This window comes from Salvia splendens, chromosome 8 (genome assembly GCF_004379255.2).
Source record: "Salvia splendens isolate huo1 chromosome 8, SspV2, whole genome shotgun sequence".
NCBI lineage: Eukaryota > Viridiplantae > Streptophyta > Magnoliopsida > Lamiales > Lamiaceae > Salvia > Salvia splendens.
In genome coordinates this window covers 7428868-7571846 of record NC_056039.1, presented here as the reverse complement: position 1 = coordinate 7571846, position 142979 = coordinate 7428868, and the positions used below count along the sequence as shown (strand labels likewise).

Below are 142979 nucleotides of genomic sequence, written 5' to 3'. Positions count from 1 at the left end.
TGCATCCGAAGTATAGGGGAGGCGTATCATCCTCCTCCAGCTCCTCCAGCAAACAGTCGAGGTCGGTATTCCTATCCGACGCCGGCGAGGATGAGGTGGCTAGCCAGCTCGCTGAAGCTAACTTGGATAGCCCCGACGCCGGCCCGAGCAGTTCCCAACACCGGCCGCAAGGAAGGAAGAAGGCGACGGCCAACCGCCGTCGCACAGCGACTCCATCCGCCCTCGCTCCCTTTGTGCCACCTCAACCCCCCACCAACTCGTTGTGGACCCTTTTGGCCCAACTCAATTTGGTCGATAGGTCAAATATGACCCCCGAGCAACTCGATTCACAATTGGCAATGATCGAGGTCTCCGAAGAACATTGGGGATAGGGCCGGAGAAATAGTCTTCCACGGGAGTATTTTTTAGCCTTTAATTATGTATTTTGCATTTTTTAGGATTTTAATTATGTATTTTTATTTTTTAGGATTTTAATTATGTAATTTTTAGTATTTAAGTTTGTAATTTTTATTTTTTAGGATTTAATTATGTAATTTTTATATTTTAATGTATTTTTAGTAATTGAAGTATTTAAATTAAATAATGGAATGGTGGGACCCTTGTCCTTGTGGAAGAGTATGGATGTGGGTGTTGTGCTCTTGAGGAAGAGCAGAGAGTAAAAAAGTAATAAAGTGGGCAATAACACGGATATGGATGCTTTAAGTTGTATTTTGCCAGAATAATTGTGTAGGAATTTTCTACCAAATCCTTTGATGTAGCAATTATATGGTTAGTGTCTCCCACAAGTTAATCTATGCAGAATTTGTCATTATATGTTGAAAAATGTTGTACTCCGACGTTCACCTAGTTATATCGGATTTTGGCTGTATTCTTTCCTGAAATTACTTTTTGTTGATATATACTGCCTCTCTAGGACCAAGATTTCTACACCAGATGTGATTTCGTAACTCAAATTGATGCAACTTGGAAATTCTTTGAGATATGCTGTTTGTTTTATGGTGATCTATCCTTCTACTTTTGCATAAGCCTGCTTTTTTTCTTTCAAAACCTATGATTAATATTGTGTTCGACTTTGTCTCTCCAAACCCTTTTCTTTTTTTTTTTTGCATTTGCCTGTGGTTGGAATGATACAGTACTCATTAAACATAGATGGGTCATGTGAGTGAGATAATTGGAAAGATCAAAGATGTGACATTGATGCAAATGATTGTTGGGAGAAGGGGATTTTATGCTTGCTTGTTTGGGCAAAACAATACAAAAGATTTCAATTTTTTTATTACTCACAACAGAAGCCAAATGGAACACACACACCTCTTCTTCTTCTGATTGTTGTGTGAATAAAAAATTTGAATGTGTCAGAACTGATATTCAATGCTCCACTAATCTTGACTTTCTTTTTTGACCTTTGTACCTTCACTAGATGAGACATTCTTGGATAAACACAACCCAGTCACTCAATCTCCTTGAATTTCAGCAATTTTTTGCATGGTTGTCGTCAACACCAAAATTTTCAATTAATTGTTAAATGTTTTGTTTCCTAACGAGTTTTCAGCCATGCGTACTCTGAAAAAAACACCATCTTGTAAGTCCAATTATTCAATCATTGTCAATTTATTTTCTTTTATCAAGATGAAACTCATAAACTCTTTTACTTCACCCCCAAAAGAACTTAGAAGATTGGAATTATTACACAAATTAAAGAACTCTAATAATTGGTTGATTTGTTGCGACTTGACTATGTGAGAAGCTATAAATGTGATTTTTGGAGACTTTGGAGAAAGAGGAGATGGCGCATGTGGTGACGTCATACCAGTCACATTGATTATCTAGTTTTGGAGCTTATGTCACTTGCAATTTCCAATGATGATTTATTTCAATAAAATTTTCCGTGAAGATGAAATCATCATATCTTGGTCTATCATTCACACAGACAGAGTTAAATCAAAAATTCATGCAACGTTACAACGGTTTCAATAATTAGATCTAAAATTTTTCGCTAGTTTTATGAATCAATATCTAGGTGATCAAATTTTATACAACCATAAAGTAGTTTTTTTGAGAAACAAACTAGTTTATTTATGCATTTATTTAAAATATATGGACACAAATATAGTATATGGAACGTGCATAATATAATAGTTATATATTAATGATTTGTGTATAATTCTTTTTTATTTTTTGGAATAATAAAATATAATTAATGCATACTTTAGTTCAAATTTGAAAAACAATAAACAGATAATTCAAATATAAAAATAAAAAATTGAAAATGAGGCCGAAGATTAATAAAGTCTTTTTTAACTTGTCTACTAACTATATTTATTATTTTAATATATAATTAATATATTAAAATTACTAATATAATCTTATTTTGGTTGTACAAAATTTGATTGCTTATCATCAATATCTGAATTATGACACGTAGAAAGAGAGAGGGAGAGGATTGGTCAATGTTAAGCAATCAATAATTGGAACAAAGCAATGAGAGGGAGGCGTGATAGGCGTCGTGAAAACGACGTCGTTGGATGCTTTGGTGTATTCATCTCGCTAAACAGGCACCTACAGTGATTCTGCCTGCTGTTCCCCATTTTTATATACTTCCTTGCATTGCAGCCCTCTTTATTATATATTGCTTCTTTATTTAACACTGAGATTTCCATTTTTCTGTCATTTTCTCTGCCTTGCAACCATGCAAATTTTAAATCCATCCCACCAATAATTCAAGGCAACGACTATTTTATTTAATTTTTTATTTTATCAATGATCATTACTTCGATCGATGTCTAAAAGAAGATACACTGACCTTTTCTTATGCAAATATTTTAGGGTAATTTCATAATACTAATAAAAGATTAGTATCATCATAATATAAACGATAAATTAAGTCATTGCAGGAACAAGTTTAACAATAAATGCAGCTTCCATGTAAGAAAGGTGGAAGCTGTTTGTCTTTTTCTGCACCCTCTTTAACTGATTAATTATAACCTTTTGTTATTCATTTATTTGAGTCAGGAAAGGGAACATTGTCGGATTAAACTCGAGATGTCCATAATTTGGACGTTCCCTTATTGCAAAGTGTCTTTTCTTTATGGTTGAAAAAATATTTGGATTGAATCAATCATACTATGAATTTAGTCCAATTCATAAATAGTATACTAGTACTATTGTGATATGTGCAGAACACATTTTTAATGACATGCTATGAATTTAGTCCACTTCATGGAAGTCATGTTTGATTGTTTTTGGTTCATTTTAGACACTAACACATTTTTAATGACATGCTATGAATTTAGTCCACTTCGTGCCCGTTCGGTTGCCACGACACGCCAAGACTTCATCACTCTTCTTGGATAATCCACCGTTCGGTTGCCATGACAACCAACTCAGTGGCCCGTCGGCCCGTTCCTATTTTGTCACAGCCCATTCGGTTTCCCCTCAATCTCGCGACAATCCATCTCACCCATACCCCTGCGACTAAATTTGTCTTATCCAATTTTTCGTTGTATGGCACAAGGGGCTGAAAAATCAAGAAATAAAAAAAGTGCAGAAGGGATGATATGTAACAATGGCTAACGAGATGGATAGAAGAAGAAGATGACATATAAAAAGTTAATATTATTATAATGTAAATTTCCTTGACAAATGTGTCCAAATGATGGCTTCTTTGAAAAATGTCAGTTAATTTATTGGCTACTGCACTATTTGTTTGAAATTGAAGTATGATTTGCTATGGTCAAACTTTTAGTTTTATTGAATTAAATTTTCTCATTTTTTCTTTTCAATTTATTTATGCAAAAAAAAATCTGTATTTTTATTAGTATACATTTTTGTCACAAAAAATCTCTGTCCGTTTACGAAAATTTGTCTAATTTTTTCCAATTTGCATTTAACTTGATCATTTCACAAATAAGATTATTTTCAATTGTTTTGTAAATTTTATAATAAATAAATTAATTAATTGTAACATTTGTATTAATTTCATCAACCAAACTTTTAATTTATATTATGTCTTAGACATAGTATTTTCAACCAAACATCAATATAAAATTTAGTAGTACTAATTTAGTCCAAGACATAGTCTATTTAACCAAACATCAATATAAAATTTAGTAATACTAATTTAGTCCAAGACAAGACCCATCTTATCTTATCCTATATTGAATCTCATTATTATTTTATCTTTCCAACCGAACGCCTCCTTCATGGAAGTCATGTTTGATTGTTTTTGGTTCATTTTAGACACTTTATACTTTGATACGATGACCCCATGTTTTTCTAATTTGAATCTTCTAAATGAACTAAAATGATCCAAACAATGAATTCATCTCAAAATGCAAAATAAATTATTAGAAATGAGCCACTCACCCCTTAAAAGGCCTCATAAGGGGGAGGGTTATCCACACTTATATAGAAGAGATAGGATCATCACCAAGCCGATGTGGAACAGAATTTAGAGAATTTAACATAAATTACAAACACATACACGAATGTGTTATATACTGAATTAATTAGTTCATATATACATGTATATGAATACCTCCAATTTGATGCTAAAAAACTTAAATGAACTATGAGTTGTCAGTACAAGTCAAGTAAATGAGTAGAGATTAAAATATGCACACAAGATTTAGCCCGATTCAAAAGTGCACCAAATTAAAAATGGAGTAGAACGAACAAATTAGCCAGCGGTATAGAGGCGATCGATTCGTAGCAGAGATACAGCACAAAACTAAGCATCAAAATCTGCCAAAAACAAATTAAGGCTAATAAAAGAAGAGAAATGCAGTAGTGTAGTACTTTTAGTAACGAATTAAAGAAAAAAAAATCCCATAATATTTCCATTAGTAACTAATAATTTGGTTTTCCTTTTTCTTGTCCATTAATAGTAAAACCTAATATGAAAAGTTGTACATCCCCATCTTGGTGTCGTCGCCGAAAAACAAGTCACCGCCACCGCCACCGCTGGTAATGAGCTGCTTGACTTCCTCCAGATCATACTGCAACTGAGTATTCTCCAAAACCCCATTCCTCTGCTTCTGCTTGTGATGATCAACAATCGACCCCAACTGATCTTCAAGCGCGAACGAGTTTCGTTCCTGAAAATTTCCAATTTCTTCACTTTTGACGAGGCTGCAGCTCCCATCCGAGGAGGAGCAACTCCCACTCACAAGCATGCTGTCTTTCATGGGATTATAGTTGCCATGGAATTCCTCATTTTGTATAAATTGGTTACTGCTGGAGTAGAGAGGAGTACTGCTATTATTATTATTATTATGTGGAGCTAAGAAATTGATGCAGTCGGCGGCGGGGAGAGGTTTCCTAGCTTGATCGAGAAAGGAGGTGTACAAATGCGACAGAGAGTGAGCAGATTGTGGGGTTGATGTCTGAAGAAGCGGAAACGAAAAGGGTGGTTGGAATCTTGCTTGATTTATTCCAAAGATTTTCTTCTTGAGCTTTGTGTTCCAGTAGTTCTTTATGTCATTGTCTGTTCTTCCCGGAAGCTGAGATGCTATGATTGACCACCTACATTTTCACTACCAAATTAATGACATGCACGCACAGAAGCAAATGGTAGAAAGGGAGAGGTTAATTACCTGCTTCCGATGGTTCCATAAAGCGTGCAGATGATTCTGTCTTCGTCATCGGAAAATAGACCGTGCTTGATGTTAGGCCGAAGATAATTCAGCCATCTTAACCGGCAGCTCTTTCCGCATCTCTTCAGACCTGATCATTGATCAAATATAAGCATATGTCAACTTGTTTTAGAGAGAATATATATAAGGTAATTTGATTGATTGAATGATTACCGGCTTTTTGAGGGAGAGCGATCCAGTTTCCGGCGGGGCCGTAGTTGTTGATGAAGTCCTTGAGTTTTTCATCTTCTTCAGGAGACCATGGACCTTTCTTGACGTTGGCCTTATCGCAGCAAGGAGCCCTCCCCATCTCTATTCTACCTTCTCTCACCCCTTCTCTGCTCCCCTTTTTATTGACTCATTTTCCCAGCCCTACTCTACTCATTATTACACTCTTTTTCTATTTTACCACTAACAAATTACTAGTAATAAAAACCTCACCCAGTTTTATATTTTGAAGACGTAAATTAATTTACTGTATAGCTATGATCTCACCTACTATAACGGAGTATACTATACCCCTAATACATAGGACAAATGGTACTCATCACTTATATACGAAGTATTTTGTATATATGCATAGGGCATAAAGTGATTGAAAAAGTGAATTGAAAAATATCATTTAAGGCACTCAAATTATAAAAAATATAATATCCAATACTAGAGAGAGAGAAAATATCATATCTAATACCTAGATATGAAAGTACAAAAATGTCTCTATGTCTTGTGGGCATTTTTGGCGCAAAATTGTGACGAATAGTGAAAAGTATCATGAATATGATTACACCTTAATCCAAGTATTATCCATGATAATTTTAAAGTTTAAGGACCGTTTGCATGCGAAACGCACAATTCAAAGACAATTTGCGTAGTTCACTCATATTTTTATAGAAAGAGATAAATTTTATTTTTGTAACAAATACTAGACCATTAATTTAGAAACACTGACATAGTGACATGACTGTCAAATTACATTTTTAGATCTTTCAGTGTTTTTGTAAATCAATGTCTTCATACCAAAAAAAACGTTGTTATATCTCGAACTTTAATGTAACTAACCATGTCTTATTTTGTAGCTAAACACGCACGGACATTATAATAGTAGTAGTATAATATTATTACGCAAAATCTATTTTTTTTTTATCTAAGTAGCTACACTAATTAAGATCCACAGTAGCTGGAGATATAAAGCTGCAGAAAATGGAGAGAAAATAGTAAAAACAGTAGAGGAATAAGTGATGAAGGATCCTAGTTCTCTACTGTTTATAGGATTTAAATTAACAACTGAGAAATAATGATTCTAATTATTATGACCCATCTTGTACAACTCAGGTGGCTCCAAATTCAGTTTTGAATTGGCTTTTCAATTCTTTTTCTTCTTTTGAATTGTCACACACACACCCCTCTTTTAAGACGCCCACCAAAAGTCATTTGCTCTTTACACAATGAATAACTCTATAATTCACCGGCTACTTCTTTGGTTTCTTTTCTAGCTTCCATGTATCCCTTGTAGTTTAGTCATTTTTTTATTTTGGGAAGTTCCCTCATAGTTAACTCATTTTTTTATATAGTAATTTTTTTTCTCTTTTATTACTTTACTCTCTCTTACTTTATTTTCTCTACTTTATTCTTTCTACTTTTTCCTCTCTTACTTTTTATCTATTTATTTAACACACTCAATATCCATTTCTTAAACTCCGTGCCAAAAAGTTTCGCCTCAACTATGAGAGAAAGGAGGGAGTACTTTTGTACTACTCCACTAACCATCGTTTTTATTAATTAAGTTTCATATTAATTCAGTACTTATATAGAGATCTACCTACATCTTAGTAAACCAAGCTATGCCATTACATTCCAAGCTGTACATGTACTATATATTTGATCAAATTAGTTCCCGGTCTTCAATTAGGGTTGAATGAGAATTGGACTAGATTTTTGAACGTTTTGTTTTGTTACATATTTCCACATACACACAAATTATATACTGTATGAAATCAAGGATATAGTAAGGGTCCTTATGTCCATTGACTTTGGTACGTTCGTAATAATAAGTTGATCAATGGTTGGCTAACTAAAGTTGAAATAATTTAACCACAAAAATATTGATTATATTAGTATTAACTTACTAACCAATTTTTAGAAAAAAGTCATATATTTTGACAGCAAGACAGCACATCATATGCAGTCAGTCTTACATATGATATACATTCCATTTTTTTCCCATGGTTTATATCCGGCGATAATTTGATATTTAAATTGTTTTATAAAATGAAATTAGGAACGTTTTCAAACTAAATTATGAACTCTTATTATTAAAATACTCAAATGTGGTTAGTTATACTAGATCGGCTTATATATAGGCAAAATTAAAGAATTTTCATTATTTTCTTGGGTTTCTTTACCAAAAACTGTATACGTGGACAATACAGGGATGTATTCATTTCATTTTCCTATATTTCCTCATTTTTCCTTCTTAATATCAGCCATTAGATTAGAAAAATGGACGGTCAAGATCAACATTGGGTAATTAATCCCGTGTTGCATTATTTGTCCTATTTTTTGCATTATGAGGGTACAATAGTAATCTAATAATGGCTGGAAACCGCTACGAATAATGCACCACATGGTCACGAGTAATGCATATAATTGACTATATAATGCACAATATGTGAACTGCAATGCATACAAATAAGATGTACCATGTTATGATGTTTGGACACACGTTTCTTGTTTCCCCTAAGGGTTTAATAAGCTTAGGGGCTAGGGTATAGTACGTAGACACGTATGTAATCTTCACATGGTAACGAGTAATGGATATAATTGACTATATAATGCACAATTTGTGAACTGCAATGCATACGAACAAGATGTGTTGTGTTATGATGTTTGACACACGTTTCTTGTTTCCCCTAAGGGTTTAATAAGCTTAGGGGCTAGGGTATAGTACGTACGCATTAATAACAAATTATAAAACGATACGAATAATTCACCAAATTGTCACTAGTAATGGATGTTATTAACTATATTATGCACAATATGTGAACTGCAATGCATACGAATAAGATGTACCATGTTATGATGTTTGACACACGTTTCTTGTTTCCCCAAGGGTTTAATAAGCTTAGGGGCTAGGGTATAGTACGTAGACATTACTAACAAATTGTATGTAATCTTCAATCCGTTGATTAACCCATATACACAATACCTCTAATAATGCATAATATACTGAGATAATGACAATTAACAGCTACATAATGCACTACCTAAACCAAATAATGCACATACGTACATTCCAATAACAACAATTTGTTAGTAATGTCTACGTACTATACCCTAGCCCCTAAGCTTATTAAACCCTTAGGGGAAACAAGAAACGTGTGTCAAACATCATAACATGGTACATCTTATTCGTATGCATTGCAGTTCACATATTGTGCATTATATAGTTAATAACATCCATTACTTGTGACAATTTGGAGAATTATTCGTATCGTTTTATAATTTGTTATTAATGCGTACGTACTATACCCTAGCCCCTAAGCTTATTAAACCCTTAGGGGAAACAAGAAACGTGTGTCAAACATCATAACACATCACATCTTGTTCGTATGCATTGCAGTTCACAAATTGTGCATTATATAGTCAATTATATTCATTACTCGTTACCATGTGAAGATTACATACGTGTCTACGTATTATACCTTAGCCCATAAGCTTATTAAACCCTTAGGGGAAACAAGAAACGTGTGTCCAAACATCATAACATGGTACATCTTATTCGTATGCATTGCAGTTCACATATTGTGCATTATATAGTCAATTATATGCATTACTCGTGACCATGTGGTGCATTATTCGCAGATACCAAAATGTGGCAGTTACTTTTCCGTCAAATGTCAATAATAACCCTGTAATGCATACAACCACCTTCTATAATGCAACACGGAACCAGTTTTATAGAATCAATCTGATCCGTTGATGCCTTAGATCTAACGCGTAATATTAAGAAGGAAAAATGATCTAAGATGTGAAAAGGAGAATAACGCTCCCCGGACAATACATACATAAATAAATAAATAAATAGTAGTACAACAAAATTAGCAGAAAAGTGGTGTCAGCACTGACACTAATTAATCACTTATTGAGTTTTGCGATTTCAATAGCGATTTAAAGAGCGGTGGTCCAACCAATAGACCGAAGGTTATTATTTAAAATTAGGTTTTTGAATAGAAACGTTAAAAAACAATAAATAATATTATCAAATCAAATCAACATCAGCATCAACATCAGTCCATTTTTATTTTCATGATGGGTTATTCAGATCAGGTTGGTGGATTTCTGGTTTGCTTTTGAATTTCACGTGGAGTTGGTATCCATTTTGACTTTGTAATGGGTCGGGTTTTCGGTTTCGGAGGCCCGCTCTATTTTGGGCTTTTACCTCTAAATGCCCCGATCCGGTAAAACCTGTTTTAGCCCACAAAGAAATTGAAGATTGATCACATTATCTAATTAATAAAACATGCTATATTTATGTTCCATCTCACACTTGTTAAATTTAATAAAATTGGCATGCACTTGTTCGATTTCTGTAATCTATATTTGTTTTACTAAGTTCTGAATCAATATATATGCAGTAAGAAGCTCACTCTGTTCATCGCTTTCATTCAAAACTGCGACTGCAAAATCGCAAAATCGCAGTAAACAGAATACATTGCTCACAGCATCTGATACAGCTTTGTCTGGTAAATAACATGCAAATCATTGTGCTACATTTGTAATCTTTCATGGCTAGAGGCACTGTTACCTGTCACGCCGCTGTCTATGTTATCTTTACATCTCGAAGAAGTTTAGCAGCCATTGCTCCACACCTTCTCGTTTCCCAGTCACTGATATCTTTATTCAACAGCGTGCTTCCTTCAAAATCCTCCTTCGTGGCATGATTGTTGCTGTCGTTGTCATCTTCATTTTCATTGTCGTCTGAGGTTTGCTTTGTTTCCTCTGATTTAAACTCTTCGCCACTGCAATCAATCTCATCAACTGTGCAGCCTGAAGGCTTCGGAGTCATCATGAAAAGCTGTATGCTGGGGTGTTGGTACAGACTGTGCATCTGCAAGGATCAAGAAATTCTTTACTACTACATTCATTCAAGATTGCCTTTATCATCTGAAGACTTATGTATGTTTGTATGCACACACCTTTGATTTAGGAATACTTTTCACTTGGAAATTTCTCTTCCACAACTCGAGCATCTGATCGTGGACATTCGTGGAGCGAAGTTCATATCCCAACTACAAAACCATGTTTATAAAATCAGCACAACAATCTCTAGTTTGCAAGAGAATGATAAAAATGAACAAATTTTAGGAGTAATACCAAGATGGTAGTCCTTGGACCGCATAATGAAAGAATCGTCTGCAGCAGAGGCTCTAAAAGGTGCTCTGCATAGACCTAGATAAGCAAGTAAGGTTCTTGCAGTAATCATCTTCGACAAAGCAGAGAAAAAACTAGGAGTAACAAAAAAATATAGAAACTTACAACATCGGTGCCAATAATATAGTCGAAAGGTGGTTCAACAGCCCTTATATGATCTGCATTTCCCCAGTTGAGCTCTACAACTTGAACGGATCCAAAAGATTCTACAAGGAACGAAACCTTCTTATATATCACACAAAAACAATTATAATAACGATAAAAATTTCAACTGCAGATTGTTGAGAAGGAGCAAGAAAGGGATTATCGGTGATGAAAATGATGGTGAGTACCAGGGTCAGAAAGCGTCTGCAGTATTCTAGAGGTGTTGCGTTCTGCATTTCTGATAAGCAAAGGCAAGACCTCAGTTTGATCAGTTGAAACAACGTCGCACCCCAGCAATGCCATGCCTGAAGAATAAGGCAGGCTTCATCATATGGTCGTCAAATGGAAACATTTTAAAATTTGGAATGTTTCAGCAAGAAACTTACCGAATCCAGCCACACCACAGCCTGCTCCAAGTTCAATCACATGCTTCCCTTTCAATTTAGATGGTGAAAATCTCCCCTTCCTACAATTCTTTTCCTACACAGTGAGGTACAGTTTAGCTAATTAAAAAAAGAATGACTCAGTTTGTGTCTAAAGCCCTCTGCTGTCAATCAGGATTGTTAGGCTCTAAAACTTCAAGTTACCAGAAGATGCAATTATTATTACGGTAATCTGCAGCTCCTTCATCATTAGTTTAAAGCATCACAAAGTTTTTAATGAAGAGTCAAATAGAAGAGAGCAGTGGACGATTTCTACCAGAAATTTGGCAAACACCATTGATGCATCCCAAACAGTAGTTCCTAAATGCTTTGAATTTGGATCCTGTCAAAACACAATGTAAGTGACTGAAAATGAGCAGAAATAAGAGAAAAAGGTTCACAATTTAAGATAAAATTTGGAAAAAAAAAGGTGAATGAAATTAGCTTCAGGACAAAAGATAACTCTCATTAACCTGCATGACTTCAAAGAAAAGAAATTACTAGTTATTTAATTCCCTTTGCCCATCCTCATTAGCAAATGAAGTTCTACTTTTAGTGAAAGCAATTGTACATTTATATTTATCAAGTAGGCGATGTCGGGTGTTAATGTCATGTAAGAATAAATACCTGCGCAAAATGCAGCTGATGGCCAAGAACTTCAAATGTCACTGCCGATGTGTCAGGTGAGTTTAGCCTGAGATAGAATTATAATTTTCACTAAATTTATCACTCAACCAAAAATAAGAAGACAGGGGATAATGTGGATGAGTTCTCAGCAGTCATTCTACTTGATGAATTTAGTCATTCAGAGAAGTAGAACTTACTAACATAAGCACATAGAACTCATTCAAATTTATATGATAAGAATAAATGATCTTACTAAATGGACTGGACTTGCATACGGTAAAACTAGAACACAATAATTCAATTTAACACAAAACACAATCATTTCCGAAGATATACCATTCACCACTAACCTGTCTGCCTCCATTTGAAAATGTGGAAGGTACAAATAAACCGTTGAATTCCAAAATCTTCACTGCCGTAAAGAACAGAATATGGTTATTATAAAGAAATTCATCTTCAAATTCAATATTATACACAAATATGAAAAATACAGCAAGAATCCCCTTTTTTGCTTTCCAGATAGTTACACTTACTGTTTCGAATAATCAAAACCAAACAAGAATTTGCAATTTGCAGCAGCAATTCAAGAAAGAAAGAAACATACCTTGTTGGATATGCTTGATGAATACTCAGATTAAGTAGAATAATTCAAGTAGATTTATTGGCAACACAAGTGTTTAGGCTAACAATTACAGAGAGGAGGGAATTCCTAACATTCAAAGAAGGATACGAAAACGAAACATCGACGACGTCGTTTCCATTCGTATAAGAGAATTCGTAGAATACCATAAAGTGAAAGCAAACCTGGGATTCAAGGTGCCATCGATGTGATTAACACAGCAAATCCCTAGTCTGCTAACTAAGTGAAAACCGACTCATTGCGCACGAAAAGACTCTTTAATCCCTAATGAATTTGGTAAATTCTTTTTTTTTTGTTAAAAAAAAAATCTTTCTACTCTTAATCCATTGTCGCCTGAACTTAACATCACCAAAGATTTGATTTTGGGTTCTAGTATCAATCAAGCAAGAAGTAGAACTTGGAAATAAATTACAGGCAAGTGTGCTGATTTACATAAGTTTGTTCTATGATTACATTAGTGGAGTATCTTTTTTTGGTTTTGTTCAAGGATCAACAACATAACATAAACTAGTTCTTGTTGGCTTCTTTACGTGCAGCCATGAATCATCATCTCATCAAACATCAATTTTTCATTCCTAAATAGTACGTGACCCAACTAAAATGAAAATAGATACTCTATTAAACTTTAATGGTACTACTATATGCTAATAAAATTAATATTCATTTTTTTTCTCTGACTCATAAAACTTTCATTTTGATGTACAGTACTTAAATCTTTTTTATACCATGCATAACTTTTGTCAGAATTTCAGATTCCAGTAGTACTAAACAAATGTTTCATTTAAATTCGTTTGACTTTATTAGATATAAGAGAAATAAATAAACAAATGCCATCTTGTATATCAATAATGCTGATCGTGAAAAAAAGCCATAAACAGATCCTTTCGAACATTAAAATCACCTTCATTACAACAAATCATAGAAGGCCTTGTATCACTTCCAATACATTGTCAGAAATCATTTTTTTGTAGAAAAACCATATGTTTCAATGTTTTGGGGCTGCATTTGATCTGTATTGATAAACAGTCTCTATATTTCTTCTGTATATTTGTATATATGAACAGCTCCTGCTCCAGGAAGTGTATTTACATTGGAGCAAGATGATCATCTGCCTGTGTTAGCTTCCCCTGCATCCACCTCCTCAGCATTTCCACCGATGCCTTTGGTTGATCCATCGGAACCATGTGGCCCGCGTCATGCACCTTGAGGAATGTGAGAGGCCCGTACCCCTTCTGCTGCCCGGCCTCAGCCCCATCTACTGAGAAAGGTTTTGTGGCAGCTGCTGCAAACTTCTTCTGTCCAGACCATTCCATGGCATGCACCCATCTCGAGTTCCCTATCCATATTCAAATCAAACGTGTCAGTTTTTTATGCGTTTACGAATACATGGTTTCTTAGGAAAAATGTAAGAAACCTCACCTAGCCAATTGCAGATAAGATCATACTCTCCTGCATACACCAGTAGCTTGATCCCATCCTCCAACATTGCAGGGATTCCGACTTCAAGATTCCTCATCCAGTCTGTCACCATAGCCTCGTACACGGATGAGCTACAAGACACAAAGTCTATGTCTCCCACACCTAGAGCATCTCTCACTGATCTGAGGTTCAGGAAATCCTCCATGTTGGAGAAGTCATAACACAGGTCACCTTCACACTTCTTTCTTATGTCGTAGTACTGCATATGAAAGGTGAAGAATATGATGCTTTTGGTATTGGCCCATTAGGCCTACTGGAGATTCTGAAAACAGTAATGCATCATACATTTTTACCACCGGAGAGGTCCACTATGTGGTTGAAGATGCGGTTGCAGACCATATAAGCCGCCAAGCAAGACGATCCACCATCAGCACCTAAAGAAGCAAAGTAGAGTCATATTTTGCCTCCAGCAACAAAGCAGAGTCATAGTTTGCATCAAGCAAACTAACTCACCACAAAGCTTGATTGCCTGTTCACAATCCGAGACTGTCTTCGTCATACTGTTGTAATCCGACTGTTGGATCAGCTTCATGTCCAATGCATAGTCAGTATACGCTTTGTACTGTATCTCCGGGTTAGTAAGCCCGTTGCCAATGGCAAAGCCCTGCCAAACGATAAATAAAGGGTACATCAGTAAATATGGAAACAGATATGATAAAAAGGCAGCAACTCATAAACATAATACTACTACTAAACCTTAAGATTAATGTGAAGTCCTTGCTTGTCTTTGTTCCCTTGATGAACACGAGCAGCGAAAGCAGGAATATAGTGCCCAGCATACGACTCTCCAGTAATGTAGAAGTCATTCTTCAGAAACTGCGGATGTTCCTTGAAGAATGCCTATAGAGAAGAGCTTTCATCAGTGAAAACCAATGCACAAATGTGGTCAGTTTCTGTGCCTACATAAATAGGTGACGAACCTGCAAGAAGTCGTACAGATCATTGCTTACACCCTCCTCGTCGTGCCTCATATCATCATCATCAGAGCTGTAGCTGAAACCAGTTCCAGTTGGCTGGTCGACGTATATAAGATTTGATACCTGAAAATGGAAGTATATTCAAATCTGTAATGCTTACAAAGACAAGACCGAGCAGATCACGAGCAATCGAATCTAGGAAAGTAACCCCAAGAAAAATACCTTATCCCAACCAAAATCATTCCATCCTAATGACATGTTGCTTGTTATATGGAAGGGGCCATTTTCATAGAACAAAGCCAACTCACTACTGCATCCTGGCCCTCCTGTTAGCCATATAACTACAGGATCCGCCTTGCTGCTCCTCGACTCAAAGAAAAAATAGAACATCCTGCAAGAATCATCTCAATAAGCTAAGCATCTCAACTTGTCATATTTGGCAACATAAATGGGCATTCATTCAAGATATCACAATTCTGCCATAACTAAGCATAGGAATCTAAACAATATTTACAGCAACTCTGCATATAAGGAAAAATCATCAAGCTAGAAATCTTAAAGCAATTTCTTCTTAGTCATTTGGATGGCTGTAGTCTGTAGACTTCATTCACTCATATCTACTAGCAATCAAACAATTGGATATGTTTCACTTATAGTCAGCAGTCAGCACTCTCTCTCTTTCACACACACACACACATTTACACACATCAATCAGTTGCAAAAACAGAGTAGACCTACACACACAATTCACAAATTGTACACATGCTCAATACATTTCACCGGATGCCGCTTCTCTCTCACACACACACACATACACACAAAATCACGCACACAGTCGCGAGCGAATTCATATACCTTGCATCCTTAGTGTGTGGGAGTTTATAATAGCCAGCATGATGGCCTAAATCCTTGACGGAAGGCTCCGAATCCGCCATGAAAGGGAACCTCACCGGCTTCTCGACGATCGCCGAAGCGCCGAGAACTTCCTCGCCGCCGGCGTGAAGGTTGGCGCCGCTCTTGGGGAACAAGTTAAGTGATCTGATCAGTTTCTCCGCCTGAATCGTCGGGAACTGGAAATTAGAAGAAAAAGCAGACTCGTGGAGGCTGTTGTCGGCCGATGAAACAGCCATGGAAACCAGAAAAACGAATAGAAAATGCGTAATGCGAGGACGGAGAAATATGGTTGAAGCCATTTTTGTAGATGGAATGCAGAAAAACAGTTTTGCTGTGAGTTGTATATATAGAGATTAGAGAGGTTGAGTGAGAAATCAGAAATGTTCATTGCCATTGTATGCTTACGCATTTCTCTTCTTTTACTTCTTTTTTTCTTTCTTTAGGCAGGATACTTCTTTCTCTTCAATATTTAGATAATTCATTTTTTCATAACTGCAATGAAATTTTTGACAAAAAATATGATATAAATTTAAAATAGGATAAAATTGTTTGAAAATCATGACATTTGATTAAATTCTTGTATGTTTAACATATTTTTTCAATTTTCGCATGACAAAAATATTTCGATTTTTTTTTTGTAATGTGTTAGTTGATTTGACATGCACATTGTTTATGACAGATTTTAAATCTTAGTGACGAGCTGTAATTTAACCAACATTCATGAATTTGTGATTATTTGCTCTTTAATCCAATACTGCAAAATATGTGACACATTTCAGAAAATTCAAAATAAATGTTACAGTATGACATATAGCCCGATAAAAAGATAGTGAAGCAAAATTTATTTGGTAAGATGGTAAAGTACAGTTTAATTGCTGAATTTCATTGATCATGATCATGTTGTATTTTACAAAAACTGAAAAAGGGATAATGCTTGATGAAGAGATTTCTTAAAAGGGGAGGCAAAGTGCGAAGTTTTTACGTTTAAATTATTGCAAAAAATGTGACTTTTGTGCCATACATTAATTTGTGTTTATTGCTTCTCCAAGAAATGAAGAGTTAAAGAAAAAATATTGATCGCATTCAACATTATGATGAAAGTCATTGATCATAATTGAAAGACAAAATGTGTTGGGATTCGTTGCTTGTATCAATGGGACGATGATTAATATTACGTCTATGCATTGTATTAAAAGTAATATCAATAATACTATGCAATGCATTTATAAATAAAGAACTTATGAAGTATAATTCTTTGTCAACGATTTTAAAAATTACGAAATAATAAGGAATTGAGATTGAATTCGAGATACTTATTTTAAACAAATTATTGGGTAATTAGGATTAGTTATTGATTTGTATACAACCATTGTTAATTTGTAACTTTCCAACTCCTGTAGACGATAATGTACATAATTCAGAAACAATTTAACACAACTATTTTCAACCTATATGGAAAACCAAGAAAGAGTAAATAAAACTGTTGGCGGAACAAAAAAATTAAACTGAATAAATTTATAGAGATTTATTCATTCTTTTTATGATGAGATTTGATCACTATAGTTTTACATTATGTATTTTATTTTGAGAGGGAGGTTATTACTTGCTTGCCTAAGATTAACCTTAAACGAAGGGCATGATTCCGCAAATTTCGGAACTGATGTTGCTTTCATGATTATTTTTGAGAAAATAAGTTCACAAGAGGCTGTTATTCTTTTTGTATTTTTAGACCACTTTTTTTATTTGTTAAAATTGAAAATAAAAATGTAATCCTAGTTAGTATTTTGGGTTAAAAGCAATTGTTATTCTATTTTATTAGTTGGCATTTAGCACTTTTCGTAATCTTTATATATAAGGCTTTTTGTTGTAAGTAATAGTAATTTATAGTCAACTTTTGTCACAATGTCAATAAAGATTCATTTCTCTCAACTCTTCCATCCCCAATTTATATTTTATCCTATAAATTTGGCAGCTCTGTTATACCTTAGTTATTTCATGTCCAATTACTTTTTTGTTTATAATTGACAAAAATCACATGAGATCAAGTGTTCCACTTGTGACTTGTCTTATTAGGAATAACCATTATATGTTCGATTTTCTTCACGAAAAATGTAGGTGGATAAAGACAATATACTAATTTATCAAACCGGAAATATACTAATATTTTACTACTCTAGAGAAACATACTAATACATTTAGTTGTTGCTTCAAAGGCATCGATAATTAAAGTTGTAACCGTAAAGCAATGAGCTCATCTTTTTAGTACACTAGTCTAGTCCGTTCACAACTCTTTTAATATACTCCAAATATATAGATATTATATTCCTCGTTTTATTTTAAAATTATTTATATAATAGCTAATCAGCTTAGGCCACAAAGGAACAACCCATAAGGTCATCCACAATAGGAATAGCCCAGCCATAGCCTAGCCACTGCCACATCATCAGCACTAAAAATCCTCCTGCCACATCATAAATAGCCCAGCCATAGCCTAGCCACATCATAAATAGCCCAGCCACATCAATAGCCACATCACTAATAACAATTATATAAAATGACATAATTAACAATCACACAATATACGGAATTTAATTTACGAGACATATACGGGAAACATTAATAATACGATTAAAAATTTAAAAAGTACAATAATTTAAAAATATTACAATAATTAAAAAAAAGTACAATAATTAAAAAAAAGTACAATAATTCACTCCTCGTCGCCGTCGTCGTCTCCTCCGTCGCTGTCGCCACCATCGCCTCCGCCTCCGTCGCTGTCGCCTCTACTCCCGGCAGCTTCCCTCCGTGCCGCCTCCAAATCCTCCTGCATGCTCAGGAGCAATGTTTGAAGCAAACTCTTCTCCACGGGGTCCACCGCCGCCCGCCATTCGGCCATCGTCTTGACCATCTGAGCGCGCGTTTGTTGACACGCGAAGAATTTGAGATCCGCTGTGGATTGGCCAAGGGGGGATGCCGACTGGACCTCCTGTGAACCCCGGCGACCCCCATCGCCTCCCGTTGAGCCCGCCTGTGCCCAACCGGGCGAGTACGGCGAGCAAACGAACGAGGGGTCGGGACCTCCTGGGCAGTCTCAGGGAGGTCGTGGGAACCACCGCTACTGCCGCTGAAATCACCAGAATAGTTCAGCCGTTGCTTCTTCGGCCAGCCAGAGTCGACACCTACTCGGAACTTCTCGGAGTCGTTCAGCACAAGATAGCAGTTCCAGTAAGTGAAGTCCTTGTACACCCTCTTCAGGGGGAAGGCTTTCTTCGCTATCCTCCTGCAGTCGTCCTCAGTTTGCCCACTGCTCATCATGCGGAGGGCGTTGGTGTACAAGCCCGAAAATCGGGAGACCGCAACCCTGATTCGGTCCCACGCCTTCCGGCAATCCTCCCCATTGCGTGGCCTCCCCTCCGGGCAAAACCTCTGGTAGGCTGCTGCTATCTTGCCCCACAAGTTGACGATCCTCTGGTTGTTCGAAACGAGAGGATCGTCGCAAACACTCACCCACGCCTTGGACAGCGCGACCTTCTCCGCGTTCGTCCACCTCCTCCGTACCGTGTTGTCGTCCTCACCCGGCTGCGAGGACTCGCCGACCCTTTTCCCCTTGCCTTTCTTCTTTGGGGCGCCCCGACCCCGCCCTGCGCCCCCCGTTTGAACGGGAGCATCCGGAATACCGGAAAGATCTATCCCCAAGTCATCGAAGGAGAGAGTGTCAAATTGGGCCTCAGGCGCAGCCTCCGTTGGCGTCGATGTGTGCGACGAACCAGTCAAAAAATCAACACTGGGGCGATAGACGTCCCCCGGCGTCCCCTGTGTCGCCGGTACCCCCCCGGGCATCATCTGCATTCCGGGTGCCCACCCCGGCATCTGGACACTGGGTGCCCACCCCGACATCGCCGGAAACGCCCCCGGCGGACTCCCCCCCGCTGGTATCCCGGGCATCATCTGCTGCCACGGGTACATGTTGTAGTATGGGTGCATCTGACTCCATCCACCTCCCACAGGGATCGGGGGAGTTTGAGATCCGCTACTCCCTGAAGTAGGCTCGTTGTTGAGATCCATTTACCGTTGTTGATCTTGTACAGAAATTTAGATAGAGAGAGTACTCGTTAATACAAGTGGTGCGAATGAAAATGACATGCAAGTCGCGTATATATAGTGTTTCGGAATAAAAAAAAATTAAAAATTCGCGCTAGGCGGTGCGCTAGGCGATCCGGACGCTGCAATAGCGCCTAGCGCCGCGGAACAGCCTAGCGCTAGGCGGTTTTTTTCCGCGAAATCGGCTAGGCGGCTGCAATAGTTCGCCTAGCGCACTGCCTAGCGCCGGCGCTCGGCTAGGCGGTGCGCTAGGCGCTATTGTGGATGCTCTAAGTGTTGGAGTTTTAGTAGTAATCGATTTGACTAATTGAGATGCAACAAAATTTGAAGGGCCTAAAATTATTGATTGAAATTAGTAATATTTTTTTTTTGTGATTGATCACTTTTCCTCAAAATGAAATAAAATAGCACCTCGAGAGTTTCTTGGTTTGTGTACGTTATCATGAATTCTGGATATTGTTTTATCATAACATCGAGTTCAAATTTATTATGCATAATAGTTTTTTGGCCTGGGGATTTTTTTTAAGAATCAAATAATCAGATATTATTCCTAACTCAAAAAAATTCTAGATACCATTCCATTATTTAGTTTCTTCACCGCATATTGTATTATATAAGTAGTTATAATTTTGTTTCTCTTAATTTTGATATTCATAGTTTATTTTCCCAGCAAAAATATTACTGAAATCTTACAAAAAGAGAAGGCCCAAAAGTATAAAACAATTTGGGTCAAGCCCAAGCACAAGCCCAAGCCCAAAAGGTTCAAGTCATACTAAATAAATGATTTAAATGAAATAATTGACATGCACGAAATTTTAGTTTAATTTCTAGCATAAGCGCAAACACTAAAACCCGAAAACCCGTTACGAAAATGTGATTAATTTTACAAGTGTAGAGCTTGGGCTTAAAACGAGAGAAAGTTCCAATATTGGCTAGAATTGTCAGAACTAGCCCACTGAAAAATTGTGAGAGCAAGCCCACTTAAATTTTAGCACAAACATAACATTCTCGATTCTTTTTGGTAAGTATGAATTAAATATTTTATATAATTGTATATTCTAGTTCGCATTTCTGGTAGTAACTTCTCTTCGGCATTATAGATATTCTATGTGACCTTTAAATTTCTGTCTATTTGTCTATAAAAATAATATTCTGAGATTATACGTACTAATTAACTAGAACTGTATTTAAATGTTTCTAAGCTGAACGGTAAGATGGAGATCTTGTTGAATGAGTGACATATCATTATAATATGAAAGCGACAAACAAAATTTTCAAATAATAAAGTCAACTGATATACTATAATTAATTGGAATATTGTACATTTGAAAAAGTTCTACAACTTGTAATGTTTTTAGCTTCGTCTTCGATCATGCGTACATGCAATTATAGTTTTTTATACAAATATCAATCAAATGGTGTCTTCAGGGGTGCCTGAAGGGAGCAGCACCTTTCATGACTACTTAATTAAATATATAATGACAACATGTTATTCTTAATTTGGTGTATCAATAATATTGATTTTATGGTCTACATCAAGTAATTAACTAATGCAATTGATTTAAACATGAATATTAGTTCAAAATCCAGATTCAACTTACTAATTTAGTCAAAATGCGATTGATCTTAAATCAATTTTGGACGGAAATATTAATTAATTATTGTGTCAAAACACACTTAATTTGTATGAATAAAATGTTTCTTTAGGTAAACGTGGAGGACCAAAAACTTTCTAACCCAACATTTCGATCTACTTTAATTTAGTTATTGAAAATGTCAAACTTAATCACGGGATTAATGTTTTTTGACTGAACTGCATACAAGATTTTATTTAACTTTTAGATTGCAATTAATTTTCTTTTCCTTGGTACCAGCTACCAGAAAATCATTTTATTGGAAATGGGGGAGGTTTTTGGAGTCAATTGAGTGGATATTATTCCAGGTAATTATGAGGTGTTGAATTTAGTTTGAGATGCTTGATTCCAGTGTACGCTATTGAGTTATCAAAACAAAAAACGAAATTCGATTTTCTCTTAATTTTTAATTTAATATGTTTAAATCCTTTTAAGGGCAATACTCTATGTTTTGACCTTTTTCATAGTGGTTGATTAGGAAATAGGGTGGATTACACTCGATTAGGATTTGTATTTATTTATTAGTAATTATTACTTTATTTCCAGGTTAACAAATTGATTATGGTTATTTATTTCGAGATTAAATTAAAAAGGATGACAGAATAAATATATTTGGATTGTAATCACGCATCAAAATTTGAATGTGAAATTTTGATGCGTACGTGTCTAAAATATATATTAATTATGCTGGTCATCCTTTTTTAATTTAATTTTACTAGCAATATTAATTAACACAGTAAATAATTCAATTAAAAAATTGAGATTTGAAAGAAGAAAGTAGCGAATAGTGATTTGCTTGCACGTGAAATTCAAGAGAAGTAGTTATGTAAAATTAGTTCCGTGAACGATGCCAACAAAAATCATGAGATTTTTCAGCTCGGAAGACATCGTCTGGATTTTATCGAATTAATTATTTCAAAGAATATTCGGTTTTGATTATATAAGACGAAAAATAATTTGATTTGCAATTTGTCCTTTATCATCCCAATTAAATACTAGTACTATTTTGAAATGATGTTAGCTTGCGGTGCTTTGCACGTATAAGAATCTATATTTGAATAATAATAATAATACTAATCATTAGGGTGAATGAGCTGGTTAGGTATATACTAGTGAATCAAGTGGGCCACGTTTTTTTTACATGGGCGGTAAGAATTTCATTTATTGTAGTGATTCTTTGTGTTCACCAAATATAATCAATATATACATTAATATTTTCTCGCGAAATAGACTCAAATTCATCGTAATTTATCTCCTCACTATTTTATATGATCGAGATGTGAAAGCTCTGGGTGAGAGAATCACCTTTTTTTGTTTAAAACAAAGAAATAATTCCATCCGTCTCACATAAATGAGGAGTTTCTCTTGGTCATATTTACATTACATATAAAGTTATGTATCAAAATTTGATTGATACCCGAAACATCACAACACGTGATAGGATATATATATATATATATATATATATATATATATATATATATATATATATATATATATATATATATATATATATGGAGATGATCAAAATAAGTATGTGTTTAAATCCAGAAATGCAGCCCAAATCTCAGCCATAGGATTAGATGATCTAATGGTCAATAATTAACACAAAACACGGAAGGTCATAATTAAGCAGTTTTATGTCATATTATAAGATTTGAGTTTAATGTCATGTTAAGATCATTTTAGGTCTTACTTCGTTAGTATGACCTAAAAATAAACTAACTATGACCTAAAAATGTGCTTGGCATGACACTGTTTTGCGTTTCTGTATTTAAATTTGGTTTTGCATAGATCAAAACCCTATATATATATATATATATATATATATATATATATATATATATAGAGTCTTAATCCATCCAAAAACACCTCTTAGTACAAAAACCTAGGACAATTTCCTGCCATTGGATGTAGTAACTAACAGATATGATTGATTCTTATTTTAAACAACTTTGTGGCATAATTAAAAAGATTTCGGTCATTATAAGGGTATTTTGGGTACTAACAATAAACGGGTCATTTGACCAACTTGATTTCATTCATTATGATCAATTAGCGGGATTTAATTAGACAAACTTTCCAAAAACTCTCTGTATTCCCGCTCTAAAGACAGAAGCTTTTGACGGACGATTCATCTCCTTCTCCGTGACACAAAACCCTACTTCGCCAACGCTACTCTCCAACGATTCGCCAACGCTACTCTCCGACGATTTGAATCTGGACATCGTCAGCAACAATGATTGAAACTCGGGGGTCTGCACCATCAAACAAAGAGGGGGAAGGTGAGTAATGGTGTTGTTTGGGTGTTTGCTTTTTCCAGAATCGGTACAATGCTGAAAACTGATTTCTGGTTGCCACGATTTTTACTAGTTTACGAAAGATCTACAGCAAAAAGGAAGACCGAAGCAAAAACGGAGCCCGCAAAAGGTTTTATTTGCTTCATATTGTTGAACCCTTGTGTCTACAAATTGCATGCTTTAAGCCAATGCGGATACAAACCAGTCATGATGCTATTGAATTGTTGGAAGTGTGAAATTGTTTGAAATTGTGGGTCATCGAGTGTTGTTAAAATAGAACATTACAAATTACATACAAATGAGAAGAAATACTTTCTGCGTAAATCATGTTGAATTATACTGTGGAGTGATGATAAGACAGAGCATCCCCTAATTTTTTTTAATTCTTATTATTGTTCAAAGAGGAACTAGACACTCCAGAAATTCTCGTTGCCGTGGAGAATATGATGAAGGTTACCAATATACTGAAGAAGCTGGCCGAGGTTGGGCCAACATTTGACATTGGGTTCTCCTTTGGAGGAAGTAATGTAAGTTGCTATTATAATTTTACTTATAAGTTGCTATTATATGTCGTTGTTGATGTGTTTCTATTTTTGGTTAGGGTAATAGACTTAGTTTTGGAAAACATGGCCTAAACGATGCTGTTGTATGACCTTTAATGTCTGTTAGTAGTAGGTCTGGTAATATTATGATCTAAACGATGCTATTGTATGACCTTTAATGTCTGTAAGTAGTATTTCTGGTAATATTATAACCTAAACGATGCTGTTGTATGACCTTTAATGTCTGTTAGTATTATGGCTAGTAATATTATGACCTAAACGATGTTGTTGTATGACCTTTTAATGTCTGTTAGCATTATGTCTGGTAATATTATGTCCTAAACGATGCTCTTGTATGACCTTTAATGTATGTTAGTATTATGTCTGGTAATATTATGACCTAAACGATGTTGTTGTATGACCTTTTATACTTGTTAATATTATGTTTTGGAAAACACTATCGTCAAGACATATTTGATGTTCTAATATGATGTAAGATACGTGTCAGATTTTTTTACTAGCAAAATATGATGTCATCGCAGGAGCAGACTGGAAATAATATTGGAATGTACCAAGCACACGATACTGATAAAGAAGCTAATATCATCGATCATGACGCTATTGGAATGAATAAAAACCCGGATGATACAAAGTCATTTTTAAGTATTGGCTGTTCAGCAAGTCCTGGGGTTGGAATGAAGGTACATTTTGTGTACTGTAAAATCTTCTAGCAAAAGTGTTGTTTTTTGTTATTTTTCTGGGGATGTGATTTTGGGCTGAATTTAACATGAAATGAGTACTAGGAGGATGCTATCAATGTCGACGAAATTGTAAAATCAGCTATAGAAGCTTACATGGAATGTGGTGATGATGATGATGATGATGATGTAGTATGTTTGGCTTCTATGGTGAACAACTCAGGGACTAGGTCTGGGAACCAGATAGTGAGCACAATAATTGATGAGGTAAGTACTGAAATGATATTACAACTTATCCTCTTGATTTTTTATGTTAAGTGTGTGAAATGATCAGATTATAAATTTTGCTTAGGGTAAAGCAATACTAGTTGAACCTGAGGTGAAAAATCCAGTTGATGCACCCATGGATTTTGAGGACAACGAAGCCAATTTTGTGACGCCTTTTTCAAAGAAAGCGAAACCTAAAATGGGCAACGAATTAGGCATCTATGATACAGACAGTGTAAGTGACATATAATGAGTTGTTGTGCTGCTAGTCATGACGCATTTATGGCTATATATGTTCTCTGAGATGACTGACCAAACCTACATTGTCTTATACTTACATGGGTAGCCGAAAGATGATGTGGAGAATTGGAAGCTGAAAGTGAGAGGAAGAGCTGAGATGAAGTTAAGTAATGCAATGCGTTCCCCATACTATGAACGAGCAGTGAAGGTGTCAAACAAGCTTAATCAAGATGAAAGAATGATTTATTATTGGCTTATGACAACGTACAATACTAATGAGTAAGTTGCTCTAAAATCTGTTGAGGAACTCATTAATAGTTTCCAATAAAGTTGAGTCACTTGTTGCACAATTGTCTGTTAGGGACAAGCTTGTGTATGATGATGATGTTGTGGAAGTTCGGATTATAGAGTTCATGTCATTGTTCCCACATACTGAGATCTCAAGTGGTATAGTTAGTGCATGGTGCTCCGTGCTGAACAACAAGGAGGAGATGAAAGCTCATTCGTCACCGAAAAGACTGTTTTTCACAACTTACCCTGCAGTGAGTAAACAAAACATCTCTCTAATGCTACTGATTTATTATTGGTAAGACGTAATTTTGGTTACAAATTGAATCGCGTGCAACTACTGTCTTTTTGGTGTCACGATGCAGCTTTACACGGTTGTGAAGGTGTCTGCAGAGGTTGATGAAGAAAAAAGATTTAATACTTTTGCGATGAACCTTGATGAGGAGGTTAGAGAAATACCAAACTTCAAATGGGTAGACATAGATCTGGTATGGTCCTAAAATATCTAACACAACGTTTTTTCTTTTCTTGTATAACAATGTGACATATTGATAAGTTCACTGGTGTATTTTGGGAGACAGGTCTTCTTCCCTTTCTGCGTATTTAAAAGAGACTACACTGTGTGTTTTTGTTTCGCAAGAAAAGCAGTTGTTATCATTGATGGTTCGAAAGAAGGAGATGATCGTGACTTGAGATTGAATTATGGCGACATACCTGAAACACTGGTAGGTATCACAAACACTTACGTGCGTACGATTTGCTGTTTAATTTTTTGAATCGTGATTTTCAAATTGTGATTGGCAGAGAGCGTTCTTTTGTAAATATTTAACAAAAATTGGGTGCCACATTCAATGCAAGACTGTTTTGAACGTGCCTATACATAGGATGAAAATGAGTTGGAGAACAACCTATAATGTGGAGGACCGTGGTGTGTATTTGATGAGGCACCTGGAAGTCTACATGGGCGAGAGAGAAGGCCATTGGAATTGTGGTCTATCAAACAGAAATAGGGGTGCAATCCAGTATTTAAGAGCTAAATACTGTTGTGCGTTGATGTTGGCCGATAATAATCACAGTTCATTTTTTAATAAAACAACGGCATCCATACATTACGCAAATGACAGCAACACAATGAAGATAGATGTTGAGAAGATGATTGCGGACTACAAAGCTTCAGTTTTGGATTTGTCTTAGAATTTTAGATTCATAGACGGCTATATCGACATTATTTATTTGTTTTGAAATTTCAGATTCTAGAATTTCCACGTATCACATAGGTTTGATGTTGGGATACGTCATTGGATTCTATGTCTCACATCTTGGTCTATGTAATTTACAAGAACTTGGTTTGATTCCGAATTGATTTTGAAGTCCTATCTTTACAATGCAGATGTGTTACGATAATGTAGTATGGGTTATTCGACGTGGTAAATGTTGGACATAATGTTTGACACTTTGACATAATAAGATTTAAGAATAACACTGAATACATGTAATTCTGAAACATAAACGGGTCATTATAAGAAGTCAGGGCATTGTGATGATAAATAAGAGTCGGTATAAGAAAAAGGCTGAATACATGTCATACTGATAACATATACGAGTCATTATAAGAAATAGTATGAATACATGTCAGTCTAATAACATATACGAGTCATCATAAGGCTCTTAAAAAGCTTAGACAAAATACTTGATAGTTTCTACTAATTTTGACAGGTTTGAACTCATTCCAAGGATTTTTCAAATGGAGTGTCTTCTGAACTCACACCTGCCTAATGTATATTATACATTAACATCAAAGTAATTACTAAAATCATATTACATGAACAAAAAAACAAGAAGTGTTACTGGAAAGGTTTCTTCAAGAATGGGGTCATTCTTTTATTTTTTGTCAAAATGTTTGTATTCGATTCATCTCTTCAATCGAGAAATTTAAATCTCAAGTTCAATTGAGATAGAAGAAACCAAATTAACAAAAAGCATATAAAACTAAACAAAGCTGCTCCTGCAATGTGAAAAGCCCAAAAGCTTCAAGATCGAATTGAACCATAATCCTTCCAAAGCTTAGCAATTCTATAATCCAATTCAGAATTAGATCTGAAATAACAAAAGATGCTAAAGAATTCACGCATATACAAGGCCGCAACGAGTCTCAAAACAGTTATTAGCCCCCGAAACGAATATGGCTCACAAAACAATCAATCTAAAAATGATAATTAGTACGTAATTAAGTCATAGTAGCTGATGTCCGGTTCAAATTACAAAAAAAGTCTGAAACGGTTAAAAACAAACATCAAATTGTTCCATAAAGAGTGATAACAGATAGTTTGATAAGAAAAAAAAAACTATAAAAATATGCAAAAGCATAAAATCAAATTTCAGACTCCCTTCTTGATCTCTGAAGTTCTTTCTCTTTAATTTTGTCGCAATTCCTTGAATCGTGGTGACCCCACTCATGGCATTTCTTGCATTGGCGTACAGGTTTGTTCTTTAGCCGCATAGCTTTTTCTAACCTTGGTTGGAGCCTACTTGCATGCCCCTTCGTCTTTACAACTTCAGGAGGATGAACATCAACAACAAGGGGTTTCTCCCCACCATAAAAAGACTCAATACGCTGCTTCTTTTGTGCAGCTGACAATACCACACCATCGGCAAAAATTTGCTGCCTTACATCACGAAGTATAGAAGTCAATTCATGGGTTTGATCAATATCGATAGAAACAGCTTGGTACAAAGACAACATTTCACCCAACAAGATAGACGAAGCCTTCTTCTTCTCATCCACATAGATATGAGTACTCACATCTTCACAGTCAACACCATGAGCTGACTTTACTAGTGGGGACTTTAACCATCGACCTCCAATCAAATTGTCAGGAATCAACTTAAAGTTTTTGTGTTTCAACACAAGGAAGATGTGACAGCATACAAGACCAGTTCTCAGAAACATTTTGCAACCACAATGAAAGGCAAAATCCAATTCTGAGTATGTAACATTCCATGTGTTTGAGAAATGATCTAATACCTTGTAGATGTCATGAGTGGATTCATTTGATATCGCCAAAATACTGCAATGATTGTATGCCTCCAATATTTGTTCTTGAATTTCCTTGAATGCACTGTCAGTAAATATTGTAGAAGCATACTTTTCAATAGGCCACTGTGTCTTCAATGTCGATGTGGTATTAGCATCCATATAATCAAGCTTTGCCGTTTGGTACCTTTGAGCCTCCAAAGCATTGTTGAAGTTCATTAAGAACACAACAAGGTTAGCTTTGGACTTGCTATACCTCTTAAAAAAACTATTCTGCGACTCAGAAACAGAGGTTGTCTTTATCAAAGAACTAGCAGGAAAGTCTCTAAAGTATGCTGGAACCCAATACTGTCTTGATCGAAACATTGTAGAAAACCAATCCGTGTCTTCAAGTCCATATTCCTCCATAATCTTATGCCAAGTGTCTTCAAACTCGGTGGATTCAATCAACTCGGACCAGACACATGAGTTTAACTCCTTCTTAAAATCTGTATTACCAAGCAATGATTTTGGGACCTTCTCAGCAACTTTTGCCATGATGTGCCACATACACCATCTATGACGTGTGTTCACAAGGACCTCCTCGACAGCAACCTTCATTCCCAGGTCTTGGTCAGTAATGATCAATTTCGGAGCTACACCCATGCATTTCACAAACTGCCGGAATAGCCAGGAGAAAGAGTCTGCACTCTCACTACAAAGTAGACCTGCACCAAATGTCACAGCTCTTCCATGATTGTCCTTACCAGTGAACGGAGCAAATATCATAGAGTACCTGCAAAAAAATAGTCTTTCTAAAATCAGACATGGGAGCTGGAGTTTGACAAGCTAGAATATCAAACAATGGGTCAATACAAAAACAATGAATGTCATACCACGAAATGTAAAACTAAATGTGAAAACAAATAAGCTTAAAACATGTACCTGTTGGTTGAGTAAGTAGTGTCAAATGAAACAATGTCACCGAATAGCAAAAAATTCTTCTTTGATAGCGGATCACACCAAAATAAATGTGACATTCTATCACTAGAATCGACCTTATATTCATACGTGAAGGCATCACAACTTTTCTTCTTCTTCCTTAGCTCATCTAATATCATCTGAGCATCATGCCCTTCAGCATATCTCCTAATGTCTCGGGTGTAATTGCGAACGTCCAATACAGTACACCCGACTGACTCATATCCACCCATCAATTCAGTCAACAATTTAAATGTTAGTGATGGACCAATATTGACACCAGCACAATCGGTAATAAATTTTTGGTGGACATCGTCAAGAACGCGATTGAGTCTCATGAATTTCTGGTGGTTTGGAAGCACCATAGGATGATTATGTTCTTCATTCAAATTCTTGATTACGTAGCCTCTGTCGGAGTCAAACTTGAAGGCAACCCTAGCTTTACAGCCGCATTTCTTGGATTTACGTCTGCGTCTAGCTTGCTTGTCTTGCACTCTTTTTTCACCTTCTCTACTACACGCCATATAAAACCATATGGTGAGTTGACCAATTTTTTTAGACCCGCACTTGAGGGTATCAAAACCAACATGTCGACCATAATTTTCATAAAACTGAATTGCTTTCTCCAATGTGGGAAAGTTACGACCAACAAAGGGTTTCACTTTGTTAGGGCAATCAGGGGTATGTAAATCTGAAATAAACAAAAATAGAGCATAAGAACACATCATAATAACAAAAGTGAGATGTGAAATCCGTTATGTGAAAAAATGCAGCGAATGTATGCATAAAAACACATGCAACCAGTTAAACATGAAGACATATTGCGTGCAATGAAGAGCATAACTACGGTATATTAAAGTCATAACATAAAAATAAAATATAAAACTTATGGCATAATCAAGGTTTAATAATGAAATTAAAACAAATCAATATATTTAACCTCCACAATTTGTATTATCAACACTTTCATCAGATGAAGAATGATTGTCACAGTTCGGCGGTGGGGGTGATCCAATTTCCATTAATGTGAGGCTCGATATAAACAAATCTGCAAACAATTTATGCATTCACAATCATATATCAAATGATAAAAAAAATTAACAAAAGAGAGAAGCTATGAAACGGGATATATAAGAATATTTCAATCTCTGGATGATAATTCCTAAAATTAAGATTTTAGGTGAATACAAATCTTACATTGGAGTGATGAATGAGGAGATGTAAAATGGCAATCTGGTAGAAAAATTAAAAAAGATTACGAAACAATCGCTGAAGATGATGAACACACATTCTGAAATCGAGAGTTAACAAATATTCATATTTTATGGAAGAAGGTGAAAAAATCTGCATTTACTTAATTTGTTGTTGATTTTGCATTTGGTTGTGCCATAGCATCTACTCGTGAGATTGTAAGAGGCTGTCCCAAAAATCGCTGGAGAAGAGGATGAATAACTTGACAGAATGATTCGAGAAATATGGAATCAACTGAAGAAATAAAGTGAAGGAGTGAATCGTGGTTGGAAAATTTCACGCAGATATGAAGTGAGAGAAAGAGGTGATCATGGAGTAATCATACTGCATGATTAATGGAAATTCCATAACAACACAAATGTATAAGTTCCATACTAGCCTTATACGATTATTTTTATTTAAAAATGAGAAAGAAATGAAAATAGGACAGCCTTCAGATCTTGTCCTAAGATTAAAATAACGGCAAATCTCATGGACAATAATTAGCTTATGTTTGGTATTAGGATTGATTTTTGTATTGATCAAAAATCTATATATATATATATATATATATATATATATATATATATATATATATATGTCCGCTCACAATTTTCCCATCGTGTTGTTTGCCTATTTGACAGATAATGCAAGATGGGATTCATCTTTTTAATTAATTGGATTGCCAAATATAGTTTTGGTTCTTCAAAAGATGGAAAGTAAAAATGTAGGTTATAAATATATTTGTTTAGTAAAAAGTCAATTCGGACCTTCCATGCCTCGATGTCACCAACTTTTTTTGACATGCCAAAATTGTCACTATTTAGATATATACTAGTACTAATATAATTATTGTGTGATGAAGTAAGATGTCACACTTATAATTTTCAAATCTCGTGCACTTTATATATATAGTACTACTGCTAATTAATAAGAATATATATAGAGACCAATTCCAACTAAAATAATGAATTAGTATTTTATAATGATGATGATGTTACTTATAGCCATCGAATTAAATTCTAGGAACATACTTGAGAAAGTCTCTACCAACATGTGATTGTCAGTTTTCTTGACTAAAAATTGTACACGTATATCAATATTGGGCAAGTACACTTTTGTTCAAGGGTCCAAGTCCAACCAACTAAATAGAGTTTTATGAATATATTAAAAATAAAGAATAAATACCAATTTTCATGGTACAATATTATCGTTTTCTAATTTACATTATAAAATTTAAAATATAAAAAGTTACTTTTATTCCTTTTAGATTGGACAATATGAACATGAAACATCGACAATAAAAATTTTCCACATAAAATATACTTCATCTATCTAAATTATACTCCCTCCGTCCACGAAAAATAATGCATTTTCATTTTCTGCACTCGTTTTGAAAAAATGATAATAAATAGTTAAAGTGGAGAGAAAGTAAAGTATGAGAGATAATAATGTAGAGAAGTCTCTTGTCTATATTATTCTCTCTCTTACTTTTCTTTCTCTCCACTTTAACTATTTATTATCATTTTTTCAAAACGAGTGCAGAAAATGAAAGTGACCTATTTTTCATGGACGGAGGGAGTACTATTAAAGAAATTCGGAGTAAGCTATAGTTACAATTTTTCTAATTCATGAAACACCATCAGGAGAAAGACGTAGTATTAGATAATTTTACAAAACAAATAATACAATGTACGCTAATATCACAACAATTATCAGTTTGGTCTAGATATATACATATACATATTCAAATTGTCATTAAATCTTAATACGTATATAGTAGATAGCTAAATTATTTGAAAACCCAGGAGCCAGCGCCCCCTTCTGGGTCCGCCAATGGGTGGGAAAAATGTGAATCATCTTCTTAATTCGCCACTTTCTTCATTTGAAAAGTAGGTCAAATCTTCATGTGTTGTCATTAATTGAACCAACCAACAAAATATATACTCTATTTTAAGACATAATATCGCCTTCAATTACCAATAGTCTTTGTATTAAATAACTCATATTTTAATGCAAAATTAATGCAAATTACTTACTAGATTGGAAGATCACAAAAAAATTGGATTATTAATAACAGAGAATAAGGCTAGTCTCAGTGAGAGATAAACTTGTCATAAACGAAAGTGAACTAATTTTCCTGACAAACTAAAAAAATAAGACTATTGGTTGTGGTTCAGAATATAATATTATTAATATTTACAATTCTATTATATGAATACAAAATGAAAGATAACTTTCCTTTGTTTCAATACCAATTTCAGCTGATCTGATAATCGATTATTGAATTTGAGACCGTCGCCAAACCCTCTTGAGCTGGAAATACTTAAATCATTTTTTTCAATTTACTTACTATATGTATTTGATGTTTCGAGACTCCACAACGCCAATTAAATGCCTAATTAAATAGTAACTATTCGTCTGAGATTTTTATCGTTTAATTCAAGAGGACTATATGATAATGGTCTGAGTTTGCAACACTATTTATTGACACGGTCAAAATTCACACCGCTGGAGAATCATGGCATTTTTATTGATAGGATCATAGGAAATTTATTAACATCAATGATGAGGATGTGAATATGTAACTATGTATTTTTATTTTCGTACAATTAAATAAAATCAATCATCCAAATATGAAATAATACAAGCACATTTCCCTAATAGAAATATCAAGCGCGCGGTACTTGAAAGTTAGGCTCGAGCACATTGATAGGATTTTACATAAAGATTTATATTTCTTCCACCATCAATGGCCTTTATTAGTAAGTGTTAATATTGTCAGAAGCAAAATAAAATAACAATGATAGTGGTTTTGAAAGGAAAAAGAAAAACATCAAACACCAATAATAGTAAGAAAATATCATATTTTCAGGTAGGCAGCATAGTCGTTGAAACCACGTGTATCCCTCAATATATCATGCTTTTATTACCCTTTATAATGAAGAAAACTAACTATCAAATAAAATTGGATGGTCCATATTTCTTGCTAAAATGATTCTCCAATATCCACCGTTGATTTGCGGCCTAAAAGAGAACATGTAAAGTTAGTAAAAGACACTACATAGATAAAGAAGAATCACTATCGGAATAGTGAACCAACAACGACAATCAATTAATTTTATGTATGAAAATTAGTATCTAAAACATGTCTGTAATTAGTTTGTACTTAAATTTGGGATAAAAACAACCGCGATTGATTTATTTGGGATAAATACAAATGTGAATACAATCTTTATTATATATGTCGACTTCGAGATTGCATCACATCAAGAAAACATAGAATCTTTATAAACAATTATGAAAGAAAAGGCTTAAATCATACAAGTGAAAATAAGAGTACAAATATTAAAAGTCCATAATATAAAGTACTAACGAACAACTGAGTTTTAAAAAGCATCGGACATCACCCGCTTTCTCTCATTTTTTTTTCATTCTCTTACTTTATCTATTTTTATTATATTTACATACTCACTTAAGATACTAGTATTAAATTAAATATCGATTTTTTAAATTTCATGCTAAAAGAAGTGCTTCAATTATGAATGAACGGAAAGAACGGAAGAATGGCATACTATATAAATAAGACGCTTAAAATAGAAATTATATAGATACATTGATTTTTTTATGTAAGTATATTTTTATTTAAATTTGCAAAGGCATGTGTTTAAATATTTGTGATTGATTGACGCAACTAATTTCTAACTACTATAGCATAAGAAAAGAAAAAATATACTATCACCTTTTTGTTTGGGGAACACCCTCTAGGTTTGGGAACTCTACGATTATCTCACATTTCTTTTACTTTTTCTTAATTGGGTTAATTGATTTATATATTTCGTTACAATATAGAGTACTATTCAAATATTTCAAATATATAAAATGACATTGCAATAGTTTGTATATACTCCTACCTAATTGTGATATATGCAAAACTCTACCTTAATAAAAAAATGGAGAACCTAAAATGATATAAAAATGACCTTAAATTCAAAATTTATAAAATAACCTAAAATTGATTAATAATACCCTTTCATGTTTTTGGTTAATTATTAATTATCAAATTGATAAATATCATCAGCATTTTGTCTGAATTTTGAATTGAGATCAATTTTTTTATTGACTAATTTCCTACTCTTATATGGAGTATCTATGCGTATGAGGCAATGGCACAGAGTATGGATTTAAGAGCATAACAATCTCAGTGAAAAATGTTACTACTAAAAAATAAGTGTAACTGATCTTAGTGACACCTTCGATTTTAAAAGAAAACAAAAATTAATCTTTCTAATTAGTAGCTAATTTGGTCTCTTTTATTTTATTCCTATAGAATGAAACCTAATTACACAGCTTGAAAAAACGAGCTCGACATGGCATTCGGCTGCGCCAAGCCGTTTTTATCATTTCAGCTTAATTCTCTATGGGCCTCAAGTTAGGAATCCAAAGTTTTGATTAGGAATATAGAATCTAATTGTTGATAAATAAATATCTTTTTATTGGAACATTTCAAACGTTTATATTCTTTTTGAAGTAATTATTTTCAAGTTAAAAGAAACACAGCTCCAAAAGTAAGAATAAAGTCTATCATTGGCTTTATTTTGCATACCAATGTCATTTTATAATAAAATCAAGCAGTGCACCGCATCCTTTACATATATTGTTCATCAAACAAAGGTTATTTTCTACCTAATATTTTTAAAAAAACATTATAGTACTATATGTATTATATGAAAAATAAAATAAAGATTAATTACTTGGTAGTTCTAGTTAATGTTGCTGATACAATTTTTATCTGCTAGCATCTTAAACGTAAAGTAGTGAATTTAATATACAAGGAGTAAGATTTAACACTAGAGTTGTCATATATGACAAAAATTGATTTAAACATTAAAAACCCAAAATTAGCGAAGCCTGATTCCTAATTCGTTGATATTAATCCAATTAGCTGGGGTACAGTAGTTTGGCATAAATTCTCCAAATAAAGTTACTTTAATAACATCTTACTTTTAAATAAATTATTATGCATAGAAAGGGATATAAGTAACTCAATTTTAACAAAAGAAAACTACTTTACTTTCATGGAAAGTATTTGGAACAAGACAGCGAGCCTCTTTTAGTAGCAAATGATAAATTAATAATCTAATTGCTGGCATTAAAATTTTAAATACTTCTTCTATAAACCAAAAAAAGAAAGAAAATAATAGGATATAGTAGTATAAAATGTGTATGAATATTGATTGATGCATTATTCACATACCTTAATATATATGCACTCAACATACACATGGAGTTGTTCGTTCTAGTGAACTTTAAAACTATAATCATATCAGTTTTTTTGATAATTTAATATCTGTTGACATAAAAAGTTATAATCAATTAATATTGAGTAAGAAATTAATACCCATGAATCAGCAAATAAAACTATTTAAGTTAAAAACTGATATATTTTGTGATATCAACTGATATTAATATAGTATTAGCTAACTGATATAGTTTTGTGTTTTAAATTTTAAAGTTTTTATCATAATCCACCTCTAAAACACACATAGTAAATAGTTTATTCTCTATGCATTGGATATCTATCAATATATTCATAGTAACTTAAGTATTTGTTAATTTTTTTCATACTTGACCATAAACTATCAATCCACATAAATTAAGGAAAATGGAGATATTACCCATGTCTCAATGGTAGTAGAATATAGGGTCTCAAAGCCTTTTATTTTCTTAAGTCTTTTGGCTTTTCAACTTAAGGTAACCTCCATGTAGTTTATGGGGATCCTTAATGCCAAGACTTTTGAAGTGGTCTCTCCTTACCTATAAATAGGTGGGTTTGAGAGATGAGAAATACGAACACACTACAACAAGCATTCTCTCTTCTCTAGCTCTCTACATCCTAGTTCACATTCTAGGAGCATTGCATAGCTCGATTCTCGGAACTCCATCAAGTTCGCCGGTGCCTAGCGTGTTTGGGGTGCTTCTACACGCTAGGAGGAAGTCGTTTTATCTTTGGGGGTAATACGCCATTCCGTGAGCACTAGCCGGGGCGTAATTTGTCTTGCGGAAAGAGGGTTTTCCTCGACTCGACTTATAAATTTGGTTTGCTTTATTTCGATTGTAATAATTAGAGTACCGCCTGTACACGGCTCGAGAATTTCTTTCCATTTTTCTAACAGAATATAGATGCAGCTGGGTGGGTGACAAGTAGGAGGTGTAGTGGCGAGCTATGGAATCTAGCTCATGTGGTCACGATTGCACATGTGCACTTGGCTCCACTTCTTTCAAATGTTCATATGTAGGGCCCTCATCCCTTTCCTTTTCAATGGCCGGGATCAAATAATCTAGTACTACGTGTTTAATATGAAAAATAAATAAATAAAACATAATAAAAATACGCATTTTATGCTATTTTTTTAATCATGTGATTTCAATATTGCAATATAAATAGAGTAACATCTTCCTCATTTTATCCCTCTTTATACTTGTAGCAACCTGGTTGATGGTTCCGCGAAAATTTGATGTTAGTGAATGCAGGAAAAACGCAGATCACGACACAGAGAATTTACGTGGTTCGATTTACTGAGGTAAATCTACGTCCACGGGAAGAAAAGAAGGCAGAGTTGTATTGCTTGATCTGTTTTCTACAGCTTACAATACAGACTTGCTATTTTGTATTTTATCTCTAGAGATCGAGAGAATGTTTAGAAGCTAACCCTATCTATCTAATCTAGGTTCTATTTATACAAAGGACCAAGATCGTGGCATGCAGCTATTTACTAGGTAGTGGATGTCGTGGAGATCGTGGCGATCTTGCATGGGTCCACTATCCTGCATGAGTTAATAACTGCTTGACACCACTAAATAGATCGTGGGTGTAGTGGAGGTGGAAATCCTGCATGAGTCCACTATCTCCTAGTTCGGTCGAATACTGAGACCGAACTGCTGAATTATTGCCGAGCAGCTTTTGCCGATCTGAGAGTAGAGCTTGATGCCGACCTGAGAGCAGAGTTTGATTGGTTGGCTTTTACCGAGCTGTAGGCTGGGGCCGAACTCTTTGGTTGTGCCGAACTGAACTCTTTAGTCATGCCGGACTTAGTACTCTTTGGTTGTGCCGAACTGAACTCTTTCTTGGGCCTTAGGCTGATGGGCTTTACTGCTGTTGGGCTTGTTTAGTACGTACTCCATCACTACCCCCCCCCGAAAAGCGAAGTGAATCACTTCGGCATTCTGGATAATGGTACGGGGTAAGTTGATGTTTGTCCTTGGTCTGATGAAGTGAACTCTTCTTTGACCGGACTCGTCTTTGGTCTGATGAAATAAACATCTTTGACCGGACTGGTCTTTGGTCTGATGAAATAAACATCTTTGACCGGACTAAGCTTGTGTCCTAATTTGGCGAGTTTTATCGCTCGGATCGGACTTTCCGTTGTCCTAATTTGGGGATCGGACTTTCCCTTGTCCTAATTCGGCGAGTTTTATCGCGTGGATCGGACTTTCCCTTGTCCTAATTCAGGCAAGTTTTATCGCGAGAATCGGACTTTCGTTGCAGTTCGTTTCAGACGAAGTGCTTGATTTTTAAGCCGAATTGTGGTCTTGTATCCTCTTTAGAAGCTTGGACTTCACAATCGTTGGCTTATTGCAGCTCGTTTCAGACGAACTGCTTGTTTAAGCTGAATTGTGGTCTTGTATCTTCTGTAGAAGCTTTGACTCACAATCGTTGGCTTGTTGCAGCTCGTTTCAGACGAACTGCTTGTTTAAGCTGAATTGTGGTCTTGTATCTTCTGTAGAAGCTTTGACTCACAATCGTTGGCTTGTATATGTTCTAAGAAGGGGATCAGCCTTCGAAGAACAAGATACCTCAGTAACATTTGTAAGAGACGACACGCACAGAGACAGACAAAACGCATATAGACAAAACGCACAGAGACAAAAAAAGACCAAGTAAACCAAATAAAGCACATTGACTGAACAAGACTCAAGACTGACTGACCGGACTGTCTCTTACAAATGGAACTTTTTGAGGTTGGAAATGTGCCATGTTCGGGGTACCTGTTCTCCTGACATGTGAGCCAATTTGTAAGACCCTTTGCCGAGGACTTCTGACACCCGATACGGACCTTCCCATGTGGGTTCGAGCTTGCCCAGCTTTTCTGCTCGGCTTACTTCGTTGTTTCTCAAGACGAGATCTCCCACTTGAAATAGCAGCTTCTTCACCCTTTGGTTGTAATACCGGGCTACTTGCTCCTTGTACTTGGCTGCTTTTATGCATGCCAATTCTCTTCTTTCTTCGGCAAGATCTAGCTCGGCTCTCAGTCCGTCGTCATTCATTTCTGAGGAGAAATTTAGAGTTCGGGGACTGGGTACGCCGATCTCCACCGGAATTACGGCTTCAGTGCCGTACACCAGACTGTACGGAGTTTCACCGTTGGAGGTTGTGGGTGTAGTTCGGTAGGACCATAGGACTTGAGGGAGATTTTCTACCCATTGTCCTTTGGCTTGTTCTAACCGAGCTTTTAACCCTTTCACCAGGATACGATTTGTTACCTCCGTTTGTCCGTTTGCTTGTGGATGAGAGACTGAAGTGAACCGCTGTTGAATATTCAGCTCTTGGCACCAATTCTTGAACGTCTTGTCGGTGAACTGAGTCCCGTTATCCGAGATGAGGATGTGGGGTATGCCAAATCGGCACACTATGTTCTTCCAGACGAAGTCCAATGCCTTTGAGCTCGTTATCGCAGCTAATGGTTCAGCTTCCACCCACTTCGTGAAGTAGTCCACGGCAACGATTAGGAATTTCATTTGCCGAGGAGCTTGAGGAAGTGGTCCCACTATGTCTATGCCCCATTGCATGAAAGGCCAAGGGCTTTGCATAGTGGATAGATCGGTCTGCGGCATCCTTGGGATATTTGCATGGATTTGGCACTTCGGGCATGTCTTGACGAGCTGCACTGCTTCTTGTACCAAGGTTGGCCAGTAATATCCCCATCTTAGAACTTTTTTAGCTAAAGCTCTAGCTCCGATGTGGCTGCCGCACGATCCTTCATGAACTTCTCTGAGGATGTAGTCCGTCTCTTCTGGTCCTACGCACCGCAATAACGGCTGGAGGTAAGACTTTCTAAAGAGGACTCCTTCATGAAGTTCGTACCGAAGTGCTCGGCACGTGATCTTCCGAGCTTCTCTCTTATCCTCGGGCAATTGTCCTTGATCCAGATACTGCAAGATCGGCGTCATCCAGTTCGGCGAGCTGGATACTGAATGTACCTCGGCTTCATCAATGCTTCGATGCATTAATTCTTCCGCCTTTGAGCTCGGATCTGAGGCCAACTTACTTAAGGTATCTGCTCGGCTATTTTCCGCCCTGGGGACGCGGATTATCCGAAAATAGGAGAAACTTCGGCTGATGCTTTGCGCTTTGTCCAAATACTTCTTCATTCTCTCGTCACGAGCTTCACTTGTACCCAACATGTGATTTACTATGACTTGTGAATCACAATGGACTTTGAGAGATTTGACGAGCAGACTTTGCGCTAACTGGAGTCCGGCAAGGAGGGCTTCGTACTCGGCTTCATTATTAGTAGTGGGGAATAGGAACCGAAGTGAGTAGGTTACCTCGTGTCCGTCGGGAGCGACGAGTAAAATACCAGCTCCACTTCCCATCTTGTTTGAAGCTCCATCTACGAATCCGCTCCAGCAGTCTGGCGGCTCTACTTTGGATTCCGAGGGCTGTGCTAGTTCGGCATTGGCAGAATTTTTCTGTTCGGCAATGACAGGGATTGCTTGATCGAACTTGGCCTCTGCAAGAAAATCTGCCAAGGCTTGTCCCTTGATGGCTTTTCGAGGTAGGTACTCGATTGAGTGTTCTCCCAGCTCTATGGCCCATTTGGCGATTCTGCCTGATGCTTCTGGCTTGGTCAAAACTTGCCGAAGAGGCAGATCGGTTAAGACGCATATCTTGTGAGCATAGAAGTATGGCCGCAGTCTCCTTGCTGCATTTACTAGCGCCAGAGCAATTTTTTCCAGAGGTTGATACCTTGTTTCTGGACCTCTTAATGCTCGGCTTGTAAAGTAGATGGGAAACTGCTTTAGGCCTTCTTCTCGTACAAGCACCGCGCTGATGGTTTGATCTGAAGCCGCTAAGTATAAGAATATTACTTCGGCTTCGGTTGGAGCAGAGAGAATAGGAAGCTCGGCTAGATAACTTTTGAGCTCGTCAAAGGCCTTTTTCTGCTTGGCTCCCCACTCGAACTTTGGTGCCTTTTTCAACACCTTGAAGAACGGCAGTTGCTTTTCGGCTGCTTGGGAAAGGAATCGATTCAGTGCGGCTAGACATCCGGTTAGCCTTTGCACGTCATGTATGGACTTCGGCATTGCCATGTTCTGAACGACTTGAACTTTTGAGGGGTTTGCCTTGAGTCCGTCCTTTGAAACCCAACAACCCAGAAACTTTCCCGAATCTACCAAAAAGGTACACTTTTGGGGATTAAGTTTGAGGTTGGCTTTCTTGAGCACGTTGAGAGTGGACTTGAGGTTGTGCTCGTACTCCGAAGTGCTTTTGCTTTTGACGACGATATCGTCAACATACACTTCGACCTCCTTTCCGATCAGGTGCCGAAAAAGCTTGTCTACCATCCTTTGATAAGTGGCTCCGGCATTCTTTAAACCGAATGGCATCTTTTTATAAGCGAAAATGCCGAAATCGGTAATGAAAGCTGTTTTCGGAGCGTCACTCTCATCCATCAATACTTGGTGATATCCTTTGTACAAATCAAGAAAACAGAAAATTTCGAAGCCGATCAAAGCTTCTACTTTTTTATCTATATTCGGAAGGGGATAGCAATCTTTAGGACAGTGCTTGTTTAGATCGGTAAAATCTATGCACATCCGCCATCCTCCTTCTTTTTTCTTGATCATCACAGGATTGGCCACCCAGGAAGGATATTTCACCTCGAATAGTACATCCGCTTTTAGTAATTGGCGGACTTCGTCATGGATGACTTGGCTTCTTTCTGCCGCAAAGAGTCTTTGCTTCTGTTTTATCGGCCGGACCGAAGGATCAATATTTAACCGATGAGTGATTACCTCGGGGGGCACTCCGGTCATGTCCAACGGAGACCATGCAAAGACGTCTTTATACTCCTTGAGGAGCTGGATGGTTTTTTCCCGGAGTAGAGGCGTTCCTGCGAAGCCGATCTTGACCGCTCTGGATGGATCATCTTCGTATAACTGAACGGTCATTGAGTTCGGCTCTGAAGTGACTTCGGTCATCTTGCTTGCCTCTGACTCCGGTTGCTGTGATTGCTATGCTTGATGGTGCCGAACTGATTGCTCGGCACTTTTAAGCGCAACCTGCAGACATTCTTTTGCTCTCTTTTGATCACCTCGGATGACCGCTATCCCACCTTTAGTGGGGATCTTGATGGTGAGGTGATAAGTAGAGCAAACGGCCCGAACTGTGTTGAGCCAGTCTCTCCCCAGGATGATGTTGTACGGGGACCGAGCTTTCACCACAAAGAACTCGATCATCGTATTGGAGCTTGTAGGCGCTTTTCCCACCGTGATCGGAAGGCTGATAATGCCTTCAGGGCGGGTGTCCTCCTGGGCGAAACTTTTCAGAGGAAGTGGAGCCGGACTAAGCCGAGCTGGATCCACTTCCATTTTATCGAAACATTCTTTAAAAAGAATGCTGACTGATGCTCCTGTATCCACAAATACTCTGTGGATCAGTTTGTTTGCCACTCCGGCTTGAATGACAATAGCGTCTTGGTGAGGAGAGATGGCTGGGACGGGATCGGCATCTGAAAATGTAATCACTTCGTCTTTCTTCAGCCTTTTATGTGTTGGCTCCTCTTGATTGGAACCTCTGCGTTCTGCTTTTAGGGACGACTTAGTCTTCCCGGCAGGGAGAGCATCAATAGTCTGGATTACTCCATCATATTGCGGCTCGTCGTCGTCTTCGGGATCCTCATGCCTTTTCGGATCCTGAGGATTGCAGTTCGCACCTCTCTGCCTTTTGTTCTTTTTCGGCTGCTTGCTTTGGTATTTTTTTAACGTTCCTGTTTTCACAAGAACATCAATACCTGCAGCCAAATCTCGGCACTCCTCGGTATCGTGTCCGTGGGCTTGATGGAAGGAGCAATATTGATCCTGAGGTCGCCGCACGGCTGATTTCGTCATCCGCTTTGGTCTTTCGAACATATCGGAATGTAGTTCGAAAATTTCCGCTCTTGACTTGTTCAGCGGTACGAACTGAGCAGGCGGCTTCTCGGGGTTGAGACGGGGTCCCAATCTGTCTCGCACCGGAGCCCTTTGAATTCTTTCAAATGGAGTCCGGCGAGGATGCCCCTGATCGCTATGATCGGGCTTCCTTCTGTCTCCTCGGGACGATGAGCTGTCTAACGACCGTTTGCGACGGTCTGCCTCATCGGCCCGGGAGTACTGGTCCACAATGTCCCACATTTCCTGAGCTGTCTGCGGACCGCACTCAACGAGCTTCCTGTAGAGAGCTCCAGGCAGGATTCCATTTTGGAATGCCGAGATGACAAGCAGATCGTTGAGATCGTCTACTTGCAGGCATTCCTTGTGGAATCTTGTCATAAAGTCGCTGATTTTTTCGTCGCGACCTTGACGAATAGAAAGCAGCTGAGCCGAAGTGATCCGGGCTTCCGCTTTCTGAAAGAACCTCCTGTGGAAAGCATCCATTAGATCTCGGTAGGATCTAATGCTGCCTTGAGGAAGGCTGTCGAACCACCTTCTGGCGTTCCCGATGAGCAGTTCGGGGAACAGCTTGCACATGTGGACCTCGTTGAGACCCTGGTTCGCCATGTTATATTGATAGCGTCCCAAGAAATCATGAGGATCCACGAGTCCGTCATAGGTTATCGACGGAGTTCGGTAGTTCCGCGGCAAAGGAGTTCGGGTGATATCGTCCGAGAACGGAGTCTTTAATGCTCCGTACATGGCGAACCCGACATCTCTTCGGTACGGAGGAGATGGAGTTCTCCTGTGGTTCCGGTACCGAGGAGGAACAGGAACATGTCGGGGTTGAGGATTCTTTCTCCTGGAAGACACGTCACTACTGCGGTAGTGACTTTCATGCCTAGATGAGGAGGGAGAATCCGTCGTTGTCTTCTCCGGCTGTTGGCTCTTCTGCAGGAAGGTTAAGAACTCCTCCTGCTTCTCGGCCAAGAACAGCTTGACAGCTTCATTTAAATCGGGCTGCTGGGAAGACTCGGTGCGATGACTCCTGGAGTGGCTTGTTCCTTCTTCGTGAGAACCGGAGGTAGATGTCTCCCGAGGCCGTTTTTCAGACCTGCGAGCTGGACTAGCTTCCTCACGGTTATCACGAACGGTATTATGGGTGTTATGTGATCTGGTATGCATTTTTTTGGGGTGGAAAAAGGGTCAAAAATTCGCTTTATCACAAATTTGGTTCTCTGTTTCCCACAGACGGCGCCAGTGATGGTTCCGCGAAAATTTGATGTTAGTGAATGCAGGAAAAACGCAGATCACGACACAGAGAATTTACGTGGTTCGATTTACTGAGGTAAATCTACGTCCACGGGAAGAAAAGAAGGCAGAGTTGTATTGCTTGATCTGTTTTCTACAGCTTACAATACAGACTTGCTATTTTGTATTTTATCTCTAGAGATCGAGAGAATGTTTAGAAGCTAACCCTATCTATCTAATCTAGGTTCTATTTATACAAAGGACCAAGATCGTGGCATGCAGCTATTTACTAGGTAGTGGATGTCGTGGAGATCGTGGCGATCTTGCATGGGTCCACTATCCTGCATGAGTTAATAACTGCTTGACACCACTAAATAGATCGTGGGTGTAGTGGAGGTGGAAATCCTGCATGAGTCCACTATCTCCTAGTTCGGTCGAATACTGAGACCGAACTGCTGAATTATTGCCGAGCAGCTTTTGCCGATCTGAGAGTAGAGCTTGATGCCGACCTGAGAGCAGAGTTTGATTGGTTGGCTTTTACCGAGCTGTAGGCTGGGGCCGAACTCTTTGGTTGTGCCGAACTGAACTCTTTAGTCATGCCGGACTTAGTACTCTTTGGTTGTGCCGAACTGAACTCTTTCTTGGGCCTTAGGCTGATGGGCTTTACTGCTGTTGGGCTTGTTTAGTACGTACTCCATCACTGGTAGTTACACTTACATATCAGTATCATGTCAATTAAAACGATCAATAAGAGGGTAAAATTCCCCATGCTCTTATGATTAGTAACACTATTAAAAAATAATGGAGGTATGCATATGTTTTTTAAAGGAGTGGTGAAACTTTACTGTTCTGATAATGAAAAATATTTTAGTTACGTAATTACTTCCACAGTTTTTTAAAAATATCAACTATTTCTATTTTGGACCGTTCAACTATTTCTATTTTGGACCGTTCCTTAAAAACAGAAACTTTAGAATTTTTCTATTTTAGGACATGAACCCTAAATCCACTAATTCTACTTTCACTACTATTTCTCTTCTTTTCTCTTATTTTACTTATTTTTCTTTTCCTCTCTCTTACTTTACCAATTTTTCTCAATTACTTTACCAATTGTGCATTAAAACTCGTGTCGTTTCAAATGTTTCTATTTTTTTTAATACTAGGGAGTATATATTTTTTCAATTATGCAACGATGATTTCTTGTTGAATTACTACTGGCTCTTTGTATAACCACATGTACAAGTATAATTTGGACAAATTCAAATGCATTATTGAAAATGAGATTGCGTTAAATCACCACATTGTATGTCGCCTTTCAAGATCTGGAGTAGTACTTTTTTCAAGAAACATTAGGCCATCCACAACGTTGTTCCTATACCGTTCATTAAACCACTATTTGAGGGCCCCATTGTACTTTTTTACTCCATTCCTTAACTAAGGAACGGAACCTGCAACCCTTCGTTCCTTAACCGTTCCTTAAATTACTATTCATTCAATTTCATTTTTTTTATTTCCAACCCAATTCAATTTAAATAAACACACTTTATTAAAAAACAAACACACTTTATTAAAAAACACACAACATTAAAAAAATTACAACTTAAACTTAAAAAAATAAAAAGCACACAATTAAAATCCTAAAAAAATAAAAAGCACACAATTAAAATCCTAAAAAATAAAAGTACACAATTTTAATAATTTCATCCGCCAAAATTTGCCCAAATGTGCTCAATTAGATCCTATTGGAGTTGGGTGTGGGCACTAGAGTCGCGTGTCCTTGCACGAATAGATAACCGTTCTTGTATAGACGGATGCGCTCCACTTCGAGGCGGACTACTTGCGGTTGAGCTTCCAGGGGATTCGTCGTCGAACCAATTTCCCGCCTCGGGTCCTTCGTCTTGGACAATCATGTTGTGCAAGATTATGCACGTATACATGATGTCGACCATGTTTTCCATGAACCACGTACGAGCCAGGGCTTTGATGATGTTGAAGCGCGCTTGGAGAACCCCGAACGCCCTCTCCACATCCTTGCGAGCAGCCTCCTGCTTCTGCGCAAAAAGAGCCTGCTTTGGGTTCGCAGACACACTGCACGTTTTCACGAAGGTAGGCCACTTCGGGTAGATGCCATCGGCGAGATAGTACCCCATTTTATAAAGCCGGTTGTTGGCGACGAAGTTGATGGCCGGCGCTTTACCATCCAAAACTTCGGTCAAGAGGTCGGACTGGTGGAGCACGTTTACGTCGTTGTTCGACCCGGGGACCCCGAAGTACGCGTGCCAGATCCAAAGGCGGTAGTCGGCAACGGCCTCAAGTATAACGGTTGGGTGGGTGCCTTTGTGGCCGCTCGTGTAGGACCCCTTCCACGCCACCAGGCAATTCTTCCATTGCCAGTGCATGCAATCGACGCTGCCGAGCATCCCGGGGAATCCGTGCACTGTTTCGTGAAGGTCGAGCAGGAACTGACAATCGGTCGTGCTTGGCCTCCGGAGAAATTCGTCGGTGAAGGCTGTCCGGACGCCTTTGCAGAATTTGAGCAAGCACATTCGCCCAGTGCTTTCTCCGATGTGGAGGTATTCGTCGAACATGTCGGCCGTTTGTCCAGTGGCAAGCTGGCGGATTGCTGCACTACATTTCTGCAGCGTCGTGTGGCTGGGACGGCCGACCGCGTCGTACCCTTCCTGGAAGAACTCTTCCCGGGCTGCCAAAGTATTCGCGATGTGGAGAAATAAAGGTTTCCCCATGTGGAAACGGCGACGGAAGTACGTATCTCCCCAAACCGGGTTATCGCAGAAGTAGTCGCGTACTAACCTTGCAGCGGCTTCCTCCCGGTTACGATGGATGTACGTACGGGAGCGTCGTTGGGGCGGCGCGGCTTCTTCGGCCTCCCGTCGTCGATCTTCTTCAAGTGATTGTTGCAATATTTGACGCATTTGTTCAAAAGGATCCATTAGTTTGATTAAATTTGGGAGAAGGAAACGAGAGTTGATTTGAGATGAAAATTGGGGTGGATATAGAGAGGAATAGATGTGTGTTTGTGATTGAAATGAGTATGAAATAGGAGTATTTATAGAGTAAATAAATAAATAAAAAATAAAAAAATATATAAAACGGATATAAAAAAACGGTCACATTACCGTTGCAAAAAAAAAAAATTTATTAAATTCATATTTTTTTTAAAAAAAGTTGAATTATTGCGTCACCGGGACGAAGCCCACTCGCGGGGCAGCGAGTGGGCTTCACGCGTCGAATGGGAGGCCGCCACGTCGCCTAGGCGCGTGGCGGAACGTTTCGTTCCGCTTTCCTCCGGAACGGAACGCGGCACGGCATAGGAACGGGGGCGGCACGGAATGGCGACGGAACGTAGGCTGCAACGCGTGCCGCCGCGGAACCGTTCCGCCGGAACGGCATAGGAACCGCAACGGCACAGCGTTGCGGGTGCCCTTATGCTAGTCCATGGTAGTGATAAAATAGAAATTTTAAATATTGTATAAATTCCAAATTATGATTTGGATCATTTAAAATGCCTAACAAATGACAAAATAACATTAACAAAAAATGTGTTTTAGTTGGAGTTTGTAAAATATTTAAAGTTTGCATTTGAACATATCCTTGCTCGCCAATATATTACTCTACCGATTTTGAATATGTAATATATACACACATATGGATCGTCATGATATATTGATTTTGAATATGTAATGTATACACATTTTTGGACCGTCGTGATATATTGGCATACACGATATATGGGGAGGGAACATGATATAAATATTTTAAAGTAAGAACATAGAACTATATTAGTAGACACGATACATGGAGATATAGTACATTTATATCAATTGACATCACAAAACATATCAGTTTTTAACCTAATCTCAGTTCAATGATTCATGAAATCAATTTTCGACTTTAACTCAGTTTCAACTAATATTAATGTGTATGAGAACTGAAGTGATTTTTCAATTTTAAAGTTCTCATTTAAAAAAAATTCTCATTGAAACCACTCTCAGTGATATACTCCTTCCATCCCACAAGAATATGCACTTTTAGTTGTGCAAGGATTTTAATACACAATTAATAAATTAAGAAAGAGATAGAAAAAAAAATTAAAGTATTATTAGTGAAGAATGAGTCACACCTTAATAAAGAGAAAAAAAATTCTAAAATTAAAAAAATCTCTTGTGGGATTGGGGGAGTAATATAATACTACTATATAAGAGGGATTTTGAGTCTTTGACAAATAATAACGACGAAGAATACTTTTTACTTAATCTAATAATAATAAAAAAATCCTAATTTATAATTTAATAGTACTAACTGTGAATTCTGAGAATCTAAAATCTAAAAGTTTAAAAATCTAATTTCGATTCTAACTTTTTTTGTTCTAAATCTATGACAGTTTCACAAGTTTCCTTAGGGCACCCGCAACGCTGTGCCGTTGCGGTTCCTATGCCGTTCCGGCGGAACGGTTCCGCGGCGGCACGCGTTGCGGGATGCGTTCCGTCGCCGTTCCGTGCCGTCGCCATTCCTATGCCGTGCCGCGTTCCGTTCCGGAGGAACGCGGAACGGAACGTTCCGCCACGCGCCGAGGCGACGTGGCGGCCTCCCATTCGACGCGTGAAGCCCACTCGCTGCCCCGCGAGTGGGCTTCGTCCGGTGACGCAATAATTCATTTTTTTTAAATTCGAATTTAATTAAAAAAAAAAATAATTTTGCAACGGTAATGAGACCGTTTTTTTTATATCCGTTTTTTTTTAAATTTTTATTTTATTTATTTACTCTATAAATACTCCTATTTCATACTCATTTCAATCACAAACACACATCTATTCCTCTCTATTTCCACCCCAATTTTCATCTCAAATCCACTCTATTTTCCTTCTCCCAAATTTAATCAAACTAATGGATCCTTATGAACAAATGCGTCAAATATTGGATCCTTATGAACAAATGCGCCAACAACCGGCTTTATAAAATGGGGTACTATCTCGCCGATGGCATCTACCCGAAGTGGCCTACCTTCGTGAAAATGTGCAGTGGGTCTGCGAACCCAAAGCAGGCTCTTTTTGCGCAGAAGCAGGAGGCTGCTCGCAAGGATGTGGAGAGGGCGTTCGGGGTTCTCCAAGCGCGCTTCAACATCATCAAAGCCCCGGCTCGTACGTGGTTCATGGAAAACATGGTCGACATCATGTATACGTGCATAATCTTGCACAACATGATTGTCCAAGACGAAGGACCCGAGGCGGGAAATTGGTTCGACGACGAATCCCCCGGAAGCTCAACCGCAAGTAGTCCGCCTCGAAGTGGAGCGCATCCGTCTATACAAGAACGATTATCTATTCGTGCAAGGACACGCGACTCTAGTGCCCACACCCAACTCCAACAGGATCTAATTGAGCACATTTGGGCAAATTTTGGCGGATGAAATTATTAAAATTGTGTACTTTTATTTTTTTAGGATTTTTATTGTGTGCTTTTTATTTTTTTAGGATTTTAATTGTGTGCTTTTTATTTTTTTAAGTTTAAGTTGTAATTTTTTTTAATGTTGTGTGTTTTTTAATAAAGTGTGTTTGTTTTTTAATAAAGTGTGTTTATTTAAATTGAATTGGGTTGGAAATAAAAAAAAATGAAATTGAATGAATAGTAATTTAAGGAACGGTTAAGGAACGGAGGGTTGCAGGTTCCGTTCCTTAGTTAAGGAATGGAGTAAAAAAGTACAGTGGGGCCCTCAAATAGTGGTTTAAGGAACGGTATAGGAACGGTATAGGAACAGCGTTGTGGATGGCCTTATGATCCCTAACATTGTGAATCGATTCATTTAAGCCCAAACAGTGATAATCGTTAAATTTTATTACTACTACTAGTCAAGCCTGTTCTGACTCAAGTGTAGTCAATTAAATTAGTCATCAACATTATATTTTTTGTTAAATATCCCCAACATAACAATTTTAATTTATTTCATTTTTTAACTTTTAAAACTTATTTTATTTATTTAAAAAATTAATTAAATAAATATTATTTTTCTAAACTAAATTAATTAATTTTTGAATAAATTATTTGATATATTTAACTCTGAAAATTAAAAAGAATCAAACGAATTCAAATTTAGTTACATCGATTAGAACTGCATGTTCTTATTTTCGTCAATGGTTACATGTTCCTAAATTCTACTATATCATTTATAATAAACTTTATTAACAAAATTTTAAAAGTATAACATAGGAGTATTTCATATTTTCAATATCTCTCTCTCTATGTATATAGTACACATATTTTATTTAACAGCATATAATTCTTGATTTTATGTAAGTAACAGCAAACGGAAATAAAAATCAAATTTATAAATAAAGGTTATTCACAGGTATGATACTTTTGATTTACTATATCTACCTTGTTTATTAGAGTGCAATTGTTAATTACTACTGCCACCTAATATTGTTAATTACAGTTGTGACACATCAGCCGATGGTCCCACGGGTACGGGCATTTCCACCGCGCATGTATATATAATTATATATACACCTAAACCTCCCTCTCCCCAAACCCTCGCTTTCATCACCACCTTTTCTTCTCAATTTTTTTCCGCTTTCTACAAATTCTAGACGAATACCTTTCGCAGTTAAATTTCCATAAACAAATTTGCATACAAAAACCCAGCGAAAAGTCGCAACGATTAAATTCGATACTGACGATCCAGATTTCGGCTCTATTGCTGCTTTTTTCAACTGAGAATATCTGGTTATACGGTGCCCAGGTAGTTTGGAATGCCGGCGGCAGCAGGCGTAGCAGCAGCAACGCAGCGCGATCGGGCGGCCATGAAACCCATGGTGGTTCCCGCAGTGGTTCAGCAGCCTCAGTTGCCGATGATGACGGCGGCATCCGAGGCGTTCGCCAAGGACGCCATTATCGCCTGGTTCCGCTGTGAATTTGCTGCGGCGAACGCGGTTATTGATGCGCTCTGCAGCCACCTGACGCAGCTGGAGGACGGTTCAGCCTCTGCTGCGTCATACGAATCGGCTTTCGCCGCGATTCACCGCCGGAGGTTGAATTGGATTCCAATTCTTCAGATGCAGAAGTACTTTTCCATCGCCGACGTGACGGCGGAGCTGAAGAAGGTGGTGGAGAAGAAGAGATCGGAGAATGACGTGGAGGTGAAGAAGCCTCAGGAAGTGGTGAAAGGTGACTGTGCAGAGACGATCGACGAGAAAGAGAAACAGATTGACAGTAATCAGGAAAATTCATTGGTGAGTAATAAAAATGGCGGAGGTGAAGTAGTTGATGAAGATTTCTCTTCAGAAATTACAGATACAGGTAACTTGTCCGATTCTTCGATCCTGTATTTCTAAAATTCTAATCCATTCTTCTCATCTCTGTTTTTTGCAAATTCAAGATTGATTTTGGTTTCACTTAATCTAACATCGATTACTACATCAAAACTATAGCCGATTACTTATTTCACTGGAGTAGAGTTAACAAGTCGATGATTAAACAGATCATGAATTTTTTCCCCTGCTCTTAATTGTGATTTAGACCGTTATCAAATAGAAAGAATCTAGAATTTCCAGGTTGATGTGGCTATCTCTGTTCCACATTTTGGCTTGATTTCGCTGTCAATTATTCAGAATAGGATACCAAATTTGTCATTCACAACTTACGCCGTAGTTGTCAAAATGTAATGATAAAGTGATTCATTAGGATAGTAATTACAATTGGTCAGCATTTAGCCATTTACTAGTTTACAGCGAAATCTGTACGCCTCAAAAAATTAAAACCAGATCCAGGCATAAATTAAGTATATCGCTCGTTTTCAACGGGGTTAAATCGGTTGTTATTTTCTAGAGGGATAGTTTAGAAAATCGAGGAAATGTAGAGTTAATTGAAGAGTGAGGATGGCAATCTGGTTCGTGGAGCCGAAATAGATTAATTAATTAAGGTCCACCTGGAGATGCGTGAGGTGCCTTCTCTTTTGACTTATATGATGAGAGGCGTGGTTTCAGCCGTCGATCGTTGACGCAAGGCGTGGCTGCCTCTAGTTGGTTTTGTCGCCCTCTGTTTGGCCCACTGCTCCTTCGTCGCAATGTTATTTAAGACTCTTCCTTGATTCTAGGGAACTCGATGTGTCTAACTCGTCTCACTCAACTCGCCACCTGTAAATTAACTGCTAGGTTTTTACTCAGAATATTATTTGGTGCGTCAAATATACTGCCACTATTAAAAGTTTTATTTCAAGTCCTACAAATTTATACCCATTCACTATTCAGTGCTCTTCAAAAGGTGCTGGGCACTCCCTACCTTTTTCTTCTTTTTTAAAATTTGTCTGGGCATGTTAGTGGACCTCTTGGTACAGCAGGTATGCGCCATCGCATCTTTTTGTTCTTAGCAAAAAGATCAGAATGTTTCAAATGGTAGTGAAAGGGAAATGATGTTAAATGGAGTAGTATTTTTGTTCCACCCTTTATTTACTTATTTTCCAAGTAATATAACATGGGAACTGGGAAGAGAGTCCAGCACTAGGGGAATACCTGAGAAGGAAAAGGACATAAAGACTAACTGTAGAAATTTTCAAGTGCACTATCCTGTTAATTAGTTAGTCCCAAGATAAATGAATGCTTCTTTATGAACATTGAACGGCACCAGTGATGAATATTGTTGGCTCCGCACATTGTAGTGCAATTGGCTACAATTATTCACTGCTTTGTTTTGTCACTTTTAGTTAATTCCCGAACACGAGATAATTATCATAGACTGTCCGGTAACATTAGATGCAGTAAAGACACAATAAACATAAACGGTTTCCCATTTCATTAATGCGTATCTGGTTAACTAATTTATCAGGCCCCATTTAATGCTTATTGTGTACTGTGTTTTAGTAAAGTAGCCACCATTAACGAGGATAGCATGATAAATAAGTTTTCATGATGTTTTAAATGCAGCAGGGTCCCAAGAAGTGCAACCCTTCTCAGAACCTGTTGATATCTGTTCTAACCATGAACAGTGTGAGGCACGTCGTGCTGAGATCAAGATGACAAAAGGTTTTGTAGCAAAGGAACCAGTGAAAGGGCACATGGCAAGTCTTTTCTTGATTGGTGTTCCCTCTTTTTCTTGCATTGGGAAGTTCTAGATGCTTCTGTGGCAAGCATATTAACTAATGATTTTTTACAACTTGCAGGTGAATGCTGTTAGAGGTCTTAAGTTATATGAAGACATATTCACTGATACCCAACTATCTAAATTGAATGACTTTGTTAATGAACTCCGAGTTGCTGGTCAGAATGGTGAACTCTCAGGTGGATCATGTGATTCGTGATGCTTTTATAGTTAAACTAGTTGTTTCCTTTTGGGCCGGAAGTTATGAGATTGTAAAGGGCACCTTCTATAGGTTTGCTTGAAAAGGTTTGGGAATCTGTTTTTACTTTCAGAATAAAATTTATTTTTATATAAATCGCATAGTATATTTGCCTTTGGATCAATTTTATTTGCCAATAAATGAAGATACTGAATATGCACTACTCACAGCTTACTATGCACAGTCACATGTTTCGTCGCAATGCAGTTATTCTTCTATTCTCAACCTTGTCTAATTTAATATTTCATTCTGGTTTCAGGAGAAACCTTCATCTTATATAATCAGCAGACGAAAGGGAACAAGCGAGAGTTGATTCAGCTTGGAGTTCCCATTTTTGGGCACGTTAAAGATACATTCCAAAGAAGTATGCTTAGTATTCTTTTCAAATTTATACAACTCTGTTGCTTGCTGCTTTGTTCCAGTACTAACGTTTTTGTTTTGATTGCTCGGTAAATCTATCTGCAGACTATATTGAGCCGATCCCAGCTCTTCTTGAAGGTGTAATTGATCACTTGATTCAGTGGCGTTTGCTCCCAAATAATAGGAAACCAAACAGTTGCATCATCAACTTCTTTGATGAGGTATTTAGGCGTCCTTGTCTTGGCATCTTGATTAAATTGTCCATCAATTTCTCATTTATTTTTTTTGTAGGGGGAGTATTCTCAGCCTTTTCTAAAACCACCCCACCTGGAGCAGCCTCTTTCCACTCTCCTCCTCTCTGAATCAACAATGGCCTTTGGCCGCATGCTTGTGAGCGACGGTGAAGGGAATTACAGAGGGCCTCTAATGCTCTCTCCAAAAGAAGGGTATGTATGAGTTTTGAGAATTTTAAAACACCCATCGATATAACAAGAAGAGTAAATTAAGACTCGAGAAGTTTTTCAGGTCTCTTTTAGTGATGAGGGGAAACAGCTCGGATACAGCAAGACACGTCATGTGCTCCTCTCCAAACAAGAGGGTGAGCATCACTTTCTTCAGAGTCCGAGCGGAGATAGAAAGCCATACATCTCCGGAGATGGCCACTTCATCCAAAGCAATGACTCTATGGCAGCCTGGCGTCCCTATGTCGAATAACTATGGGCCGGTGAATATGATGCCCAGATGGGGTATTGTCCGTTCTCCCGTGGTAATGTTAGCAGCCGCCCCCATTCGCCCTGTGATTGTTAACCCAAGAAAGATCCAACGTAGCGGTACTGGGGTATTCTTACCATGGAATGTTGGTTCGCGGAAGCATGCAAAACATCTCCCACCGCGTGCCCAGAGAGGACGGTTTCTGGCTCTACCTCCCCCAACCGATGCTAAAAAAAATAAGAAGTGAGACGAGTCTTAAAAGATGTTTGTTGTAAGTTGAGTTTCTATGTATTGCATTTTCTAGAGTAATTTGGTGAGGAACGAGGCTGCTTTCTCTTTCTCTTTTTATTTTTCTTTCTTGTAGACAGCTATAGGGTGCTAATGTCGGTATCATATATATGGGGCCATGGTCAATAGCTAGAGGCTCCAGAAAGAGTTGAGCTTGAAGCCAAGAGGATGTTGTTGATAGAGGGTTATATATTGTATCGAATTTCTTTCATTTGGGGGATTATGATTGATTGAGGAAGCAGATATTTCTCTTTTTCTTTTAGATTATCCACATTTTATTCAACTTCAATATAGCTGAAATCAGTCACAATATGTTGTTCAGATTAATCATGGGTACCAGATTTAGTGTTAAAAAGTAGCACTACTTTTCGAAAAATGTCAGGATTCTTGTAACTTTAATCCTCACTTCCACTTTACACTCTTTTTTATGTATCTCAGATCCACCAAAAGTGGGACATTTCATTGTCTGGTTTACATTCATTCATGTTGGGTGTCGACTGTAGTGTATATAAGAACCACTGTGTAAGCACTAATGAAAGGTCAACCCAGCAAGAAAAGTTACAAAATCACTAGTGCTCTCAAGTCTCAACATTCATGGAAACACTAATACCAGAGCGTAAACCATTAATAGATCATGAACTGAAAAGAGTGAAACTTTACCCCACAAATGGAAACCAACAGGTCCATTACATTCATATTCATTCACAAAGAAAGACAAACAATGAGAAATAATGATATAATAATCAGGGGTAGCGCAGGGGCAGAATCCATCTTTTTATTACATTACAGTCTTCAAGGGGCAGTGCAGTTAGTATTGGAGGGGCGAGTTGCAAGGATATCAATAATCAGTTTAATGATACTACTAGTACTATTTACTTGAAGCAGAAGCCTTTACTGCATTATACTAGAAACCAATGTAACATTTTAGCCATCTGCAAATTCATAATTACATTGCTAAACAGTTATCTGGCATCAAGATTAAGCTTTCAAGGGCTCATCATCATCATCCTCAATACCCCAATTCAAATCATCATCATCTTCCACAACCAACCGCTTCCGGATTTCCTCTTTCTTCGGGCTCCCACCACCACCACCACTGGCTGAGGGTTTCCTCTCATCGCCACTACCAACATCCCCGAGCTCATCCCACCCCACATCATCATGATTCGACACCACCACCTCCTCCACCCCCACTTTCTCATCTCCATCAACTGTTCCACTCTCCCCTTCTCCCTCATCCACACCACTCTTCTTACTCAACTCAATCACATTGCCCTTTTCCCCATAAACAACAGCAGCCTCTGTTTTGCCTTTGCACTTCTCATCACTAGCTACACCACCACCACCACCATCATCGTCATCGTCATCCCACGACAATTCCTCCTCATCATCATTGGAAACCGCCATCTTCACGATACTTGCCCTCATTTTCTCTTGCTGCTTGAGCTTCTCCACTCTGTAAAAGTACCTACACCAAAACGTTTCCAACGGCCTTCGAATAAGCACCCTCCAAAATCCCATCTTCCCCAATCAAGCCCTCGATCGGATCCTCATAATCGCCCAATTCAAACCCTAGCTTCCACTTCCCGTAATCCGCTGCATCCTCCGGCTCCACGCAGAAAGTATTCAAATCACTCTGCATCGCACTCAGCTGCGCCTCGAACCGACTGTACCGGCCCGACTTGAGGGCTCGGTTGGCGCCCGGCGTCTCGGGCTCGCCGTCCGAAGACAGCCCTAAGGCTTCTTTGTTGATCATACTGACCGTGGATTTCAGCACCACATCGAGCGAAGACGGCAGGTCCTTGACGGCGCGGCTGGCCGTATCCCGGAGAATTTCGGTCTCTTTCTTCAGGCCCGACCCGAATTCCTGGAGATCTTTGCGGTACGCCTCGATCACGGATTCGGATTGCACGGAGACAGATTTGATAAAACCCCCGAAACTCCAGGCATCGGCGGCGTCGTTGGGATTGCTCGGCCGCCGGAAGAATCCCGATCGGATTCGGAAGTGGAAGCTTCCTGATCGTCTGAGATTATGGATTTGACGAAATTCATGGCGTCAGACTCAGCAATTGAATTGGAGGATTCAGTTATAATTACAAATGATTTAACTAATTAACTTCGTCTAAAATAGTAGAGGACGAATTGAATTGAATTGAAATCAAACGTACTATAAAATTTTTAAAAAATTAAAAAGGTGGGTGAAAATTATCAATCAAAGTTATCAAAACAATGTTATATACAAAAACTACCTAAAAAATTTATCTTTGCAACTAATCGCAATCACTAATTTATTTATTGATATAGATATGCCTGTGAAAGTGATTTTGAATGTGCAATGTTGTGTAAGTGAATTATTTGATGTTGGTGTTCAATTTTGTGATATTGGATTAAATTGTATCTAATTATTGAAATGGTTTATGGTTGGTTATTGTTGAATTTGGATTATGAATTTGGATTAAATGTTATGGTTGGTTATTGTTGAATTTGGATTATGTAGGTAAATTATGGCATCATCTTCAACCTCTCGTCGTCGGCTTGCATGTGGTCCTGCGGATCCATCTGTATTATATTTTCAGAGACAACACGTCTCTAACAATATATGGGCAGGAGTTCAATCCGAATATGTACGTTGCCGACGATATGAAGGAATAATTTGGGATGTTCCCATCAATCAATATGTCTTGGCAATAGTGGACCAGATGGGGTTTGGGGGTATATTAAGGTGTGGTAAACCAAAAGACATTGACCACCATCTTATCACAGCTCTGATTGAACGTTGGAGGGCAGAGACTCACACGTTTCACTTTCCAGTCGGTGAAGCGACTGTGACACTGGAAGACGTCGAGGTCTTATGGGGCCTGAAAGTTGATGGAGAGGCTCTGACAGCTTACATCCCCCCGACGGAAGCGGGACATTGGATGGACAGGTGTTTGGATTTTCTAGGATTCATACCGGACGCATCTGAGTTGAAGGAAATGGCTTTTAAGCAGACGAGCTTATCGCGCCAATTGAGGATTGAGCTGTCTGGTGACCACGAACAGTACATATATACTCAGCGGGCTCGTATATATTGTCTGCTATTACTTGGTGGTCTGATGATCCCCAACGCCTCCGGAAATAAAATTCCGTTCTTCTACCTACACTTTTTCATGGATATAGAACGGTGTTCTACATATAGCTGGGGTGGGGCGACGCTTGCTTGCTTGTACCACAATTTGTGTGAAGCGTCCGTTGCTAAGAGGACGGATGTAGGGGGAGCCTTAACTCTATTACAACTTTGGGCTTGGGAGAGAATCCCAAATATTAGACCTAGGATGCTAGATCCCGTGCATACAGACTATCTACCATGCGCAAGCGCGTAAGTTGTTCATTTATTCATTTTTGAAACTTAATGTTCATCAATTTTTGTGTTCTTCGCTCATAATTTAAATTTTTTAGATGGAATGGCCCGGCGTCATATGTAAAAGCACCCGGACATTGTATTGAAAATTTCCGAGATCAGTTCTCCATGATGCATCCTAATCAGGTACTTCATATATTTATAAAATGTTTTTGGTTTTTTGATTTTTGTTTTTATGGAAATTATTTTGAAAAATTTGTATCACATGTAGTTTATTTGGATGCCTTATCTCCACCGGGAGTTGCCGGAAAGTTGTGATGCCGGTCGTCCTATATGGATGTCGATAACAACGCTTATTTGTTGGAATCTGGCCGAGCCACACCTGCCACACCGAGTGTTGCGCCAATTCGGGATTGTCCAACCGTATATCCCGGATCTCCCCCGGTTCCACGGTTCTGATTTTTTGAAACAAGATCGTCGTGGAAAAGCTGGTCGGAATTGGGTTCAATGGCACGCCAATTATATACAGGAGTGGGACAACAGGCACTTTACGATATGGACTGATCTGGAGGACAGTACTGAGCCTGTTGCAACGGAAGAATATATGAATTGGTTTCGCCAGATCACTGTGGTGTATTTAACCAAACCCGGCGTGCATGCTGAAGAGGGATTCCACGAAACGGCATCTTCTCATAACTTTACGGTACATTATTTATACTTAACTAAACCCTGATTACTTATTTAAATTCATATTATGATATGTACTTAACTTTGAAAAATTGTAGGTGGAGACGCTTCACAAAATACGCCACTTTCTAAGTGGCCGAGCTGCGACAGGACATTTCTGTCCGGATATGGAAACCATTTCGAGGATGGTTGAAGAAGGACTGCAGATATCCGGGGAGCCTCAGCTGATGGACTACCCTCCTTCGCAGCGCTCTGCAATGGACGTGGACGTACCCATAAGGCAAAAGGCAAAACGACGAACCAAGCAGAAAACCGTCCGCGGAGAGTCGTCATCTCAGTTCGTACACAACTCCGATGACGATTTTGAGGACCCACCTCCACCGAGCTCTGCACTTCGAGGCCGTCATTCTATTAGCCATACCGGTGGTACCGGAGAAGATATTGGCCTCAGTGATGTCCCCGCTTCTCCACCGCGGTCGTCTGTGCAGGAGGATCTTGAGAACGCTGTTGTTGAAGATACCCCTCCCTCAAGGATCCCTAGATCTACATCCAATATTGGGAAGGGGATACGGCGTCTGTTTATGCGGAAACATCGTGACGATTGAACTAATTTGAACTCTTGATATTAGTGTAATTTGATATTGATGTTTTTTCATTTGATTTGAACTCATTGATTTTAAGTCTTTATGATTAAGTCTTTGGATGTCTGAATTATTATTTCCTAGTAGAAATGAAAATGAAAACAGGCAAATAAAGAGATATTGGCGTTTTTGTGAATGTAAGTCTTTGTGAAAAACGCCAATGATATTGGCGTTTATAAGTTAGAAGAAATTTTGCTAGTTTTTTCACGACGGTTCTGAACAAACACGCCAGTCCAGTTGGCGTGTTCATTAAAAACGCCAACAGGAATGGCGTTTTTAAGTTAGTTTATATTTTGCCCGTTTTTTCTACAACGAATGCGGACATTCTGAACAAACACGCCATTCCCGTTGGCGTTTTTAATTAAGACGCCATTCCCGTTGGCGTGTTATTTAAAAACGCCAACGCCATTGGCGTTTTTAAGTTAGTTTTTACTTTGCTCATTTTTTCTACGCCGAAAGCGGACATTCTGAACAAACACGCCAGTCCCGTTGGCGTGTTTCAGCAATAACACGCCATTCACGTTGGCGTTTTAAAGTGAAAAGATGCCAATTAAGTAGGCGTCTCTTTAAACACGCCACTCACATCGGCGTGTCCTATAAAAAACGCTCCCACAGTTAGAGTTTTTAATCATTTCATCATTATTCAATATATAAGTACATACAAATATTACCCTATACATTAGTCCAAATCTTGCTAAATACAGAAATCCAATATTACACAATGCATACGTTCAATTGTCTCGCCTTTTCCGCGTAAAAAAGCTACGGATCCCCTTCCCGATTCTGGCGGTTGAGAGTCTAGACGGAGGAGTCTCTCGCACAACGACATTCTCTAAATCGACCCCAAAATATTCGTCTCGCACAGAAGACCGAGGTGGAGAATGTGGGACATCACTGAGACCGATGTGTTCGCCTGTACCACCAGTGTGGCTGACAGAGTGACGACCTCGAACTGCAGATCTTGGTGGAGGTGGAGGCATAAAATCGTGATCGACATCATCAGTGTGACTGATAGAATGACGACCTCGAACTGCATATCTTGGTGGAGGTGGAGGCAAAGAATCGTCAGCGGCATCATCTATCAACTGAGTATCCATCCTTGGTGGAGGTGGATGCATAAAATCGTCAGCGACATCATCTACCAACTGAGTATCCATCCTTGAATGAGCATTCGGGCAGTTGCGCCTGTCGTGACCTGGTTGACGGCAATGTTTACATCGGCGTCGGGCTCGTGGCTGGTCAGCTTCACGGACATCCATCTGATTAGGAATCCTAGTAGTACGGTATCGACCGCGACTTTTAGGCATTAACTGAGCTCATGAACATTGCAAAGTCCATTCAGGCACGGCCCAATAATCTTGGTGTCTGGGTGGATTGAACACCGTAGAATATTGGTGTACCCAAACACTTGTGCGGTATACAGGATCAACAAGCGACAGCATGTTGTCGTTTCTAAAACGCGCAACTGCCGCTGCATGTGAACATGGAAGTCTCCACATCTGCCACTTTTGACATTTGCAGTGCGACTCCAAGTACTTTACCTTCCACTTATTAGCGCCCTTTCCACCAATTCGACGCTTTGTTCGAACCACATAATGCCCTGCAATTGTGTTCGGTGCTCTCACATTATGTAATTGACCTTTTGCATCATTTTTGCACACCTTTTCATGCGCCCACGGGGTAAGTGGTGTGGCACACTGTGTTGATGCAATTGACCGGTCATTGAACCATTCTATTGTCCTCCAGAATATCATATCAATGCAAGCTTTAATTGGGAGTTGTCTTGCGCCTCTCAACACATTGTTGTAAGATTCCACCATATTAGTGGAAACCTCACCCCATCTTTTGTGTTTGTCATACGCCAGATTCCATTTTTCTAACTCCACGGCATCAAGGTACTGCAAAGCCTCGTTGTTGACGTTTCGAAGTAAACGACGTCTGATCTTAAACTTGCGCTTCTTGGTAGCAATACCAATTTTCCAAACAAGTCTTTTGACCATGATACCTTTGTGATTCTGCAAAACATTCTTTCTAACATGTACCAAGCAGAATCTGTGATGACCCACATTGGGTTCTTCTTTCCATATGGGAGAATTCATTGCATCTATGATTCCCACATGCCTATCAGATATGACACATATTTCATGTTTTACTACATGAAGTCTAATGCGTTCCATAAACCAATTCCAACTTTCTTTGGTTTCCTCATCAACAATGGCATATGCAACAGGCAAACATTTCTTATTAGCATCAAATCCAACGGCAATAAGAATTTTACCTCGACATCGTCCACGTAGATGAGTTCCATCAACCGTTAAAACTGGTTTGCATAGTTGAAAAGCCTCCACAGCTGGTCCAAAAGCCCAGAATACGTACTTGAATACCTTGTTCATACCATTGCTTAATATGTCATCGTGCATCCATTCCACAATTGTGCCAGGATTTTGTCTTTGCACTTCATTCAAATAAGCTGGTAAAACTTTGAACGACCACTCCCATCCACCGTATACAAGCTCAATCGCTGTCCTCCGAGCATACCATGCTTTCTTGTAACTAACTTTGACATGAAATCTATTTTCAATATCCGCCACAATTGCTTTTACCTTGTAGCAAGGATCGTTTTCTATCTGATGGCGAACACTCAACGCTATCATACCCGACGAAAGATTAGCGTGGCCATTATAGTTACGATCCCCCATGCAAGTATGAGCAGTGCTGAACACTCTAATTTGCCAGTGTTCATCATGCTTCCTCAGTGTTGCTCGGCACTCCCACAAACATTTAGGTAAGGACGTATCTTTCGGATTTCCTTGTGGCCACTTACAAACTGCATGCCATCTCTTTCCTTTACTTTCAACAACTGTATATTGTCGGATTTTTTCCAAATGCCAATGAGTCACAGCTGCCTTCAATTCCAACTTCGTTCTAAATTTAGTATGCAAACCGACATTGGTAGGATCTTTTTCGCTCCAATAATGCACACTGGGATCATCACGCTCAAAGTTTTTTGGGATCAAAACTATCATATGGACCTGGTAAGGTGCGAAAGTAGTTGATTCCAGGCTGTGGGAACTGTGGAACTACTCTTCCTCCAACTGCCCTTCCACCAACTGATGTTTCTCCAACTGCTGTTTCTCCAAGTGGAATGGATGGTCTTGAAGCAACAAATTGTTCATCATCCGATGGATCACCATCTGAGTCTGAACTAACCGTGTCGGAATCTTCAGAATAATAAGGTGATTGTGGATCAAGAAAGTCGGCTTTATCAGGACCTATTATGTCCTCAACCACATCACAATTGTCACGTTCCCCTAAATGCACGCCTCCAGCTTCAAAATCTTGTGTTGCAGCTAAATATGGTTCTTGGGCTCTTGTAGACGTACCAACATCAAAATCTTGTGTTGCAGCAAAATATGGTTCTTGGGCTCTCGTAGACGTACCAACATCAAAATCTTGTGTTGCAGCAAAATATGGTTCTTGGGCTCTCGTAGATGTACCAGCATCATAACTTATGACATGATGACTATGATGTTGAGTAATTGCCGAATACTCAACATATAATTCAATTACACCTCCAATAACCATACTCTCACTAAACATTAGTTGCATGCATACTTCTTCTAGTTGAACACCTATAAACGTGACTCCGGATCCAAAGCATATAGTACGTTTCCATATTATTTGAATATTGTTTTCATATATGCTTATCCCCATCCTTTCACAAATTTTTTCCACCAGCTCATCGTACGAAATTGTTTCATCCAACATAATGAATCCTTTAGCAAAAGGAGAATCATACGAAATAACTGCTCCGGGAATTATCTTTCCACCCCAATATAAATTGACACACCACGTCATACTATCTGCAATAATGTAAAACACAAATAAATATGTATTATTTTTACATTCATCATTATGTAGAGTCAGCCAAACACTTGACAAAATAATTCTATTAAATACACTACAATATATATTATCATAACAATCCATTAAATATTGGTAACAAAATTAGGTCACAACAATCCATCAAAATATTTCTATTAAAATATATACTATCATAATAATCCATCAAAATATTAGTGTGCCCATAACAATTGGTCAAACTATTATATTAATTACACTACAATATATATTATCACAACAATCAATCAAATATTGGAAGACTAATGTTTAGAAGAATGAGTCTAAAATTTGATATACTAACCGATTAGAAGGACTAATGTTTGGAAGAATTAGCCAAATTCAAAATATCCACGCTTAAATCCACCACCGGGTCGACCCGAGAGAAAGGTTTTTCTGCCTTGGGAAGGGTTTTCACGTTTTGGGGAGGGAAAGTGTTTAGGGTCGCGATGTTGGGGGAGATCTGATAAGTATATGGTTCAACAGAAACACGCCCACCTGAATGGCGTTTTTAAGTTTAACACGCCATCCTTATTGGCGTTTCTATAGTAAATACGCCAACTTCAATGGCGTTTTAATAAGTAAACACGCCAACTATATTGGCGTTTTATCCTAAAACACGCCAATTAAGTTGGCGTTTTTAAATGGCTGTATTTTGTGAAAATACACCTAAAATACGACGCGATAATAAAACGCCAATGGTGTTGGCGTATTTATAAATAGTAACGCCAATGTGGTTGGCGTTTTTCCCATTTATGGAATAGATAACAAAATGGGTACATTTACGTAATCTTTAGTGTGAACTCCCCCATAAACCCGATTTTCCCCATGTCTTTGCATCTATGAATAAGAATATGTATGCCTACTAAGTTAATGATTGAGAATGCATATCTGCTCTTGGTTTCCAGAGACGACGAACAGCAGTCGATGAGCGGAGCGTATTAAATATCTATGCTTGCCAAGCTGAAAAGGGAGCTTTGCTCTTTCTGTTTCTCCTAAGTGATGCTTTGATTCTGGCTGAAGTTCGTGGCTTCCAACATGATGGTTGCTTGCAATTACAAGCAAGAAGCCAGAAGTATGGAAAGATTAGTAGTATATCATTCTGCATCCCATGAAGAGTTCAGCTCATCGTTTATAAATAATGATTGTCATCTCATCTCTCTAATTTAGGCTTCATGATTACAGTATAAATTATACAGAAATTGCTGATTTGAGTAGATCTATGAATCTTGATGTGCATGAAGATGCTTGGTGCAGAATTCTAAGTCATCGAAACAAGCTGAACGTCAAAGCTTGTCGACCAAAATGCATATAGGTAGAAGAGCCTGTAAGTTTTCACTTGATGAATAATAGCAAAAGACAAAATATTGGCTGAAGGAAACATTACTTTTGTAAAACACAGCCCAAGTTTATTTGAGTTGACAGGAATGCTCATCTTCAACTGATTATTACAGATGAACTTGTGCCAAATAAGGGAAATGTGAAGTTTCTCTACTGAAACACATTTGCAGAAACAAGTTCTGAAGCTTTGAGCTTTAGAGCTCATCGTTCACTTGAGGCGTCTGATAACTCTTTTCGTCCCAAAAAACAGGGAATAACAATTTGGCAGCAATGTGCGGCACGAACCAGTCGTCATATACGAACCTGAACTCAAAAACAAAGTCATCATAAATTGTTCCTTTTACTTGAAACAGGAGAGATAGTAAGAGGAGGGGAGAAAGTAGCTTACAGTTTCATCGGGGGCTTACTTATGACAACTAGAAACTTCAAATGTTGATCTTGGTTCGTGTTCACAACCTGTTGCGGAAAATACAAAAGATGGTTTCACTTTGTATTTTATTTCATTAATACACATCGATCGTATGTACCTGATGAGCGTTGTCTACGGGAATGTGAAACGTAGAGTTTGAGGAAAAGGGGAAGTGTTGTGGGGTGCCGGGATGTTTGAGGTGTGAATTAGAGGCAAGATAAAGAGTGCCACTGCCCTCTAAAACCACAAAGATTTCCTCACATGAATGCCTGTGAATGGGTGTTCCTGCTCCTGGACCAAGTGTCTGATGCCACACTTCAACCTATACAACACAAACCATTTCCTTTTCTTCTAATCATATACTCTATATGAATGCTGTTCAAATTGCTGTAAAATGAAACCGTAACTTAACTAAAAGATTGTAATGCTAAAAGCTAAAATCTGAAAGATTTCATAAACTGAAAAATATGTGGTCACTAATGAAGTTGACTTAGTAAACGAAACATCAGTTATAAAAAAAACTGATGTCACAAGTCACACCTCTTTAAATCCGTGCATGATTGAACCAGCAATGGTGATGTGAGAAAAACCAGGAAGACCGTAGCTATCCTCTGCCATCTCACTGATATTTCTCACAATAGGTAGCCCTAATTTCAGATGAAATATACAACAAGAATTAAACACCAAGAAATATGTCAAAACTATTTTTTTAACAGTAAAAAGATTTTAAAAAAACTTGCCGTCGGTTGCACGACGTGAAGCCTCGGCGGCGGCGGCGGAGATTAAAAGGGCAGTGAATAAAATGTACCATCGGCGGCGGAACATTATTTTTCACAGTATTGATCTGTCTCTGAAATTGCCTCTGTTCTCAAGCTCACTGTAAAAACAGAGGAACTAATTTTTCTGTAGATTGTTATAAATTTTGAGTTTATTAGGCCAATAAATGTGGGCCAACCTTAACTGCGGCGGCCTACATTGAGGAAATTAATATTATCAAGGAAAATATCATATTATAGTGGTTGGCACGTGTTCATGCTTCAAGGCATGGATATCGTATTAGGATAAGTTGCTATTAGGATAAGAAATTAATATTCTCAAGGAAAATTATAGTCCCTTCTGTGAACATTATTACCAACAGAAACACCCACAAAATTAAAATCATTGACTGAAAAAACAACTTCCATTCTATTTTGAGATGAAGCCATTTGGGCGAATGGCATGTCAGACTATGTCGTAGTTTAGACATAAATTAGATGCATACTTGTAATTAAAATTTGATTGTTCTCTCTCCCACGCCTGAGCATCCATTTGTCGAATATCTACCAAGAATACCTGCATATATTCTCCACATTCTTGCATCATAGTATACAATGATCATCATTAATCATCTCACAATACTTCAATCTCTGTACAAACCATTCCCAGAGTGTTCCAAAGCTAAGCTGCTTAACGAATCAAGAAGCTGTAGGATGTATCCATCCCACATTGCTGCCCTACTCTACTCTCTCTGAGAAAACCATCCGAGCTGCACACAAAATATCCAACCTTAGATACGTTAAGAAGGGCGACTTAGAAAGGCAGGGAAACAAATGTTGGCAATATAATGACATACTACCTTCCAAGCATACATCCCAAAGAAGGCTACAACGTCTGCAGACCAGACGACTGCAAATGATTTCAAGAAAAATGGGATCGTGACATTGAGCAATGGAACGAGGAGGAAGAGATAGTTGAGAGCTTCTTTCTCGTTCTTGGAACAGTCCCGTGCACGAAGGGAAGGAATAGCTAAAAACAGCAACACAAAACAACCTTTATCAACTCGGAAACTGACTGAATATACGAGAATTTTCATCAGATGAGAAGCAGCAGTACTTACTGAACATCCATATGGACCACATGCCCATCAGCCGCCATAGATCTGGCTCGTTTGATGGGAATACGAGGTTGAAGGAGAGAGCTCCTCCTAGCAACAGAGATGCGTATCCTTGAACCTCAAACACGGTGTATAAAACAGTGCCTGGCACAGCAGGGTTTTTGGATGCAGTGGAAGCCCTTGGTGCAAAAGTAGCTGCAGTCTTTTGGACTACCTGCAGAAAGTAGTATTGCACAAACGAAATGAGAAACGGACACATACAGCAGCTCTCTAGCGTTCGATCTGACAAGATAAAACATCGTCCACTCATGATTGTATGCTGGTTCAATTTTGTTGTGGCAATCCATACCCACATTTATGATCATATATAGTAGCAACATAACTCCTATCTTAATGTCTATAGTTTCTAGTAACCATATGCATAGATACATCTAATTCTTCCCTCATAGAGGATAAAAGATGTGATTATTCTATTTAAACAACAGCCTTGTGAAATAATATCATCAACCATATCTCATATCTGTGTGATTATGTGTGACTTTTCTTTAGCAAAACTACAGTGATATTAATTTCTACAAGAAACCTGTATCCTGTAACAATATAGGAGTATAATAAATAATCAAATTATGCTTTTTCTTATTCTTTCTCACCCTCAAAATTGAATTCATTTGCCCAAACCATGAGAAAGCAGACACCTTGTATTTTCTAGTGTCGAATCAAACAGCATAAATAAGTCATACTCTAGAGATAAATAAACACAGAAATCATCGAAAAACACAAGAATTAGGCTGCAGCTTTAGCTCAATTTTTTACAATAAAAAACATCATTAAACAGAGAAATGACTGGCCTTTTTGAGATCTTTATCTAGTGCTGGTGTTGTCCCACTTGAATTATTGCTGCCCTTTTCAGTTCTTAGATCATTATCAGGTTCTTGAACATCTTCTACAGATTGTTGGTCTGTTTTGATGTCTAGCTCGTTTGAACTCGCTCGGATTCTGGGAATCTTGATGGGAAAACCAATCCTGATGGAATAACTTGTGGGGTGTGAAAATGATGATGGAAATCTTGAAATGCTATGAGAGTTGAAGAGAGAGGATGAGGTTAGAGCGCTCATGTTGTTGATAATACCTGTGATGTGAGGTGAGACATGGATTCTACTTGGAAACGAACATTCTTCATTCCTACGACGTCGTTTGCTGCTTTGAATTAGATGCACAATTATATTTTGTAATTCTAGTAATTCTTTTTGTTATTCTTCCTTGGCGGTTAGCACCAGGGGTAGTATGAATTTGATCTAATTACTTCATAAGATAAAATTGTGTAAATAAATTCAAGGGCCAAAATAATTCATAAAGTATTTAAACAACGCAGTATTAATTTGTAATTATATCAACTGAGAAAAATACTCCACTTTTAATATTCACATCATGTAAAATGATCACTCAAGTCTAAAAAAGCAAAACTTTGAGTTAGAAAGCATGAGAATAGCTTAAATATGAAATCAGTGGATGCTTAAATAATTGCGAGAGCTTCAAGCGACTAGGATAGCATCAGTATTCCCAACAATCATATTCCACGGTTTTTGGTTGTAATTGAAATATCCATAAATTAATCTCTGAACTAATCTAATTTCCTCAACAATAATATCTCATTGCCTCTAAACATCTTTTGCACCGATTTTAACGTTAGTGGTGTACTTATTTAGCATATAAGTCCCAATATAAATGATATTTTTGGCTTTTCATGATCACGGTGACACTATATATAAGCGGAAAATTTTCAATTTACGTCATATTTTTATGTAAATATTTTCGATAAAATGAATTTAGTGCCCTTGTCATTTTTATTGAATGAACGGCAACGATATTTAATCCTAGGTCGAAAACTCTTGTTGTTTGTTCAAATACCTATTTCTTGATCAGATAGGTTTGGTTTATTTTCCTCCTCCTACTTCTTGTGATAATGATAATGATGATGGCAATGCAAAAATCCTAACTTTTTCCGGAATATGGAGAAAATATGAGATTGCATGGTGAAAAGGCGCAATTATGGCAAGCATTTTGGGTGGGTTTTTGTTGCCATTTCTTCTTTTGACAGGTACTCAATCAATTTTTTCTCTTGTTTATCACAACACCAAATGTATTATCGTCATGATTCCAAGGATTATGTCGAAATTCAATTTTTTGGTAGCTCGTTTGTTGTGCTGCAAGATTGCTTAAGAATTATAATCATAGGTTAAACTTTTTATGCTTTTATGGAGACGACATCGTATTTCCTTTGATTTTTTTCAACTTTTTATGATAAATTTGGGATTAGGATATACGTAAGTTGGTCTGCATGATTTCATGTTTATATGCATTTAAAATGTTTTCTAGTTTTGATTCTGTTCTTATTCCCATCTTTCTGTTTTATGCAGCCGGGTTACTGAATTGGAGTTTGATTTCCTTCATTAATTTGACGACTTCTCTTGTTTTGCGATTTACTGCCCCAAAAAGAGGTAGAGCTTTGGCTTTTGGACTTGAACTACTCCGTCATATAGTTACTTGTTGGCATAATACTCTCTTATTTACTGTGATTGCATGACTTGCTGCATTGTTGTATGACAGTCTTTTTGCATTACCAACCTATGATGTCTCTGTTCTTCCTATTCATTTTCTTTTGTTGCAGGGTTTCGATTCAAAGGAAGGGTTCTATCCTTGTGGTTTGTTTTCATATTCGCGGTATTTGTTATATTTTTGCAAGTGGTTTTTCTTACTCTATGTGCTACTCGGGATCCGGAATGGAGCATGGCAGATGCCTGGTGGATAAAGCTACTAGGTTTAATGAAGTAAGATTTCTTAAAATTTCAAAATTTTGCTACAATTTGTGAATGCAAGTAGATATGTCGAACAATTACAATAACTTGGAAGATAATAAGGTTTCAAGCAAAATATAGGACGATATCCTTACTGCCTCATTACACCCTAGTATATTAATGCAAATTGTTGATAACATTTTAATGTGTTATGCCTTTTCAGGTTTCACTCATGGAGATGTCCAAAGGTCGCCTATTTCCTGGTTGTAGAATCATTAGTTGGATTCGTTGCTCTAACTGAGATCAACAGAAACAAATTCGGCTTTATAGAATATGGAGGTTCTTTCTGTAGCTTCCAAGATTCTTTCTGGGGTTATATATCTTCAGTTATTAATCAAATAGGTTCGTCACGTTGACTGGGCTTCTTTCTTCTGTTCAGTATTTGTCTGACAGAGACAAATTCTAGCCATGCAATTTATATAGTACATTTTTTGCATCTTCACTTTCATTAGTCATCTCATATAGTTTCTTTGTCTTTTCTTTTTCCCCAAATGAAGGTTATCATGTTAGGTTAGCTTCTTGCTTCTCGCTGCCTGCTGTTCAATTGGTCTCGGGGATCAGCTATCCTTCTTGGCTATCTTTACCGTTTTTCATTTGCAGCTGTGTTGGTCTTGTTGATTGGTCTTTAACAAGCAACTTTTTAGGTCTGTTCAGGTATTTCATCCTTTCATAGTTACGGATGCAGTCTTTGTTTATAAACATAATTGGATAAATGAAAGGACTCAATTGCATCAGAGCTTATGTTCTTAAACTTGACTTGTAGGTGGTGGAAACTGCTCTGGTCATATGCTGGTTTCGTCATTAGCCTGCTTTATGTATATCAGCTCCCTGTCCGGTTTCCAAATATGTTTCAAGTGATTTGTGACTCTATTGGTCTGTACAAAATTTCTCTGGATTCTGACTGGCAACAAATATGTTCTGGTACTTCCCTGATGGTCTTCTATTATATGGTATGCTTTTGTCGTCTTAGTTACCAACTCGACCAACTTTGCCATTTTGCTTATGATCAACATATCAGGGTCTGGTTTTTCATTTATGCATTGCCCGTGTCATTTTAAAACATTTACTTTAAAATCTTATAATCCTAGCTAATATGCTATAATATCTCAAATTTACGCAATTACTTTCAGTTTCTGTTGCATAGCATGAAGAAGGCAATGGTCCTTCTACTTTGCAGAAGGAGTAACTGATTTCAAATATCTATGTAGCTCTCTTGTGTGAAGCATGATTTGGAAGACACGGAATTCATAATGTCCATGGAAGAAGGGAGCTTGACAGAACAACTTCTTCCCTCCAGAAATTCTTTTTTTGTTCGCCAGTTGAGGTGCATTAATAAATAAACCTTTTTTCTTATCTACATATTGCTGTCCTGTTCCACAATGTACTACCTGGTGCTAGCTATTTGTAGGAGCAACAGACTTGTTGTCTATATGCTACATTCTGTTTTTTTTGTCAAATCTTATGGCACATCACATTCACATATTAATTAGTTTTTCTATTGACGCAGGTCTGGTGTAAGGCATACCAATATATTATTACGGGGACCCATTTTCAGGATTTTTAGCATCAACTGGTTTACTTATGGCTACCCTGTACGTAGTTGTAAAATATGATAAATGGATAGAACCAAATATGCTAAATGTTAGTAGTGATCTGTATTTTCCTTGCTTAAATAATGAAATTTCAGATGTGAATATGGCAGATATCCTTGTTCGCTCTTTCATATTGGAGCTTCCACTTTGCAAGTATCTGTGCATTTGGATTACTTGCATATGTTGGGTATGTTATGTATGCTTTTCCTTCCTTGTTCCATCTTCACCATTTGAATGGGCTGCTTCTCGTCTTCATTCTCTTGTGGGCTGTGAGCACGTATATTTTCAATGTGGCATTTGCATATGTGAACTGGAAACTTGGCAAGGTATTTTCTTGTATTTTAGATCTTCAATTTGAGTTTTAAAGCTACGGTTTTAAGCCATTGATGTAAGTTCTTGTATCTATTCAGGATATGGAGATCTGGGAGATGGTTGGGCTGTGGCACTATCCGATACCGGGCTTCTTCCTTTTAGCACAGTTTTGTCTAGGGGTTCTTGTAGCTCTTGGTAATCTTGTAAGTAATTCAGTATTTCTGTGCCTATCAAATGAGGAAGGGCGATTCTCTGCTGAGAGTGAGACCGAGGAAGGTAGATGTGCTTATTCTGCCATCATTTTCAGCAATTCTATTTTAATCTTCATCGTAAACGTCAAATGGATAATCTCTTTGTTTTTTGTAATGTCAGTGAAAGAAGGTGCAACAGTCTTAGTGGTGGCTACAATTGCTTGGGTGATGCGCAAAGCTTCTAGGCCAATAATGCTGCTGCTTATTTTCGTAATCGCCACCAAACCTGGTTTCATCCATGCGGCTTATAGTATGTTCAGTTCTGACATCTGAATTTCTGCTTTAGTTTTTAACAGAATGAAGTAGTGAAACTGGAAGATGTGCACTGTATTATAATGCTTGCTTAATATTCTGATTAGTTTTCTTATCTTTCTTTCTTTACAGTGATGTTCTTTGTTGGCTATCTTTTGAGCCATAAGATTGATAGAAGGATGCGTCAATCGCTTATTCTTTTGTGTGAGGCTCATTTTGCGATTTTATACATTCTTCAGCTAAATGTGGTTTCCACAAAACTGGAACAGGAAGGCTCCATAAGTTTGGAAGTGCTATCACAGCTAGGTTTGGGATTTCTTTATCTCTTCATTCAATAGTTTTTCCAGCATTTTTTTTTCTCTTCTTTCAAGCATCATCTTACTTTTCTACTTGATTATGCTGCACTTCTAGGCCTTGTTGAAAGCAACAGCCCCTGGAACCTTCTGGAGATAGCTCTGCTTGCATGCTTTTGTGCCATTCACAACCATGGATTTGATATGTTGTTCTCGTTTTCTGCTATTGTTCAGCACACGCCTTGTCTTCCTGTCGGATTCAGCCTCCTGAAAGCCGGTTTAAACAAATCCGTTCTCTTGACAGTTTATACCAACTCGGATATCAGAGATTGTTACGGGAGTCATGACCACGGTACTATACCCTTATCCAAGGTTAATTGTTGACATTTCCCATTTAGTTTTCATGTTGGTGACACGATACCTAGATTTAGCATTTACAGAAAATTTGCTTAAAGATAAGACCTTAGAGACCTTACAACATGTTATGGCAGCTTATCAAGTCTATTGTGAATAATCTTATCCATTTGCTCATTTTTTTTTTCAGAGAGAAAGGTGGCATTGTATCTCAGTGCTATCGGAAGGAAGTTCTTGTCTGTATACAGATCATTTGGAACGTACATTGCGTTTCTCACTATCCTTATAGCCGTGCACCTCGTGAGGCCAAATTACATATCATTTGGTTATATCTTCCTTCTCCTTATCTGGATCACAGGCAGACAGCTGGTGGAGAAGACAAAACGGCGCCTCTGGTTTCCCCTCAAAATATACGCTATTGGAGTTTTTATCTTCATCTACTTGCTAGGCATCTTCCCCACTTTTGAATCATGGATGTCGACAAAGATTGATCTCTCTGTTTGTTTTGGTTACACTACTGAAGCTTCTCTTTTAGGCAATCTTCAAGAGTCTCTAGCAATTATGGTCGTCATGCAGCTTTACAGCTATGAAAGAAGAAAAAGCAAACACATGAAATCGGAAGATATAGCTCCTCTGAAGCCCGGAATATTGGGGTTGGTCAAACGGTTTCTGATATGGCACAGTCAGAAGATATTGTTTGTTACACTCTTCTATGCATCAATATCTCCAATAAGTGCATCCGGCTTTCTTTACCTTCTTGGTCTAGTTCTCTGCTCAGCAATGCCTAAAGAGTCGAGAATCCCATCTAAATCATTCTTAGTTTACACAGGGTTCTTGGTGACTGTTGAATATATATTTCAGATATGGGGTAAAAAAGTTAATATGTTTCCTGGGCAGAAACACCATGATTTGTCCATTTTCTTCGGCTTAATGGTTTATAAACCGAATTTCCAGGGCCTACAAGAAGGTTTTAGGGCAAAAGTGCTCGTAATTGCTGCATGTACGCTTCAGTATAATGTTTTCCATTGGCTTGAAAGCATGCCTAGTTTGCATTTGTATGTAGGTCAATCAGAGGAGCCTTGCCCTTTGTTTGTTTCAGCAAGAGACGATTTCACTGCCATTTCATCTTTGAATGGGGAGAGCCAGCCCATACCCGAGAATGAGCTGCCTGAACAAAAGACAGGAGAGGGCTTTTGGTCGTCTCCTAGGCGTTTTGCCGATAATAATTCTCCGAATTTTGCTACCCTCAGAAGCACTCTAAGTGGCAGCTACAGAAAATACTCACTTGATAATATCTGGGATACCCTTACAGAGAACCATATTTGGAAAAAGAAAAGGATTGTTGCCTTGAGACAGGAGAGATTTGAAATGCAGAAGACAACACTGAAAGTTTATTTGAAGTTTTGGATTGAGAATATGTTCAACCTGTTTGGTCTTGAGATCAATATGATAGCGCTGCTACTCGCCAGTTTTGCTCTGTTAAACTCCATATCTATGCTCTACATTGCCTGTATAGCAATCTGCATTTTGTTGCCACGTCCCACCATTAGCAAGCTGTGGCCTATATTCGTCCTTCTCTCTGCCACCATTCTTTTAGCAGAATACTTGGCCATGTGGAAGAATATGGTGCCATTTAGCCAACGTGTCTTGACCGAGACCAATGCACGTTGCCACGAATGTTGGAAGATCTCACGTGTATACTTCCAATACTGTGAAAAATGCTGGCTGGGTACGTACTACGTAGATGTACATTTATGTGTACATTCTTTTATTGTTTTGCTAAGTCTTGCTGATCATGAATTTTTAACATGATCATGTAAATAAGTGCATTGATCTTTGGCAGGGTTAATTGTTGATGATCCTCGGATGCTGATCGGTTATTTTACGGTCTTCATGCTCGCATGTTTCAAACTCCGTTCGGATCATTCATTTAACTTCTCCTGGTCATTCACATATGATCAGATGGTTGCACAGCGTAAGAATGCTTTTGTTTGGCGAGACCTCTCATTTGAGACCAAGAGCATGTGGACGTTCTTCGATTATCTGAGGGTTTACTGCTACTGTCATCTCTTAGATCTAGTGCTCGCGTTGATGTTGATAACGGGAACCTTGGAGTACGACATTCTGCACCTCGGATATCTCGGATTCGCTCTCATTTTCTTCCGCATGAGGCTCACTATACTAAAAAAGAAAAACAATATCTTCAATTTCCTGCGTGTCTACAATTTCACAGTGATTTTCCTCTCTCTGGCGTATCAGTCTCCGTTTATCGGTGGTTTCAGATCGGGGAAGTGTCAAACCGTTGATTATATATATGAGGTGATAGGATTTTACAAGTATGATTATGGTTTTCGGATTACCTCTAGATCTGTTTTGGTTGAGATCATCATTTTCATCCTGGTCTCATGCCAATCATACATGTTTTCTTCATCGGAGTTTGATTATGTGTTTCGATATCTTGAGGCGGAGCAAATTGGCGCAATTGTGAGGGAGCAAGAGAAGAAGGCTGCTTGGAAGAACGAGCAGCTGCAGCATATACGCAAAGCTGAAGAAAACAAACGCCAGCGGAACTTGCAAGTGGAGAAGATGAAATCCGAGATGCTGAACTTGCAGATTCAGCTCCATGGTACAAAATCCATCATTGCTCGTGGCAGTGTCTCACCTGGTAGTGAAGGAGTGAGAAGGAGGAAAACTGCTTCCCTCAATGTGCAGGACTTTGTTAATCTTGAGAAACAGAACAGCAACGTTGTTCCTGATCCAGGCTTCCCACTAAACGTGCATGAATCTACCAGGGCCCTTCGAGTGGAAAACCCATTATCTTTAGACATTTCAAAGAGCTTACATGATGCTTCTCTTAGTGAGGATACTGATCAGGATGAGTTCACAGATGAAAATATTCTTTATAGTTTAGACAGCTCGAGAAGAGGTAAAAACCAATCGGTGGAGAACCCTCTGGCTTCTGCTGTGCAGTTATTAGGTGACAGTGTTTGCCAAGTGCAGTCAATTGGAAACCAAGCAGTCAGCAATCTCATAACTTTTTTGAACATTTCGTCGGAGGATCTATGTGAAACCTCGGACATGGAAGAGAGACAGACACAAGATGCAAAACACAGAAACTCAAGCTGCTCTTCATCACTGCAGTCTGAGAAGAGTAGAACTTCAGAGTCTGCAAGTCTGCAGATTGGACTGATCATCTCTCACATTTGGTCGCGCATGCAATCTAATAACGACGTTGTTTGTTACTGCTGTTTCATTCTGGTTTTCCTTTGGAATTTCAGTCTGCTTTCCATGGTATACTTGGCTGGATTGTTCCTATATGCTCTCTGCGTGAACACAGGGCCAAACTACGTGTTCTGGATTATCATGCTAATCTATACCGAGTTCTACATTCTGATTCAGTATCTGTATCAGATAATGATCCAGCATTGTGGTTTCACCATCCAGTCGGACCACCTGCATGAATGGGGCTTTACTACAAAAAAGATAAAATCATCGTTTGTTATCAGTTTGCTGCCTCTGTTTTTGGTGTATCTGTTCACTCTGATACAATGCTCTATAACAGCAAAAGATGGTGAGTGGTTTTCGGTAGGACATAAGAATTCCCGATGGGGATTATGCAACCAAAATGACACTGATTTCAGTTCCGACTGGAGCGAGAAATTGGAGAAGGTTTTTGAATCCATAAAACGAGCGGTTGAAATGGTCATTGGTGGATGTTCCAAATACTGGAAATCTTTGACACAAGAAGCAGAATCTCCTCCGTACTTCGTACAGCTCTCTATGGATGTCAAATCATGGCCGAAGGATGGAATTCAACCAGAAAGGATTGAATCCGGAATAAATAGGCTGCTGCAGCTCGTACATGAGGAATACTGTAAAAGTGAGAAGCCTAGTAACTGCCTCTGTGCCAGCAAGGTTCAGATCCAAAGCATTGAGAAAAGCACTGAGGATGCGAACGTGACATTAGCTGTTTTTGAGGTGGTCTATGCCTCTCCACTTACTGAATGTAAATCAGCAGAGCAGTTCAACTCTCTCACTCCAGCAGCCGATGTAGCAAAGCAGATCCTCAAAGCTAAACGCATGGGACTTGCTGAAAAAGTTGGATTCCCGTATCCTATGATTTCAGTAATTGGAGGTGGAAAGAGAGAAGTTGATCTTTATGCATATATCTTCGGGGCTGATTTGATCGTCTTCTTCCTGGTCGCTATGTTCTATCAGTCCGTTATAAAAAATAAAAGTGAAATTCTAGAGTATTATCAGCTCGAGGATCAGTTCCCAAAAGAATTTGTATTTATTCTAATGGTTAGCAATGTCTTCTTCTTTCCCTTGATAATGCACCACTATCGTTGTTTGGTTCCTTAAATGGCTTGATTTCTCTTGTGCAGGTAATTTTTTTCTTGATTGTTGTTGATCGCATCATATACCTATGTTCATTTGCAACGGGGAAAGTCATCTTCTTCCTGTTCAACTTCATTCTCTCCACCCGTTCAGTCTCTGATTATGCTTGGAATATAGATACGACCCAGCATAATGCTGCTGGTTTCGCTCTTCGAGCAATCTACCTTATGAAAGCAATATCTCTGGCATTACAAGCAATGCAAATTCGAGATGGTGTTCCTTACAAAAGCACGCTGTATCGCCAGTTCCTCACGAGTGAAGTTTCTCATGTCAATTATCTAGGATACAGGTTGTATCGCGCCTTGCCTTTTCTGTATGAATTGAGATGTGTCCTAGATTGGTCGTGCACGACTACGTCATTGACAATGTATGACTGGTTGAAGGTGAGTTCTTCTAGCATTCATTATATATGTTTGCGTGTGTGTCTGTAAAGGGAAAAGTTGATATTTTGTGATCGTTTTCAGTTGGAGGACATCAATGCAAGTTTATACCTTGTCAAGTGCGACAATGTTCTAAACAGAGCTATTCATAAACAAGGAGATAAACAGCCACAGATGACTAAGTTTTGCAATGGCATCTGTTTGTTCTTCATATTGATATGTGTCATTTGGGCTCCAATGCTGGTAAGTAAATCTCCACAGAATGCTGCTTTTTCTGAATAAGACTTAAAATGGATCATTAAGAAAGGGACACTCTTCTCATTATTTTAATAGAAATTTTCTAATGGAGATTTGTCGTTGTCTTATAGATGTACAGCAGTGGCAATCCAACAAATATAGCAAATCCAATCAACGACGCCAGTTTCCAGTTCGACATCAAGACAGCTGCTGGAAGACTGACCTTGTATCAGACAACTCTTTGTGAGAGACTAGGATGGGATGAGCTCAACAAAAATGCGAATTTCGATCCCCAGCATTACTTGGACTCTTACAATGAAAATGACATTCAATTCATTTGTTGCAAAGGTGATGCCAGCACACTGTGGCTCGTCCCTGAAGTTGTCCAGAAGCAGTTTGTCCGGTCTCTCAATAGCAGCGACATGGACATGAAGTTTTCTTGGGTTCTTTCAAGGGACCGGCCAAAGGGAAAGGAAAGAGTGAAATACGAAAGAAGTATCGACTCCCATGACCTTCCAAAGCCATCAGATGTCGAAGGGGTCTTCAATGGCTCCTTGAACAGCTTTAGGATTTCCAACATTTATCCGAGATTTTTCAGGGTTACAGGCTCTGGAGAAGTCAGGCCTTTCGAGCAGGAGGTATGCTTCCAATATTTGGGTTATACAACTGGGGAGTAGTAGCTAACTGATGATGTATATCAACAGGTGAGCGATGTTACAGCAGACCTCGTCTTGCATAGTGGCAGTTCCCAGTGGTGGTCCTTCCACGATGTCAACTCTTTGGATGCGTATGGTTGTGGGAGCTTGTCAGGGCCAATGGCTGTCGTTGTATCGGAGGAAACCCCACGTAAGTAGTCAACTTCCTACAGTGTAAAAGCGCTGTCCAAACAAACACCTTTTTCTTTATGCTTGTGCTATAAAAATCATATGATTGCAGAGGGAATTCTCGGTGAGACCTTGAGCAAATTCAGCATTTGGGGTCTCTACATCACATTTGTGCTAGCAGTTGGCCGCTTCATCCGGTTACAATGCTCCGACCTACGAATGAGAATACCCTTCGAGAACCTTCCTTCCTGCGACAGGTAAACAAAACAAACAAAGTTACTGTGTACGTAAAGAGGAAACTTTTATCATATATGAACATTTTGCTTCGCGCTTGCAGGCTAATAGCGATATGTGAGGATATTTACGCTGCAAGAGCAGAGGGGGAGCTTGGAGTCGAGGAGGTTCTGTATTGGACGCTCGTGAAGATTTACAGGTCGCCTCATATGTTGCTTGAGTACACGAAGCCCGACTAGCGCCCTGCAGATCAACGGCCCTTGTACATGCTGACAAAATGTGACGATAGGATCGACTAACTTACAGCTGAAGATGCATCAGAGCTGAGGTGAAGTCCAGTTCTGGTGCCAGTTTAGGTTTGCAAAGGCTTGTTGCTTATTTTTGTAATGCCAAAATGAGTCATTTGCAAGCAGCCTTACTTACTAATCTCTTTCGTGTAAATTGTGGAAGATCTGTGACAGATATGTTATAATGAGATGCCCATAAAATAAAATGAGAACTTAAGGAATCCAAGTTTATATGTATACTATTTTCTTGTTAAAAAATGTGTTTAGAGGACTTGAGAATTGAGTAGATGCCTCATCTATTTGGGCGTAATTTGAAACATCATTATATGGACTGGTCGATCTAATAAATCTTCCAATTGCAAATGTCACTTCTTGGTTGGGCGTGGAAAATTAAATTTTAAACACGAGTATTATTTGATTTTTTAGATGTAAAAGTATCCCGACTCCCAATGTATAGAAATAGAATCTAAAAGAAAAGGAAGAGTTTTGTTTCTAACTTTGACATTGTTAGAAAGGAAAATACGTAAATAAGGAAAATACGTAAGCAAGGAAAAAAAATTAATTAGGGAATGAGTATTATGGCAAATCTTACTAATTTTATGTAACCCTTGGCCTATTTAAAGGAGGCATACCTATTGTAATTCTCTAAATAAGTTGAATGAATAATATTCATATCTTTTAACATGGTACCAGAGCAAAGGCTCATAACAAAATCATCATAGCCTAATACCTTTCCCGACCAAGAAGGCGGTTATTTTCAACCTGCAACATGTCAGACGATGAAGAGAAACCAAATATGGAGGAGACACGATTAAAGATGAGTAAGAATGTTACTCTAGCCGTTAAACTCAACGGGATGAATTATCCCCTATGGAAACGGCTAATGAGAGTAGCCATCGTGGGAAGACGAGCAAACAGGTATATCACCGGTACACCGCAGCCGCCGGAACCTGGAATGAAGGGGTACACAGAATGGGAGGAAGCCGATATGACAGTGTTCTCATGGATAATTGACAACGTCGAAACAGAAATTGTTGTCGACTTTGCACATTACCAAACCGCACAAGATCTGTGGGAGAGCCTACAAACTACATTCGAAAGTACTGCAGATCCATATCTGTTGTACGATCTAGAGGAAAAGGCAGGCCGAATCGTGCAAGGGGAACATGGGCTAGAAACATATTGGCGACATCTCCACGAAATCTGGGTCGAAATTGACCGATGCCAACATCAACCTGTGGATTGCTGCGACAAGGAGATTAGCCAACTTCGAACGTATGTAGCAACAAGACGGCTGTTCAAATTCCTAACAGGCTTGAATGCAAGATATGACGGGATCCGAAGGGATATTCTCAAGGAAACCCCGTTGCCCTCAGCCGAGACCGCATACGGTCTGGTAAAACGAGAAGCTATGCGGTTGAAAATCATGCCGGCAGCAGACATCGATCTCCAGACCGGCGCAATCAACGATGGATCATCATCTGGCCAAGTCGGACACGGGTTCGCCGTCAGAAACCAGCCACCACCACGAACCTCCGCGCAACAGCCCAATCGCCAAGGCGGTTTCAAACCCGACAAATCAAAATTTTGGTGCTCTCATTGTGGAAAACAAAGACATACTCGAGATACATGTTTCCTCCTCGTTGGATTTCCGGAATGGTGGGATGAAAATCAAAAGGCTAAAGCTCGATTAGCCATCGGAGTCGAAGATGGAGGCAGATTATTTCTGCAAGGAGCAGCGAATAGGGAGATGACTAACACCCGTGGGAGAGCAGGAGATACCGGTCCTCAACCGGGTGGAGGCGGCAGGCCCGGCGAGGCAGCCTTCGCGGAGAAGAAAGGAGGCGGGTCATATGGAGGTAACGGATTGGGGTTGAGAAACCCCGATCCCCAATTTGATTTTCAGAATAAACCCCAAAGCATGAGTAATTTAATTTCTGGAGTGAGTGGATATTTGATTGTGGGGCAACTGATACTATGACCTACGATCTGAAAGATTTTTGTGAATTTAATGGGGCAACTAAAAGCCAAATTCAAACTGCCGATGGAGAGTTGACCACTGTGGGTGGGAGTGGAACCATTGAAATATCCCCAACCCTGAAGCTTACAAATTGCCTCTATGTGCCCAAATTATCTCATAAACTTATGTCTATCAGCCACGTGACGAAAGAATTAAACTGTACGTTACTAATGCATCCAAATTTCTGTGTATTACAGGATATCAGGACGAGGAGGATAATTGGGCGTGGCACTGAGCGTCAAGGCCTTTATTATGTGGATGAGATTACTCAACAAGGTGGCACCGCGATGCTTGCTCACGGATCTGCAAATCGGGAAGCTTGGTTGTGGCACCGCAGATTGGGGCATCCATCCTCGGGGTATTTAAAATTGTTTTTTCCAAAGTTTTCCCATTTTAAGGATATTACTTGCGAATCTTGTGTTTTGGCAAAAAAACCACAGACAATCCTTTAGATCAAGTGATACTCGTGTTAAGACTATTTTTTCTCTAGTGCATGCCGATGTTTGGGGTCCAGCTCCTATTGTTGGTGATCATGGTTTTAAATACTTTCTCATTTTTGTGGATGACTGCACTAGATTGACTTGGGTATATTTTTTGAAGCATAAATCTGACGTTTTTGAAAAATTTACCCGTTTCTTTACAATGATCCAGACACAATTCCAAACCACGATCAAAATTCTTAGATCCGATAATGGTAGGGAATTTGTTAACAAAGACATGACTGATTTTTTTAAAGAAAAGGGGTTAGTTCATCAAACTACTTGTCCTTACACTCCTGAACAAAATGGTGTAGCTGAACGAAAGAATAGGATAATCCTAGAGGTCACGAGAGCCATGTTTTTTTACTCAAATGTTCCTAAATTTTTATGGCCCGAAGCTGTTGCCACTGCTGTCTACCTGATTAATCGTTTGCCTACAAAAATTTTGGGTATGAAAACTCCTTTGCAGACTCTCGCATCCCTTACTGATATTCCCCCACCTCTCATACTTCCGCTCAAAATCTTTGGTTGTTCCGTTTATGTGCATGTACCGAAACACGAAAGAGGAAAATTTTCTGCATGTGCAATAAAATGTGTTTTTTTTGGGTATGGGGTAAATCAGAAGGGCTATCGATGCTATCACCCGGGGTCTAGGAAGGTTATAACAACCATGAATTGTAATTTTCTAGAAAGTGAATACTTCTATCACACCCAACCTCGGGGTCAGGGGGGAGTGCTGTTCAGGGGGAGTGTGATAAAATTGGACCCCTCAGTTTTTCGATGCCACATCCAAGTATCTCGAACGTGGAACCAACAGAACAAGCTAGTGTCACTGCCGAGTCAGTCACATCTGCTGTAGAGCCTCCTCAACCGCCTACGCCTGAATCGAGTCCTCCTCCAGTGATATCCGAGGTAATTCCTGAAACTAGCTCAGATAATACAGTTATTACTCTTGACACTTTTGGTGTAGACGAGAATGAGAATGCAGCAATTGATGGTGATACCGGCCGCTATATACTCCCCAACAGAAGTACTCGTGGGGTCCCGGCTAAGAGATACAGTCCTGAGAGGATTAGTAGAAGCCGATATTCTATGGCGAATCTGGCTAAAGCAAATCTAACAGAGATGGCTAGGGCATTTGAAGCAGCACTTTACGAAGGAAGAAATCCCATATACGGCCGAGGAGGCTATGAAAATTGCTCACTGGCGAGAAGCAATGCTAGTAGAAATGTGGGCTCTGATGAAGAACAATACATGGGAAGTATGTCTTAAACCTGATGGAGTTCGAACTGTGGGATGCAGATGGGTCTTCACTATCAAACGGAGGCCAGATGGGTCAATTAAAAGGTACAAGGCGAGACTTGTGGCCAAATGATACACTCAGACTTATGGAGTTGATTATGCTGAAACATTCTCACCGGTAGCAAAAATGAGTACTATTCGAGTGCTCTTCTCAATAGCGGCAGTCAGGGAATGGCCACTACATTAGTTCGACGTGACAAACGCATTCTTACATGGGGAACTGAAGAAGCCCATTTACATGGAGCCACCACCTGGATTTGTTGGAGATTTCGAAGGAGGAAAGATTTGCAAACTAAAACGAACACTATATGGGCTAAAGCAGTCACCTAGAGCTTGGTTTGGGAGATTCTCTGAGGCAATGAAGAAGTATGGGTATGAACAAGCAACTCTGATCATACATTATTCCTGAAGAAAAGAGAATGAAAGATTACATGCCTCATCATCTATGTAGATGACATGATTCTCACGGGAGATGATGAAGAGGAAATAAGCAAGCTAAGGAAGAATTTGTTTGCAGAGTTTGAAATGAAGGACTTGGGATTACTAAAGTACTTTCTGGGTATAGAAGTGCTAAGGTCAAAGAAGGGGATCTTCATCAGTCAGAGGAAATATGTACTTGACTTGTTAACCGAGACAGGACTACTGGACTGTAAGCCAGCAGATACTCCTATGGTTCAGAATCATGGTCTGCGGATAGTTGAAAGAGCTGAAGCCACTCACCTCACGAGATATCAACGTTTAGTTGGGAAATTGATATACATATCCCACACTAGACCCGACATAGCTTATGCAGTTGGAGTAGTTAGTCAGTTTATGCATGCACCTCAAGTAGCTCACTGGGAAGCAACACTGAGGATTGTTCGATATCTGAAAGGGACAGCGAACCATGGGATTCTATTCGAGAATCATGGACATTTAGAGATTCATGGATTCACGGATGCTGATTGGGCAGGGAACCCAAATGACAGAAAATCAACTGCTGGATATTTTACCTTTGTGGGAGGAAATCTTGTCACGTGGAGAAGCAAAAAACAGAAAGTGGTAGCCTTGTCAAGTGCAGAAGCTGAATTTCGAGGGATTAATAGTGGGTTGACTGAGATTCTGTGGCTGAGGAAATTGATGACTGAGTTGAACTTAAACTCACAGAAGTCATGTAAGTTGTTCTGTGATAATAAGACGACAATCAGTATATCTGAAAATCCAATTCAGCATGATCGGACAAAACATGTCGAGGTGGATCGACATTTCATCAAGGACAATATAGAGGCCAAGACGGTAGAACTTCCTTTTGTGAGATCTGAAGATCAGTTGGCGGATATACTCACGAAAGCTGTCGATGCAAGAAGCTTCCATGAGGTATTGGGCAAGTTAAGTATCGGTAATCCCATTACTTAACTTGAGGGGGAGTGTTAGAAAGGAAAATATGTAAGTAAGGAAAATAGGTAAGCAAGGAAAAAAAATTAATTAGGGAATGAGTATTATGGCAAATATTGCCAATTTTATGTAACCCTTGGCCTATTTAAAGGAGGCATACCTATTGTAATTCTCTGAACAAGTTGAATGAATAATACTCATATCTTTTAACAGACATTCCTTCTGGTGAAAGAACTTTAAATTTGAGTTAAAAGTCGCATATACATATACTACTATATCTTATTTAATTTCGTACTTATGATCTAATAAACCCTCTAAATAACTAGAATAATGTGGCCTAAACATAGCAATTTGGAAAATTAATATCGTGGTCCAATTGTGATGGTAATAGGCTTAGGGTTCGATTGGTTGCCTATGTTGGAAAATGTAGGAAAACAAATACTATTACTAGTTTATACTCCAATAATACCTCACAACTTCTCATGATAGAGATAGGTAAACTTTTTCATTGTTTGGTTGCAGGATAGGAATTCTTTCGCCACATTTTTGTAGATTTTGTTTAAATAACAAAATAATAGAATATGCAACCCAAACGACTACTATATCCCTTGAATTATTTTGTAAACCCCATGTTACCCTTGAACTCTAATTTAGCGGTAAAAATAGGTGCGAAAATTTCAGAATCCTAATTTAGCAGTGAAAGAGGGGCGAAAATTTCAGAATCCCACCACCCAACTTTTCTCCCATTCTACAAATATTAAATTTCAGCCTCCCCCTCCCATTTTCATTGACAACGTAGAACTATTGGAAAGCCTCCTACCAATCTCTGCGCGTGGGTTCGAGCTCTAAGGACGAAGCACATACTTGGGTCCATCCAATTACCTGTGAGAGTCGATTTAAATTTTGTACTGCTATGGTGATCTGGTTAGTGGTTTATGCTGTGATTGATCTCACAAGTATATATTCGCAATTACCCCAATTCTTTGTTGAAATTATTTATTCGAATAGGAAGTATTTTGGGTTTCATGGTTTAATTTGTGTGTTTCAGACCGAATTATTTGCTCTAAATCTGACCTAACCTTATGCTAATGTGTGGATTGTGTTTATATTTTTTAAGTTTACTCTATATTTGTTGAATTAGAAATTGATTGGTGCCTTTTGTTCTAAAATTATTTGGATTATGTTCACTGGATATTTAATTGGATATTATAACCACATCTATGTTGCTATATAGTAGTATTTTAGAACACAAGCATAAAGCATAATTTAACATCTTGTATTGTTCAATGTGTTCATACTGTCGTACAAGCAGATTCATTTTCCCCAAATGGCCAACTTCCATAGACGTGCAAGCTCTGTTGCGTCAAGCCAGGAGACAGAGGGTTAGTTCTCCATAAACAACTCGATCCATGTCATTGTGAGGACATTCAAATTATTATTGATCATGCCTTGTTCATATTCAACAGGAATGTGTGAATTTGGTCGAAGCAATTCGACTATAAGTGATAGGTCAAGAAGAGGTTGGACAGATAAGGAGGCCACTCTTATTATGGGGATGAAGGATCTCGTGGTTACTGGATGGAAATCGGATAACGGTTTCAAGGCTGGTTATCTTACTCGGATTGAGAATATAATGCATCAACATCTTCCTAACACCGATCTGAGGGTGCAACCATAGATACAACTAATCGCAGGGGTGGAGGGGAGGTAGAGATAGCTCAAAAAATTGGTTAACTATCCCAAAAAATGAGACGGTCAAGATAATTTTCCGGGTCAACAACCTTTTCCCAAAAGTGAACCAAACAGAGGAAAATGCAGGAAAACATTCCACTAACATATAGTTTCAAGGCAACCAATCGAACCCTTAGTCTACATCACTCTAAATAAATTATGCAGTGGCTATTCGATTAAGTAATTGTGAATATATTGAAATTGTGGACATCGAAAATGTGGGAGTATTGTGCCCATCCACCACATTAATTATTTCTTAGTCCCAAATATAAGGAATTTAAGATGAGCATATAATTTGTTGATGGACAATAAAATCAAGAATTGATGGACTGCATGAGTGAATTGAAGGATTTTTGCACGTGTGTCGTGTGCACGTGTTCCCCTTTTCAACAAGATTTATAATTTTCTCACTAATGCAACGAATATTACAAAGTATAAGCGGCAAGAGCGCGATCGAACCACTGAGACTAGGGACCTACTCGATAGGGACCTACTCGAGATTGTTTCTACGACACAAACGGAGAAGTGATTGGCTGCTGCCACGCAACGAGAGGGTTGAGTTTTAACTCCCAGACCTGGGAAATTAAACCTAATCTATTCTATCTACTGGGTCCAGAGAATGGAAATTGCTTGAAATATAAATGCATGCATGATTCGAAACTGAATTTAACTTTGGAACATTCACCGAATTTCCTGGGTCAAGCAAATAAATTTCCTAAAACAGCCAGACAACAGATTGTAAGAAAAACAGCAGAACAGATTTCCCTAAATAGCCTGACAGAAACTGTAAAAGCAAAAAGCAAAAGCAAAGCAGATCTGATTCTCTAACTAACTTCCCACTTCATCTTCTTCATGTAACTAAGCTAAAACAGAGTGAAAACAGAGCATTGAACACCATTGTCGAAATAAAACAGAGCATGCTTCAAAACCTCTCGTAAACACGAAATTCAAGCTAGAACTAACAGATCTACTCTCCTGGATCAAGCGGAAAGCAGAATAAACACAGATATACCTTGCATGCATCACCTAAACTAACAGATCTCAGAAATCGAGCACGAGAACAACTAGATCTCAACCTCTAAACTACTGGAAATCATGTAAACATCATGGATCTAAATATCTAAGCCATCAATTGCGAAAAGCATCCAAGAAACATAAGTAAAAACATCATCAACATGAAAGTAAACACCAAAGCTTAATAAAACCAAAAATAAGTCGAGATCCAAAGGCGGAGTCGTCAATTCCTCCGATGAAACTCGAGATCTTACTACATCATCTCAAAAACGGTAAAGAAAGCAAGGATCCAACGTCGGAGGCGTCAATTCCATCGTCGAAACCATTGAACTAAGCTAAGAAATCAGCAACCAAACTAAACTAAGCTAAGAGAGCAGTGGCGTTAAGCGCCTATGAGAGTTTTCTACCTAAACTACGAGAATGGTAGCGTTAAGCGCTACCGAGAGCTCCCTACCTAAACTACCATAGCGTTAAGCACTCCTTTTCTTCATTCATGTTGGTCCCTTTATATAAGGAGGCTTCAAGCTCGAATCCCTAGGGTATGCTCTTCATGATTTGACGTTTGTACCCTTAAAATAGGATCTTTTAAATCTGCTCTGCTCCGCTCCATTTTCCCTGCTCCTGGTAATTGTGTGCGTTCCTGGGTTCGGCAGATTTTTCACTCTACTGGTCTCCTGATAATTCTCCTTGACCGAGCGGATTTTTGACACTTTTTACTCATTTTCTGCTCATTTTGCATCTGCTCGGTCAGTTTGCAGCATCTACTTGACCCAGCAAATATCTGCACACTTAAGCTCAAATTTGCGCATTATCTCTCCCAAAAAGCATGTAATATTATCAAAAAACAATGAAACGAGCCTTATCAATGAGTTGCCCACGATCCCCTATTGCATATTTTTGAGATACAAGATACTATTAATTTCAGTAGCTAGCCAACTAGTATTATATTTTTTTACTTCACTTGTTAGAAATAATGGGAAGAAATTCTCAAGCCGTGTACATGCGGTACTCTAACTATTACAATAGAAAGGAAACTTGCAACAAAAAAGAGGAATGAAAAATTACAACGGAAATAAAGCAAACCAAATTTATAAGTCGAGTCGAGGAAAACCCTCTTTCCGCAAGACAAATTACGCCCCGGCTAGTGCTCACGGAATGACGTATTGCCCCCAAAGATAAAACGACTTCCTCCTAGCGTGTAGAAGCACCTCAAACCCGCTAGGCACCGGCGAACTTGATGGAGTTCCGAGAATCGAGCTAGACAATGCTCATAAGATGCATACTATGATGTAGAGACTAGAGAGAGTAGAGAGAATATTTTGTGGTGTTGTTGGTGTGTCTTCTACTTCAAGATCAAAGCCTATTTATAGGCTAGAAAAACAAGTGAAAGGTCTTGCAATCAAGACAAGACATAAAGAAAATGGGGTTGAAAGGCCAAAGGACTTAGCCACATGAAAGGCCAAAAGCCTCTCTCTTTTTCCCCACATTTCCCATGTTTTTCCTACAATCCCCCACATTGGTTAGAGCACTGCAAGCTCAAACCAACACAAGACGTGTATGCATGCATGCAGACTCTTTGCTCAATTCTCGAGAAACAATATTGCATTTGGAATAGTAGCTTGGGGCTTTGAACTTTCCATAGTCAACACTATCGGGCATACCGGCGGCCTGGTGGACGTGATGCCTTGAACCATTCCTCCTTGGTGTATACCGAGACAATAATATTGACACAATATTATTTACAAACTCATCAGTTCTCACGTTTGTGTCCTTTACTGCCCATGGAACACCACTTTGGATTCATAAGTGATTCACATGTTGAAGCGGCCCACACTTCTTCACTTACATAGGTGATTCTTTTCCAGGTATCTTGCAATACCCCACCTCCTCGAGGTTTCTAAGAATCATTAAAAGTCAAAACTTAGCCTCTTACCACAAGCAGGTTACAACACTCAATGTTTTCTAAAGAATGGGCGAAGATTAAAAATCTTCCGAGTGTTACAACTAGATTCATATAGCTTCGTTTTCTCATTGAACCAAGCTCATGGGATCTCCAATCGTATGGTTGGGTTACCACTATAATCATCTTTTAAGATGTGGTTTTCAGTCCCATTCCTTTTAGCAATTTATGCATTTGATCACGGTTTAAACCTTTTGTTAACGGATCCCAATTTATGCATTTGATCACGGTTTAAACCTTGTGTTAACGGATCCGCTAAGTTATCAACTGACCTTACATATTCAACTGTGATAACACCACTTGTGATCAATTGTCTGACGGTATTATGTCGCCGACGAATATGTCGAGACTTACCGTTGTATAAGCCACTATGTGCTCTCCCTATAGCTGCTTGGCTATCACAGTATATCACTACTGTCGGCACTGGCTTCTTCCAACATGGAATACATTCTAGGAAATTTCTGAGCCACTCGGCTTCTTCCCCTGCTTTATCCAATGCGATAAACTCAGATTCCATGGTGGATCGAGCTATACACGTTTGTTTCGTCGACTTCCACGAAACAGCACCACCCCCCACAGTGAACACATAACCACTCGTCGAGAACGAGTCTTTTGAATCATAGATCCAATTTGCATCATAGTACCCTTCAAGTACTTGGGGATATCTTGTGTACTGCAGCTCAAAGTTAAGAGTATACTTCAAGTATCTCAAAACCCTACGCAGAGCTTTCCAATGTTCCTTGCTTGGGTTGCTCGTAAATCGGCTCAGCTTATTCACCGTACACGCAAGATCTGGTCGGGTGCAGTTTGTGATAAACATCAAACTCCCTATGATCTTTGCATATTCTTCTTGAGCTATAGGCTCACCCGTGTGCTTACTCAAATGCACGTTGGGTTCCAATGGAGTCTAAGCTGGCTCACAATCGAACGAGTGAAATTTCTTTAGCACTTTCTCAATATAATGAGATTGTGTCAGAGTAATTCCCTCATGATTCCTTTTAATTTTGATTCCGAGAATCACATCAGCTAAACCCATATCTTTCATGTCGAAATTTCTCTTCAACATATTTTTGGTTTCGTTGATAATGGCACTATTGCTGCCCGTAATCAACATATCATCTACATAAAGACACACAATAACAAAACCGTTATCTGTGTTTTTAATGTAAACACACTTATCGCACTCATTGATAGTGAATCCATTTGCTAACATCACGTTGTCAAATCTATTTGCCAACATCACGTTGTCAAATTTTAAATGCCATTGTAATGGTGCTTGCTTCAACCCATATAATGACTTTACCAGTTTGCATACTTTACGCTCTTGCCCAGGCACAACAAACCCTTCAGGTTGTTCCATATATATTTCTTATTCCAGATCACCATTCAGAAACGCAGTTTTCACATCCATTTGGTGAATATCGAGATTGTGCAAAGCAGCAATCGCAAGAAGCACCCGAATGGAAGTGATTCTCGTAACAGGTGAATAGGTATCAAAAAAGTCATGCCATTCTTTCTGCTTAAAGCCTTGGACAACTAGGCGAGCTTTGTACTTATCTATAGTACCATCGGGCTTATATTTCCTTTTCAGAATCCACTTGCACCCTAGAGCCTTACAACCTTCAGGCAAGTCTACTAACACCCAAGTGTTATTTCTCATGATGGATTCAATTTCACTATTGATAGCTTCTTGCCACCACGCTGCGTCTGGGCCAGACAGAGCTTCTGCCAATGACCTTGGTTCGTCATCCAACATAAAAGTTATGAAATCGGGACCAAATGTTTTAGCAATTTTAACTCTTTTACCACGTCTTGGTTCAACATCCTCAGAAATTGACCTCGTCCTTTTTGGAGGATTAGAACTGGTGGATTCATCCATCATTCTTTCACTAGAACGATCCTCTTGCCTCTTGCAAGGGTAAACATTCTCAAAGAATATAGCATTCCTTGACTCAATCGTTGTTCCTTCAGCCACGCCAGGCACAGCTGATCTATGGACTAGGAAACGATAGGCACTACTATTAAGTGCATGGCCAAAAAAGATGCAATCGACTGTTTTAGGGCCTATTGCAACTTGTTTTGGAGGTGGTACTTCTACCTTCGCTAAACACTCCCACACTTTGAGGTATGAATACGAAGGTTTCTTCCCTTTTCACAACTCATAAGGAGTCACATCCCTATTTTTTAGTGGAATTTTGTTCAGGATATGATTCGATGTTAACACAACCTCCCCCCACATGTTCTGAGGTAATCCTGAATTAATCAACAAGGCATTCATCATCTCTTTTAGTGTTCGATTTTTGCGTTCAGCAACACCATTTGATTGAGGAGAATATGGAGCTGTGGTTTGGTGAATTATACCACTTGCATTACATAATTCTGCAAACAGAGCTACATACTCACCACCTCTATCACTTCGAACACACTTAATTCGACAATTAAGTTGATTTTCAGCTTCATTTTTGAAGTCTTTAAACGCTTCAATTGCCTCATCTTTACTTCTTAATAAGTAAAGGTAACAATACCTTGTGCAATCATCTATAAATGTGATGAAGTACTTTTTACCACCTCTTGTTTGCACAAATTTCAAATCACATACATCTGTATGGATCAATTCAAGAGGTTTTGTGCTTCGCTCTACCGAATGGAACGATAGTTTAGCCATTTTGGCTTCAACACACACTTCACATCTTTCATGTGAGTTAAACTTATCTACTTTTAGTAAATTAAGATTTACTAATCTTTTTATAGCATTTAGATTTACATGTCCCAATCTATTATGCCATAAATCAGAGCTTTCAAGCAAATAAGAGGATGTGTTATCTTCCTTATTGCTTATTCCTTTTCCACGGTGAATGACCGTAACGTTCAGCTCAAAAAGTCCATTCACTAGGTGGCCTTCACCTATGAACTTTCCATACTTGGTCAATAAAACCTTTTCACACTCAAATTTTAGTGAAAATCCATGATTTACTAGAAGTGAGCCTGACACCAAATTATTTCGGATGTCTGGGACAAGCAGTACATCCTTAAGGGTAAGAACTTTTCCAGATCCTAATTTTAGGAACACATTACCCACACCAACCACCTTAGAAGAGGCTTGGTTTCCCATACGTACTTTTCTACCTCCAACAGATTTGTAGGTAGAAAAAACGCTTCTCTCGGAGCACACATGACATGTGGCACCCATATCAACAAACCATTCATTTGGATTGTTACCATGGTTCACGTCGGAGACCATTGCGACCACCTCGTGATCTTTGTAGTTTATAACAACACGTTCAAATAATTTGCACAATATTGTCTCCACCAATAAGTACACAATTATATTGAACCATATGTGCATTGGTATATTCAACAACCCATGCATCCCAATTACTACTACCAAGTCTAAATTGGTCTTGCTTGTCAAATGACAAACGATAAACACAATTCTCAAGAGAGTAGATCTCAAGGAATTAACCATTTCGTAGCCCATGAACATTGGTACTGTTCGTTTCTTCATTCCAGCTTTGGAGCTCATGTTTCCTCCAACTTCAATTGGTATAATCCTGTCTTAGAAGAGTACACTAATTTGTCTTGCGATTGTTAGAAATAATGGGAAGAAATTCCCAAGCCGTGTACAGACGGTACTCTAACTATTACAATAGAAAGTAAACTTGCAACAAAAAGAGAAATAAAAAATTACAACGAAAATAAAGCAAACCAAATTTATAAGTCGAGTCGAGGAAAACCCTCTTTCCGCAAGACAAATTACGCCCCGGCTAGTGCTCACGGAATGACGTATTGCCCCCAAAGATAAAACGACTTCCCCCTAGCGTGTAGAAGCACCTCAAACCCGCTAGGCACCGGCGAACTTGATGGAGTTCCGAGAATCGAGCTAGACAATGCTCCTAAGATGCATACTATGATGTAGAGACTAGAGAGAGTAGAGAGAATATTTTGTGGTGTTGTTGGTGTGTCTTCTACTTCAAGATCAAAGCCTATTTATAGGCTAGAAAAACAAGTGAAAGGTCTTGCAATCAAGACAAGACATAAAGAAAATTGGGTTGAAAGGCCAAATGACTTAGCCACATGAAAGGCCAAAAGCCTCTCTCTTTTTCCCCACATTTCCCATGTTTTTCCTACACCACTTTATCAACTTATACACATATAGCTATAACCCCACAACTTATCTGACATTTACAATTTTAGTTAACTAGGATTGGGGCATAACCACTAATTTTGATCGAAGTTCATGAACCAAAGACCTTTGAAATATTTTCATACCTCAGTTTTATGAATTAAAGTGAGTCTTAATGATAGGAGGTTGAATTCTAAGACTACTACGATGAAAGTAATTCATTTTCTATATTATGTAGCATTCAAATGCTCCATTTCATGATACACACGGCCTTTATATTCATAATACATTTTCCAAATAAATGTAAATTGTTAAGAATTGTGTCACTCAAAATAGACGAACAAAAAATTCAAAATGTCACCCTCTTATAAAAGAAACTAACACATTCGGCATACAATCTAATATGTGGGTGTTCGGTTGGCAAGATTAAATCTCATGATTAAATATGTATCATGTTTGGTTCATAAGATTGAACCCTTCAACTTAATCCTAGATGGATAGTCTCATGATAATTAGTCATAGCCTCCCCCTCCAACCATCGGCGGATCCAGGTGGGGTCGCGCGGGCTCGGCCGACCCCACCGGCGGTCCACCGAACACTGCCGGAAAACATCATCTTCGACCTTTGACTTGGTGCAGTTCCGTCTCCGACCCCACGGCCAGCTTCAACTCTACCCGATGCCTTCCGCCTTTTCCAAAAACTAAGAGGAGAAAGGAACAATACTAATAAGAATAGAGTAGAGATAGATAAGGGGAGGGGTTGCAGAAGAAGCTGATGTATTCTCAACGAAGAAAATGAACAGAGAGGTTAATATTGATTTTTGGGCTGAGGAGTGGTTAATACTCCTATTGATTGTTGGGTTAGAAAATCTATAAGTAAAAAATCTAATTGATTGCCTCTGGTCAATCGCCGTTAATACTGCTTTTTCATTTAATTCGCCTACCAATAATTTTCTAAGCCATGTAGTATTAACTTTTTTTCTCCTTAATTTTCCCACAAATTTACATAAATTCCTAATTTATTTAAGTTTATTAGTTAAAAAAATCAGTCAATACTGTCCTTTTTAAATAATTTTATCTTTATTACAAGAGTTACAACTTTCTTTTTAAATAAAAATTCTATATTTCTAGTTTTCTACTCAATTATTATTTTGATTAAATAGAAAGTTATAGTAGGAGACTAAGATTAAGATTTTTGAGGGGCATAGGCTTTGCACAAAAAAAATTGGTGCGTTATTGATATTCTTTTAATCATGTTTTATTATTTTTTTACTTTTATTCTGTTTATTTGACCTAATTTTTATGAATATAATAATTATATACTTATGTTTTTTTATTATTAATTTTAATTACCATCCATATTAAATTAATGGATAAATTTATTTTAAAAATATCTTGAGTTTGTATCTGTTCTCATGAGTTTTATCTGTTCTTCTGGTGCTAATGTTGAACACAATCAACGACTGGAAGATATGTTTGCAATTATTTCCAATGATAAAATTTCGGCCAGCTTCAAAATATGAATATTCGTAAAAGTTAAAAATATGAACTCTTAAACGTCAACTATCGTGATAAAACAAAGATAATTTTATTTGTAATGTATTTTTATAATATATATAATATTATTATATTAATTATCTCGTCCGACCCCACGATTTTTAAATCCTGGATCCGCCCATGCCTCCAACTAAAATAATCATACAACTTAATTCTAGATGAATAGTATCATGATATTAGTCATGGCAACCGAACGCCACCTATGAGAACCAGCTGGAAGATTAATAATGGATACTACTAATTTTACGCCACATATATATTATCTCAAAAATTAAACATAATTGTTGTATTATTGTATACAAAGATATTTTTAATAGTATTCTCAAATATATTTCTTGTACGAAGATTAATAATGGTTTCCCATTTACTTCTACAATGCACACGATATGACTCGAACCCCGTAGTATTGGATGAAGGAGAACCGCCGTATCAACTAAAAGTTCCGCACTATTATCTTATAGTAGTATATACAAGTTTCTACATGTGAATATATTGAATAGGTGTAAAAGTAGGAGTCCAATTAATTTGTTGCCTTCTTTTGTCCAGACTATCCGCCAGCTACTTACATATGTGTTTTTTTCCTAAATCATGAAAGATTGTTCAGACTCTAATTTCACTGAATTTAATATACTATATAGTAGTAATCGGCTATGTGTCACTGAAGTGACCATTTTGGGTCCACCTAATTGCTATTTTTCCAGCCTGTTATACGCGTTAGATTACCTCATACTCATACAAACAATTTGATTAATATTAGTACTATTATAGTTTGCCAATTATAAATATATTTCCTCTTACCTAATTAATTTAGTAATCATTATTGATTCATTTACGGTAATTAATGGCTATAATTTATAATTAAATCTTACTTTATTTATATGTAAATTTCAGCTAATGATAAACATCTTATTTATAATTACTCAACTTATACGAATATAATGTACTCATAAACAAGTTTTACCTTATGCATTGCAAATTACTTTTGAATTTTTTGTTCCAAAACCAACCATATATGTCCGTTCAATCTAATTTAATTAGTAGTTAAATTTCTTTCTTAATATGGATTACTTAATCTCATCAGATTACTCCGGTACACATTCTAGTTTTTGGTGTAGGGAAAATTTATATCTGATTTATTTCGAACTTTGTTGATCTTTTAATTAATGATATTAATTAACCCAACTACTTAATATTGTATAAATGATTGAATTAATTTTTGAATTGAACATATATGGAATTACAACGATTAGGTTTCTTTATCCTCGAATTTATTTAACGAATATGCTGATGGGAACCGAGAGGAAATCCATAAAATTGTTTGTAAGGTGAAGTTTAAGTAATTGATTAGTAGTATTAATAAAAGATTTAAGAGAGCAATAAAAAAATGTTAAGTAGGGCTTAAAACATCCATTTGACATCTTTCTGGCCTTCTGGAATAGACCGCCTAATCCTTCCACCCATATAGTAGTCAACAAATAAATCTCACAATAATATAAAATATTGTAATTTATTTTGGGTGCCAACTGCCAAGGCATATATTATATATTTTAATTATGATGAATGTTCGATTAGATATGTACGATATAGAGCATGCATCTAGGAAATCACTACTTAAATGCATAACTAGAGAACATGAATTTAGAATTTAGTTTATTATAAGAGCAATTTAGTTCAATAAGAGTGATTTAGTTCGTTATAAGAAGAAGTGAACAAAAATGCGTTTACAGTGAACTAAATCCTTCACGAAGTAAATAATTCACTATAATGGTGTTTTAGTTCACTTCTTCCTGTAGTGAACTAAATCACTCTTATAGTGAACTAAATCGTGCATATAGTGAACTAGATCATTTTGATCTAGTTGCTGAGTTTTATTCTCTAGTTATACATTTAATATTAGTTATACTTTGATCATCTCCCCGTATAGGTGTGCACACGGTTCATGAACCGCCGGTTCCGGTTCATGAACCGGCGGTTCACGGTTCACGAAATGCATGAACCGGAACCGGCCCGCCTAGGGTCCCAGCGGTTCCGGTTCCGGTTCAAAAAACCGGCGGTTCAAAACCGCCGGTTTTCGGGCCGGTTCGGCGGTTCGGCCCTTTTTTTTTGCATTTTTCAATTAAATTACGACTCCAACGCGTAATATTTTATTCAAAAATGTACGATGAAAGTTGCAATTTTACTGAAATTACACGTTTACAAGTTACAACAATTACAAATCGAAAATTTTAAATACAAGTTACAACAATTACAAATCGAAAAATTTAAATACAAGTTACAACAATTACAAATCGAAAAATTTAAATACAAGCTACAACAATTACAATTTACAAGTGTTGACAAAAAAGACTTAGAAGTTCTTATTAAAAAAATTATAAGTATATATACTCTTAATCGACGAAGGAGATCTTTCTACATAACTAAATTAAGGACACCTTTAGCAAGTCAACTTTAAATGTTGAGTTTAGTCTAACAATCAATAATTATAGTAGAATTGTCAAAAGTTTCCCGGATTTAGCCGTATAGAGAAATCTACTTCATCGACTAGAGTATATACAAATACAATTATGTAATTGTATTTGCATATTTTTAAAATAGGAACAAATGGGAAAAAAACAAATAAAGGAAAAAGGACTTGAACTCAACTTAAATTTAAAATTTAAGTTGAGATGCATACGTATCCCCAATGCTTATTTGCAGTAGGGAATCAAAGCTCACGTAGTTCTCTTACCTTACTTACCTATTTGGCATGGCCGGCGGCGGTTTACGGTTGGCCTACGATTCATCCCCGGTGAATTCATCTTGTGATCCCTCCTGACGATCATCCCAATCATTTTCTTGTTCTCTGACGTCGGCTTTGGCCCAATCATCAAGTAACATCACGTCTTCCATATTTTTCGCTGAGAGCTTACTTCTTGATTCATCCAACACACGCGAGCCAACACTAAAAGCGGACTCGACGGCGACAGTGGAAGCCGGAACAGAGAAAATCTCCTTGGCCATTGACGCAAGGATGGGAAAATCTTTCTCGTGGGTTCCCCACCAATCGAGGACGTCGATTTGGGCCGGAGGAGTAGGACCTTCATCACCAAATGAAAAGAGTGAATCGAAATATAAATCCAATTCACTTACCATACCTGAGCTCCTTCCGCCGGTGCTGTAGCTGTATAGGTCGGCTAGTTGGGACGCGGCGTCGGGGTCATCATAATTGGCTTGAAATGCAAAGTCATAGTTATGTTGTGGAGGAGGGGGGTCTTCTGACTTGGTGGGTGTTGTTATACTTGGTTTCATATTCGATGTAGAGAGCGCGCAAGTTAAACTCGAAGGTTTGTTGGATAATGGACCGGTGCGGGAGGGTTATTTGAAAGGTTTCTGAGAGGTCTACTCCAAATTCGTCACTGGTATCGGATTGGAGTGCTTGAAGGTGGCCAAGATCAATTGAATTCTAGTTGTTATAATAAAAATCCAAAATCCGTGAGGTACCGGCTAATTTCCATTTTGGATCCAATACCTTTGCAATCAAAAACACGGTTGGAATCTCACTGAAATACTTGAGCCATTTTTCAATCATGTAATATAAGACACACATTAGCTCAGGCGAAGAGGAAGCATTTTTCATTGCAGTTTTAAACCAAGGGATATGTACATGCAATGTTCTAAAACACGAACAGCAGTGCAATAATAAACACCCGACAATTCAACAGTAGCATTTTTAAAATTTTTAAACAATTTAAATAAAACCACATTATGTTCCCAACAACTATGCGAAAGATATAAATCATGAACGGGATAGGTTCTATAAAAATCACATAAAGCATCTTTATGTGTCAAAGTAGAATTCAGACAATCATATGTCGAATTCCATCTATGAGACACATCCATAGTAAAATTCGTATACCTGACATTCTTTTGATGGCAATATTTCTTCCATGCTTTGCTAATAGGTGGCTTTTGATGGATTAATCTAACTGCAGTTCTAATAGGAGAAACATGCTTTTGCCATAATTCAAGTGCATCTTGTACACATAAATTTAAAATATGACAAATGCATCTTTGATGAAAATACTTACCTTCAATTACCGGTGTACAAGCCGCAATCAAATCGCCAATTGCCGCCGTGTTGGCGGTTGCATTATCAAAACCGATAGAAAATATCTTGTTGCATAATTGAAACTCATTTAAAACTTGTATAATCAAAGAAGCAATTTCGGGTGCAGTGTGTGGAGTTTCAAATTCTCTAAAACCTATTAAACACTTGTTTAAAGTCCAACTATTATCCACAAAGTGAACCGTAATGCCCATGTATGAATGACGGTTAAAACAATCCGTCCACACATCGGAGCAAATGTTCACTCTGTGGCACAAGTTGACTAAATAACGTGTTAATTCTACCTTTTTCTCCAAACATTGCCGAACGGTAGATCGTTGCACGGTCATTCTACCAATTCTCTTGATTGCTACGTTCAAACCACTTTGCATAGTAGCCTCAAATTTTTTGTCATCATAAATGTTAAAAGGAAAGTGCTTCATTGCCGCCCATCTAGCCATAACATCAGAAATTTTTTTTGATCATATTTAAACAGAGGCGTACCTGACGAACCCGAGACGCCGGGCAGCTCGGGTTGGAAGTTGAGTTGGGTTTGGGTAGAGGTAGTGCCGCATTCTACCGGATGCTTTGTCACCAAATGGCGACGGAGGGTGCCATAAACTCCACCACTCGCAAATTTGTACACTTTATCGCAATAGTTGTAGTAAGCATGAAACGCCGATGTCTCTTCTTGCGAGTGCGGATCATGAGGACTTGGAATCACCACCGGGACCTTCTTGTAGTGTTTGACAAAAATGTCAGATTTCAAAGCTTTTGCCGGGCTAGTGGGTGGAGGGGGAGGCATCTCCTCATTTCCGCCGGTGCTAGACGGAATACGGGAATGAGATCTATCCTCGTTGTTGTCCGAGTCCGAGTCCGACGATATAGCAACGTCGTCTTGTTGGGAACCACCTCCCCTACCCCCACCTTGTTGCATTTCAGCGAGTAGCATGGCAGTCCTATGATCTTCTTCCAACTACAAATATTATATAAGTTGAAGTTATAAGTATAAGTATGAACACAAAAAAATTATGAACTCAATTTTATGAAATTATGAAATATGAATTGTAAAAATAATTTTTCATTACTTATTTGCATGCGTTCAGCCTGCACTCGAGAAACCTCTTCCATAATTTCTCGACGACTAGGTCGCCTTGATTTTGAGGGACGAGTAGTACTTTGATCTTGGGCAATTCCCTTGCCCCGATCACCACGTCCGGATCCACCACGGGAAGAAGACATATTGATTATATGAAAGTAGTATGGATGGAATAGGTATGGAGTATAAGTGATGAATTACGAGCACAACAACAAATACAGTAGTAAGCAGAAACTAGTAAACAACGTGAGCAATTAGAGAGAATGAGGAGAGAATAGAGAAATTGAGATTGAGAAGAGAAATTCTTATTAACACAAGAATGGGGTGAGGAGAAATGAAGGGGAAGTGGGGTATTTATAGGAGTAAAATTGGAAGAAATAAATAAAAAAATAAAAAATTTCAAATTTCAAATTTCAAATTTTCGGACAAACCGCCGGTTTACCGCCCAAACCGACAGTTCACCCTCGAAACCGGTGATTTTTCCACGGTTTTCCGTCAGAAAACCGCCGGTTTCTGACCGACACGCATGCCAAAGCTCTGCACCGTAGCCCCTACGTCTGAAAAGCTCCCGGAACCGGCGGAAACCGGTCGGAACCGCCGGTTTAAACCGGCGGTTTTCGTCCAAAACAAGCGGTTTTCGCCCTAAACCGGCGGTTTTCGCCCTAAACCGACGGTTTTCGTCAAAACCGCCGGTTCACACCAGTCCCTACTTTGAACCCCTACGAACCTATCCCGGAATTAGCCGTTTGAACCGCCGAACCGGCGGTTCACGTTTCATGATTTTGCCGAACCTGAACCGGCCCGTGTTAACCGCCGGACGGTTCGAACCGCCGGTTCCGGTTCCGGGTCCGGCGATTAACCGCCGGTCCGATTCGGTTTGTGCACACATATCCCCGTATATATCGCAAATGAAACACCTATTATATAATTATTTTCAGAACAGTCTTTTCTGTTTTATGATTTTGAAATTTGAATTGATCCAAAGATATTAGTATAATACTACTATATACAAGACCCAATAAAACCAAAAAAAACGGTAATTGTCATAAGAATTTTAAGTATTAAATCTTTAGTTATGTACGAGCACATATTTGGCAAAGATTGTCACTTAACGATAAAATTAAAAAACGTTGTCATTTTCCTATAAGAGCATCTCCAATGGCGAACGTCCGGTCGGACATCCGCGACGGGCGACCGGGACGTCCGTCATTGTAACGAAGGCACTCGGATACGGATGTCCCGTATGGACGTCGCATGTCCTCGGACGTCCGGGCGACGGGCGGGCGGACGTCCGCCATTGTGGCATGGGTCGGACGTCCGGGTCGGACGTCCGGTATTTATTTATTTTTTTTAAAACTTCTATATATCCGGCACGGGCGACGAGGACAACGCGGAGTGAGCCGAGAATGTATGACTATGTATTTTTTCTTTTTTGTATGACTATGTATTTTTTCTTTTTTATTATGTAATTTTCCCGTATTCCGTGTCAAAATTACAATTCCGTTACGTAATTAAATAATTGTGATTTTTTTTAATTGCGGGTAGTCCTAGTGGGAAGGGCAGATTGTGCAGGGGAAGTCCTAGTGACGTGGTAGTGGGATGGAAAATCCTAGTGACGTGACAGGAGATGTTTTTGGGAAGTCCTAGTGGATGTCCGAGTGGGACATCCGTGCATTGGAGATGCTCTAACTTAAGTCAACACATATATATTTGCTTCTGCATAGCATTACATAAGCATTTAGAAAACTCATATATTATCCAACAAATAGCACTTAAATTAAAGCATTAAACCCAATTATAAACCTAGCTTTTTACAACAGTTCTCAAGCAGTATGTAATTCAAACCGCGGAGTAATTAATCAAGGTTTCATGTATGACGTGTTTTTTTACTACTAGCCTAATATTGATATTTATACTGTGTCTATATATATACACCACGCCATACTTTTTAAAAATTATGGTGGTTATAATTGAAAATTACAACTTTTTTTAAACTATTAGAGTTAAATTTTAATACTATAAATAAAATTAATGATTATAAAGTGTTTACTAGCTAGCTATATTAGTGTATTGTACTAACATAATGAGGTATATGGAGGACTAGCTAGTTAGTTGTTATTAGCAATATAATCTCGTCAAATTACTATGTTTTTGTGACAAAACAAAGAAACTAACACCAGAAAAACAAACACTAATAAATCTTGGATTAATTAGTGATGTTTATATTTGTAATTTATGTAACTAACAACTGTAAAGTGGCAGAAATACCCTGTCCAGTGTTCTCCACAGTCTCATCACCAATATATTAAGTTGACAAGGACACACACATTATTGAATTTCTGAAATTCTATTGGTTTTAAATTTGTCAGTGACTTATATATTTCATATGTAAGGAGTTGGGCTATTGTCTATCATATAAATTTGAAATCCCTTTTCCATAAAAGGTGGACCCTATTCCTTTTTCGTGATAAATTTTGCTGCCTAAATAATGTACTCTACAATATGGGGATGGAAATCTAAGTGAAATTCGGCAAACCTCTGTTCCACAGTAATATAGTCATTTTGTCATTTTGGTACGTTCTATAGTAATAGAGTCATTTCTCTTTTTAGTAAAAGTCAACACATTTCTTCACGCATACTTTACTCTCTCTTACTTTATTATCTCTTCATCTCTCTACATTTTTCATTTTCCACTTTATTCTCCCTTTACTTAACTCACCTAACACAATTTTTCTTAATCTCATTGCCGAAAAGAAACGTCTCCATTAATATGGAACGGAGGGAGTACTAATCTCTCCTTCCCATTAAAAATATGGATATTCACGATGGTACGTAAAGTAAAAGAGATAGAAAGAAAAACTAATTATAGTATTGTTAGTGAAGAATGAGGTGTGCCTTAATCATTAAAGAGAAAGAAATTACTAAAAATAGAAGGGGATATTTTTATAGGACATACCAAAATGAAAAATGTTGTTATTTTAATGGGACGGGATATTTTTATAGGACATACCAAAATGAAAAATGTTGTTATTTTAATGGGACGGATGAAGTATTAACTGTTATTAGTCATGCATTATTAATGCAAGCCTTTCCATGTAATCAGGGTTTGAAATGTCTACATGTACATCCCTCTAAACTAACATGCATGTTTTGGGGTTGCGAATACAACCTCTGAAAAATGAAAGTTCCAAGTATTTTTTTCGTTGGTGTCTATTTAATTCCCTCTAGTAGCATTTTTCCAACTGGCATATCTTACTAGATTATTTAATAAGGAGGGGCCAAGCAAGAATCTAATAATTTTTCTGTATTTCTTTTAACAATATGTGTACAAAATTGTAGTAGTATATTTCTTTGAAGATTGTCGATATGATTTCCAAGTAGCAATTGAAACATATAACGATACAATGACAAAAGTAAAACGCCAAATTAAAACGCCGTTCCCAATTAGTAGGTGGAAAATATATGCCACGACAAATTAGATATTAATTTCAAGATTTATGTCTATTCACAAATGTAACTAAATGAATACATGAACCTGATCAAGAACAAAATCTAAATTTCATGCTATTCATAAAATTATGGAACGAGCATGAAATATATAATAATTTTGAATAAAGGTCGGGCCCTTTTACTTTTATTAGTGGTGCAATGAATTAGAAGAGTGGGGTTAGCTTACAATTTTGTATGGTATAGGAAGGTTTGTGCTCCACAAATTATTAATCGTAGTACTTCATTTATATTTCCATTCAATAATTCATATATAAAAAGGTATTGTTGTAAATTTCATACGACAAAATGACCTTCCACATGCAAATGGATATCATATCTCTATCTATACCTTTTCATGATCAATATAAAAAAAACCCATCAATTTAAAAATAAAAATAAAATTAAAAATAAAATTAAAATTAAAAAGAACATCTAGCCAGCATCAATCCATTATACATTTATGCTAGTACATATTTTAAAGGCAACTTGATCTTAATAAACAGATAGCGTTCTCAATGAAATATACTATATGCATTATAGGCTTATAGTCAATGACTGAGCTTATTGAAAAGAAGTTAGTATGTAGTGCATATAATAATGAATGGAGTGCTAATGTACTATAATTAGCATCATTTTAAACAGTTAGTACAAAATAGAAGAGGATCTTCTTCTCTCTCCACTTGTTTTTTTTTACGATTAGAGAGCTTATTAAATATTAAGAGTAGTTGTGCTTTCAAAGTAATGTTACCATGGTAGTTTAAGATGCAAATTAATATAATCATGATTAATTAATGTAGTATGTAGACATCCAACTATCCCAATTATGTGGCTTATTTAAGTCATATAGAAATTTCAGATATTATTTTCGAGCAATTACTAATCATATATATATTTGAAAATTATACTCTATTATTTAATCACGTGTAATATGTAAGTTTATGTATTTAAATGCAATTACACTGAATGGAGTATAAAATAATTAATAGGTAGTACTAAAATATAATTTAAATTTTAAATGGATAGATTAAAAAGAAAAGAGAAAGAGAATGCGTGGGAGTTTAAGAGCATCTCCAGTGGGCGGACATCCCACTAGGACATCCCAAAAACACCTCCTGCCACGTCACTAGGACTTCCCATCCCACTGCCACGTCACTAGGACATCCCCTCCTATGTCCGCCCTTCCCACTAGGACATCCCGCAATAAAAAAAATCATACATTCACAAATAAAACAATTTACATTTACGGAAATAAAATTTGACCGAGAATACGAACGGGAAAAATTAACAACTTCATCGGAAAAAACATACATGATTCGAAAAAAAAAATTACATACTAATAAAAAAAACTTCATACATTATCACGTCAACCCCTCCGAGTCCAAACCTCTTCGATGATATCCTGCTGAAGTCGAACATGGGCATCTGTTTGCCGCATGTCGGCAAATGCACGCAGCCGCGCGACCTCTCCATGAGGTACCCCCATATTCACATTCGCGGTGGCCACGCCGTGACTTGGACCTGCACCCGTATCATCTTCATTGGTCCACTGAGTCAGTTCCGCAGCTTCATTTTCGACAATCATGTTGTGCATTATGATACATGCGTACATGATATCGCCGATGTTGGGAATATACCACTGCCGTGCAGGACCCTTCACAACCGCCCACCGACTCTGGAGCACACCAAATGCCCGCTCCACATCCTTGCGCGCTGCTTCCTGACGGCTCGCAAAGTATGTCTTCTTTTGTCCGAGCGGATGCTTGATTGACTTCACAAAGACGGGCCAGTTTGGGTATATTCCATCCGCCAAATAGTACCCCATATTATGCTGGTTGCCGTTGGCGACGAAACTGATGGCGGGACCAACGCCATTGCACTGAGCGTTGAACAGGGGCGACGACTGGAGAACGTTGATGTCGTTGTTGGACCCGGCGACTCCAAAATAAGCATGCCATATCCACAGCCGGTAGTCAGCTACAGCTTCAAGGATCATCGTGGGATGCTTGGCTTTGAAGCCGGTAGTGTACATCCCCTTCCAGGCGGCGGGGCAGTTCTTCCACTCCCAATGCATACAATCTATGCTGCCCAACATCCCAGGGAACCCGTGCACCGACCCATGCATATCTATCAGCATCTGGCAGTCTTCGGGGCTCGGACTCCGAAGATACCGTTCCCCGAATATCGCTCTCACGCCCGCGCAAAAATTCTGCAGACACTCGACGGCTGTCGACTCGCCAATGTGGAGGTACTCGTCGAACATGTCGGCCGCGCCTCCATACGCTAGTTGTCTGATTGCGACAGTGCACTTCTGCAAGGGCGCGAGTCCGGGTTTGCCAGCTGCATCCTCTCTGATCCTAAAATACAGGTATCTTCTCTCTAAAGCACCCATGATGTGCAGAAACAGCGGACGATGCATCCTAAAGCGTCGCCGGAATAAGGCTTCCCCAAAACGCGGTTGCGGAGCGAAGTAGTCCGCATACAACCGAATATGTGCAGCAATGTGGTCACGGGGTACTTGAGTTCGACGATGGATCGGCCGAGGTACCGCCGCCTGCTGCCGCCGCTGCAACCTCTGTTGTAGCAGCATCTCTATCGCACCTTCAACAGCGACCTCCAACTCATTCTCGCTATCACTTTCACTAGACATTCTAGATATACTTGAAATTAGAGATGTAGAGAGAGAAACTTGTTAACACAAGTGGTGCGAATGAAATAAAATTCAACGAGCCGTATATATAGAGTTTTAAAAAAAAAATTTAAAAACGGGACGTCCGACCGGACGTCCGACTGGACGCCACAATGGCGGACGTCCGCCCGCCCGTCGCCGGGACGTTCGAGGACACCCGACGTCCTCACGGGACGTCCGTATCCGACCCTAAACGCCACAATGGCGGACGTCCCGGTCGCCCGTCGCGATGTCCGACCGGATGTCCGACCGGACGTCCGCCATTGGAGATGCTCTAAGTCGCCGTGTTTTTGGTGACGTGGCGTTGCATGCATTGCATTGCATGATGATTCGATGCGGTCTCCTACATTTCAATAATTTACTATTTAATAGACTAATCATAAAGGTACTTTCCAGTCACAAATAAAATGATAACTACTTAACATTTTAATATTTGGTAGCAGTTGGGTGTTTAATGTGTTGTTTTTAATAATCCAAAGTTATAAACTGTCCAAACACGTACAACTCAATCTCATCCTTTCGTCCCCATGTTTCCTTCTTGGAGCAGTTGCCTATTTCTTCTTCCATTGTGGGCCAAACTCCAATTATTTTGCCTTCCATTTCTTTTCCCTCTTCCTTTTTAGATTCTGAGATAGCTGTGATTTTCACCTTTATCATATCATCTACTACCATTACTTTTGTCCGACATTAAAGAAAATTTTAACATAATACTAATGTGAATGTGGTAATAATGTAGCACACGAAACATAAATATACTGAAACCTCAATGATAATACAAAATTTTGTCTCATAAACACATGAAAATCAGTATTTACTATTTATAGACAAAAACCAAACATAGTTAAAAATGAACGTAAAATTAACTTATAGTACTCCCCTATCAAGGAAGTTAGATGGAAAAAATTGCTATGAATTCCACTTTAAATTATAGATGAATCTACAATTTAAATTGTACCGTGTCTTTAAATTGAAAAAAAAAGGTTGATAAATATTTTAAATTGTACCATACATTTCAAAATGACAAAATGTAAATCATTTTTTGGATGGAGGAAGTACATATTAAAAGGGCAAAAGAAAGACTTCGCATTACAAGATTTGGTCTAGAAAGCTCACAACCAAAAATTACACTTCCTCATCCATACACCATAAATAAATGTGTCAGTATGACTCACGCCAATTTTTAAAATAGGGAGTACTAATATAAATTAAAATGGATAGAAAAAATTAATTGAATTTGGATTTCATTTTTATACTATATTTATATCATAATAAATACTCATAAACGAAATGTCGGACGCATTTACTTAGAATAGTGAAACTGGGAAAGATCATTTAATGGCTAACATTCTAAAATAACAGTATAAAACATTTAATATCGATTGTAGAGAGTAATTGTTATGAGATCCTTTTAATAATTTTCTTGGCAAAACGCATCTAAATGTCTTTGTACAAATATACTTCTAGTAATTTATTTCATTTTATTCTTTTATAAATTTAATTATTAAGTCCTTATATTAACACGTTTTAATTAATTAGATCTCGTTACAAATTAAAGGATTTAATTAGCTTCTCTTTAGTCAAATGACATGAAGCTGTAAATCTGAAATTAAAAGTTAGATTAAATGAGTCATCATCAAAAAACGCATTGACCTGCCCAAAACTCACCTGCCCTCTCTCTATTCAAAGACTCGACAACACATTTTCAACCTCAAACTCTCTCTCTCTCTCTCTCAAATTTCACTGAATTCATTGCATATCATTTCCATCTCTCTCTCCCTGCAATCCATGCTGCTGCAGCCAATCACACCGCCGCCATAACCAAATGCTCAAGGTATTCAACAAGAAGCTCCGCCGCCTCTGCTCCCGACTGGGCTGGCCCCGCCGCCGCACTCGCCGCTCCCGCCCCAAGATCATCGTGAAGAAGCTCGGCAAATCCACCTCCAGACCTGCCCCCGATTCCGCCGTCATCCACCCCACCTCCGAATTCGGCGCCGCCAAGCCGATTAGGTTCGTCACATTCAATGCTGCCCTCTTCTCCATGGCACCAGCTGTCACCACACCGGATCAATATCCCGCCCAAACAAACTCCCTCGCCTCAAAATCATTCAAAGATCGGCCGAGGAGCATCCTCAAGCAGTCTCCCCTGCATCCCGCCGCCGCCGATGACGCGCCGTCGCGGCAGCAGAGGTTTGCGAGGTCGAGGCTGAGGGTCTCGATAAACCTCCCGGATAATGAAATATCGCTGAAGAGGAGCGGGCAGCTGAGCTTCGACAAGTTTGAGGAGCTGGCCGGAGATAGCAGGGGGAAGGCGGCGAGCGGCGGAGGAAGCAGGGGAAGGGCGGTGGCGGAGGTGCTGAAGGAGCTGAATGCGGATGTGGTGGCGCTGCAGGATGTGAAGGCGGAGGAGGAGAAGAGCATGAGCCCGCTCTCCGATTTAGCTGAGGCTCTGGGGATGAAGTATGTCTTTGCTGAGAGCTGGGCGCCTGAGTTCGGCAACGCCATCCTCTCCCGCTGGCCGATCAAGCGCTGGAAGGCTCACCGGATCTTCGATGACACCGATTTCAGGTTTTTTTTTTCTTGTTATGTTTCATTGCTATGTTGCTCGGCCCGAAAAGGATAATATTAAACTAATGTGCAGTCGACGATCCTAACAGTTCTTGTTCATCTTGATCAATATGATGTTTTTTTTATTAGCACAGTATGGATGGAGTTGAATTGGTAAAGAAAATATAAGATGGGGTTGAATTAGGATGAAAAATGAGCTGTAGTAAAAGAGTGTGTATTGGTAGTATATGCAAATCTAGCTGGTTTGAATAAATAAAGAATCTATGCATGTGACCTTCAACTAAATTCAGATTTACTACCAAATATGTACTAAGAAAAGATATTTTGATGCAGGAATGTACTGAAAGCCACAATTGATGTGCCACAAGTAGGTGAGATCAACGTGTTCTGCACACTCCTCGACCACCTAGACGAGAGCTGGAGGATGAAGCAAATGAACGCCATCATCCAGTCGACCAGCGTGCCACACATTCTAGCCGGAGGCCTAAACTCCCTAGACGAAACGGACTACTCCCAAGATAGATGGACAGATATTGTCAAGGTCCATACATATACTATAAACATTGTTGCTTGGTAACAAATTTTTATCATCATTCTTCAAAATCTACCAATAATTTGTTTCTTTTCTTGTATATGCTGCAGTACTATGAAGAAATGGGGAAACCAACGCCCAAAGTCGAGGTGATGAAGCATCTAAAGAGTCGAGAATACACGGATGCTAAGGATTATGCAGGGGAGTGTGAGTCTGTTGTGATGATAGCCAAAGGGCAGAGTAAGAGCTACTAACGCAACGCCTCTATTGCAAAGTTCAAATCATTTTTCTTTCGAGTGATGTTGATATATATAACATGGTGCAGGTGTGCAAGGAACGTGTAAGTATGGTACGCGAGTGGACTACATATTATCATCAGTAGACGCGCCTTACAAGTTCGTCCCTGGATCATACTCGGTGGTCTCATCAAAAGGGACTTCTGATCACCACATTGTGAAAGTTGATGTGATCAAAGTAGGCAGCAGCGGTGCTGAGCAGAAGGCACGGCTGCAGCAGAGGAGGCCGACTCTCAAGTTTACACATTCTTCGTCTCCATCAAAGGCTGTGTGGAAGATGCATTCATGAGGATAATTTGCAAAAATTATCCTTTTATTTTTTCTTTGATTTGATATGATTTGGTTAGCTGATTTAGTTTGATGATTGAAAGAATGCATAGAGAGGTGGTGAGAAAATTTAATTATAGACTACTTCCTTCTTCCTATCAGTTTAAATATCTGATGTAGGGGGGTTTAAAAAGTGTTAAGTTCAAACATGCAATGGGACTGTGATTGTACAGATAGATTCATATGAGACTGTAATTTAATTTGTTTCACGTCTGTATTCTTTGTGTGTGTAACATTATATTGAATATTGATATAGATATTGATATTGATATTGATATTGATATTGATTGTAGGAGTGTTGTGAATTGTGATATTACCATTTACAAGAAACTACTGAACTTGAAAATAATTGGAAAAAATAGTGTTAAGCTCGAATAAGAATATGGGCTATTTATCGGTAATGGGCCCAGCTCTGCTTTGATATGTGGATCTGAGCCTGTATTATAAAATTCCAAGTGGACCAAATTTCGAAATTTCATCATTAAAAGCTTAGGAGAAAACAAATTACATTCCATGGCGTTTGTGAACAATTAAATTATATTTTACTATGCTATTGAGATTTTGTGATATTGTACATTGAGCTATCACATTTCATTTTTCCAACTTCTTGAAATTTTTAATTACGTCTTTTTTTGCTTATAAGAGTGGCACAATAATGCCACTAGTCATATTTTTGCTTACTAGTAGTAATATACTAGTATATGATTGATTTTCATTAACTAAAACCAATAAATATCTTACCCAGGAAGCATGCATTGAATGAATTTTATCCAACTTTTACGATAGACTGAATTGGTCACTGAAAACAATACAAAAATCGATTTTCTTTGAAAATATTGATATAACAATAAATTTCATGTTTCAACCTAGAAGGAATTGTGTGTCACATGAGAGAGTTTGCAGTTTTATTGAATGATCATTCATCCTTGGCTTGTGCCAGCAATATTGAGATGTAAGGGGGTTTTAGTTGTTCTATGAAGAGTTGATTGCTGCTTGTATCTGCTCAAGAGTTCTCCCCTTGGTCTCAGGCACCACTTTTATCACAAACACTATTGCAAGTGCATTCACACTTCCATAAAGAATGAATGTTCCTGCAATAATCCCATTACATTTATCACTGATCACAAACATTCAACATATATAAAAACAGCCTAGTTTCCTACCATAGGAGCTCCAGCTCATGAGGAAATTCAAAGTGTAAGAACAAGCCCAAGCACCAAACCAGTTCACCAGTGTGGAAAAATCTGCACGATGCTCCTCGTCTCATTTCAACATGTTTATCACAGAGTATTGTAATGTAGTAGAAACACCAAGTTAGTTTTCATACCTCAGACATCACCACCCATGGAACTGCTCCCATTCCAGCTGAGAATGCTCCTATGTAAACCTAGTACATATCGACATACACGAAAGCTTTCTTCACACATATTCCTGCCTTTTTTGTCTTTCTTTTATGAGATGCAATGCAACTGCAAACTTACCAATATGCCACTCACAGCTAGCGCTGGAGCTGCACCAGGTGCTATTCCATACTCCTGATACCGGGGAGTCTCTTTCCTCAATAACATGTCTCAGAAATATCGAGAAGTAAAATATTTACTTACCTTGACAAAGAATGAGCTCCCTGTCAGCAGACAGCCTAGGACCAGGCCTGATCCAGAAATCTGGACAAAACAAAGCTTGCTCAAAAATTGAAGACAATGATAGCACCCAAGAGTTCTTGTTTACTTACAACTAGAAGAGGTTTTCTTCCTGCTCTATCGATGAAAGCAGCACCTAGTGCTGTGATTATCACCTGAAGAATTGCGTAGATTATAGTTCCAAGGTCAGCTGGGAATCCTGTGGAGCATCACGGCGCATATACAGATTCAATGGTTACGACTTAAAGATTGCAAGGGACTGACTTGTTTCTATGTGTATTACCTGCAGACTTGAAGATACTGCTTGTGTAGAAACAGACTCCATTGATTCCTCCAAACTGTTGGCACACCATTAGTCCTACTCCTATCTGTTTTCACCAAAAAATTGTATGTTGTCATCAGAGAGAGAGAGAGAGAAACACCAGCCAAATAAGGGATAGAGAAGATGAAAGGCTACCGTGACTGATCTCAAATATCGCTTTTGAAACAAATCTAGCTGTTTGGCTTTTGGAAGCCTCTCCAATGTCTCTATGTAGTCCTGTAAGTTATACATTCTCATCTTCACATATCTTATCACATCTCAAACTACGGTGAAACATAGTTATTTCAGTCGCGCATACTTGGATTTCTGCTGCCTCTGCTGATACATCAGCATCCTTTCCCCTAAGCCTACGCAGGGACGACTCAAACTCCTTCTGCTTTCCTTGCTTTGCCTGAATAGATGCCAGCATTTAACCTTTTTCTTTTGAGCCTGATATCTAAGACCAGCAATCGTGTTCTTATCAGCCATCTCGGAGACTCTGGGATGATGCTGAGACCTACAAGCAGAACAGCACAAGTAACTATGCCTGCAGCACTTTCACAAGTGAGTTTCCTAATCAAATTGTATGACTAGGATGTTTTCCGTATAATTTTACCTACTAATGCTAGAGCTCTCCATGTCAACAATGTGCCTATGATGAAGGATACAGAACTCCGGTGCAAATCATAAGCTACAAAATTTGAAGATGAGAAATAGCATTTCAAACTATAACTAGGTAAGCAACTTGTTTATTGTACCTGATTTATGGTTGTCAAAGCTCCTCTTAAATCCTTTGGGGCGATCTCAGCTATGAACACCGGAACCTAGTACCAAACGCGAAAACATTCAGCATATGTCTATGGTGTCAACATTGTGTTATAGATAATAGCGTCATATTTTAATTTTACCACATATGAAAAGACTCCCATCCCATATCCAGTTGCCAGTCTCCCAATGTCAAGAAGAAGGGCACTCTGTCAAGATTATCACAGTTTTTTGCTAAATCAAGAAACTAGTTTCTTAGGAACATCTAGCTACTAATTGTAGTAATGGGTGATACCTCAGCAAAGTAGATCGAAAGCCACCCTGCTGCACAGAATCCACTTGATACTATCATTGCCTGCTTGCATTTTCAAATTCAAAACAGACTTTTAACTGTGATCATAGATTCTTGATGTCGAATACAATGATCTTTTTTCTTGGATCCCAACAGACTCACCCCTTTACGGCCTATGTAATCTGCGATTTTGCCGCTTGTGATTGCGCCAATCATCGCTCCAAAAGTCAGTATAGAGCCAAACAATGAGTACTGCAAAGATTTATTTAAAAAAAGAATCTCGAATCATCCCAACTTGAGTAGTTACAATAGAAACATGAAATTCAGACATCTTTGTCTGAAGCATTTGAATGAGAAGCAAAGCTAAAAATGAAGTATCAATAAGATTTGCAGAGTGCAAGCAGTGAGCAACCTCAGCTAAGGATAAGTCGACATCTTCTCTGATAGCAAACTGAGTAGGAGATGAATACCCTGCCTGTGAAAAACACCAGTAATCAAGAGTGAGAGAGAGTGGAAGAAGAAGAAGAAGAAGAAGAAGAAGAAGAAGAAGAAGTTAGATTAGATTAGACGGGACGTACGCAAGATCCGAAGGCGTAAGAGCCACAAACTGCAACAAATGTGCTGAGATACACCATGCATCTATCATCCTTTTTGGAGTGCTTCTCCTCCTTTGCTGCTGCAATAAGTGGAGCTCTAATCTCTTCTCCCTCGCAGTTTTCGCCTCTCTCCACATCTTGCTTACCTGCCATGGCTTTCTTCTTGACAAGAAATTTACTGATCAGAATTTGTGGTTGGCGCCATATATACTTGCAGGAACTAACTTTACACAAGAAATGGAACTCTATGCTTTGTTGACAGATCTGCCCTCAGAAACAGCATTCAAGCAACTTGGACATGTCACATGTGGATCATTGCCAAGGATATTTGTGGGAATCAACAAGCTATTTTTGACAGCCAAACAATATTTTATTTTCCTAGCTGTGCTGATCTTGGCTTCATTAGGATGATGTCATTAAGCTGCAGACAAATTAAAATATCTTTTAAGAGTTTGATTCCAATTCAAATACGCCAATAAAACTAGCATATTCAATACTCTATACATCAAGATTCAATAAGAGTATCACTATGATGAGGCTTTGTATCTGATCATGTGTGTGTGTGAGAGAGAGAGAGAGAGAGAGAGTGGTGTGTAAAGTCTGCACGGAAAATATAACTACATGCACTGATCATAAAAGCAAGAATTAGATTGATTGATACAGAGAAAGATAGATGTATAATTATTTAAACTCACCTATTTTATCTACTAAATGAGTTTGTCACACACTATAAATGAATGCCTTTAACTCATTATCCAATCAAGTTGAGTATTCAACACTTTTTTTTCAGTTACTTATATTTGGAACGAAGAGGATGAATCCCATATTTAGTAGTAGTAATATGTATATTGAAATTTGAAATCTTACATGACAATGGTCGACCTAAAATATATTTATCAAATGGCTACTATTGTGTAACTCACATATGATGGGAAAGTTTGTTGGTGCCAAGAATCATGTAAGAAAATTCCCCAACAAACAATAAAAAATAAAAAAAAGTTTTTGTTGCTATTGCAATCAGACAAACTGTTTGGGGTTTACAGCAGAGAAATTTGACATGATCTATAAACAAGTTGCCAAAAGCAAAATATCTTCACCTACCGCAAATGAAGCTCCCCTCCTATCACTTTTAACTGCATTCAATCCATCTCAGTACTTGCAAGGCAAAAATATAGGGTATGGAGGCCTTCTCTATTTCCAGATAGGTAAAGTTCTAAAATGTTTTGTACTTTTGAAAAATTATGTGTATATTATAAGAAAGCCAACATTGATAAAATATAGTATATTCATATTGCAAAAAATTGAAATAAACTAAATAAGGGTTTTTTTAATAAAATTAAATATTATAGTTTTGCCTTAATATGAAATTCTTCTAAGTATTCTGTATTTATTTCTATATACTATATATAAAAAAGATAAAATATTACTCCATATATAATCATATCACAATTTTTTTTGCAGAATTCTTCCTTTTAAATACAACAGAAACAAAACTAAACCATCCACAACTTTGCAGCTTATTAAACCATTCTTGGTTTCTGACAGCAACACAATTCAACTTCCAAAGGTTGCAAGAAGTCTTGAGATGGAAGAGGAAGTTTCCAGATTGTTCTATGAAGAGCTTATTTCTTCCTGTATCTGCTCCAGAGTTCTCCCTTTGGTTTCAGGCACTACCTTAATCACAAACAAAACTGCAAGTGCATTCACTGCAGCATAAAGCATGAATGATCCTGCAATAATTGTTAAACCATCACGATCAATGGACATAACTGTCGATTTTGATGGAAATGTAGTCTATTATTACCATAGGTACTCCAGCTCATGAGGAAATTGAAAGTGTATGAGCAAGCCCATGAACCAGACCAGTTCACTAGCGTGGCAAAGCTTCCTGCAGTTCCTTTGATGTTCAGTGGGAATATCTGCGTAAAAAAAGGCGATTCATCGTCTCTATTCAACATCTTAGTTTATTACAGCTCAAAAGAGTCATTGGTGTCATACCTCAGACATCACCACCCATGGAATTGCTCCCATTCCAACTGAGAAAGACCCTATGTACACCTAATGTCCACATGTTACTTTGAGTAAGGTTTCTTGCTCCTTCCCTTATTTTCGTGTTCTTTGAAAATGGAGGCGAATAGAAAGAAAACTTACCATAACACCACTCAAAGCAAGTGCCGGAGCTGCATCAGATGCTAGTCCATGCTCCTGGTTAAAAATAAGGCTAGCATTTCTTTTTGGAAGAATTTTGAAAAAATTAACAAACAAATACTTACCTTCACATAGAATGAGCTTCCTATCAACAGACTACCTAGGATAAGTCCTGAACCAGAAATCTGAAAAAGACAAAAAGGAAAGGATTTGCTCACATTTAAGACAATAAGAAAAACAACATTAGTTGTTGCTAACTGGATACTTACCACTAGAAGAGGTTTTCGTCCTGCTTTATCCATAAACGTAGCAGCTACCGCAGTGATTATCACCTGCCAGATGGAATGTTCTTACAATTTAATCAATCATACAAATGACTGCAGTCGCCTCAGAACTAACAGGATGAAACGAGATACCTGAAGAACCGCGTAGATCACGGTTCCAACATCAGACGGGAATCCTGCACAACATTATACAGAAACGCTCAAGATTCGGTTTTGTGGAGAATATATTAATCTTTTTTTTTATCTTACCCGCGGCCTCAAAGATACTGCTGGTGTAGAAACTGACCCCATTGATTCCTCCAAGCTGTTGGAACACCATTAGTCCTACTGCTATCTGTTTCACAAATAAAAGATATGGTAGTCAGCAAGAGAGAGGGAAACAGAAGGAAATAGAGGGTTAAAGAGAAACCATGAGTGAACTCTGATATCGCCTTTGAAACAAATCTAGCAGTCTGGCTTTTGGAAGCATCTCCAGTGTTTCTATATTGTCCTGTTCATTTATACACTCTCATCTTCATATTCATATTCTTTAAGGAAAATGAAGCATGATGAAACTTGGGAGTTTTCGCATACCTGAATTTCGGCTGCTTCTTCTGATACATCAGCATTCTTTCCCCTAAGTCTACGTAAAGACGCCTCAAACTCCCTTTGTTTTCCTTGTCTTGCCTTGACATATTCCATCATGTTATGGTCTTCCCAATCATAGTAATCTAAGACATGCAAACAGTGCATTCAGATTCTTACCAGCCATCTTGGGGACTCGGGGATGACGCTGAGACCTACAAGAAGAGCAGCACAAGGAACTATGCCTGCACCAGTTTTACAAGTGAGTCTCAGTTTCATATACATACATATATATCACTAGAATGTGTAGTATGTATTACCTACTAATGCTAAATCCCTCCATGTTACAAGAGTGCCTACGACGAAGGATACAGACACCCCAGTAACAATCATAAGCTGCAAGGTTAGGAAATATGAGAAACAGCCATGAATTATTGGGACAAATCTTGGTTTTTTACCTGGTGTAGTGTTGTCAAAGTTCCTCTCAAATCCTTGGGGGCGATCTCGGATATGAAGACTGGAACCTAATAACCAAACACGACGACAAATGAGCCTACGCCTCTGGTGTCAACATAGTATATATCTTAAATTATGTGATGGATTTTACCACATAAGAAAAGACTCCCATCCCATATCCAGTTGCCAATCTTCCAATGTCTAGAAGCAGGGCATCCTGTGAAATTATTACAGTTTCTGAATCAAGAAACTGGTATCTTGGAATCTATTACAGGATTCTAGTTGTGGGGTAAAAGTAGTATTGGGTGATACTGATACCTCAGCAATGTAAATCGATAGCCACCCCATCGTACAGAATCCACTTGATACTATCATTGCCTGCTTGCATTTCAAATGCAAAAGACTCTCAAGTTTGACCCCACAACAGTTTGTAAAGCAAAGATTCATGATGATGGATGCAGTTAGTTAGATCCCGAAAAAAAAACTCACCCCTTTACGGCCTACTTTATCTGCCATTTGGCCGCATGTGATTGCACCAATAATTGCTCCAAAATTCAAGATGGAGCCAAACAATGCGTACTGCAATGATAAAAATAGAATCTCGAATGTATCAAGTTGAAATATCAAATTCAGACATCTCCTTTTTGAAGCATATGCACGAAAAAAGAAAGCTAAAATGAAGTAACCTCAGCTAAGGACAAGTTGATATCTCTTCTGATAGCAAACTGTGTGGGTGACGAATACCCTATCTGCAAAAAAACACCAGTGATCAAAACAAAGCACTTACAATAAAATACAGTTCATGAATGTGACAAGAACGTACACAAGATCCAAAGGCGTAAGAGCCAGAAACTGCAACAAATGTGCTGAGATAGACCATGAATCTATCCTCATTTGCTGCTGCGAGAAGTGGAGCTCTGCTCTCTTCTCCGCCTCTCTCAACGTCTTGCTTACCAGCCATGGCTTTTTTCAACTATCACTGATCACTAGCCTAGCCGGAGATGTGATGCAGACCAGAGTTTGTGTCTTGTTTTTACTTCATTGAGATGATTCCATTGAGAAACAGTGACAAAAATGTTAGGGAGTTTAAACAAAAACGTGAACAAATCGAATGTCCTGAAAGGCGTGAAACACTTTCAGATCAAATCAATTTGGCGGTTCTACCAATATTTGATCGGATACAATTCAGGTTTCGAAGATATTCGTATGTTGATTCTGTCCAACTTTGAACCCAGAAAAGGGTTTATTGTAAGCAATGAGAATCTGAGGTACTATATATACACTACGTATCACGCAAATATTAGTCTCTAAGAAAATAAATTATTTACATTCTTTACTATGGTTGTACATTCAATTCATCTTTGAAACATGCATTAATGAGGAAAATATGTGTGTGTTCTAGTTTTACTATGATGGAGATGCATAGAAAAGAATTTCACAGCATTGGACAAAGGAATGAAAAATGAAATCAAAATTTCCTAAGGTGTAAGAGGAAAGAAACAACAGCATTGTAAATTTTTTAATAATCAGTAACTGTGATTAGCAGATAAAATCGTATTATTAAGAATGATTGGGCAGATATAAATTGGAAATGCGCACATCTTCAACAAATATGCAATGCTATAAACTGGATTTCGAAGGCAGTATGATAACGATTTAAGTGATCCAAATGCCATTGAATATTTAGAATGCATACCTGCTCCTGGCCACGGTAGCAGGCAGAATTGGAGAGTATTCTGAATCTGATTATTTAGTCTCAACTCCAGAATAGTACCAAAATTTTTATGAATATTTTGTAAATTTTAAGTTGCAAGTGAGGTATAATATCAGTAGATTCGAAGATAGTGGATCTGGAGATCTATTTAATTTGTTTGGCTAAACATATAAACCAATTCCCAGCTAAATTGAGAAACCAAACCGGTCAAAAAGTCGATTAGGCTGAGCCTGAGCCTCTTCAAGCTAGTAAAAATCGGGCCGGATCATGTTTGAGTTGTGAGTCGAGTGAGAGATAATCTGGCTTCATTTACCCACAGGAAAAACATAAAAATACATCTTTGTACAAAAATGGAAAATAACTATACAGCGTGTGGTAAAACATTTCACCCCAATGCTTTGAACAACAATTGTTCAACTTTTAAAGAATCACTACCATCAATATAAATCAACCAAAAAATGGGCCTGCTCTCTCAACTTGAAGGAAGCTACCTACCACTTTGGTTCTCATCTTCCTTCTCCTCCTCGTGCTCATAAGTGTAAGTTTGATACCCAGCAGGCGTCGACAGAGTACCAGAACCACTACTACTCACAGACCTCTCTATGTCATCAAGATTCGCAATCAGAGAAATCGGCCTTTCAGGTATTGAAGGGATGGCCACGTCTGTATCCAACATCTTCACGACCTGATCCATTGTCGGCCTAGCATATAGTTGAGGGTGCGAACACAGAACAGCCACCAACACATACTTCTCCACAAGCTCCGGAGGGCCCAATTCCGGCATATCCTCTTCCACTACATCCAAAGCTCTCCCTTTCCGAACCAAGGACCAGGCCCAGTCAGTCACTAGAGTCGGCTGTCCATCATTCATCGCAATGAGTGCTTTCTTCCCACTCAAAAGCTCAAGCAGCACCACCCCAAAGCTATAAACATCACTCCTCTCAGTCAACTGTCCATACAACGCATACTCAGGCGCCACGTATCCCATTGTCCCTGCAACTCTAGTGCTCAAGTGTGTCATCCCCTCTGGTGTGAACTTCGCCAATCCAAAATCTGCCACCTTAGGCTCAAACTTGTCGTCCAACAGAATGTTACTCGCCTTAATATCTCTATGAATAATCGAGGGCTGTGCACCAGAATGCAGATAAGCGAGCCCCCTAGCCGTCCCAAGGGCAATCCTCTGGCGTATAGGCCAACTCAACTTGTTCTCCATCAACCCAAACAAATGATCATGAACACTCCCATTCTTCATCAGATCACACACAATAATCCTCTGATGACCCTCCAGATGCGTAGTGGCCGTGCAATATCCTCTAAGTGCAACCAAATTTACATGTCTGACACTCGCGATTACCTCGACTTCATGGGTGAAACTAGCATCCCCTGCTGCAGAGCAGTTCTTGAACCTCTTCAATGCAACTTCAGAGCCATCAGGCAAAACGCCCTTATACACATTTCCATACCCTCCTCTCCCAATTATATGATCCCTGGCGAAATTTCTTGTCGCCGCCTTAATTTCATCGAATGTGAACCTGATCAATGTTGTGCTAGCACTAATTGAATCTAATCCAGAGCTCATATTAGTATCGGTTCGCATACTTTTCAATTTCTGCTTCAATAATCGTTCCTTCCTACGCCGTACGAACCAGAACACAGCAAACCCTAGGACCAAAATCACAACGCACGCAACCACTACAACAGAAATGACAATCTTCTTCCTCTTGCTATTCGATTTGGGCGATGTGAAATCGAGATTGAACAAACACTTAGCCGTACCTACATCGGTGGGGCCGAATTGATTGGAGAACGCCGCAGCGTAGATGAAGGGGTACGCCGTGCAATCGGAGACGTTTCCGATCGACGCTCCTTGCAGATACGACGCCCTAATTCCGGCGAGCTTGACGGTGCAGGAGGCGCAGGGGGAATTGTTGAGGAGCGACTGATTGCAGGCGGCTTCGACGTCGTCGAGGGCGGCTCGCGGCACGGCTTTCTCGAACTCCTGGCGCGTGGTGATGTTCATGCAGCCGCGGGCGATCCACGGCGTCTCGAAGCCGCAGCGGCGGCGGATGTCGAAGCCGGGGACGTACTCCCCGACGAGCGACTGGTAGACGCCCCAGCACGACTCGGCGGAGTCGAGCGGGGAGAGGAAGGAGTCGGTGCGGTGGAGGTGGTCGGCGAGGACGAGGCGGAGTCCTTGCAGGATGTACTGGCACTCGGAGTGCGTGTCGAGATTAGGGCGTTTGGAGTCCGGCGCCAGCCGCCGCAGGAATCCGAAGGTGAGAGGACATTCGGAGGAAACGGTGTCGTTTTGGAGGAGGCTGCGGCGGTGTCCCGAGAAGGACGCCGAAGGGATTATTAGTAATTGGGAAATTGAGAGTAAAAATAGCAACAAATAAATGAAGCGAAGCATCTAAAATTGAGGAGATGAAGGGATCACTGAGGTTTGCAATTGTGAGTGTGTGAGAAAATGGAGGTGAGGTGAGTTTCATTTGCAGGTGGCGGCTAGCAACGATGACTAGTTGCAGAGAGAGAAGGCTCGGAGAAGGAGGCAATTTTACCACTCTGATTTTCATCTATTTTTTTAAATTGAATTAAATTTAACTTGATTAAGAGTGTCGGCTTGATTGTAATATGAAATTAACATATTCTAATTTTTTATGTCTTATCATAGTAATTTTAATTAAGCGAGCACGTTTAAAATAAAGTAGAAAGTTGGGATCAGCAGTTGAATTATTTGAGACTAGGTGAGTTTCTTAGTTCTTTCTTGTGTAGACTGAGAATAGTATTAGACACAATATTTGTTAATTTAATAATTTATGTTGATTGATAGTGTTTGATAATCATTGGTTGAAATTCATGTGTTTGAGTAACTATCAGCAAGAATTATTTGATAAATATCTATCAAAGATTCAAGAGGTTGTTAAAGTCAATTATGCACCATTACACAACTTAACAAATAAATTTAATAACAACAGGAATATCATACTAATGTTTAACTACTATTTCATATGGAATACTTATGATATAAGTCCGAAACGTAGGTGATGAGGTGCATTTATTTCCACATTTTGTTTATTAATAGTGGCATATCTTTATATAGGAATTCATCTGAGAGGTTCACCTATCTAGACAGATAATTTCTTCCTTAAACTAAGAATTTACATAGTAGACCGAATATGTACAATTCTTTATGAAAAATGTTTTGGAGACATAATGTCTAAGACATAATGAGGTTAAAGTAGTAATTTTGTATTATATTGTGTTTATTATTAAATTAATGCTTTACATGTATACTATTTTACTCTTAATGGTATAAAAGGTATGTATGACTTCAATTAAGGAAGGTGTGTGTCTTAATGAGATTTGTGCCTAGCAATTAATTAAATTTCAAAGATTTTTAATTCATTTTTTTATTAAGTTTTCTCTCCTCTTCTCTAATTATAAGTCTATCAATAAATTCTCTCTTTTTTCTCACATTATAATTCTCCATCAATGAATTCTCATTTTCTTTTTCTCCAAGTATAGTTTTACATCAACAACTTATCTCTTTTCCAATTTGCTCATTTCTAATTTTCTATAACAATAAAAAATTTATTTATATCATTTTATCACATACAAATTAAAATATGCATTTGATTAATTCCCTTTGCTTTGTCTCTTCACAAAATTAATACTACTAATTTTTTATTCATTAGAACAAAATTATTTATTTATGAGAATAGTAACTTTATTTTCAAAATAGTAACTTTTATTTGCAATAACAGTAACTTTTATTCCCAAAACATTAACTTTTATTTACAAGGATAATAAATGTTATTCATAAGAATAATAAATTTTATTTATTGGAACAATAATTTCATTTAACTAGAACTATAACTATTACTCCATCCGTCCCCAAAGAATATGCACTTTGGGGTCGACACGAGTTTTAATGTAAAATTGATAAAGTAAGAGCGATGTATAGAGAAAAAGTAATTAAAGTATTATTAGTGGAGAATGAGTTCCACCTCATTAGAGAGAAATGACTTTCCAAAATTAGAAAGTGCATATTGTTGTGGGAAGGACTAAAAAGGAAATAGTGTATATTCTTGTGGGACGGAGGTAGTATTTGTTACAATAATGCTTTTATTGATTATATTAATAATATTTTATTAATTAAAATGATTATATTTTTAACAATTACAATCTCTTGTCAAATAGCAAAAATAAATAACCTTTTCTGCAATAAATAACTTTTATTTGCAACAAACTAAATTAGTAAATTTATATAGTATTAAACACTAATTTTTCATAGTAAATGTAAATTTTATTCCTAATAACAATACTCTTTATTCTATGGTGAAGTATAGTAAATAACAAGCTCTCTATCTATCCAATAGACCAAAGGATTTGAGTCATCACATGTTAAATAGAAACCTATTATTGATCCTTTTAAAATAATAAATTTTATTAAAAAACAATAACTTTTCTTGAAAATATCAACACAGTGACATTAAAATATCAAAACAGTATATTGAAATGTCAACAAAATTATTTATTGTCATTTTAATGTCACTGTATTGACATTTTTAATTCACTGCATTGATAAGTTATCAGAGTTTGCAACTTAAGAAAGCCTCCCCTGTAACAAAAGCTACAAAAAATAACACAAAAAATAAGATAACGCAAAAATTCTTCATCATAATAACTATATTATTTTATTATAAAATTCAAATTTGAAGAAGAAAAATGTTTTAATTTTTATTTTTTTCATATATTAAAATAAATTATTTCATTGTTGTATATTTAGAATATTTTAAAAAAAAGAACAAGATATAAAAGAATAGTAGTACTATATTAAGTTATCAAATTATTTTATAATTAAATATAACATTTTAGTTATATAGTGTGTTAATTAATACTACTATAATGATAAATTTATAATCTGAATTAATATTTTTTAAATAAGTATTAAATTAACATGACATAAGTATATATATACATATGATTTTTTTGAAATCCATTTATAACTTTAATGCATGATTCACGTTTATCTCTAATAAATGAGCATGCATTTAGATAAATGTATTTAATTTGATACAATTTTCCTTAACTAGATATATATCCATTTAATATGATATTAGGGTAGATTAGTCACAATATAAAATATAGTTATGGCAAAGTGACATAGGGGCATTATGTCATAGAGACATTATGTCTCTAAATCACTACCCCTAACAAATCTTGAAAAAGAGACACCAATAACATCTGCTAAAAGCAATTTAACTACCTCTCTAGGTGAAAATTGAAATAAAAGAAAATCTGCATGTAAACTAAGACTATCTTTAGCAAACCAGTCAGTTACTTGATTCTTTTCCCTATGATATGTATTAGATGTTGCACTCCCAGTCTAATTGCATCATCCGATGTATTATCGCATGGATTAAGTCTCTCAGAGGATGTTGCGCATTAACTCCCTTTATGATCATATCAACTAAAGGCATGAAGTCCGATTCAAGCTCCACTCGGCGGTAATTCTCTCTTCAAGCTACTCTAAGCCCAGTTAGAATTCCCCAGAGCTCCGCCCTTTCAATGCTGCGTAGTCCACACTTTATTTCAAATCATGTGATCCACTTACCGAGGCTGTCTCGCAGGACACCGCCAGCACCTGCCCTCCTCAGATCTTTGTTCCAACTGCTATCACTATTAATTTTAATCAATCCACCCTTCTGCTTGCCTCTCTCATTGTAAGAATGTTTCAATCTTATGGGGTTGAGGAATATTGTTAGACAACCACACTTAAATTCCCTTATCAGCGTAGTGGCAATGTGCAGTGCAATTTATCCTCTCTGTTTCGCTTCTTATTTCCTATACATTCGTCGTTCCTCCACACCCACTCTTCCAACAAAGTGATGAAAATATTGAAGGCCAGGCCACCTTAGGTTATGAACTAGCTTTGCTTGTGATTCCACTAAATTAAAACTCAGCCGAGAAGAAAAAATTGTTCATGTCATATGGAACCCAAGCTTCCCAAACAGCAGCTGCCGCCCTTTCACAATCCCGAAACACATGCAATTGGCATTTGACAACTTTGATCATCAGTTAGTTGCCTGACAAGTTTGTTTCCACATAAAATTTAGGTAAGACATAAAGTTTCCAAATAGTTTTGGCCATGTTATCCACGATCAAGCGTGTCATAGCTAGGCTGATATCACAGTGAAAATAGCGTTAGAGGTCATCACCAATATGTAATTTCGCACTTGATCAATAATATGAGTCTCCAACCATATATGTAGCAAATCAAAGTTCCATTGCGTGAGCATGTTCACGGTTGCTACTAGAAAATTGGCTTGTAATGGCACTTAAAATTGTCACTGGAAAATTACTGTGCTGACACTTCATCTATAATGGCACTTGATGCAAGTGCAGCACCGGGTACCTGTAGTAAGAGGTTAGGTGTAAGAATAGATTGTGTATTACTGCACTTGAAGAGTGCCATGAAACATGGTGTGTAATGTCACTTGAAAATGCCACAATATATACTCTTAAACTACATTAACTTCTGAACGAAAATTTACAAAATACCCCAATAAATATTTATTATTACAATTTCACCCTAACTTTATTATATATTTTATTCTTCAAATATTTATTAATTATGTTTCAATCATTCAAATACTAATTATTTACATTTTTCTTTCAATCTACAAAATTTATCAAATTATTTTTTATTATTCAACAAAATTTAATAAACTAACTCATTCAAATAATATGGCAAAATGTAATAATATCCAAAGTATCAGATCATATTACACCAAATCTAATGTGTTTAAACACACAAACTAAACACAAGTGTTGGTCATCTTTTACTTCTGTAAAAACAATACTAGTACTAAAAATGATGCCCTAATCATTGTGTTTCCTTCGTCGGTCTTCTCTTTTCCAGCTATATCATCCCTTGCAGCCTGGAAAAGATATTGCTGCACAAGCGGCAAACCAACCTGCATAAATGCATGAATTTCATCAATATATCAAAATTATTGTGACCATTCAAATAAAAAACAGATTAAAGAATGTGAATTCATATTCCCCCCAAAAAGGTAGGGCAATATGTATTTCCTTCCTTCCATAATCTTTCGACTTCCCATACAACTTTTAATTCGATCAAACAAAATATAATAGTAATATATTTTTAGCCCTGATATTTTTGAGTTAACTACTTATGCATTACATTGCACAACACATTAATTCAAGAAATAATAATAGATATTGCCATGAAAGGCATGCATGGCATGAGTTTCAGAAACTTATCAACTAAAATACAGGAAAATGCAAATGTAACTGAAAATGAAGCCCCAATCAATACAACTGCAAGCATGAACAGAGATATTTGAGGTGGGGTCAAATAGGTTCAGCAGGAGTGACAAAAACTGGCTACGTCTTTAATAATACATGGGGTGGGGCACCACATAAACCTTCTCTTCTAAATAACATTCTCTTCAAGAACTTACCACTATTATTTAATCTCCAATGGCATGAACACATAAAAGTTGTGAAAAATTGGAAATTGTTTATTCATTTTGCCTAATGATATTCTAAAAGGTCTTTTGCCAACACACACCCAACATTCATTCCCAGGTTATGACATATGAAATAGGTTGCTGAAAATGAAATGATGAAAGTACTTAATTAAACTTTACCAAATACATTCCTTCCATAGGAGCATGCACGACTCCTTTTAGAAGTGCTACCAGTAACCAAAATGCATCTTCTTCACTCATATAAAGAAGCAAGAGACCTGCGATAAATCCCATGCCCTGCATTAAACACAATTTGTATACGGTGAGAAACAAAAACTGGTAGATATGTTGATAAGCTGAAAATAATACCAACCTGTACATATCCAACATCTCTGTCATATACAGAGTAAGCTTTTAAAACATTATAAATAGATCTTTGACCTGGACCATGCCTCTTCTGGAAGAAAACATGTGAAGGAAATGTACGAGAAATATCTCGGATAATATCTAGTTCAGAAGCAGACGTCTCATATATGACTAGTTGCTGCAGAGAAAATAAACAATTCAGTATGATTGGATAGTTAATATAAAGACTTGCTTAAATAACATTCATCAGTTCACAACAAAGAGGCATGAAGAAAATTGTAATCCAACAGAACCAAGTTCATTAAAAATAATAAAGAGACATGGAAAAATAGTATAGTTCCAGGTTGTCCAGCATTCAAGCATCATAAAGAAAATGACAATTCTAAAACTTTCACGTGAAGTAAATCAAACTACAATGAGGTGTTCAAAATGCACAAACATTGAGAATTTAAGATTAAGAAGCACAAGATGTCGCCCAATGCTTCAGATCGATTGGGTGATCCAGCCACCATTTATATAAAGGAGCTACTATGTAACTATAAACAACCAGATATCCTTCTCTACACAAGTTGACAGAGTACGTGTATGTCATGCCATGAATTAAATGGATTGTTCATAACTAAAAGTATTTGAGGGATGGATAGTTTATTAGACGGGACAAAAATATCTCAGACAGTAATAGATTATCAGGTATAACTGCACGTTTCTAGCAAATTAGCAATTATGTGAAATCCTAAATTTATTTCTCATACGTCAATTAATGGCACTGGTTCAAGGGAGCACTCATATAAATAAAACAGCTAACATCCACTTCTCCACTCCAATCACCCCGTGCCATTCCGACTGTTGATTTGGTCACACCCTATGATGGAAACTCGGATGCAGATCACTGACAACACCTACTTGTGTTACATTCGATATCATACAACAAATTCAAGGGTATCACATAACATCTTAAGGGTTTTTAACTTTATATTCTCTTAAAAATTCCACGTATAATTGGCATAAAAGGTCACATAGTTTAACCTCATAAACACCTGGATTCATGAGCAAGAGGTCACGACTTCCAGATATCAGTTGCCAGACAAGTCCTCTTAGTCAATCAGGAATTCCTTTCCTTATTCTCCTTTTGACAACATGGGTTTTCCTTCGAACATAATGGTTCCAATCACTTCCTCCAACCCCTATCATCTTTCTCCATTTCTCAGACAGTAATAGATTATCAGGTATAACTGCAACAAAGCAATACTAAACCTGAGGCAGATTCAAAAAAATCAGGTTTCAAAAAAATAAGCACAAAACATTTCTTCACAACTGCTGCTTCACTTATAGCAAATAAGGAACATGGGCGGATTTCCACCTAATTTTACTTCAATTCGAATTGGAGAAGAATTTGAATACAAACCCTAACTTCAATTCGAATCTTAAATTGGATGAATAAGAGGTGTGGGAAGGTTACTTACGTAGAGGATAGACAAGACTATTCAAGAGATCCGAAGTCCAGCGATGGCGGCGGCAAAATCGGCAGGACAGCCGCTATACAGAGATGAATGTATGTGTCCGTGTGTAGGGGGAGAGAAGTGTTGAGACAGAGAGGGAGACAAGGAAGAGCTTCCACATTCGGTGGAGGGCGGTGGTCGGCGTCGCCGGCGGAGGTTGTGTGTGCGCGTGTGTCACGGTGTGTGTATGTGAATGGCAGTTTGGGTGTGATTTAAGTGTTTTATTAATGTTAAAAAAAATTATTGTAAAATTTTACAATGAATAGAAGTGCCAGGAAATGAATTTTAATATGACATTTATGTTGAAGTGCAGTAACAATATATTATATAAGTGCAGTGAAAAGCTAGTGTGTAGATAGTATATCTATGCTGACATTTTTTATAAAGTGTGATAAAAAAAGTGTAGTGAGAAGCAATTTTTCTAGTAATTACATTAGCTAGTTGCACATTCCCCGATGCATTTAACAATTCCATTATCAAGGATCTTCCTCCCTGCTAGCATGCTGAATCCGGAGCATTAAGGAGGGTTGCTTTCATTTCACCCATTGTTATCAGTCTAAGAGAATAAGATTCCAGTCCCTCGAGTCCGACATACTAGAGAAAACTTCTGAGTCTAAAGAATCAATTCTATCGCTGACACTATGATACGATCCCATATCTTAGGATATAACAATTATTTAGTAATCTTAGATTCACCAAATCTTTCTTGTTAGTTAGGGTTTAGTATTATATATAGGATAGATTATTATCATTTTAATCAATCAATCAATGAATGAATGAAAATCAATCTTTTGCCCAACAAACGTGTTGAGAATTATCTTTTGCTAAGATCTCGTGCTGCCCGACGGAGAGGAACTCCCGCGCACAGCCGGTTCTTGCTACCGCCGATCCTTCGCTAGGACGCCGGAGAAATGGGATACGACGTATGATCCCATATCTTAGGATATAACAATTATTTAGTAATCTTTGATTCACCAAATCTTTCTTGTTAGTTAGGGTTTAGTATTATATATAGGATAGATTATTATCATTTTAATCAATCAATCAATGAATGAATGAAAATCAATCTTTTGCCCAACAAACGTGTTGAGAATTATCTTTTGCTAAGATCTCGTGCTGCCCGACGGAGAGGAACTCCCGCGCACAGCCGGTTCTTGCTACCGCCGATCCTTCGCTAGGACGCCGGAGAAATGGGATACGACGTATGATCCCATATCTTAGGATATAACAATTATTTAGTAATCTTTGATTCACCAAATCTTTCTTGTTAGTTAGGGTTTAGTATTATATATAGGATAGATTATTATCATTTTAATCAATCAATCAATGAATGAATGAAAATCAATCTTTTGCCCAACAAACGTGTTGAGAATTATCTTTTGCTAAGATCTCGTGCTGTCCGACGGAGAGGAACTCCCGCGCACAGCCGGTTCTTGCTACCGCCGATCCTTCGCTAGGACGCCGGAGAAAGGGGATACGACGTAGGGTCGTATCACACTAACACGAAGTTTGGCTGCTGTTTGGATAGTGTAGTAGTATAAGGCAATCGGCCGTCTTTATTAAAACTTCTCTCCCACCCATGGCCATACATAAATGCTTCACTTTCCAATTTGCTACCCTGCACTTTTTCAACTAATCCCCACTACCCTTTTTCTAAATCAATTTTCCACATATCCCCATTCCCCCCTTTTCCCCCCTTATTAAAGTTATGCAACATTTCCTCAACCTGAACCACAAGTCAACAATATTATCACCAATCTGTAAATCACACAATAATTATTCATATTTTGTGACTGCCAGCATTTTCTAAATAATCTCTCCAATCCCACTTTATCTGAAAAACCTAAACCATATGAAAAGTTCAAATTTTATGCTCTTATGCCCTTGACATAATATCTAACCTAAAGAATGGAGTACTTCGTTTTGAACAAGTTTTATTTATTTTTTTAATTGATATAGTCACTTCACTACTCAGTCATATCATCAAAATTATATAGGTCATCAATTTTAGTACAGTATGAGCCGGAAAAAACTTCACCTTTAGGACAATTAAGACCATTCGATTTTTTTAATTAATTATTTAAAGTTTGAAAGTTCGAACATATCAAAATCGACACAAATTGATTTTAGCGACAATGGTCTCTACATAAATTTGACAGCCTATAGAGCAGATCAGCAGAACACTTCATAATATTTGGTCCTTTTCAAAAGGCATTATTTTGAAACACAAACGTAATCTGTAAGACAACAAAATCGACTTTTCCATACCCACCGATACAAAATAAAGCTATAAAATATAATAATGATAAAAAGAAAATATCAAATTCGTTATTAAGCAAGAACAAGTGTTGAGTAAATACGACTGAAATAAAAACAGTTGAAAGAACATACGTATTTTTTAAACCACGACATATTTTAATAAATTATTCCTTTTGGTGAAATACATGTTTCTAACTCTAGATAACAATTCAACAACTAAGTGAGTATATTAAACAGAAATCTAAATTATTTGCGTTAGCGAAAATACTTAAGGAATATTAAGAAGTCAATTAGCGTGTTAGAATTTTTTATTGAATCAATTACATACTCTTACTCACACGCATGAAATAACTCGATCGAATTTTCCAATATATTAACTACAGAAGAAGTGTCTTGATTTGTCTTTAATAGCTTGCTATAATTATCATGTTACTCAGTTTTGTTAAATTCATTATTAGGCCGAAATTCAAGTAATTGCTAAAAATGTGACAAAATTCAAAAATTGAATTTGCAGAAATTCGTTGAATCAGAATGGGTGTGCCTATGTACAATTTACCCCATGTGACCAAGTCCTAGATTTCGCCGTGCACACTATTATATGTATATGCACTCATATTTGTCTATAATTATGGGTGTAATTAACTAATTTTATACACATAATTAAAAAGATAAGTCATTGTAATAGTCTAATAGAACACAAGAGGTCATTTCTAGTTCTTTGCTCATTATAAAAAATTCAGATTTTGAAATAATCATTGTTATTTTAACATTGTTAGTTCATCAAAAAAATCCATATTTCCTAAAATAAACTAAAAACGAAGAGAAAAATACTTTAGATATGCATTCTTTGGCTATGTCTTCTACATTTAGAGCATCCACAATGATTAAGGATATTTGCTAAACAACCCTCTATATGTATTATAATTACTCATGTTCACAACAATAGTATATAAAACACAATTAAAAATACTGTACAGATCATGTAGGAAAGCAAAATTGGATTGAGAAGAATCTCTCATAATTGTTTTATTTAGTGGTTGATATTGGGGAGCAGTGTAAATTCGATGGAAAGGATGTTATTTTAGTGATGGTAACAAATTTGAAAGTTTGACCGTTGCCTATAGTGTGTTCACTTTCTTAGATATAGCAAGAATTGGGGTTAATTCTTTGGAAATATGGGGGAAATCTGCTGTTTGGTGTACATGTTTCAATTCCGTTAGGCACAATATTGTACAAGGGCCCGCACTGTTGCAGCCTTATTTCCCCATATTTATATCATTCAAAATTCGTGTGTTTTAATTGTTGGTTGTACTGTTGGACCATGAGTTGGACATGTAAATGACCCTTTTGCCCCCCCAAAAAATCAATTCCCTCATGCAGTCAACCAAGTAAAAGGGTACGGGATGGAAATATGAAATTCAGTGCATAAAACATCTCTCCAAAACATGTCTAATTCTTATTAACTGAACATTTGTTTTTATTTCATACTTGGTGGGCCACTCACCTTCAAATCTGATACAGTTTGTTAACCTAATAATTTCATATCAGTAAAACTGAACACACTTATATATTCGACGATTAAATTTGATAATTGAAAAACGAACTCAATAAATTTGACTCAAAATGGAAGCAGAAATAGCACGTGGGCAGCGTTCAGCCCGACCACCCGGTCTGACTCCGACCGATCAGCCGTTAGTTTGCTGACAAATCAGACCGACCAAATAAAAATCGGATAAACACAAAATTAAAACATTAGAAAAATCAAATATTACCGATAATACAACTATATTCGTTCACAAAATTCAAAAGTTTAAATTAAAATGAAACTGGTTTTAGTAAAATACAATGTTAATATTGATTAGTTGACTATAAGTAAAAATTTTAAAAACAAATTAAGAAAGAGTGTTTTAAAAGGGAAAATTGCACGAGGAATAAAAACAGTAAAAAATTTATACTCCTCCATACAAGAATGAAGGAGGGTAGTGAAGCAACAGTAGCAGCAGCTTATCTTGGAAGAAAAACATCACATAACCATCCTCACCTGTTAAATTCTCTAAATTCTGTCTCACGTCGACTTGGTGAAGATCTCATCTAATCTATATAAGTGTGGATAATTCTCCCCCTTATAAGGCCTTTTAAGGGGGTAAGTGGCTCATTTCTAATATGGTATCAGAGCGGGCCCAAGTCGATGATGGTTTTCTCTTTATCTCTTATCTACCTCATGAGTGGGAGACCGATGCCCTTTCTGGCCTACATCGATGATGGTTTCTCTTGCATTGCCTACCCACGTGAGGGACCGATGTCCTTTCCAGCCTACACATGAAGGGGCATGTTAAATTCTCTAAATTCTGTCCGCGTGTTAAATTCTCTAAATTCTGTCATCGACTTGATGAAGATCTCATCTAATCTATATAAGTGTGGATAACCCTCCTTTCTAGGTGAGTGGCCAATTTCTAATATAACCGTCACTCTTCTTCCTTCATGCACACATTCTACCACCTTCACCAATAATTTTAACCCACAAATTTACACTCAATAAAAAAACGATCTTGATGTTTTGTCGGCGTTACGAAAACTGAGAAGCTATCGATAATTTTTGGTTTTGTCACAACAGAGCAAAAAAAACCCTCTGTTTCTGATAAATCTCTGTCTTGGCTTTCTTTCTTGTCCGAGATTCTTCGATAAAATTCCGACAAACTGTCAGCTTCCATTCTGTGGTATGCGTTTCTCTACACTTTTCATACGCAATCCGTACGTATTGCAGCAAATCATGTTACTCTTATTTTCATGCCATTCTCCCTCAGTCCCAGCAAGAGTTATTGTTAAAGCTATGAGCTGTCATTGTTTGATGGAGGCGCAACGTTGATTCTTTCTTTAATCATACTGAAAATAAAGATCCCTTTTAGATCTGAGCCATAATTATGCGAAATAAATACGTTTTTGTTGTGTTCCTTTTTGTAATTAGCTCAAGGTGTTTGATAAAAAGTGGCAACCATTTCCATTTGAAAATCCAATTCTGTGTTTAGCTTCAAAATTGCTTGGTCTTCCTATTATATTATGCTTCCATTCCTGTAAATTTGTTTTTCCTCATTTTTCGTTCTATTTTTGGTGACTTCATCATTTTGCTGAAAGAATTGTGCTTTTTGCTTGTTTGTTTCTTCACTTTCAAGCGATTAATGTGCTAATTTTTCAGTGAATTATGCATACATTCGTGCCTAATTTTCCATTCGTGCCTAATTTGCTGAAAAGTATCTGTTATTTTTGGTTATAGTAGCGTAGTAGAGTTGTGTTGTTCTAGTATGGAGAAGGAGAAGGAGAAAGAGAGAGAGAAATCAAATCCTAGCTCACCAGACACGGTTCTTGAGGATTTCTTAAGAAGTGCAGAATCTCAAACTGATTCCTCGAAAGCAAGCACCTCCGAATCCCTAGTGTAGATCGATCCTAAGCCAGCCTCACGATTGGCCTTATTTTTCAAGTTGTTGAGATTCAAATCCAAACGGCAGCTTGCCACATTGCAGCCCCTCAATGCGCTTAAATTGTTGAAAAGATTTAGTAGTAGCTTTAGGGAGCAAGTTAGTAGTGCGCCAAACGCCCTTCTTGATCCGAATATGAACTATTTTAAGCCTCAATGGAAGAAATTTAGCTTGTTAGAACTCCAAACTGCAACCAGCAACTTTTGCCAAGGTTAGCTAGCTTTACTGGCCCTTTGTGATTTGCAAAAGATGGATCTCTTTTTAATCCTTGGATGATGGTGTTTGGTGGTATTCTGAATAGGTTATCTGATCGGGAAGGGCGGTTATGCTGAGGTGTATAGAGGGCGTTTGCGTGGGGGTCAGCTCGTTGCCATCAAACGCTTGACAAAAGGGGCAATGGAAGAAAGAATTGCAGATTTCCTCACAGAACTTGGGATAATGGCGCATGTGAATCATCCTAACACTGCTAAATTGATTGGTTATGGTGTTGAAGGCGGAGTGTACCTTGTTCTCGAGTTATCTCCCCTTGGAAGTTTGGCTTCTATGCTTCACAGTTAGTGCATCATTGCAACATTTATAATTTTTCTTTTCTTGCATTATTTATATGAATCTGTCTGATTTGGATCAACATTGTTTCCCTGTCCTTTTTTTTATATCGAAACAGATCCGATGGAGAAGGTGGAGTGGAGTACTCGATACAAGGTGGCGTTGGGAATTGCTAAGGGATTGCTGTACCTTCATGAGGGCTGTCAAAGGCGGATCATTCACCGTGATATTAAGGCTGCAAACATATTGCTTAGGGATGACTTTGAACCTCAGGTGGTATATCTAGAAAGTGTGCAGTTTTGTATGATTTGCTTTGTTTGTTAGACCAATATCTCTTTTTTTACATCTTTAATGGAGTATTGATTAATGATTTACATAGAAGGTGAATATCTACTTGGAGGATCGATTTTACAAGTAACGGATATGCCATGAGTCAGATTACCTAGTTTCAAAATCAATGAATAGCCCCTCGTAATGTTGTAGGTTTGTCATGTGTTGAAGATTTTGTCCTCATGGCTTAGTTTGGTTTCAGATATGTGATTTTGGCCTCGCGAAATGGCTGCCAGACCGATGGACTCACCTCACTGTGTCTAAATGTGAAGGCACTTTTGGGTACGTACGTGCACCATGAAACGGCCTAGACTTTAATCAAATTTAGTTCACCACTGTTGTCTAATTTTCAAGAAACATGGGTCCTAATTCTTCTCATCTCTGATAACAGTTATCTAGCTCCTGAGTTTCTAATGCATGGTATAGTCGATGAGAAAACTGATGTATTCGCCTTTGGCGTACTGCTGTTGGAACTCATCACCGGGCATCGAGCCCTTGATTATTCACAGCAAAGCCTTGTTATTTGGGTAAGCCTCCACTTTGAGTTTGAGTTTGAGTTTGAGTTTGAGTTTGTACCATGCTTTTGCTATTGGTCCAGTATTTAATGACCCCTGTTATTTCCTATCACCTTTTGCTAGGCTAAGCCTCTGCTGAAGAAGAACGAAATCCAGGAGCTCATCGATCCATCACTTGCAGAAAACTACGATGCTGTGCAAATGAATCTCGTGATCCTAGCAGCTTCACTGTGCGTCCTGCAATCCTCAATCAAACGTCCACGGATGAGCCAGGCACGCCTCTTTAAATTTTTCGTTCTCTTGAACTGTATAGTGCTCGTGCCATTATTGTGTGATACCCAACACAATATGACAAAAATGCAGATTCTGTTGCTTCTTCGAGGGAGCTGCGGCAGCCTAGACCTGATCAGGAAATGGAAGAAGCTGTCAAGCTGGAAGTAGAGTATTACAAGGAGCTCTTCAGCACGGAGCTCTTAACCTTCTCACCTATGTTTTTCCCTGTCTCACTCATCAGGTCATCCAAGATATCTGCTTTAGTCGTTGCAGTCAGTGGATTGCTATTGTATCAGCAAGAGGAACTTGTCATATCTTTGCTGTATCACCTTATGGAGGAGATGAAAGTTTTCATACTTTACATAGACCCGGACAAGATACCTCTCTGTTTTTAGCTTCCACTCGGCCATGGTGGTCTACATCATCTTTGACTGTAAATGAGCAGCCTTCTTTGCCTCCACCTATGTGCACCCTCTCCGCCATCACAAGGATAAAGTGCAGTGACTCTGGCTTACTTAATTCAGTAAGCAATACTGCTGCTTCAATGGTGGGTAAGTTATGGGTGCCTACTGGAGCTGTTGCTGCCATCTTCCATAATTCTAACTCTACTGGCTCCACTGGTTCTTGGGATGTTAAGTCGACTAGTACATTGCTGGAGCATATCTTAGTTTATACCCCATCAGGCTTTGTGGTTCAGCATGAAATCCTATCCCCAATGGGCCCTGAACAGATTGAGAGTAGAACCGGATCTTTGTCAGCCCCACAAGCTAACCCTCAAAATGAAGAGTTAAGGGTGAAGGTAGAACCCACTCAATGGTGGGATGTATGCAGAAGATTGGAAAATATGGAATGAGAGGATTGTATATCTGGAAGTATCTTTGATGGACTGCATGATGCGGAAATTGACAAGGATTCCAAAATGGTTTCTCAGGAGAATGCAAGTTCTGGTGACAAGAAACTGGCTAAGTCTGATTCTCTGAAGTCACCTGATAGATCTCACTGGTATTTGTCAAATGCAGAAGTACAAATGAACTCTGGCAGGTTACCATTATGGCAAAAGTCAAAGGTATGCATATTTATAGATCACTGGCATTTTTGTGATTAATGATGCTCTAGTTTAACTCAATATGAATTCTTGATCTAGATGCATTTCCACGTAATGGACTCTCCAATCGAAGAATGTGGTCCAGGTGGGGAGTACGAAATTGAGAAGGCTTCGTCACATGAGCTTGAGATAAGGCACAAAGATTTGTTGCCAATAATTGACAATTTTCCTAGAGCAACAAGATCTGGCTGGATTGACAGGTCAGTACCTCATACTTGGCTATTATTCTCTCAGTTACATCTAGTATGCTCTTTTATCCCCTCACGGATCATATTCAAAAATACAATCTACAAATGTTGGATCCGTCAGTTCCCAACTTCCCGGAACAATCCTTGTAGGCTTGTTACAGGAAAGGAAATTACCCACTGCTCTAAAAGAAATTGAGATAAGCAGCAACAAAGGTTACTGCATAGTATAATGACCATGTCTTTGATTAAAATACTCTTAAAACTCTACCACAACATCTCAAGTACGTGAAATGTGATCTTTCTGATATACAAAAATTTTGAAGTATATTTTGTTTGTGCGCTAACAGTCTCATTAAATCGTCAACTTTCCGTGTTGCAATATGGATGGCATGTACATAGGGTTAGGTGGGTATGTTAGTGTTTCTAAATGCAATCTCTCATAAGATGCAGTGTGTATTAAAGAGTTATTGCTGAAAACTTTAGATGGTTACGGTTCTCATTTCTCAATCGTTTTCCCATGAAATGCAATTGACAGCCTCTTTGATCTATCCTTCTGGTGGAATACTAGTCATCTATTAGCTGCTGGCAAAGCATTAAACAGGAAACAGCTCTTTATGATGGTTATTTGGTTAGCTGGTACTTAAGTCATTTTCTCCTGTAATTTGTTTTTTGTACTCCGATACAAAGTTAGCTGCAGTATATATTGTTTCCTATCGGCATTTCACTTGGTTCTTTTATGCAGTTCTATACCTTCTGACGGGAAACATCTTAGTGATTCCGGGAATAGTGATCAAACTAAAGAAAAGACTGATGGAGCAAGTATTATTTCTCATTCCAAGCCGCCCTCTTTTAGCTCTACAGAAAGCTCAGAAGGAGGTAAGATGCGTTACGATTTAGGTTTTGTGATAACCGTGTGTTTCCCCCTATGGAACTTTGATTTGTTTTGGGCCCTGCTTAAAATGTGAAGATTTGTAGTTTATGTAGTTTGCAGTGATACCACTTCCGGTGATAGTTCCATTTTCATCCATTTATCGAGATTACACGTTTACAGTATCTTTCATCTTGAATTTTGTCACATGATTAACACAAGGTCTGTACTCTTACACCAGGGTCATCCAGACGAATGGAGAATTTGCTTGGTTTGGATCACATGGCCATTGATAGACCTCAGACTCTTGGTGGTCATGCTGAGGATAAGACCGGTCTCAAGGGGGGGTCTAGGGCAATTATTTCATACCCTTCACAAAACACTTGCAACAGAAATCTTCTTGTTGATAATGCTGCAATCAGTAGGTCATCATCATTGGGGAATGAGATGCAGTCGCTGCATATTGACAATCCCAACTCAGACGCAGACATCGTTATACCTTCGAGGATCAAATCAACTGTAGATTTTGGTCCGTTATTTAAGGAGGGATACTATAACAAACCAGAGCTCCTCGATCGTTGCCAGTCAACTGAGGTTATTACCCATGAAGCAAAGGGTGGTGATGACACCCCTGAGGAGAAGTTGGAAGATGAGGAAGGGCCTCAAGAGGAAGGTTGGATTAATGGGATGTTTGATTTCTCTGAAGAAGGTAAGACTGCTAGAAAATCGAAGCTGCAGACATCCTTGATGCCTTTCTTGTGCTGATGTTAAATGTGTTTCTCTGTGTTAATCGCATGGTATGTATACTGTTGTAAATATAAAATTCTTGCTGTTTCTGGAGAAGGGTTGATATAAGAAGATGAATTTGGGGATATGGTTTTCTACGTTTGCTGTATTATCGATGTTTTTGATCGACCGATCTTTTGTACAGATGACATAACCCAGTTCCAATTTGTATAAAATTTATTTTCCATGAAAAGAAAAAAGAATGAAATGGAATTACAGAAAAGTATTGGAATCAATATTTTGCTTCTTTCTCTGCCATTTTGTGTTGCAAAAAATGTAATATTTCATGATTTTTATGGCCAATTTTTATAGCCTCTTTCTATCTTTGTTGTTCCTTACTAATACATGTATTGCATGAAGATAAGTATTAGAGATTCCAAAGCTTTAAGTATTTTTCTTTAACGTTCCTTTTATTTTGTTTCTATCTTCCAAAACATAAACAAGCCATAACACTTGAGTTTTGGGCTGGGCCACCCATTTCTCTTTACATGCCTCTCTCTTTTGGATCCAATTTCTAGTCTTTTCTTTTTAAATCTCTTTTTAAGGAGTAGTCTAGTTGTTGATAGATTCCTTTATAATAAAGAGTTGCAAAATTCCATATGAATCAGAGTAATATTTCTTTGTTTTGTGTAAGAAAGATTATATGCAAGTGCAGTTGTGCTGTGAATGTGAATCTTTTGTTTTTATCTTTTTATAGCATGCTCAGTTTTGCGGGACTTTTGCAATTTACAGCTACAATTGTATCTACTTTCCACTCCATCTTTCTCTGTCTACTCTTCTTTCATTCTCTTTTCTAGTACAGAGTTTTGATTCTTAGGGACAAAAAAAGGTGATTCGCTCACCCCGGGCGCCCCCATAACCCGGCCCGACATCGCTATGGAGGGGTTCAAACACGGTACCTCAGCGGCCCATTAGGTGGGAGGAGACAGAGTTTTGATTCTTTTTCCAACATATAGTTAATTTAGATATGACAAAACAAGTTTGCGTGTGTACATATATATAGATAGATTGACTAAAATTAAATATCTCTAGTGATAATACTAGAAAAAATTTTCAGCAGTTCAACTAATGATTTGCAGTATTTATAGTAAAAAGAACTCAGAAGATTGAATTGATTATGATTTATGATGTTTGGGGTTGGTGCAGAGACCACACTTCTCCTAGTCATAGAAAGAGCTTTTCTCTGTGTGTGTGTCAAGTGGTTAATGTCCGGACCAAAGATCCCGAGTTAGAATCCGTTGTGGCACGGTCTTTGCAAAGAAAAATTCATTTATTAATAAGAAAAGAGCCTTTTTCCTTTTCTACAAGAAATTCTGCTAAGAGCATCCGCAATGGGCGGACGATGGCACACCCGATGGCGCGCATCGTCCGCACCCATTGCGGGTGCGTGCCATAGGGCGCGGACGATAGTCGCGCCCTATACTTCGGTCGCGGAGGATAGCGTGGACGATGGCCATCGTCCGCCCCATTGCGGCTGTCGTGGATGATGGCCGCGGACGATGGTCTTCGTCCGCGCCATCGTCCGCCCCATTGTGGAGGTCGCGGACGATCGACGCGGACGATGGCACGCGGTTTTGATTTTCTATTTAAATCTCGTTTCTCATTCTCTCTCTACATCCAACCAAAATGAATCTCGGCGACGACACCAATAGTTCTAGTTACCGTTAGGCTTCGAAGAGGTTCTATCTAGACAGGTCTCAATGCGCAACCAACAGGAGCATGCGCAGCTCATGAGCGACATGATTGAAGAAGTGTGAGCTCGTAACCACCGTCGCTGAGTTTGCGTTTTTTTTAATTCGCATTGTAATGTATTAATTTTTATTAAATGAAATGAAGTTTTTGAAATTCGTATTTTAATGTATTATTTTTTTTAAATTCGTATGGATTTTGTAAATATTAAAAAAATGATGGCGTGGCGCGCCATAGGGCGCGCCTTAGGGCGCCCCACTGCAGGTGGGGAGGTAGGAGGATAAAACTGCTGACGTGGCGCGTCATAGGGCGCGCCTTAGGGCGCCCCATTGCTAATGCCCTAATTCCATTAGTCGCAACCCATGCGGCCATGCCTAATCCTATTATTATTATTATTATTATTATTATTATTATTATTATTATTATTATTATTATTATTATTATTATTTAGTTAGTTAATTATGAATTTGCATATCTTTTGTCTTGCTCATTAAGTTAGTATCCCTATTATAAATAGGAGTATTGTTATTCTCATTATTCAATCAATAAAATCATAATTATTTGTCTTTTATCTTTATTTAGTTTTCCGTTTAGAATTTTCGATTGTCGATAGAGCACTGTTTCTCTGCGACTTTCTTTATCTTTTTACTTGATAAGAGTTTTTCCCTTATCAATTGGTGCTTTAATCATGTACTCATCCTCCAATTACCGTCATGATGTCACGCAACTATGCCGATTATCAGTCCGGACAGCCCGTTTACACAGATTGGCTGCAGCTGTATCAATTCCACGCTGCCCTACAGCCGCTACCATACTAGCCAGACGAACACCATCAACGTCACATCTACCACGCCCGACTGCCCACTAGCTGGGACCCACCTTGGCTACGCCAGATCACAACATGTCAGCAACCGCCATCCTACGAGCCAGATATGTACTTGCCACCACCACCCGAACGCAGTCCTACCTGCTGGGACCCACCTGCCTACTGGGAGACACCGGGACAATGCCCGTTCCACTAGGTCTTAGCATACGGTCATCCGCTGCCCCCTGCCAGTAACTCAAGTTGGAATCAGCCCGCGCCGTAGCCGCCGCATCCAGCCACAGCAGCGGCAAACCAGATTGAAGCGATGCTTGATCAATTATTGGAGGCGTGCAATAGGATGGAGTCTCGCCTTGATGCAATCGACCGCCGCATCGACAACTATGCAGTGTATGGCAGTTTGAAATCCATGAATGAGTTCATTCTTGATGAAGTTGTTGTCAATTGCCCTCTGAATTTCAATATGGTGATGATTGAGGACAATAAAGCCAATGATGGTGGTGATCAACCCATGGATGTTGCTTATCGGTCCATGAAATATGGAGAAGACGCTCCTAATTATCAATAGAGGAAAAATCGAAATCTGCTACTACGAGGCAGAAAGAAAAACTCTATGGAGGAAGAAAAACTCCAAGATAAGTGCAACAGCGAAGTCATGCTCTTCAGCAGCAAGTCCTATGCCGGAGATGAGATGCTAATGGTTGCCCCGCCACCACTCGACGCAACGATCTATCTGCCGTGCATCCCCGATATCATTAGAGAGGAAGAGGCATTGGTAGATGATGAAGATGAGTATGGTTCTACCAAGGAAGTGAAAAAGATGGTCGCATCGCTCAATGTTGCTCAGGAAGAACATATTGAGTTGATGACGTAGATTAAATCCAATCTGAATGGAAATGTTGTTGCTTCAATACAAATCATTTGTGGAGGAGCTGTGAATGATGGCAACTACACGGAATTGGCTTCACAGCGCAATCTGGATGGTTTCCTTGTTGTTGCAAAGTTGTACGAAGGGAGAAATTCACTTGTTTTGTGCTCATTTGATCCCGGAGGGTATGCCTCGCAAAGCTTCTGTAATCGTCGCTCATCATTGCTTCTTGATTTTCACATTGAGGACAAGGCGATTTTCAACTGCGGGGGAGTTGATATGATTATTATTATTATTATTATTATTATTATTATTATTATTATTATTATTATTATTATTTAGTTAGTTAATTATGGATTTGCATATCTTTTGCATATCTTTTGTTCTTGCTCATTAAGTTA

The 142979-nt window shown here is 38.1% G+C and overlaps 12 protein-coding genes and 4 pseudogenes across 16 annotated transcripts; 5 read left to right on the top strand and 11 right to left on the bottom strand.

The window, feature by feature from the left end:
• Positions 1 to 4764: 4764 nt before the first annotated feature.
• Positions 4765 to 6033, bottom strand: LOC121743524 (transcription factor RAX3-like). The gene is made up of 3 exons (XM_042136839.1): positions 5808 to 6033; positions 5595 to 5724; positions 4765 to 5523 (listed from the first exon to the last, which is right to left on the bottom strand). The coding sequence occupies exons 1-3, from the start codon at positions 5941 to 5943 to the stop codon at positions 4893 to 4895; spliced, it is 897 nt and encodes a 298-aa protein (XP_041992773.1). The 5' UTR covers positions 5944 to 6033; the 3' UTR covers positions 4765 to 4892.
• Positions 6034 to 10260: 4227 nt separating this feature from the next.
• On the bottom strand, positions 10261 to 13405 carry LOC121744812 (protein N-lysine methyltransferase METTL21A-like). Of its 3 annotated transcripts, none has more exons than XM_042138469.1 (10): positions 12861 to 13405; positions 12607 to 12663; positions 12257 to 12323; positions 11907 to 11972; positions 11594 to 11687; positions 11396 to 11512; positions 11169 to 11269; positions 11007 to 11081; positions 10829 to 10921; positions 10261 to 10740 (listed from the first exon to the last, which is right to left on the bottom strand). In XM_042138469.1, exons 2-10 carry the CDS (start codon positions 12618 to 12620, stop codon positions 10453 to 10455), a joined length of 915 nt encoding a protein of 304 aa, XP_041994403.1. In that variant the 5' UTR covers positions 12621 to 12663; positions 12861 to 13405; the 3' UTR covers positions 10261 to 10452. The 3 variants fall into 3 exon arrangements, with proteins under 3 accessions (XP_041994403.1, XP_041994400.1, XP_041994401.1); XM_042138466.1 differs by having other exon boundaries at positions 12607 to 12668; positions 12861 to 13404; XM_042138467.1 differs by having other exon boundaries at positions 12607 to 12668; positions 13061 to 13404.
• Positions 13406 to 13716: 311 nt separating this feature from the next.
• Positions 13717 to 16508, bottom strand: LOC121744811 (serine carboxypeptidase-like). The gene is made up of 8 exons (XM_042138465.1): positions 16148 to 16508; positions 15515 to 15683; positions 15296 to 15415; positions 15072 to 15215; positions 14829 to 14979; positions 14661 to 14749; positions 14316 to 14574; positions 13717 to 14232 (listed from the first exon to the last, which is right to left on the bottom strand). Exons 1-8 carry the CDS (start codon positions 16483 to 16485, stop codon positions 13982 to 13984), a joined length of 1521 nt encoding a protein of 506 aa, XP_041994399.1. The 5' UTR covers positions 16486 to 16508; the 3' UTR covers positions 13717 to 13981.
• Positions 16509 to 28627: 12119 nt separating this feature from the next.
• LOC121745683 (protein FAR1-RELATED SEQUENCE 5-like) lies at positions 28628 to 31285 on the bottom strand. Its single transcript, XM_042139655.1, has 3 exons — positions 31191 to 31285; positions 30215 to 30941; positions 28628 to 30065 (listed from the first exon to the last, which is right to left on the bottom strand). The coding sequence occupies exons 1-3, from the start codon at positions 31270 to 31272 to the stop codon at positions 28628 to 28630; spliced, it is 2247 nt and encodes a 748-aa protein (XP_041995589.1). The 5' UTR covers positions 31273 to 31285.
• Positions 31286 to 51480: 20195 nt separating this feature from the next.
• Positions 51481 to 55896, top strand: LOC121743129 (RNA demethylase ALKBH10B-like). 2 transcript variants are annotated; one of them, XM_042136321.1, is made up of 7 exons: positions 51481 to 52240; positions 53866 to 53996; positions 54099 to 54216; positions 54535 to 54639; positions 54741 to 54856; positions 54927 to 55081; positions 55161 to 55896. In XM_042136321.1, the coding sequence occupies exons 1-7, from the start codon at positions 51694 to 51696 to the stop codon at positions 55591 to 55593; spliced, it is 1605 nt and encodes a 534-aa protein (XP_041992255.1). In that variant the 5' UTR covers positions 51481 to 51693; the 3' UTR covers positions 55594 to 55896. The 2 variants fall into 2 exon arrangements, with proteins under 2 accessions (XP_041992255.1, XP_041992254.1); XM_042136320.1 differs by having other exon boundaries at positions 53863 to 53996.
• A 408-nt stretch (positions 55897 to 56304) lies between these two features.
• LOC121743367 lies at positions 56305 to 58008 on the bottom strand (annotated as a pseudogene).
• Positions 58009 to 65589: 7581 nt separating this feature from the next.
• LOC121743119 (auxin-binding protein T85-like) lies at positions 65590 to 67353 on the bottom strand. Its single transcript, XM_042136304.1, has 6 exons — positions 67214 to 67353; positions 66693 to 66829; positions 66493 to 66599; positions 66071 to 66274; positions 65932 to 65999; positions 65590 to 65846 (listed from the first exon to the last, which is right to left on the bottom strand). The coding sequence occupies exons 2-6, from the start codon at positions 66775 to 66777 to the stop codon at positions 65738 to 65740; spliced, it is 573 nt and encodes a 190-aa protein (XP_041992238.1). The 5' UTR covers positions 66778 to 66829; positions 67214 to 67353; the 3' UTR covers positions 65590 to 65737.
• LOC121743118 (protein RESISTANCE TO PHYTOPHTHORA 1, chloroplastic-like) lies at positions 67114 to 68971 on the bottom strand. 2 transcript variants are annotated; one of them, XR_006038206.1, is made up of 5 exons: positions 68674 to 68971; positions 67829 to 68039; positions 67568 to 67737; positions 67369 to 67477; positions 67114 to 67284 (listed from the first exon to the last, which is right to left on the bottom strand). XR_006038206.1 is itself a non-coding variant. In XM_042136303.1 (4 exons), the coding sequence occupies exons 1-4, from the start codon at positions 68938 to 68940 to the stop codon at positions 67451 to 67453; spliced, it is 675 nt and encodes a 224-aa protein (XP_041992237.1). In that variant the 5' UTR covers positions 68941 to 68971; the 3' UTR covers positions 67292 to 67450. The 2 variants fall into 2 exon arrangements, 1 of the variants encoding a protein (XP_041992237.1); XM_042136303.1 differs by lacking the exon at positions 67114 to 67284 and having other exon boundaries at positions 67292 to 67477.
• A 700-nt stretch (positions 68972 to 69671) lies between these two features.
• LOC121743872 (piezo-type mechanosensitive ion channel homolog) lies at positions 69672 to 80233 on the top strand. Its single transcript, XM_042137260.1, has 21 exons — positions 69672 to 69923; positions 70243 to 70323; positions 70494 to 70653; positions 70844 to 71022; positions 71178 to 71334; positions 71444 to 71630; positions 71889 to 72004; positions 72188 to 72272; positions 72383 to 72598; positions 72683 to 72860; positions 72957 to 73085; positions 73220 to 73393; positions 73499 to 73732; positions 73925 to 75463; positions 75578 to 78036; positions 78120 to 78515; positions 78597 to 78755; positions 78881 to 79387; positions 79454 to 79595; positions 79686 to 79830; positions 79911 to 80233. The coding sequence occupies exons 1-21, from the start codon at positions 69875 to 69877 to the stop codon at positions 80044 to 80046; spliced, it is 7428 nt and encodes a 2475-aa protein (XP_041993194.1). The 5' UTR covers positions 69672 to 69874; the 3' UTR covers positions 80047 to 80233.
• A 28406-nt stretch (positions 80234 to 108639) lies between these two features.
• Positions 108640 to 111006, top strand: LOC121744972. Its single transcript, XM_042138690.1, has 4 exons — positions 108640 to 109576; positions 109910 to 110117; positions 110219 to 110348; positions 110434 to 111006. The coding sequence occupies exons 1-4, from the start codon at positions 108834 to 108836 to the stop codon at positions 110691 to 110693; spliced, it is 1341 nt and encodes a 446-aa protein (XP_041994624.1). The 5' UTR covers positions 108640 to 108833; the 3' UTR covers positions 110694 to 111006.
• A 525-nt stretch (positions 111007 to 111531) lies between these two features.
• On the bottom strand, positions 111532 to 114541 carry LOC121743674 (annotated as a pseudogene).
• A 1195-nt stretch (positions 114542 to 115736) lies between these two features.
• Positions 115737 to 118822, bottom strand: LOC121745052 (sugar transporter ERD6-like 7). The gene is made up of 18 exons (XM_042138813.1): positions 118601 to 118822; positions 118464 to 118526; positions 118267 to 118356; positions 118096 to 118155; positions 117929 to 117994; positions 117780 to 117845; positions 117642 to 117717; positions 117502 to 117566; positions 117331 to 117423; positions 117167 to 117247; positions 117007 to 117091; positions 116890 to 116933; positions 116743 to 116805; positions 116599 to 116658; positions 116477 to 116530; positions 116324 to 116383; positions 116130 to 116244; positions 115737 to 116055 (listed from the first exon to the last, which is right to left on the bottom strand). The coding sequence occupies exons 1-18, from the start codon at positions 118736 to 118738 to the stop codon at positions 115937 to 115939; spliced, it is 1398 nt and encodes a 465-aa protein (XP_041994747.1). The 5' UTR covers positions 118739 to 118822; the 3' UTR covers positions 115737 to 115936.
• A 957-nt stretch (positions 118823 to 119779) lies between these two features.
• LOC121744814 (probable LRR receptor-like serine/threonine-protein kinase RKF3) lies at positions 119780 to 122079 on the bottom strand. Its single transcript, XM_042138471.1, has one exon. The coding sequence runs from the start codon at positions 121899 to 121901 to the stop codon at positions 119979 to 119981; it is 1923 nt and encodes a 640-aa protein (XP_041994405.1). The 5' UTR covers positions 121902 to 122079; the 3' UTR covers positions 119780 to 119978.
• A 3773-nt stretch (positions 122080 to 125852) lies between these two features.
• On the bottom strand, positions 125853 to 128553 carry LOC121745682 (annotated as a pseudogene).
• A 5289-nt stretch (positions 128554 to 133842) lies between these two features.
• Positions 133843 to 136646, top strand: LOC121745069 (annotated as a pseudogene).
• A 68-nt stretch (positions 136647 to 136714) lies between these two features.
• On the top strand, positions 136715 to 139434 carry LOC121745681 (autophagy-related protein 18g-like). The gene is made up of 5 exons (XM_042139654.1): positions 136715 to 137050; positions 137162 to 137317; positions 137396 to 137556; positions 138287 to 138420; positions 138654 to 139434. The coding sequence occupies exons 1-5, from the start codon at positions 136715 to 136717 to the stop codon at positions 139175 to 139177; spliced, it is 1311 nt and encodes a 436-aa protein (XP_041995588.1). The 3' UTR covers positions 139178 to 139434.
• The last annotated feature ends 3545 nt before the right edge of the window (positions 139435 to 142979 follow it).

Coding starts and splice junctions, on each gene's coding strand:
- LOC121743524 (XM_042136839.1), bottom strand. CDS start 5,943: ATGGGGAGGGCTCCTTGCTGCGATAAGGCCAACGTCAAGAAAGGTCCA. Junction 5,725..5,807: donor CGCTCTCCCTCAAAAAGCCG/GTAATCATTCAA, acceptor ATCAATGATCAG/GTCTGAAGAGATGCGGAAAG. Junction 5,524..5,594: donor TATGGAACCATCGGAAGCAG/GTAATTAACCTC, acceptor GTGAAAATGTAG/GTGGTCAATCATAGCATCTC.
- LOC121744812 (XM_042138469.1), bottom strand. Junction 11,513..11,593: donor CTGTGGTGTGGCTGGATTCG/GTAAGTTTCTTG, acceptor CTTATTCTTCAG/GCATGGCATTGCTGGGGTGC. Junction 10,922..11,006: donor GTCCAAGGACTACCATCTTG/GTATTACTCCTA, acceptor ATGGTTTTGTAG/TTGGGATATGAACTTCGCTC.
- LOC121744811 (XM_042138465.1), bottom strand. CDS start 16,485: ATGGCTTCAACCATATTTCTCCGTCCTCGCATTACGCATTTTCTATTC. Junction 15,216..15,295: donor ATCTGTACGACTTCTTGCAG/GTTCGTCACCTA, acceptor TCTTCTCTATAG/GCATTCTTCAAGGAACATCC. Junction 14,980..15,071: donor GACTTCACATTAATCTTAAG/GTTTAGTAGTAG, acceptor ATCGTTTGGCAG/GGCTTTGCCATTGGCAACGG.
- LOC121745683 (XM_042139655.1), bottom strand. CDS start 31,272: ATGGAAATTGGATCACCCCCACCGCCGAACTGTGACAATCATTCTTCA. Junction 30,942..31,190: donor TGATAATACAAATTGTGGAG/GTTAAATATATT, acceptor TGTTTATTTCAG/ATTTACATACCCCTGATTGC. Junction 30,066..30,214: donor ACTACTTACTCAACCAACAG/GTACATGTTTTA, acceptor ATTTTTTTGCAG/GTACTCTATGATATTTGCTC.
- LOC121743129 (XM_042136320.1), top strand. CDS start 51,694: ATGCCGGCGGCAGCAGGCGTAGCAGCAGCAACGCAGCGCGATCGGGCG. Junction 54,217..54,534: donor TCAGAATGGTGAACTCTCAG/GTGGATCATGTG, acceptor TTCTGGTTTCAG/GAGAAACCTTCATCTTATAT. Junction 54,857..54,926: donor TCATCAACTTCTTTGATGAG/GTATTTAGGCGT, acceptor TTTTTTTTGTAG/GGGGAGTATTCTCAGCCTTT.
- LOC121743119 (XM_042136304.1), bottom strand. CDS start 66,777: ATGTTCCGCCGCCGATGGTACATTTTATTCACTGCCCTTTTAATCTCC. Junction 66,600..66,692: donor TTCACGTCGTGCAACCGACG/GCAAGTTTTTTT, acceptor ATCTGAAATTAG/GGCTACCTATTGTGAGAAAT. Junction 65,847..65,931: donor AGTAAGCCCCCGATGAAACT/GTAAGCTACTTT, acceptor TTTTGAGTTCAG/GTTCGTATATGACGACTGGT.
- LOC121743118 (XM_042136303.1), bottom strand. CDS start 68,940: ATGAGCGCTCTAACCTCATCCTCTCTCTTCAACTCTCATAGCATTTCA. Junction 68,040..68,673: donor TAGATAAAGATCTCAAAAAG/GCCAGTCATTTC, acceptor TACTTTCTGCAG/GTAGTCCAAAAGACTGCAGC. Junction 67,738..67,828: donor GTGGTCCATATGGATGTTCA/GTAAGTACTGCT, acceptor TGCTGTTTTTAG/CTATTCCTTCCCTTCGTGCA.
- LOC121743872 (XM_042137260.1), top strand. CDS start 69,875: ATGGCAAGCATTTTGGGTGGGTTTTTGTTGCCATTTCTTCTTTTGACA. Junction 72,005..72,187: donor TTTTTTGTTCGCCAGTTGAG/GTGCATTAATAA, acceptor CTATTGACGCAG/GTCTGGTGTAAGGCATACCA. Junction 72,273..72,382: donor GGTTTACTTATGGCTACCCT/GTACGTAGTTGT, acceptor TGAATATGGCAG/ATATCCTTGTTCGCTCTTTC.
- LOC121744972 (XM_042138690.1), top strand. CDS start 108,834: ATGCTCAAGGTATTCAACAAGAAGCTCCGCCGCCTCTGCTCCCGACTG. Junction 110,118..110,218: donor GATGGACAGATATTGTCAAG/GTCCATACATAT, acceptor TATATGCTGCAG/TACTATGAAGAAATGGGGAA. Junction 110,349..110,433: donor GATGATAGCCAAAGGGCAGA/GTAAGAGCTACT, acceptor AACATGGTGCAG/GTGTGCAAGGAACGTGTAAG.
- LOC121745052 (XM_042138813.1), bottom strand. CDS start 118,738: ATGGCTGGTAAGCAAGACGTTGAGAGAGGCGGAGAAGAGAGCAGAGCT. Junction 118,527..118,600: donor CTTACGCCTTTGGATCTTGT/GTACGTTCTTGT, acceptor GTTTTTTTGCAG/ATAGGGTATTCGTCACCCAC. Junction 116,531..116,598: donor GAAGCTCATTCTATGTGAAG/GTAAGTATTTGT, acceptor ATTTTTAACCAG/GAGCATGGACTAGCATCTGA.
- LOC121744814 (XM_042138471.1), bottom strand. CDS start 121,901: ATGCTTCGCTTCATTTATTTGTTGCTATTTTTACTCTCAATTTCCCAA.
- LOC121745681 (XM_042139654.1), top strand. CDS start 136,715: ATGTGCACCCTCTCCGCCATCACAAGGATAAAGTGCAGTGACTCTGGC. Junction 137,318..137,395: donor CATTATGGCAAAAGTCAAAG/GTATGCATATTT, acceptor TTCTTGATCTAG/ATGCATTTCCACGTAATGGA. Junction 138,421..138,653: donor TACAGAAAGCTCAGAAGGAG/GTAAGATGCGTT, acceptor CTCTTACACCAG/GGTCATCCAGACGAATGGAG.